The sequence below is a fragment of the Apostichopus japonicus genome, chromosome 7 (assembly GCF_037975245.1).
Source record: "Apostichopus japonicus isolate 1M-3 chromosome 7, ASM3797524v1, whole genome shotgun sequence".
Lineage (NCBI taxonomy): Eukaryota > Metazoa > Echinodermata > Holothuroidea > Aspidochirotida > Stichopodidae > Apostichopus > Apostichopus japonicus.
The window spans coordinates 16,988,706-17,089,728 of NC_092567.1; the positions used below are offsets into that span (position 1 = coordinate 16,988,706).

Here is a 101,023-nt window from a genome sequence, read left to right on the forward strand (position 1 = left end):
GCGTAACTCCTGTGGACAAATGGTATCCAAGTTCCCGAGAACTTGGAAAGGCTAGAGCTTGAATTTACTGAGCCTGGCCTTCTTGTCAGCAAACATATCGATTAGTCCATCTACATCAAGTGACCATGCCTCCTCGCTCTCGATGGATAGGATAGCCAGCGAAAGCAGTCGATCTTGAGAAATGGTTGAACGTAGGTACAACTGGCCAAATTTGGGGACATTTGGGCAAAATATCAGCAAAACGGTGGAAAATATGCCAAATTCGATTTACTGTCTGATACGGAAACATACAAATCCACACACAAATCTCAGACATCGGCGATTTGGCCGATAGCTGAGGAAAGCATCAGCCACAGGGGTTCAAAATATGCCAAATTTGTGTCATTTGGCCAGTTATCGGCCAATGTCATGTGGCAACCCTGACCGAGAGCGAATTCATTGAAATTAGAGGCGCTATTTCGCTATAATATGTACCAGCGTAGCCTATCAAGTTCCAGTGTGCTCCTCAGGCTCTTGGGTCAGTCGTGCGGAAGAAAGGATACGAGATTTGTAGTTGCAGGGGCATATGATTTATGACGAACATATTCACGCACAGAAAAATGTGTCCATTGTCTCGTTTATAGTTTCTTTTCCAACGAAAACGTGCCGTTTCAAAAAAAGAAAAAAAAGGGTACCCCTCTTCTAAGTTCTGTACGTCAGTGCAGCGGGGCCCCCTTTGGTCGGGGCCCCTGGGTTTGCCCCGTCCGAGCCCATAGGCGTTACGCCCCCGGGTTATGAAACGAATCCAGTGTCGAGTTTCGATTTGCGAGAGGCGGATTTTGGGGTAAATGTGACAACAACAAAAAACGTCAGCATTCCTACAAGTGTTTAGACATATAAGACCGCTTACATGCATGATGGTATGCAAGAAATGAATAATCCAAGATAAAAATGAAACTTCGACGTTCGATCAGGCCTACCTACATACATTCATTAATTAACTGCGTGGAATTTAGCGAGATCTGCACACTGTAGGTACAGGGATTTTTGAATAGTATAGGTCGTTGGTAGGGCATAAGCAGGCGCGTATCCAGGGGGCGTTGGGGCGTGCGCCCCCGGGTAAGGAAAAGAGGAGAGAAAAAAAGAGAAGAAAAAAGGGGAAAAGAGGGATAAAAAGAAAAGGAGGAGAGGAAGGAAGGGAAAAGAAAAAGAAGAAAGAGAGAAAAAGGAGAAAAGGATGAAGTAGAAGATAAACGCCAAGACCTCGGGAAGAGAAAGAGGAACAGTCATAATTACAGCGCTGATCCCTATTATATACACAGGGTAGCCAGTGACAGATCGAAGATTACAGAGGGGACGTGCGCAGTGGCGGCGGAACCGGGGGGCTTGGGGGGTTCTAAGCCCCCCCCCAATAAAAAAGTTGAGGGGGCAAATGCATGATAAGCCCCCCAATATTTACCAAGGCTCCGAAACGTGCATCTGCCCATTTTTCAATGCATACTTGTCGATCTGTCCGATGCACACGTATACTCTATAGGTGTAATAATTTTAGTAATTGCTGGGGGACCCTCGGCCCGTCCCCTGGCTATAGACCACATTGTCACCCCAACCGCGTCTTCACGCCCCGTGAAAAGTGGAAGCAGTGAGTGTGAGTACCGGTAAGCGTAACACAACTTCGTCTTAGGCCAATGACTTGCCTCATTTCAGCCAGTTCTCCAACATCCCCTTACTTAGTGGCGGAGCGTCCATATATACAGTCAGGGGGCGGATGCCTCCCCCCCCCCCCTGACGGACTCAAATGGACTGCTGGCGCCCTTTTCAGCTTTTCACTACTTTTTACTTATTCGCGATTTTTGACTATTTTATTGCGCTCTCATATACCTATTGACATTTGTCATATTCTGTTGGTGTAATTTTCCGACAAAATGGCGACGACACCTATTTATTCTCCGTTTATCTGCAAATTAGCAAGGCCCCGGAAAGGGTCATTTCCTGCAATCTAGGGAGTATCTTTACTCAAAAATTTCTGTACGCTCCGCGCCAACCTGTGGTGGCGCTCCGCTTAGATAGTGTCGAAAGCGCCCCTACAGACCATTCTTGCCCTCCCTGACCAATACTCTATAGCTCCGCCACTGCCCTTACTACACTCAAAAACATCTTTGCGAGTACACTACGAGTAATAGCTACTCTCTTAAAAAACCATCGAATATACAAATTACAATGTTTTTACAGACTTTTACGTGCAATCTGAGAAATTGCAGGCTTGAGACCCATGTTTTAGGGCTAGGTATTCGCAGCATAAAACACTCGGGAAGTGCCGTTTCCGGCCATCTGGGGGTTTGAAAAAAACCAAAATTTTCTTGTACGCTCCGCGCCAACCGATGGTGGCGCTTGGCTTAGATAGTCTCCACACATTAGCGCCCCCAATAATTTTTCCGTTCCGCCGCGCCTGGACGTGCGCCTCACCCTACCCCTTACACCGACAACTCCATTTTTAGCTCATACCAGCATGCTGGTGTGAGCTATTGTTAAAGTGCGGCGTCTATCACTCTATCACTCTGTCCGTCAACAATTGGTAAAACCGCTCCCACTCACACAGTATTTAATGGAATTTCATGAAACTTGGACACAAGGACCATTGGGTATAGGGCCATCAGAGATGGTCCGAAATTTGGGGTCAATGGTCACCTGTGGGCCGTAATGGGCCATTTTGTGGAAATACGCAAAATGCTTCTTCTCCTACAGATTCCATGGTACAATGTTGAGGGTTTGTCACGATAGTACTATGGAAGTTTTACCTTCAGGGTGTTCATGAATTTGAGATCAAAGATCAACTAGGGGTCTTTTGTGGCCCGGGCCGCGGCCCTACATTTTCAAATTGCTCCTGTTCGTACAGTGTATGGCCAGTTATAATGAAACTTGGTCACAATGTTTCTCGGGATGAGAGTTACGAGGGGTGTTCGGAAAATTGAGGTCAAATGTCATTTAGGGGGTCATCGGGGGTCATTCTTTGTAATATTTTCAAATATCTCAATCTCCTCAAGATTTTGATGGATCATACTCAAAGTTGAACTGATGATTGTTGGATTGTGTATGAATAAGATGATGCCTAATACTTTTTGGTCAAAAAGTTAATTAATTACAATTAATACCCATTGTTTAAAAAAAATCTTAGCCTTCACCTTTTGCCAAAGCTCCTTTAATTTGTCTCCCAGTCTCTGCAGTGTTTGTTTAAATTTGTGGTTAAGCTCTGCAGAGGCTGTTAGTGGAATTAAAGCAGGACTGGTATGGCGCGAGAAAGCGGAATATATTATGTACAACAATATATATGCTTTACTTGCAAAATACATACATGTTTTACTTCAAAAATACATTTTAGACATATTTATATATATTCTGCAAAAAAATATATTCTCTGACACAAAATATTTATAATATAAATATATATTCTCTAAGAGAAAAAATATATATTTTCTTTCAATATATATATGTATATATATATATATATATATATATATATATATATATATATATATATATATATATGTATATATATATATATATCTTGTTAAAAAACGTATATATTCTCTGACAGAAAAATATTTTTCTCTAACAAAATATATAAATTCTGAGACAGAAAAAATATATATTTTACAGGAAAAATTATATTCTGTCCAAAAATATATTTTTATTGTGTGTAAAGAAAATATATATATTCTCTAATAATCAAGACCTATTCTGTGCGAAAAATATATTCTGTACGAAAAATATATTCTGTGCGAAAATATATATATGCTGTACAAAGTACGGAGCTCTGTAAGTGCTGACTAAGATGTTTGTTAAGTTGTTCAGTAACTTCAGCAGTGACCAGCCTGTTCATTACACTGGCCATTCATAAAACGCACATGTTTGCTCAGTTCATAGTTAGTGGGTTTGCGATATCACATTGCACATGATAGTACCAGGGATTATTCCATAACAACTCCCTGATTGTACGACGGTTCGTTCGACAGCGAAGCCTTCTGTACCGTACGTAATTAGCCGGCTTAACAGTTACTGCTCACTTCTTCACATTTCAAGCTTGGAACGTTAGCCGTTAGCAGTTTGCAAAACCTTGCAAAGGAAACAAACGTTGGAAAGTCATTTGCACAGCTCAAATTTCCTGCGATCTACCGCAAGTGCCTATTGAAATCTGCAAGGCAGGTAAACTGTTACGTCAGTGGTGCAGGGCGCATTTCACTCAATTGTATATATATATTTTTTTAGAGAATATATATATTTTTCTCTTAGAGAATATATATATTTTTTCTCTTAGAGAATATATTTATTTTTTCTCGTAGAGAATATATATATTTTTCTCTCAGAGAATATATATATTATTTCTCTTAGAAAATATATATATTTTTTCTCTTAGAGAATATATATATTTTTTCTCTTAGAGAATATATATATTTTTTCTCTTAGAGAATATATTATTTTTCTCTTAGAGAATATATATTTTTTTTCTCTTAGAGAATATATTTTTTTTTTCTCTTAGAGAATATATATTTTTTTTTCTCTTAGAGAATAAATATATTCTTGGCATAGAAACATAATTTTTGTGTTAGTATATATATCTTTACAGAATACTTATTGTTAGATAATATATTATTATAAACATAAATACAAATATGTCTAAAATGTATTTTTGAAGTTAACCATGTATATATTTCGCAAGTACAGCATATATATATATTTGTACGTAATATATTCCGCTTTCTCGCGCCATAGACTGGAAGTTGTTATTAACTGTTGAACTGTAAGCATGAGAGCCGTATAGCCAATCGGCTATGGAACGCGAAAAGGGCAACCGTATTTCGTTGTCTAAACTAAGTTTGTTGCTGCCTAAACTAAAGCTGTTGCTGCTAGTTTACCATGTTGCTGTTGTTCGTTGATGTCTAAAGTCACGTTGATGACTAAACGCGCGTTGATGACTAAACGGGCGTTAATGTCTAAACTCACGTTGATTTATAAACTTACGGTTGATGTCTAAACTCACGTTGATGTCTAAACTCACGTTGATGTCTAAACTCACGTTGATGTATAAACTCACGTTGATGTCTACACTTTCGTTGCTATCTAAAGTTCGTTTGTGAACACATTGTGAACGAACATCATTCTTTCTTTTCAAAAGAATTATAACAATCAACCGCAAGTTGCTTCCGTGCAGTGCTAACAACATATCTATTACAGAGATTTTCATGCTAAATACAGCCAATGACGTTTTCTAAAATTTCCCGAGATTTGTTTGGTTAATAGTCCCTTACCCATTGTCTGCAAACATGCTTGCATCTTCAGTGCTCAATGAACGCAAAGTATGAAGGTTCAACTATGTAACGCGAAAGGGGGGGGGGGGGGGGGTAATCGTTAATGTCATGCCGGATTTGTAGCAACAGCCATGTAAATATCCTTAACAACCTGATTTGTCGAACAAAATCACGTTGTTAACGATATTTACATGATAGTTGATACAACTCCGAGGACGTTATTTACATTTATATTGTTAATGTCATATTTGATGTTTGTGTGTATGGACGCCTTGAACAATTGTTCAATTGTGCATTGGAACCAACTGTGGCTGGTCTTGAACTCGACCGAGTCGTCGGGGAACATGACGCATTTCGGGAAGGGGCGACCGCCCACCCCCGAGCAAATTTTCTCTATGATATCGCTAATAATTTAAAAATAGACAATGCTTAGATGCAACTTACAATGCCTGGGAAGTGTCATATCCAGCGATCTGGGAGGCATTTTCGGCCAAAATTTTCTTGTACGATTCGCGCCAACTTATGGTGGCGCTTCGCTTAGATAGTTTGCCTACAGGCTTCGCCCTTCCCTTGGCAAATTACTCGCTACACGCCTGTTCGAATTTGTAAAGCAAAGAGCAGACATCACATAATATCAGTGAGCATGAAAGTGCATGTTCAAAAATGAACAGCCTCAAAACTGTCTATGTGTGTAGTCAAAGGCGTAGGAGCCCAATTGGATTTGGGGGCTGTAACGACTTGCCCGAAAAATATAACCAAAATTTTTCGCTGGGCGCGCGTTCAACATGTTAATGTCAATATGATATAAGCAAGCATAGGTCATTACATCGCATGGCATCGTGTACCGTACGGTCCTTCAAAGTTGCGCACTCATCCGCAGGATGCTAATGTAAACAACGAAATGTCTTATGTAGATGGAGAAACAGTATACAGGTCCAATTATGTCAAAACTCTCTTTTACAGTAGTAATGGCGAATTAGTCTGCCAAGCTTAGAACTTTATTTTAATTACCAAGGAGATCATTTTTAAACTATTCATTTATTCTCAGGATATTGCCCGAATTTTCAGGGGAACAAGTTTGGTTGGGGGGGGGGGGGGCTGCAGCCCCCGCCTCCTACGCCTATGTGTGTAGTGTTCGGGTTCGAAATATCTGATATCGGAAATATCTGCTATTTTTCATTTCCTTCAACGAAGTTTTATAATTGCCGTTTTAAGAGTTTGTAATATTTGTACACCAATAAATTAACTGTGTCTGAATTTTCGAAAACTTCCTGACCACCATTCTTCATCATACTTCCCTCTACTCGTAGCAATTTTGACCTCTCTGTTAGGGGTTGAAGGAGGTTTTTCTATATTGGTTGTCCATACATTGAATTTTGTGCAACATTATGTATATGTTTTGAAGTGATTTTCTTCACGAGAAATGTGAATTTTCAAATTCTGAACAAATAATGGGCTACTTTGAAAAGTGGGGCTTTCGGATATTGTGGGCCGTGACGTAGAATCACCTACAAAAGCAATGATCCACAGGACATGCAATGAGGTCAAACATGATGTGTGACTGGTTACAATCTTCAAAAAGGTTATGGATGAAAAAAAATATTGGGAAATACTTGGTTCTCAGGCAAAAGTGTACATGTGGTTGGTCATTTTCAAGCCCGAGAAGTGCCATTTCCGGTGATCTAGGGGGTATCAAAACCTGAAATTTTCTTGTACGCTCCGCGCCAACCGATGGTGGCGATCCGCTTAGATAGTAATTCGCGCCCCCGGGTTAGAAAATCCTGGATACGCCCCTGATAAGCCCTAGATATTGTGTACATTATTGGTGTTCGATCGCGGGACGCAAACTTTTTTTCTCGAGTAACAACACTTTCACTCGTTTTACTTGATTTTCGACATTCACATCATATGTATAGCTACAGCATTTGAAGAGCTCAATATTAAATTAGTTGAAAAGTGCAGTATTTTTATGCTGGTACTAGTTGGTCGCGACACTAGCCTTTTGGCTTTATCCACACATCTGCGTATGGCCACATTATCTAAGGAGCTCAAAGTAAATCAGTTGACAGGTGCAGTATTTTTTATGTTGATATGTTGTCTAGACACTCCAAGTTTTACTTGATTTCTGACATTCACAGCATATTCATAGCCTATAAACAATATCATAGACGCTTTGCGTAAGAGTTGTATACCGTACTACAGCGCAGTGTGCATTGCAGGCCGTCCAGGCATGTATATATGGTCTAACACCAAATTTCTCGCTGCGCGGCACTTTGAGTCATATTGAAAGGCATTCGATTATCATAATTGATAGATACTTGATCCAACGTAGCACACATTTATCTTCACTTAATTTGTATCAAATAGCAAACAATGTATTGATTTGATTTCCAAAGTTAATTTAAACCATGCATTTTACTATCGTAGCCCCGACAATAAGTTATAAACTGTATAGACTAACAGAAACGCGGACGGGCTGGTTTTGCACCCTGGGCAGGCGTGTAGCCAAGGGGGGGGGGGCGAAGGGGGCGAAAATAGAAAATGCTTAGATGCAACTTACAAGGCCTGGAAAGTTCCATTTCCAGCGATATGGGAGGCATTTTCAGCCAAATTTTTCTTGTAAGCCTACGCTTCGACTTATGGTGGCACTACGCTTAGATAGTTTGCAGAAACATATTTACGGTTCTGATAGTTTGCCTACAGGTTCGCCCCTCCCTTGGCAAATTCCTGGCTACGCACCTGACCCTGGGTACTTTTTTGTTTGTTATTTAAACCAGTTAACTGTCGTTGAAAACCAGCAACGAGTTGAATGTATAGATTAATAAAAGCGAGACATGTGTGGCAAGCCAAATGCTCAATAAATCGAGAAACATGGATTTTCGGTCGAAAAACCATGTTTATCGACCGAAAAACCATGTTTATCGACCGATAAAAATGGTTTTCACCGAAAAACCATGATTATCGGCAGATAAACATGGTTTTTCTGAGAAACATGGTTTATCGAACCATAAACAGGGATTTTCATTAGATATTCCATGTTTTTCTTTCGAAAATCCATGTTTATCGGCGATAAACCATGTTTATCGGCGATAAACCATGTTTTTCCATGGTTTATCGCCGATAAACATGGTTTATCGACTGATAAACCATGTTTTTCTTTCGAAAATCCATGTTTATCGGCGATAAACCATGTTTATCGACCGATAAGCATAGTTTATCGGCGATAAATCATGTTTTTATATTTGGCGACTGATGAAAATTTACCGGAACTACTTCCAAAACTCTAAATGTTAAGTTAGTATATATATGATAAAATCTTTGGTTCCGAAGCCGCATGTGGGCGAGCCGTACGCAAACTTCGTATGGGCCCGGTCCTTTCCATAATTAGGAACAACGAAATATGGCCCCTGTTACCGATGTGAAACTGTTCATGGTGTGCACCGGGTTGTATCTCCTGATAAATTCTGCGTTGGCGCCTTTGCCGAATAGAGAGGAGAGATTATCAAATTCCCAACCTTCTGTTGACTATTTCATACACAGACTTTCCAGGTTACTGCGGAATTTTTGTACTGTAATGTAAATAAAATCTTATATAGCGCACTATACGCGCAATGCATCTGTGCGCTTTACAAACAATCTAGAAAATACAATGCCAAAACAGGTTTGACTTTGCTTAGCCATTGGACTATTATAAGCCTTTATATTATGCAGTTAGGCTATTTCCATAGAGTTATTAACGAGTTCCTATTATGCTCAATGGCCGTTTCCTATGACTTTAACGGTCTTCTGTATACACGGGCGGCGATTTGTTTCAAATATTGGGGGGGGGGGGGGGATTGGCTTGGGTGCCGGCGGGTAGCATCTTTCATCCCCAAAATTGTTCGCACGCTTCATGGTATTTTGTATATATACATATATACTGGTTGCTACAGCCCTATATTTTCCTTTTTTATCGGCAAACCAAATTTCATTACGGATGCGGTCCGTCTAGCTAATTCATTTCGAAAAGTCAAAACAGCTTTTGGTGAAAGTCTGTGATGTTTTTTGGTGATATTTAGAAACAAATTGTGACACGGTTAGACAGGTGCGTAGTGAGGAATTTGCCAAGGAAGGGGCCAAGCTTGTAGGTAAACCACCTAAGCGTAGCGCCACCATGACTTGGCGCGAAGAGTGTAAGAAAATTTAGGCCGAAAATTGCTCCCACATTGCTGGAAATGGCACTTCCCAGGCCTAGTTAGTTGCATATCACGCTATAATGGAAAAGTTTCTTGAGATTAAAAAATCAACCTGCAATTGGTCGTAATGTAATATGACCTCTTTTTACCAATTACTGTAGTTTGCAACGCCTGCCACATATTTGTTCTTAGTATAAGGGTCTTTGTGTGAACGCTGTATGATGAACTACAATGTAGACATGAACATATCCACACAGTGTTTATACAAAGAGCCTAAGGGTGTTAAGAAGCTATACAGGATAATTGTACAGTCTAGAACAGGTTGATTTACGACCGTGTCAGATCGATGACGGTGTACTATTACTAAGCCTGTGTGTCGCCGATTATTATTCCGCACTTGTCCATATGCGGACTGTGCGGGACCGTAGCTATGTTTTTACATGGTTTATCGGCGATAAACATGGTTTATCGGCGATAAACATGGTTTATCGGCGATAAACATGGTTTATCGCCGATAAACCATGTTTCTCGATAGATAAACATGGTTTATCGGCGAAAACCTTGTCATCGCTCGAAAAACCATGTTTATCGCTTGAAAAACATGGATTATCGCAGATAAACATGGATTGTCACAGATAAACCATGTTTATCTATCGAGAAACATGGTTTATCGCCGATAAACCACGTTTATCGCCGATAACCCATGTTTATCGCCGAAAAACCATGTTTATCAGTGATAATCCATGTTTCTCAAGCGATAAACATGGATTCTCGCCGATAAACCGTGTTTATCAACCGAAAATCCATGTTTATCGGTCGATAAACATGGTTTTTCGATCAAAAAACATGGTTTATCAGTCGTTAAACATGGTTTTTCGACCGATAATCCATGTTTTTCGATTTATTGAGCAATTGGCTTGCCATAGACATGTGTCTGTAAGCTGTATCATAAGTTCAACATAGCCTAATCAAGTTTAATAGTTTTACCCAAAACGATTGTGACCCGTCATAGGGTCTCTGGTGGACCTCCATGAAAAGTGTTATTCAGTCAAGGTATAATCATGCAGTGTATACCTCCGGCAACCCCATTGGTGGAAATCCTGCCTATATTGACTGTTGATTAATAAAGCACAATAACAGCAGTTGATGTATTTAGAGTAAACTATATTTCTTATAAGAATGTAGGGTCAAAATTCACACTAACACACATGCATATGCTACGTTGTTTCGAATAGGTGCAGTGAACGGTGAAGTTAGTTCATAATAAGGGTGGGACAATCTTTTGTCGCTATATAGCGTAGAAAACCTATATATGTTTACTCAGCTGCAAGGGCGGCGGAACCCGGGGGGCACAGGGGGCACGTGCCCCCCCCCCCACTTTTCCTCAGGTTAAAAATGTGCCCTTTTTCTACATAAAAATTGAGGTGTCTCAAGTTAGCAAGAGGCAAGGGAACCAGAATGAACACTCGAGAAGGGCCGTTTCCGGCCATCTGAGGGGTTTGTAAAACCAAAAATTTTCTTGTACGCTCCGCGCCAACCGATGGTGGCGCTCCGCTCAGATAGTCGTGCATACAACTTTGCAAATCCTGGCTACGCCCTGACTTTTAATGAACTTCTGTGGGTCAAATTAAAGCTATTTCGAGTGGAAAAAAAGTGTAAAGATATTAACGATAATATCTAATTCGGAAGGTTCCTACATTAGCAACTAGCATGATTTCACCTAATTTTCTCAAAAGAAAACTAATTGTTCCTTGTTTCCCAATTTGCACATTGGATATTGCAGTGCTAGTATGCATATTTTCCTTAAGGGGGGGGGGGGGGGCGCAAATAAAATAATACAATGAGAGTAATAAAGGGTACTAAATATAAGGCTGCATCAGTCCAATCAAATTTCTGCAAAGTGCCCTTTGATGTCGGTGCTCCCCCAGATTAAAAGTGTTTCCGCCGCCCTTGCTCAGCTGAGACTTATTAATTTTGTCGATTAATATAACGTAATGTCATTTGCACCAAAATACCGAGGGTGATAGCTGCACGAAAGGTTGTTCGACTACGTGCCGCTGAGCAGCTTGTGCCACTGAGCTTTTGCGTTCTTTCAAGTCTGGGAAATTGTGTAGGTTTTTTGGAATTAATGTAATTGCTGTATATTTTGATTGCATAAGCTACGCAAGTCATCTTAAGTTAAAGGCAATTTTTCTTCCCATTTACGTTAGGTAAATATAGCTTTCACTAATATTACAAAGTTAGTTATCAGAACCATTAAGAAAAATGAGGAACATAAACTGTGCTTAACAAACTCGTAACAACCCGATCGCTTTCTAGGAGGGTCGCTTTGTTACTTTACATGACAGTATATTGGTGAATCTTATATGTTTAATGGTCAATCAAATGTCAATGGAAGGCTCGATTTCATTAAGGCAAAGATATCTTTTGATGAAATTTAAAGCGGACACAAAACACAACCATCATGCTTATCTATAAATGACAGAGATCCTTGTGAAGGACAACTTCTCATAACAGCTCAAAACTTCTTGTTCCGTTAGGCTGAGATATCCTAAATTAAAACTCGTGTCTGGGGTTATCAGTTTGTACCATCTCTGCTTTCAAATAGTGTCATTACGACCTGAAAACGTTTGACATTCTCCTTATTTTGTTTTAAGTATTTTCAAGGTAAAATGTCATTATAAGTCTTGACTTTTTTGTTGTTCACGTTTTGTTTTAGATTCATCATTTGTAAACCCTCCTCCGTTACAGAAAATAAAACTTACACTAAAAACAAGAATAATATAAAAAACAATTTGAAGAACATGTGCATGGCTCGATGATGTCCTATTTAGACTTGAGCAAGTCTTCGGCCCTGCGAATGAAGTTTATTAGTTCAGGTGTCATACATGTTAATCTTATATGAAAGAAGATAATAAAAGAAACACAATGATGAAAAAACTGTTCAAATATCTTATTCCGTTATGGAGATATTCAAGTTTATAGTTCTATCTGATTGTGTAGAAACTGCTGAAATCAGACTAGCTGTGATGTCACATCCTCACATTTCGGAAAAGTCCTTGTTATTTTATTAAAATGTTTTGTGAGAGTTTATGAATTACAACCAAAAGATATGCCATGTGGATCTCATATTTGTCAAGGGAAGTATCAGAGATTAAACATCTGAAGAATTTTTGATTATATTTTTTTAGATTTGTGGAAAAAAAATGTAATTAATTTTTATAAAAATATTCACACATGTTAAGAAAGTGAGGATGTGACATCACACCCTCACAGTTAGTCTTTCTACACCAGTCTTTTTCAAAGAAATTTGTATATCTTCAAAGCGTGATATCTCCTAAAAAGAGCATGCTATCATGGTAGTTTCTTTACTGTTCTGTTTGCCTTTTTAAGCTCTTTCATACAAGATAGACATGTCAGACACCTGAACCAATCCTCTAAGCCCACTTGACATTCTTATTCAAGTGTATATATATCATGCAGCTTTATAGGGCAAAATATTTATCGGCGTGAACTTTGTTATCGAAGAAAAGTTAATACTAGCAGGTTCTCACAGTGGCGTAGCCAGACGGGTGCATGTGGATAGTATCCCCCCCCCCCCATCTTTGGGGGATTTTGGGCTCAATAAAATTTCGGGGTGAGCCCCAACCCTCTCCCAACCCCCACCAGCAATGACAGGCAACATCTTACAAATAATTCCTGAAGTACAATGCATAAACTGATATCTTGTACACAAGGTACAATATATACAGTTGAAAATTCTTCAAAATTGTTACAAAAGTGACAACATATGGCAACCTCCAACCTTTTTTGAAAAACATTTCTAAAAGGAAAGTGGGGGGCACTCCCCTTAGACCACTCCCATGGATGACTTATAAATATTTCCCTCGCCACTTATGAAGGTTGTTGTGCCTCTGAGGTAGAGCCTATACCGTGAAATGTATAGTCACCAATATTCTCTTTTCCCTGGTGTTTTGCTACTGGCAACTCTTAGCAAAAAAAAAAGGAAACCAGATAACGCAATTTGTAATATAAAATCCTTATGTGGTCTTTGTAACCTTCATAAAAACCCACATGTGACCGAGATGTTTATTGCGAGGTATACTCACATTAATTGCTCATATGTATTGAACCCACATTTTACTCAGGCACATAGAACACAATCGGGCATCCATTGGTTTACCCACAATCATTTGCGCAAGTGAAACTCATATAATCCACGTGGAACCCAATCAGACATCCAAACATTTCCCAATAATTCCAAACCCGCATATCAACCCAGTTGTAACGCAGATGGGTGCTCATTAACTTCCTATGTAAAATCAGACATCCCAGAATTTACACATTATTTGACCGATTTGTAGACCACATCCAACCCACATTGGCGATGCCCAAGTTAGCCCATGTATCTTTACCCACACATATTTAATACATGTACAACACTGGCCCAAATTGGCGCTCCATGGTGAGCCCAAGCTTATATTTACCTCCGCGTAAGACCCACTTGGGGCCGAAACTGTTGTAATGGTTGGGTTTGGACAATAAAACGTTTTTTTTGCCAATACTTACCAATACCAATACAATATCCAGCAAATGAAGTTTGAGAAGAGCTCAGAGAGGAAAAATGAGAAACGCGTCCGAAAGTGTTGTTCATTACTGGTATGTGATGATATGGATACGTGCTAAGGTGGCACTTTTAACTGGGGCACAGATTTAACTCAAAAGGCGCCCATGAGTCGATCCATTGAAAAGAAAGAATACAATGTTGCCATGGCTACTTGCGAAAGTAGTAAAAAGGGCAAGGAAAAAGAAGCATTTCACTGAAATATATTCTTCATAGTATCTATGATATACTTATTTCATGTCACTTGATAAATCTTGAAGCAATCGTTCTATCATTTCTATACGTAGTAACTTCTATTTATTGTCGATTTTTTTTTAATATATATCCTAAGTCATTCTGATATAGTTCCTTTATGAACGTTATTTTCAACAAAAGTCTTTTTTAATCCAATTTGCAGAAACTTGTGACCAAAAATTATGACGTCTACAGGGCAAAGCATGGAGCTACTCGCGGCTGTGGAGAAGAGGATTAAAGATGATAACATTAAAAACATTCGCTTTGAGTTTCTTGATACCAACGCTGTCGCTAGATCTAAAACCATTCCTGCTCGCCACTTTAAGAGCACCGCCACATCTGGAATCCTGTTTCCAGGTGTCTTTTTTGCGGTGACTGCAAGATCAGACATACCATTTGAAAGCTCTATCGCCGAGAAATACCATTGCTCTGATCTGGTATTTCTACCCGATCTGTCCACGTTCGAAGTATTACCATGGACTCCAAATACAGCGAGAGTGTTCGTCTCAGTATCGGACATTAGTGACGACGAGAAAGCGTTAATCGATCCAAGAAACGTCGCTCGGGCTCAGTTAGAGAAGCTCAAGGACAGAGATTTGAGTATCTTCTCATCATTTGAATACGAGTTTTGGGTAGTGGATGAAGAAAATAGGAAACCAATCATCGATGGCGTAGATTGCTACGCCACCATTCGTCTCGCAAAGCACCAAGCATTTTTTGACAAGGTCGCTGAAAATCTCTCAGAAGCCGGAGTCGATATCGAATGCGTCGAAACTGAATACGCCAAAGGTCAGTTTGAGTTGGTCATCTGCCCGACATTTGGAATCAAGGCCGCAGATAACGCCGCAACTTTCCGCACTGGTGTAAAAGAAATGGCGATGCGAAACGGATTTGTCGCTAGTTTTATGTCGAAGCCATATCCTAAAGAAGGAGGGTCGTCGGGGCACCTCAATCACTCATTGTGGTCACTCGATGGTAAGACGCCTAAAACAGGTGATTCTTCTCGGCCCTATGGACTCTCAGAGATTGGAGAACACTGGATAGCTGGTCTTCTAGAACATGCTCCAGCATTATCCTTTCTACAGAGTCCAACTGTAAATTGTAGAGATAGAGTGAAACCAGATACATTCGCACCATTCAACGCAACGTGGGGAGTAGACAACCGTACATGTGCGGTTCGTTTGAAGCCAGTCGGGGCTCATGGGATCTACATGGAGAATCGAATGGGATCAAGTGCTGGAAACCCTTACATAAGTCTAGCTGCTACAATCGCAGCTGGAATAGATGGTATCGAACGTAAGTTACCTCTTCCACCTCCAGTACCGACTAACAAGCCATCACATATTGCTGAGCACGTTCCACCGAACACTGCCCTCCTTCCCGCTGACATGGAGGACGCATTTCAAGCCCTAAAAAAGGATGAGATAATGGTAAGTGCTATTGGGGCCGACCTTGTCGTCGCTCTGGAGTCCGTACGACGTCTTGAAATGACCACATTTGCTGCTGACAGTGATGTTGAAAAATTTGAATTGCACAGGCGTATGTATTTTGATTACGTTTAAACAAATTGAAAAAAAAATTACAGAGGATTTAACCGTCCCCCCTCGGAAAGAATGACGTCATAAAGCTCGTACAATCATCGGGCAGCTTAAACGCATCGATTTTTCTTTTTTCATTCTCTGATTTTGTCTCCCGATGAATTCATTTGGCTATATATGTTAATCGGTAGACTTTGGTGAGCTCTTTGATCATATTCTGATAACAACCAAAATGAAAGAAGAATATTTCTTAATGGTATATATTTATAAACCCTTACATAAGTTAAATGGTTTTTTCTGTCTTCAACAGATTATTATTTTTTTGTTAAATCAGCATACTTAGCATTTAATACGCAGATCATGACTAATGATATTATATATTTAATTTTGCTTTTTAACATTTGTGTTATAAAGTTCGAAAATGTTATAGAAGATTTGATGATTTCAGAAATATTATATCCAAACAAAAAGTTACATCAGAACATTTTGGGTACGGGTATATATACCCTTTTCATTCCATGCAATACATTAATCACTTTTGTCCTGGAAAGGTATTTTGTTTGAGCTAGGGGTTCATCTTCTAACATTGTATTCATCGTTTCTATAATTCTTTTCAATTGATTCCGCATGGGTTTTTAATCTGCTTCTTGTTCTTCTTTATTGGTACTTGCAATTTCCATCTGTTCAATCCTTTCACCTTTAAACTGTTTTGAGTGAGTCCGTGAATGTTGGTTCCTGCTGAATAGAGCTCTTGCTAGGAAACCTAAACTTCTAGTCTAGCATCCAATTCTTCAGTTTCACTCATAGCATTGCATTGTGTCCCAAAGTGATCTCTAAAGTGCAGCTTCTTTCCATCCTATAGTAACTCTCTTATAGTGAGCAGTTCTTCTGCGATTTGGAGAGCAGTTTGCGTTCCAGTGTTGAGATCCTCATGGATATTCATAGTGGTTTCTCTGAAGGGACGTAGCCAGGGGAGCAGGGGGCCAACTGCTCCCCCCCCCCCCTCCACCCTCTTTCAGTGTCGAACAAATGTTAAAAACTGTTGTTTTTAAGCATGGTACTTTGTCAGTGCTTTTTTGATCGTGGATACGTCAGCTCCGTTAACTCGATTATAATCGTAGTAACATTAAGGCCTACTGATTCAGCTACTTACTTAGTTTGGCAGATGCAATTAGCTAAATTTAGTCTATAGCCTATTACAAGCCTACAGTTGGCCACTGCGTAATAACATACATGTTGCATACCTAACCGCACTCGATGGAGTGTCACGAACTGTATGCACAACGACGTCGACAACGTTTGTTCTCATCCTTTCTGTTATGAGTTGTTGCACGAACAGCATGTTATGAAGCTAAGCTAGCAATCGTACGTGATACGCGCTTCCTATAAATAATGATTACACTGCTAATACACTGCGATCACGATATTTGTTTTTAGGCCATTGCACATCTGGCTGTCTTACAAAATATGAAAGTTTATATTGTCTATCAGTTAAGTTCGTCAAATGTATTAAATTCCAGACATTGGACAATAAACAAGTATCATCTTACCCGGAAAATTGTAAAAGTGCACTATATATGTTTGTCTTTCTGATATAATATGTAAAAGAACATGTAAAGAATTCAAACAGGAAACAAAATCAAATTATGATATCATATGATAATGATGAAAGTGGCAAAACATTGCACCAGATCGCATCTATGACCTTCAATTGTTCAAAAATATATCAAAGGAGAGGGGGACCCCTACTCACCTTAATCCCCTCCCCATATCAATCGCAATATGTGCTCCCCCCCCCCTTTTCAAATTCCTGGCTACGTCGCTGTTTCTCTGAGGGCTTCTATTTTGTCAAGAGTGGCTTGATCGATGTCTTGTGCTACAACATGCATGCGTGCATGTTGTCTGCCTTAGTTGCATGTTTTATATACATTTTTAAGGATTTTTACGCTGTTTTTCGTTAAGTATACGGTATCCTATGAATTTCATTGCATCCCTTTTTGTCTTTTTGAAATTGTGTTATATTTTTGACCAATATCAAAGTCTTCATTCTCAAATGTTATTTCATTATAATGCCTTATATGAGGTTTTACTCCATACTGCTCTAATAAACCAATCAGAAAACGATTCAACTTTGTCTCTCTTTAAAAATCTTGTGATTTTGAAAAATAGAGGGCGTGTTTTCACCCGCTACACCATCCCCATCCTCACCCTAGTTAATGAGGATACGAACGGAAGGCTGGTTGCAGAATATCATCTTCACCAAAGGTGTCTTCACCTATGAGATCAATTTCATATAATGGGATATTTTCAGCTATGATTACTATGATAATATCTTTGAATATAAAATAATATTTCTTTTAAACTATAATGATATAATTCCATATCACTTAACAAAATCATGTGATAGGGGGATACGGCACACCGTCCTTGGCGGTATCGGGTTTCATACTTAGATAGATACACAGTGATTCATTGAGAGATGTTTCCCCATAAGGCTGCGCTGCGTAATCACATTCTATGGGTCAGGAGCTTTTAACACCTACATGCGCCATTTAAGGTCTATAGACAGACCACGAATCGATTCCGCCATGATTACTTCTCCCAATTCGCAACTTCCACCAACATGAAATCATCGTAGACACATTTTAGAACATAATTTCTTGGCGCTCTTGAGTGCACGAAGGCTTTAAAACACACGTGGGCCGCCAGCAGTTACGCAACTTACGCTAAATGTCAGCATGTATCGGCTATCTGATTTGAGTATAATATATCTAATTTTATTGTTTGGAAGTATAGCCTACGACAATATTTGTAGGAAGAGGTACAACTATAGTTCGGAAGCGCTGAATACTCCAAAATACGAATATGAATGTTATAGCTATAGGTCGCCTACTGTGAAGAGTTGGTCACATACACGCATGTTGCCAGTGCATGTGAGTTACATACACGAATTTGCCGCATGCTACGTGCTCGTATACAGGCCTACATGTGGCTTTCTCCACCGTTATCAATCACACGGTAGTAACCCTTTATGTACAATGTTAGGTTACTTTGAATGATATGACCTTGTCACTTGAGGTATGTGAATGATGATCATATTACAAGTTCAACTGTGTTTATCGAAAGGTTCTCATAGAATATCCACATGTAATGACAAATGTTTCAACGTTTTGTCTTCTGACTAATATAATATACTAATATATTGAACCTGAAACCAGCATGAACAATTCATTTTCATTTTCGAGTAAAAGTCTGATACGACGAGTGGGGATTTTTTTTCTTCAAAGATCGTTCCCAAAACTGGAAGTACAGACTAATCGGCTTATAGCTTGATTTGTGAGGAGTATAGCAGTAGCCTTTTGTTTTCCAATTAAGGAGAATTAGGGAATTATCCTACTTTAGTGAGAATATTGACAAGTTTAATGGCATTCCTGGTTAAAATTAACAGGTCATTGTTTTAGCGGACGATAACAAACGCCGTCATGACGTAGAGAGGAGATACTTTAAATTAACGGTATTATTTGTGTTAGCGAGCGTTACGTTCCATTCAATAACAGTATAAACGGGTGGTAAGTTCATGCTCAAGTTGAAGAGGAATATCCTTGCAATTGGCTCAAAATTGTTAATTTAAGTAGCAGTATATCTTAGGAATCTGATTGATACGTTATTAACCTTTATTAACATACATAATTACTAACATTAGCCTAAGGTATTAATATAATGGATTTTATGATAATAATTGTATATAAAGTAACCAAACCTGACATGGTAATTAAGATTCGTATAGCTTATCGAGCCTCATATGCTTTCGTTAAGCAAGGCCGACAGGGGAGGAGGTCCAGTTGGCCTACTACTTGAAAACCCGTTGTCTCCTAAGTCCACTTGACATTCTTATTCAAGTGTATATCATGCAGCTTTATAGGGTAAAAACATTTATCGGCGTGAACTTTGTTATCGAAGAAAAGTTAATTCTAGCAGGTTATCACAGTGGCGTAGCCAGACGGGTGCATCGGGATAGTATCCGTCACCCCCCCCTCCTTTCTACTTTGGGGGACTTTGGGCCCAATAAAATTTCGGGGTCAGCCAACCCCTCTTCCCACCACCACCAGCAATGGCAGGCAACATCTTACAAATAATTCCTGAAGTACAATACATACACTGATATCATGTACACAAGGTAAAACATATACAGTTGAAAATTCTTCAACATTGTTTCAAAAGTGACAAATATGTGGCAAACTCCATTTTGAAAACCATTTGTAAAAGGGAAGTGGGGGCACTCCCCTTAGACCACTCCCGTGGACGACTTTTAAATATTTCCCTCGCCACTTATGAAGGTTGTTGTGCCTCTGAGGTAGAGCCTATACCGTGAAATGTATATAATCACCAATACTCTCATTTCCCTGGTGTTTGCTACTGCCAAGGCTTAGCACAAAAAAAAAACAGATAACGCAATTTGTAATATAAAATCCGTATGTGGTCTTTGTAACCTTCATGAAAACCCACTTGTGACCGATATGTATATTTACTCAGGCACATAGAACACAATTGGGCAACCATTGGTTTACCCACACTCATTTGCCCAAGTGAAACTCATATAATCCACCTGGAACCCAATCAGACATCCAAACATTTCCCCACTTATTCCAAACCCGCATATCAACCTATTTGTAACGCAGATGGGTGCTCATTAACTTCCTATGTAAAATCAGTCATCCCAGAATTTACACGCATTAATTGACCGATTTGTAAACCACATCCAACCCACATTGGCGATGCCCAAGTAAAGTTAGACCACGTATCTTTACCAACACATATTTAATACAAATACAACACTGGCCCAAGCAGGCGCTCCATGGTGAGCCCAAGCTTATATTTACCTCCACGTTAGACCCACTTGGAGCCGAAACTGTTGTAATGGCTGGGTTTGGACAACGAAACATTTTGCCAATACTTAACCCGGCAAATGAAGTTTCAGAAGAGCTCAGAGAGGAAAAATGAGAAACCCGTCCGAAAGTATTTTTTATTACTGATATGTGATGATATGGATACGTGTGAAGGTGGCACTTTAACTGGTGCACAGATTTAACTCAAAAGGCGCCCATGGGTCTATTAAAAAGAAAGAATACATTGTTGCCATGGCTACTTGTGAAAGTACGAGTATAAAGGGCAAGGAAAGTGAAGCATTTTAGGGAAATATATTCTTCATAGTATCTATGATATACTTATATCATGTCACTTGATAAATCTTGAAGCAATCGTTCTATCATTTCTATACGTAGTAACTTCTATTTATGGTCGATTTTTTATATATATCCTAAAGCATTCTGATATAGTTTCTTTATGAACGTAATTTTCAACAAAAGTCTTTTTAACTAATTTGCAGAAACTTGTGACCAAAAAATATGACGTCTACAGGGCAAAGCATGGAGCTACTCACGGCTGTAGAGGAGAGGTTTCAAGAAGATAACATTAAAACAATTCGCTTTGAGTTTCTTGATACCAACGCGGTCTCTAGATCTAAAACCATTCCTGCTCGCCACTTTAAGAGCACCGCCACATCTGGAATCCTGTTTCCAGGTATCTGTTTTTCGTGGACAGCAAGATCAGACATACCCTTTGTTAGCTCTATCGCTAAGAAATACCATTGCTCTGATCTGGTATTTCTACCCGATCTGTCCACGTTCGAAGTATTACCATGGACTCCAAATACAGCGAGAGTGTTCGTCTCAGTATCGGACATCAGTGACGACGAGAAAGCGTTAATCGATCCAAGAAACGTCGCTCGGGCTCAGTTAGAGAAGCTCAAGGACAGAGATTTGAGTATCTTCTCATCATTTGAATACGAGTTTTGGGTAGTGTATGAAGAAAATAGGAAACCGATCATCGACGGCGTAGATTGCTACGCCACCATTCGTCTCGCAAAGCACCAAGCATTTTTTGACAAGGTCGCTGAAAATCTCTCAGAAGCCGGAGTCGATATCGAATGCGTCGAAACTGAATACGCCAAAGGTCAGTTTGAGTTGGTCATCTGCCCAACATTTGGAATAAGGGCCGCAGATAACGCCGCAACTTTCCGCACTGGTGTAAAAGAAATGGCGATGCGAAACGGATTTGTCGCCAGTTTTATGTCGAAGCCATATCCTGAAGAAGAAGGGTCGTCGGGGCACTTCAATCACTCATTGTGGTCACTCGATGGTAAGACGCCTAAAACAGGTGATTCTTCTCGGCCCTATGGACTCTCAGAGATTGGAGAACATTGGATAGCTGGTCTTCTAGAACATGCTCCAGCATTATCCTTTCTACAGAGTCCAACTGTAAATTGTAGAGATAGAGTGAAACCAGATACATTCGCACCATTTAACGCCACGTGGGGAGTAGATAACCGTTCATGTGCGGTTCGTTTGAAGCCAGTCGGGGCTCATGGGATCTACATGGAGAATCGAATGGGATCAAGTGCTGGAAACCCTTACATAAGTCTAGCTGCTACAATCGCAGCTGGAATAGATGGTATTGAACGTAAGTTACCTCTTCCACCTCCAGTACCGACTAACAAGCCATCACATATTGCTGAGAACGTTCCCCCGGACACTGCCCTCCTTCCCGCTGATATGGAGGCCGCATTTCAAGCCCTAAAAAAGGATGAGATATTAGTAAGTGCTATTGGGGCCGACCTTGTCGACGCTCTGGAGTCCGTACGACGTCTTGAAATGACCACATTTGCTGCTGACAGTGATGTTGAAAAATTTGAATTGCACAGGCGTATGTATTTTGATTACGTTTAAACAAATTGAAAAAAAAATTACAGAGGATTTAACCGTTCCCCCTCGGAAAGAATGACGTCATAAAGCTCGTACAATCATCGGGCAGCTTAAATGCATCGACTTTTCTTTTTTTCATACTTTGATTTTGTCTCCCGATGAATTCATTTGGTAATATATGTTAATCGGTAGACTTTGGTGAGCTCTTTGATCATATTCTGATAACAACCAAAATGAAAGAAGAGTATTTCTTAATGGTATGTATTTATAAACCCTTACATAAGTTAAATGGGTTTTATTTCTGTCTTCAACATATTAATATTTTTTTTTTATAAATCAGCATACTTAGCATTTAATACGCAGATCATGACTAATGATATTATACATTTTATTTTGCTTTTTAACATTTGTGTTATAAAGTTCGAAATTGTTATAGAAGATTTGATGATTTCAGAAATATTATATTCAAACAAAAAGTTACATCAGAACATTTTGGGTACGGGGTATACCCTTTTCATTCCATTCAATACATTAATCACTTTTGTCCTGGAAAGGTATTTTCGTTTGAGCTAGGGGTTCATCTTCTAACATTGTATTCATCGTTTCTATAATTCTTTTCAATTGATTCCGCATGGGTTTTTAATCTGCTTCTTGTTCTTCTTTATTGGTACTTGCAATTTCCATCTGTTCCCTCCTTTTACCATTTAACTGTTTTGAGTGAGTCCGTGAATGTTGGTTCCTGCTGTATAGAGCTCTTGCTAGGAAACCTAAACTTCTAGTCTATAGCATCCAATTCTTCAGTTTCACTCACAGCATTGCATTGTGTCCCCAAGTGATCTTTAAAGTGCAGCTTCTTTCCATTCTATAGTAACTCTCTCATAGTGAGCAGTTCTTCTGCGATTTGGAGAGCAGTTTGCGTTCCAGTGTTGAGATCCTCATGGATATTCCTAGTGGTTTCTCTGAAGGGACGTTGCCAGGGGAGCAGGGGGCCAACTGCTCCCCCCCCCCCTCCACCCTCTTTCAGTGTCGAACAAATGTTAAAAACTGTTGTTTTTAAGCATGGTACTTTGCCAGTGCTTTTTTGATCGTGAATACGTCAGCTCCGTTAACTCGATTATAATCGTAGTAACATCCAGGCCTACTGATTCAGCTACTTACTTAGTTTGGCAGATGCAATTAGCTAAATTTAGTCTATAGCCTATTACAAGCCTACAGTTGGCCACTGCGTAATAAAATACATGTTGCATACCTTACCGCACTCGATGGAGTGTCACGAACTGTTTGCACAACGTCGACAACGTTTGTTCTTATCCTTTCTGTTATGAGTTGTTGCACGAACAGCATGTTATGAAGCTAAGCTTGCAATCGTACGTGATACGCGCTTCCTATAAATAATGATTACACTGCTAATACACTGCGATAACGATATTTGTTTTTAGGCCACCGCACATCTGGCTGTCTTACAAAATATGAAAGTTTATATTGTCTATCAGTTAAGTTCGTCAAATGTATTAAATTCCAGACATTGGACAATAAACAAGTATCATCCTACCCGGAAAATTGTAAAAGGGCACTATATATGTTTGTCTTTCTGATATAATATGTAAAAGAACATGTAAAGAATTCAAACAGGAAACAAAATCAAATTATGATATCATATGATAATGATGAAAGTGGCAAAACATTGCACCAGATCGCATCTAAAGACCTTCAATTGTTCAAAAATATATCAAAGGGGAGGGGGACCCCTACTCACCTTAATCCCCTCCCCATATCAATCGCAATATGTGCTTCCCCCCCCCCTTTCAAATTCCTGGCTACGTCGCTGTTTCTCTGAGGGCTTCTATTTTGTCAAGAGTGGCTTGATCGATGTCTTGTGCTACAACATGCACGCGTGCATGTTGTCTGCCTTAGTTGCATGTTTTATATACATTTTTAAGGATTTTTACGCTGTTTTTCGTTAAGTATACGGTATCCTATGAATTTCATTGCATCTCTTTTTGTCTTTTTGAAAATGTGTTATATTTTTTGACCAATATCAAAGTCTTCATTCTCAAATGTTATTTCATTATAATGCCTTATATGAGGTTTTAGTCCATACTGCTCTAATAAACCAATCAGAAAACGATTCAACTTTGTCTCTCTTTAAAAATCTTGTGATTTTGAAAAATAGAGGGCGTGTTTTCACCCGCTACACCATCCCCTTCCTCACCCTAGATAATGGGGATATGAGCGGAGGGCTGGTTGCAGAATGTTTTCTTCACCAAAGGTGTCTCCACCGATGAGATCAATTTCATATAATGGGATATTTTTCAGCTATATGATAACAATAATAATATCTTTGGATGTAAACTAATATTTCTTTTAAACTATAATGATATAATTGCATATCTTAACAAAATAATGTGATAGGAGGATACGGCACATCGTCATTTGTTATCGGGTTTCATACTTAGATAGATACACAGTGATTCATTGAGAAATGTTTCCCCATAAGGCTGCGCTGCGTAATCACATTCTATAGGTCAGGAGCTTTCAACACCTACATGCGCCATTTAAGGTCTATGGACAGACCACGAATTGATTCCGCCATGATTACTTCTCCCAATTCGCAACTTCCACCAACATGTAATCATGGTAGACACATTTTAGAACAGAACTTCTTGGCGATATTGAGTGCACGAAGGCTTTAAAACACACGTGGGCCGCCAGCAGTTACGCAACTTACGCTAAATGTCAGCATGTATAGGCTATCTGATTTGAGTATAATATATCTAAAATTATTGTTTGGAAGTATAGCCTACGACAATATTTGTAGGAAAAGGTACAACTATAGTTCGGAAGCGCTGAATACTCCAAAATACGAAAAAGAATGTTATAGCTATAGGTCGCCTACTGTGAAGAGTTGGTCACATGCACGCATGTTGCCAGTGCATGTGAGTAACATACACGAATTTGCCGCATGCTACGTGCACGTATAGGCCTACATGTGGCTTTCTCCACCGTTATCAATCACACGGCAGTTACCCTTTATTTACAATGTTAGGTTACTTTGAGTGACATGACCCTTGTCACTTGAGGTATGTGAATGATGATCATATTACAAGTTCAACTGTGTTTATCGAAAGGTTCTCATAGAATATCCACGTGTAATGACAAATGTTTCAACGTTTTGTCTTCTGACTAATATAATATACTAATATATTGAACCTGAAACCAGCATGAACAATTCATTTTCATTTTCGAGTAAAAGTCTGATACGACGAGTGGGGATTTTTTTTTTCAAAGATCGTTCCCAAAACTTGAAGTATAGACTATTCGGCTGATAGCTTGATTTGTGAGGAGTATCAGCAGTAGCCTTTTGTTTTCCAATGAGAAGGGAATTATCCTACTTTAGTGAGATTATTGACAAGTTGAATGGCATTCCTGGTAAAATTATCAGGACAGTGTTTTAGCGGACGATAACAAACGCCGTCATGACCTAGAGGGGAGTTACTTTACCGGTATTATTTGTGTTAGCGAGCGTTACGTTCCAGTCAATAACAGTATAAACGGGTGGTAAGTTCATGCTCAAGTTGAAGAGGAATATCCTTGCAATTGAATTGGCTCAAAATTGGTAATTTAAGTAGCAGTATATCCTAGGAATCTGATTGATTCGTTATTAACCTTTATTAACATACATAATTTCTAACATTAGCCTAAGGTATTAATATAATGGATTTTATGATAATAATTGTATATAAAGTAACCAAACCTGACATGGTAATTAAGACTCGTATAGCTTATCGAGCCTCATATGCTTTCGTTAAGCAAGGCCGACAGGGGAGGAGGTCCAGTTGGCCTACTACTTGAAAACCCGTTGTCTCCTAAGTCCACTTGACATTCTTATTTAAGTGTATATCATGCAGCTAATTTATAGGGCAAAACATATTTATCGGCGTGAACTTTGTTATCGAAGAAAAGTTAATTCTAGCAGGTTATCACAGTGGCGTAGCCAGTCGGGTGCATCGAGATAGTATCCGTCACCCCCCCCCCCTCCCTTCTTTCTACTTTGGGGGACTTTGGGCCCAATAAAATTTCGGGGTAAGCCAACCCCTCTGCCCACCACCACCAGCAATTGCAGGCAGCATCTTACAAATAATTCCTGAAGTACAATACATAAACTGATATCTTGTACACAAGGTACAACATATATGTTGAAAATTCTTTAAAATTGTTTAAAAAGTGACAAGATATGGGAACCTCCAACCTTTTTTGAAAATATTTCTCAAAGGGACGTGGGGGGCACTCCCCTTAGACCACTCCCATGGACGACTTATAATAAATATTTCCCTCGCAACTAATGAAGGTCTTTGCGCCTCTGGGGTAGAGCCTATACCGTTAAATGTATAGTCACCAATACTCTCTTCTCCCTGGTGTTTGCTACTGCCAAGGCTTAGCAAAAAAAAAAGAAACAGATAACGCAATTTGTAATAAAAAATCCTTATATGGTCTTTGTAACCTTCATGAAAACCCACTTGTGACCGATATGTATATTTACTCAGCACATAGAACACAATTGGGCATCCATGGTTTACCCACACTCATTTGCGCAAGTGAAACTCATATAATCTACGTGGAACCCAATCAGACATCCAACTTGAACATCTCCCACATATTTCCAACCCGCATATCAACCCAGTTATAACGCAGATTGATGCTCATTAATTTCCTATGTAAAATCATTCATCCCAGAATGAACACGCGATTTGTAGACCACATCCAACCCACATTGGCGTTGCTCAAGTTAGCCCACGTATCTTTACCCACACATATTTAATACATATACAACACTGGCCCAAATTGGCGCTCCATGGTGAGCCCACGCTTATATTTACCTCCACGTAAGACCCAATTGGGACCGAAACTGTTGTAATGGCTGGGGTTGGACAATAAAACGTTGTTTTGCAAATAATTACCAATACTAACCAATACCAATGCAATACCCGGCAAATGAAGTTTTACAACAGCTGAGAGAGGAAAAATGAGAAACCCGTCCGAAAGTGTTTTTCATTACTGATATGTGATGATATGGATACATGTTAGGGTGGCACTTTAACTGGTGCACAGATTTAACTCAAAAGGCGCCCATGACGGTCCATTAAAAAGAAAGAATACTATGTTGCCATGGCTACTTGCGAAAGTACGAGTAAAAAGGGCAAGGGATAAGAAGCATTTCACGGAAATATATTCTTCATAGTATCTATGATATACTTATTTCATGTCACTTGATAAATCTTGAAGCAATCGTTCTATCATTTCTATACGTAGTAACTTCTATTTATTGTCGATTTTTTGTTTTTATATATCCTAAGTCATTCTGATATAGTTCCTTTATGAACGTTATTTTCAACAAAAGTCTTTTTTAATCCAATTTGCAGAAACTTGTGACCAAAAATTATGACGTCTACAGGGCAAAGCATGGAGCTACTCACGGCTGTGGAGAAGAGGATTCAAGAAGAAAACATTAAAAACATTCGCTTTGAGTTTCTTGATACCAACGCGGTCGCTAGATCTAAAACCATTCCTGCTCGCCACTTTAAGAGCACCGCCACATCTGGAATCCTGTTTCCAGGTTTCTGTTTTTCGTGGACAGCAAGATCAGACATACCCTTTGAAAGCTCTATCGCTAAGAAATACCATTGCTCTGATCTGGTATTTCTACCCGATCTGTCCACGTTCGAAGTATTACCATGGACTCCAAATACAGCGAGAGTGTTCGTCTCAGTATCGGACATCAGTGACGGCGACAAGGCGTTAATAGATCCACGAAACGTCGCTCGGGCTCAGTTAGAGAAGCTCAAGGACAGAGATTTGAGTATCTTCTCATCATTTGAATACGAGTTTTGGGTAGTGGATGAAGAAAATAGGAAACCGATCATCGATGGCGTAGATTGCTACGCCACTATTCGTCTCGCAAAGCACCAAGCATTTTTTGACAAGGTCGCTGAAAATCTCTCACAAGCCGGAGTCGATATTGAATGCGTCGAAACTGAATACGCCAAAGGTCAGTTTGAGTTGGTCATATGCCCGACATTTGGAATCAAGGCCGCAGATAACGCCGCCACTTTCCGCACTGGTGTAAAAGAAATGGCGATGCAAAACGGATTTGTCGCCAGTTTTATGTCGAAGCCATATCCTGAAGAAGAAGGGTCGTCGGGGCACTTCAATTACTCATTGTGGTCACTCGATGGTAAGACGCCTAAAACAGGTGATCCTTCTCGGCCCTATGGACTCTCAGAGATTGGAGAACATTGGATAGCTGGTCTTCTAGAACATGCTCCAGCATTATCCTTTCTACAGAGTCCAACTGTAAATTGTAGAGATAGGGTGAAACCAGATACATTCGCACCATTTAACGCCACGTGGGGAGTAGATAACCGTTCATGTGCGTTTCGTTTGAAGCCAGTCGGGGCTCATGGGATCTACATGGAGAATCGAATGGGATCAAGTGCTGGAAACCCTTACATAAGTCTAGCTGCTACAATCGCAGCTGGAATAGATGGTATCGAACGTAAGTTACCTCTTCCACCTCCAGTACCGACTAACAAGCCATCTCATATTGCTGAGAACGTTCCCCCGGACACTGCCCTCCTTCCCGCTGATATGGAGGCCGCATTTCAAGCCCTAAAAAAGGATGAGATATTAGTAAGTGCTATTGGGGCCGACCTTGTCGACGCTCTGGAGTCCGTACGACGTCTTGAAATGACCACATTTGCTGCTGACAGTGATGTTGAAAAATTTGAATTGCACAGGCGTATGTATTTTGATTACGTTTAAACAAATTGAAAAAAAATACAGCGGATTTAACCGTTCCCCCTCGGAAAGAATGACGTCATAAAGCTCGTACAATCATCGGGCAGCTTAAACGCATCGACTTTTCTTTTTTTCATACTTTGATTTTGTCTCCCGATGAATTCATTTGGTAATATATGTTAATCGGTAGACTTTGGTGAGCTCTTTGATCATATTCTGATAGCAACCAAAATGAAAGAAGAGTATTTCTTAATGGTATATATTTATAAACCCTTACATAAGTTAAATGGGTTTTTTTCTGTCTTCAACAGATTATTATTTTTTTTTATAAATCAGCATACTTAGCATTTAGTACGCAGATCATGACTAATGATATTATACATTTAATTTTGCTTTTTAACATTTGTGTTATCAAGTTCGAAAATATTATAGAAGATTTTATGATTTAAGAAATATTATATTCAAACAAAAAGTTACATCAGAATATTTTGGGTACGGGGTATACCCTTTTCATTCCATTCAATACATTAATCACTTTTGTCCTGGAAAGGTATATTTGTTTGAGCTAGGGGTTCATTTTCTAAAATTGTATTCATCGTTTCTATAATTCTTTTCAATTGATTCCGCATGGGTTTTTAATCTGCTTCTTGTTCTTCTTTATTGGTACTTGCAATTTCCATTTGTTCCCTCCTTTTACCATTTAACTGTTTTGAGTGAGTCCGTGAATGTTGGTTCCTGCTGTATAGAGCTCTTGCTAGGAAACCTAAACTTCTAGTCTATAGCATCCAATTCTTCAGTTTCACTCATAGCATTGCATTGTGTCCCCAAGTGATCTTTAAAGTGCAGCTTCTTTCCATTCTATAGTAACTCTCTTATAGTGAGCAGTTCTTCTGCGATTTGGAGAGCAGTTTGCGTTCCAGTGTTGAGATCCTCATGGATATTCCTAGTGGTTTCTCTGAAGGGACGTAGCCAGGGGAGCAGGGGGCCAACTGCTCCCCCCCTTCCTCCACCCTCTTTCAGTGTCGAACAAATGTTAAAAACTGTTGTTTTTAAGCATGGTACTTTGTCAGTGCTTTTTTGATTGTGAATACGTCAGCTCCGTTAACTCGATTATAATCGTAGTAACATCCAGGCCTACTGATTCAGCTACTTACTTAGTTTGGCAGATGCAATTAGCTAAATTTAGTCTATAGCCTATTACAAGCCTACAGTTGGCCACTGCGTAATAAAATACATGTTGCATACCTTACCGCACTCGATGGAGTGTCACGAACTGTTTGCACAACGTCGACAACGTTTGTTCTTATCCTTTCTGTTATGAGTTGTTGCACGAACAGCATGTTATGAAGCTAAGCTTGCAATCGTACGTGATACGCGCTTCCTATAAATAATGATTACACTGCTAATACACTGCGATAACGATATTTGTTTTTAGGCCACCGCACATCTGGCTGTCTTACAAAATATGAAAGTTTATATTGTCTATCAGTTAAGTTCGTCAAATGTATTAAATTCCAGACATTGGACAATAAACAAGTATCATCCTACCCGGAAAATTGTAAAAGGGCACTATATATGTTTGTCTCTCTGATAAAATATGTAAAAGAACATGTAAAGAATTCAAACAGGAAACAAAATCAAATTATAATATCATATGATAATGATGAAAGTGGCAAAACATTGCACCAGATCGCATCTAAAGACCTTCAATTGTTCAAAAATATATCAAAGGGGAGGGGGACCCCTACTCACCTTAATCCCCTCCCCATATCAATCGCAATATGTGCTTTCCCCCCCCCCCCTTTCAAATTCCTGGCTACGTCGCTGTTTCTCTGAGGGCTTCTATTTTGTCAAGAGTGGCTTGATCGATGTCTTGTGCTACAACATGCACGCGTGCATGTTGTCTGCCTTAGTTGCATGTTTTATATACATTTTTAAGGATTTTTACGCTGTTTTTCGTTAAGTATACGGTATCCTATGAATTTCATTGCATCCCTTTTTGTCTTTTTGAAAATGTGTTATATTTTTTGACCATATCAAAGTCTTCATTCTCAAATGTTATTTCATTATAATGCCTTATATGAGGTTTTAGTCCATACTGCTCTAATAAACCAATCAGAAAACGATTCAACTTTGTCTCTCTTTAAAAATCTTTTGATTTTGAAAAATAGAGGGCGTGTTTTCACCCGCTACACCATCCCCTTCCTCACCCTAGATAATGGGGATATGAGCGGAGGGCTGGTTGCAGAATATCATCTTCACCAAAGGTGTCTTCACCGATGAGATCAATTTCATATAATGGGATATTTTCAGCTATGATTACTATGATAATATCTTTGAATATAAAATAATATTTCTTTTAAACTATAATGATATAATTCCATATCACTTAACAAAATAATGTGATAGGGGGATACGGCACACCGTCCTTGGCGGTATCGGGTTTTATACTTAGATAGATACACAGTGATTCATTGAGAGATGTTTCCCCATAAGGCTGCGCTGCGTAATCACATTCTATAGGTCAGGAGCTTTCAACACCTACATGCGCCATTTAAGGTCTATGGACAGACCACGAATTGATTCCGCCATGATTACTTCTCCCAATTCGCAACTTCCACCAACATGTAATCATGGTAGACACATTTAAGAACAGAACTTCTTGGCGCTATTGAGTGCACGAAGGCTTTAAAACACACGTGGGCCGCCAGCAGTTACGCAACTTACGCTAAATGTCAGCATGTATAGGCTATCTGATTTGAGTATAATATATCTAAAATTATTGTTTGGAAGTATAGCCTACGACAATATTTGTAGGAAAAGGTACAACTATAGTTCGGAAGCGCTGAATACTCCAAAATACGAAAAAGAATGTTATAGCTATAGGTCGCCTACTGTGAAGAGTTGGTCCCATGCACGCATGTTGTCAGTGCATGTGAGTAACATACACGAATTTGCCGCATGCTACGTGCACGTATAGGCCTACATGTGGCTTTCTCCACCGTTATCAATCACACGGCAGTTACCCTTTATGTACAATGTTAGGTTACTTTGAATGATATGACCTTGTCACTTGAGGTATGTGAATGATGATCATATTACAAGTTCAACTGTGTTTATCGAAAGGTTCTCATAGAATATCCACATGTAATGACAAATGTTTCAACGTTTTGTCTTCTGACTAATATAATATACTAATATATTGAACCTGAAACCAGCATGAACAATTCATTTTCATTTTCGAGTAAAAGTCTGATACGACGAGTGGGGATTTTTTTTTTCAAAGATCGTTCCCAAAACTTGAAGTATAGACTATTCGGCTGATAGCTTGATTTGTGAGGAGTATAGCAGTAGCCTTTTGTTTTCCAATGAGAAGGGAATTATCCTACTTTAGTGAGAATATTGACAAGTTGAATGGCATTCCTGGTAAAATTATCAGGACAGTGTTTTAGCGGACGATAACAAACGCCGTCATGACCTAGAGGGGAGTTACTTTACCGGTATTATTTGTGTTAGCGAGCGTTACGTTCCAGTCAATAACAGTATAAACGGGTGGTAAGTTCATGCTCAAGTTGAAGAGGAATATCCTTGCAATTGAATTGGCTCAAAATTGTTAATTTAAGTAGCAGTATATCCTAGGAATCTGATTGATACGTTATTAACCTTAATTAACATACATAATTTCTAACATTAGCCTAAGGTATTAATATAATGGATTTTATGATAATAATTGTATATAAAGTAACCAAACCTGACATGGTAATTAAGACTCGTATAGCTTATCGAGCCTCATATGCTTTCGTTAAGCAAGGCCGACAGGGGAGGAGGTCCAGTTGGCCTACTACTTGAAAACCCGTTGTCTCCTAAGTCCACTTGACAATCTTATTCAAGTGTATATCATGCAGCTAATTTATAGGGCAAAAATATTTATCGGCGTGAACTTTGTTATCGAAGAAAAGTTAATTCTAGCAGGTTATCACAGTGGCGTAGCCAGACGGGTGCATCGGGATAGTATCCGTCACCCCCCCCCCTCCCTTCTTTCTACTTTGGGGGACTTTGGGCCCAATAAAATTTCGGGGTAAGCCAACCTCTCTGCCCACCACCACCAGCAATGGCAGGCAACATCTTACAAATAATTCATGAAGTACAATACATAAACTGATATCTTGTACACAAGGTACAACATATATGTTGAAAATTCTTCAAAATTGTTTAAAAAGTGACAAGATATGGCAACCTCCAACCTTTTTTGAAAATATTTCTTAAAGGGACGTGGGGGGCACTCCCCTTAGACCACTCCCATGGACGACTTATAATAAATATTTCCCTCGCAACTAATGAAGGTCTTTGCGCCTCTGGGGTAGAGCCTATACCGTTAAATGTATAGTCGCCAATACTCTCTTCTCCCTGGTGTTTGCTACTGCCAAGGCTTAGACAATAAAAAGAGAAACAGATAACGCAATTTGTAATAAAAAATCCTTATATGGTCTTTGTAACGTTCATGAAAACCCACTTGTGACCGATATGTATATTAACTCAGCACATAGAACACAATTGGGCATCCATGGTTTACCCACACTCATTTGCGCAAGCGAAACTCATATAATCTACGTGGAACCCAATCAGACATCCAACTTGAACATCTCCCACATATTTCCAACCCGCATATCAACCCAGTTATAACGCAGATTGATGCTCATTAATTTCCTATGTAAAATCATTCATCCCAGAATGAACACGCGATTTGTAGACCACATCCAACCCACATTGGCGTTGCTCAAGTTAGCCCACGTATCTTTACCCACACATATTTAATACATATGCAACACTGGCCCAAATTGGCGCTCCATGGTGAGCCCACGCTTATATTTACCTCCACGTAAGACCCACTTGGGACCGAAACTGTTGTAATGGCTGGGGTTGGACAATAAAACGTTTTTTGGCCAATAATTACCAAAACTAACCAATACCAATACAATACCCGGCAAATGAAGTTTTACAACAGCTGAGAGAGGAAAAATGAGAAACCCGTCCGAAAGTGTTTTTCATTACTGATATGTGATGATATGGATACATGTTAGGGTGGCACTTTAACTGGTGCACAGATTTAACTCAAAAGGCGCCCATGACGGTCCATTAAAAAGAAAGAATACTATGTTGCCATGGCTACTTGCGAAAGTACGAGTAAAAAGGGCAAGGGATAAGCAGCATTTCACGGAAATATATTCTTCATAGTATCTATGATATACTTACTTATCATGTCACTTGATAAATCTTGAAGCAATCGTTCTATCATTTTTATACGTAGTAACTTCTATTTATTGTCGATTTTTTGTTATATATATCCTAAGTCATTCTGATATAGTTCCTTTATGAACGTTATTTTCAACAAAAGTCTTTTTTAATCCAATTTGCAGAAACTTGTGACCAAAAATTATGACGTCTACAGGGCAAAGCATGGAGCTACTCACGGCTGTGGAGAAGAGGATTCAAGAAGATAGCATTAAAAACATTCGCTTTGAGTTTCTTGATACCAACGCGGTCGCTAGATCTAAAACCATTCCTGCTCACCACTTTAAGAGCACCGCCACATCTGGAGTCCTGTTTCCAGGTTTCTGTTTTTCGTGGACAGCAAGATCAGACATACCCTTTGAAAGCTCTATCGCTAAGAAATACCATTGCTCTGATCTGGTATTTCTACCCGATCTGTCCACGTTCGAAGTATTACCATGGACTCCAAATACAGCGAGAGTGTTCGTCTCAGTATCGGACATCAGTGACGACGAGAAAGCGTTAATCGATCCAAGAAACGTCGCGCGGGCTCAGTTAGAGAAGCTCAAGGACAGAGATTTGAGTATCTTCTCATCATTTGAATACGAGTTTTGGGTAGTGGATGAAGAAAATAGGAAACCAATCATCGATGGCGTAGATTGCTACGCCACTATTCGTCTCGCAAAGCACCAAGCATTTTTTGACAAGGTCGCTGAAAATCTCTCACAAGCCGGAGTCGATATCGAATGCGTCGAAACTGAATACGCCAAAGGTCAGTTTGAGTTGGTCATATGCCCGACATTTGGAATCAAGGCCGCAGATAACGCCGCCACTTTCCGCACTGGTGTAAAAGAAATGGCGATGCAAAACGGATTTGTCGCCAGTTTTATGTCGAAGCCATATCCTGAAGAAGAAGGGTCGTCGGGGCACTTCAATCACTCATTGTGGTCACTCGATGGTAAGACGCCTAAAACAGGTGATCCTTCTCGCCCCTATGGACTCTCAGAGATTGGAGAACATTGGATAGCTGGTCTTCTAGAACATGCTCCAGCATTATCCTTTCTACAGAGTCCAACTGTAAATTGTAGAGATAGGGTGAAACCAGATACATTCGCACCATTTAACGCCACGTGGGGAGTAGATAACCGTACATGTGCGGTTCGTTTGAAGCCAGTCGGGGCTCATGGGATCTACATGGAGAATCGAATGGGATCAAGTGCTGGAAACCCTTACATAAGTCTAGCTGCTACAATCGCAGCTGGAATAGATGGCATCGAACGTAAGTTACCTCTTCCACCTCCAGTACCGACTAACAAGCCATCTCATATTGCTGAACACGTTCCCCCGGACACTGCCCTCCTTCCCGCTGACATGGAGGCCCCATTTCAAGCCCTGAAAAAGGATGAGATATTAGTAAGTGCTATTGGGGCCGACCTTGTCGACGCTCTGGAGTCCGTACGACGTCTTGAAATGACCACATTTGCTGCTGACAGTGATGTTGAAAAATTTGAATTGCACAGGCGTATGTATTTTGATTACGTTTAAACAAATTGAAAAAAAAATTACAGAGGATTTAACCGTTCCCCCTCGGAAAGAATGACGTTATAAAGCTCGTACAATCATCGGGCAGCTTAAACGCATCGACTTTTCTTTTTTCATTCTTTGATTTTGTCTCCCGATGAATTCATTTGGTTATATATGTTAATCGGTAGACTTTGGTGAGTTCTTTGATCATATTCTGACAACAACCAATATGAAAGAAGAATATATATTTTTTTTTAATTCAGCATACTTAGCATTAAATACGCAGATCATGACTAATAATATTATACATTTAATTTGCTTTTTTAACATTTGTGTTATAAAGTTCGAAAATGTTACAGAAGATTTGATGATTTCAGAAATATTATATTCAAACAAAAAGTTACATCAGATCATTTTGGGTACGGGGTATACCCTTTTCATTCCATTCAATACATTAATCACTTTTGTCCTGGAAAGGTATTTTTGTTTGAGCTAGGGGTTCATCTTTAACATTGTATTCATCGTTTCTATAATTCTTTTCAATTGATTCCGCATGGGTTTTTAATCTGCTTCTTGTTCTTCTTTATTGGTACTTGCAATTTCCATCTGTTCCCTCCTTTCACCTTTTAACTGTTTTGAGTGAGTCCGTGAATGTTGGGTGGGGCGTTGGGGGGGGGGGCTTAAAAGTGTTTATATAATTGTCAACTTTGGCTTTCTTATTTGCAGATTAGATTATCAAAATACATTCTTCATGAAAATAAACTTGATTAAAATAACTGATATTAATAGTAGTAATCCCTGAGAAGGACAGTCGAGAGGAAATTTAACTTTTGACAGATATGAAAGCGGGAGATATTTTAAGAATCCTGGTTAAATTGGCATCCAATTTATAACCAGTTTTCATCGTTTGGGAAGTTGGAATGTCTTGCAGCAGAAGTGAATGTCAAGCAATAAGTGTCATGTCTTAGTAGCACACTAACGAAAGTTCTGTTTTTTGTTTTTTAAATTACGTTTTCTGCTTCAAAATTGGGATGTATCCCAGTACGAATACCCTGCAGTGATTATAACATCGTTAGCTTGACATCGACTTATGTAAAGTTAGGACCCTATGTAATCCTTTGTCAAAACCGTAAAGTAAAGAAATCCATACATTTTTTTCTTCTTCTAGCAGAGTACTTCTATGACATCACACCTGTTTGCTTCAAGTTTACCTAGCGTACAATACTGTGGCAATTTCAATTATTGATATCTCAAGGAATGTAGGAATGGAATGTAATAACATTTCAACTGGATTCTTGGAATGTGTTTCATTTGTATCCAGTCTCTGGGCTTCCTTTTTTAATGATCTCAAAATTTTGGAACCTGGTTTGCTTTTTTGTTTTCCAAACTGATTTGTTTAATTTAATTTGTTACTTAAATTGAGATTATAGATACTGATGGTGAATATCTTCACTTCTGTTGGTTGAATTAATCATGCAATGAACCAATTGTGTGTGGTGAAATCTAAGCAGAGTGACTTAAAATAAGAAGAATTTACAAAACTGATCTTTCTCATCTCATCTTCCGTGTTTTTTTTTCTTCTCGTGTCTTTCTCCTATTGGTTCCTAACCCTGGTTTCATCCATAATAATAATAGAGAGACATTCTATGAATTTTGGGGAAAGCTAGCATCTCTGATACTGAAAAGACTTTTCATCTCACAGTATGTTTGTTCTTAAGAGTGGCTAATGCAAAATGTGCATTCATACCACAGTAATTTCTTCTTTGCAAACCTGCGTAAATGTTCGGCGTCCCTCAGACCACTTGCCTCAGTTTTTTCTCAATAATTGTGTGTAATGTATTTCATTTTCATGAATCGTCAAAAGTAGCCATTGTCATTATGACATCGACATTGCTTAAAAAGTGATCTACATACTTATCATTGTCGTGGGAGCTGGTTGTTTTGGAAAACTTCAAAGCATGGCATCCATAAATGTTTGATCAGTTGCTCTATGGTTGGATGTATAGAGTCTGTGTTCTGCTAGCAACACGTAGTGTGCATTGAAGTACGTAGGCAATACACTCAATGTATAGTATGTGTGTGTATGTATGTATTTTAGATCCTCCTGCAACCCTTTAGTTTACTAAACCCGCCAAGCAAGTTCGTTTATGACAGCGGCGTAACGATGAGTCTGGGGGCCCCAGGGTCCAGGGAAGGAAGGGCCCCCTGGCTGCTGCGGAGAATCAACCGATGTGCGCGCAGCGCACATCACGAGCGCGAAGTCCCAACGGCGTGGGTCAAGGGCCCGCCTTAGGGCCCTGGAAGCTCTGGGGTGCTACAAGCTCTGTGGTGCAATCTAAGCCGTATATGGAACATTTCGTGGTGATTTTATCGACTGAGATTTTGGGGGAAATCTGCGTTCATAGACACAATTTGGGTCTGCCTTGTCTGTCATACTGGGAACATGAAAAAATGTGTTGCAAAGTTAGAATACATTAAGAGATTGAAAGGACAATAAGACCAAATGACCAAAGTCCAATTAACATAAACATGTATATTTTCACCCGTGACGTAACTCCTATGGACAAATGGTATCCAAGTTCCCGAGAACTTGGAAAGGCTAGAGCTTGAATTTACTGAGCCTGGCCTTCTTGTCAGCAAACATATCGATTAGTCCATCTATATCAAGTGACCATGCCTCCTCGTTCTCGATGGATAGGATAGCCAGCGAATCCAGCCGATCTTGAGAAATGGTTGAACGTAGGTAGAACTGGCCAAATTTGGGGACATTTGGGCAAAATATCATCAAAACGGTGGAAAATATGCCAAATTCGATTTACTGTCTGATACGGAAACATACAAATCCACACACAAATCTCAGACATCGGCGATTTGGCCGATAGCTGAGGAAAGCATCAGCCACAGGGGTTCCAAATATGCCAAATTTGTGTCATTTGGCCAGTTATCGGCCAATATCATGTGGCAACCCTGACCGAGAGCGAATTCATTGAAATTAGAGGCGCTATTTCGCTATAATATGTACCAGCGTAGCCTATCAAGTTCCAGTGTGCACCTCCGGCTCTTGGGTCAGTCGTGCGGAAGAAAGGATACGAGATTTGCAGTTGCAGGGGCATATGATTTATGACGAACATATTCACGCACAGAAAAATGTGTCCATTGTCTCGTTTATAGTTTCTTTTCCAACGAAAACGTGCCGTTTCAAAAAAAGAAAAAAAGGGTACCCCTCTTCTAAGTTCTGTACGTCAGTGCAGCGGGGCCCCCTTTGGTCGGGGCCCCTGGGTTTGCCCCGTCCGAGCCCATAGGCGTTACGCCCCCGGGTTATGAAACGAATCCAGTTCGGAGTTTCGATTTGCGAGAGGCGGATTTTGGGGTAAATGTGACATCAACAAAAAACGTCAGCATTCCTACAAGTGTTTAGACATATAAGACCGCTTACATGCATGATGGTATGCAAGAAATGAATAATCCAAGATAAAAATAAAATTCGACGTTCGATCAGGCCTACCTACATACATTCATTAATTAACTGCGTGGAATTTAGCGAGATCTGCACACTGTAGGTACAGGGATTTTTGAATAGTATAGGTCGTTGGTAGGGCATAAGCAGGCGCGTATCCAGGGGGCGTTGGGGCGTGGGCCCCCGGGTAAGGAAAAGAGGAGAGAAAAAAAGAGAAGAAAAAAGGGGAAAAGAGGGATAAAAAGAAAAGGAGGAGAGGAAGGAAGGGAAAAGAAAAAGAAGAAAGAGAGAAAAAGGAGAAAAGGATGAAGTAGAAGATAAACGCCAAGACCTCGGGAAGAGAAAGAGGAACAGTCATAATTACAGCGCTGATCCCTATTATATACACAGGGTAGCCAGTGACAGATCGAAGATTACAGAGGGGACGTGCGCAGTGGCGGCGGAACCGGGGGGGGGGCTTGGGGGGGGGGGGGCTGAGCCCCCCAATAAAAAGTTGAGGGGGCAAATGCATGATAAGCCCCCCAATATTTACCAAGGCTCCGAAACGTGCATCTGCCCATTTTTCAATGCATACTTGTCGATCTGTCCGATGCACACGTATACTCTATAGGTGTAATAATTTTAGTAATTGCTGGGGGGCCCTCGGCCCGTCCCCTGGCTATAGACCACATTGTCACCCCAACCGCGTCTTCACGCCCCGTGAAAAGTGGAAGCAGTGAGTGTGAGTACCGGTAAGCGTAACACAACTTCGTCTTAGGCCAATGACTTGCCTCATTTCAGCCAGTTCTCCAACATCCCCTTACTTAGTGGCGGAGCGTCCATATATACAGTCAGGGGGCGGATGCCTCCCCCCCCCCCCTTGACGGACTCAAATGGACTGCTGGCGCCCTTTTCAGCTTTTCACTACTTTTTACTTATTCGCGATTTTTGACTATTTTATTGCGCTCTCATATACCTATTGACATTTGTCATATTCTGTTGGTGTAATTTTCCGACAAAATGGCGACGACACCTATTTATTCTCCGTTTATCTGCAAATTAGCAAGGCCCCGGAAAGGGTCATTTCCTGCAATCTAGGGAGTATCTTTACTCAAAAATTTCTGTACGCTCCGCGCCAACCTGTGGTGGCGCTCCGCTTAGATAGTGTCGAAAGCGCCCCTACAGACCATTCTTGCCCTCCCTGACCAATACTCTAGCTCCGCCACTGCCCTTACTACACTCAAAAACATCTTTGCGAGTACACTACGAGTAATATACTCTCTTAAAAAACCATCGAATATACAAATTACAATGTTTTTACAGACTTTTACGTGCAATCTGAGAAATTGCAGGCTTGAGACCCATATTTTAGGGCTAGGTATTCGCAGCATAAAACACTCGGGAAGTGCCGTTTCCGGCCATCTGGGGGTTTGAAAAAAACCAAAATTTTCTTGTACGCTCCGCGCCAACCGATGGTGGCGCTTCGCTTAGATAGTCTCCACACATTAGCCCCCCCCCCCAATAATTTTTCCGTTCCGCCGCGCCTGGACGTGCGCCTCACCCTACCCCTTACACCGACAACAACATTTTTAGCTCATACCAGCATGCTGGTGTGAGCTATTGTTACAGTGCGGCGTCTATCACTCTGTCCGTCAACAATTGGTAAAACCGCTCCCACTCACACAGTATTTAATGGAATTTCATGAAACTTGACCACAAGGACCATTGGGTATAGGGCCATCAGAGATGGTCCGAAATTTGGGGTCAATGGTCACCTGTGGACCGTAATGGGCCATTTTGTGGAAATACGCAAAATGCTTCTTCTCCTACAGATTCCATGGTACAATGTTGAGGGTTTGTCACGATAGTACTATGGAAGTTTTACCTTCAGGGTGTTCATGAATTTGAGATCAAAGATCAACTAGGGGTCTTTTGTGGCCCGGGCCGCGGCCCTATATTTTCAAATTGCTCCTGTTCGTACAGTGTATGGCCAGTTATAATGAAACTTGGTCACAATGTTTCTCGGGATGAGAGTTACGAGGGGTGTTCGGAAAATTGAGGTCAAATGTCATTTAGGGGGTCATCGGGGGTCATTCTTTGTAATATTTTCAAATATCTCAATCTCCTCAAGATTTTGATGGATCATATTCAAAGTTGAACTGATGATTGTTGGATTGTGTATGAATAAGATGATGCCTAATAATTTTTGGTCAAAAGTTAATTAATTACAATTAATACCCATTGTTTAAAAAAAATCTTAGCCTTCACCTTTTGCCAAAGCTCCTTTAATTTGTCTCCCAGTCTCTGCAGTGTTTTTGTTTAAATTTGTGGTTAAGCTCTGCAGAGGCTGTTAGTGGAATTAAAGCAGGACTGGTATGGCGCGAGAAAGCGGAATATATTATGTACAACAATATATATGCTTTACTTGCAAAATACATACATGGTTTACTTCAAAAATACATTTTAGACATATTTATATATATTCTTCAAAAAATATATTCTCTGACACAAAATATTTATAATATAAATATATATTCTCTAAGAGGAAAAATTTATATTTTCTTTCAGTATATATATATATATATATATATATATATATATATATATAGATATATATATATATATCTTGTTAAAAAACATATATATTCTCTGACAGAAAAATATTTTTCTCTAACAAAATATATAAATTCTGAGACAGAAAAAATATATATTTTACAGGAAAAATTATATTCTGTGCAAAAATATATTTTTATTGTGTGTACGGTAAATATGTATATTCTCTAACAACAAAATTCTATTCTGTGCGAAAAAATCTATTCTGGTCGAAATATACATATATATATATATATATATATATATATATATATATATATATATATATATACCGTATATATATGGGCATATATCTATATATGTATATATATATACGGTATATATATATATATAGCATATATATATACCGTATATATATATATACGGTATATATATATATATATACCGTATATATATGGGCATATATATACCGTATATATATATATATATACCGTATATATATATATATATATATATATATATATATATATATATACCGTATATATATGGGCATATATCTATATATGTATATATACGGTATATAGATATATGGGCATATATATACGGTATATATATACGGTATATATATATATATATATATATATATATACGGTATATATATATATACCGTATATATATATATATATATATATATATATATATATACCGTGTATATATATATATATATATATATATACGGTATATATATATATATATATATATACGGTATATATATATATATACCGTATATATATATATATATATATATATATATACCGTATATATATACCGTATATATATGGGCATATATCTATATATGTATATATACATATATAGATATATGCCCATATATATACGGTATATATATATATATACGGTATATATATATATATACCGTATATATATATATATATATATATATACCGTATATATATGGGCATATATCTATATATGTATATATCCGGTATATAGATATATGCCCATATATATACGGTATATATATATATATATATATATATATATACGGTATATATATATATACGGTATATATATATATATACCGTATATATATATATATATATATATATATATATATATATATATATATATATACCGTATATATATGGGCATATATCTATATACCGTATATATACATATCTGTATGTATGGGCAGCGGCGGCAAAAGAAATCCAAAATTAGAACATTGGTGGGGCGAGGTTAATCTTTTACAACATTTTGGTACTGGGTCAGCATCTTCATATGTTGCCCCCTACCCGAATACTTGTAAGCCTACATTGCGAAGGCATTACAATCGGATAAAACCTTATTTTGCGACTTTTCTGACCATGAGCAAACCTCTTGAATTTCTCTTCCAGATCGGACCTATTGCACGCGACAGTCAAATTACAAGCATGCCTATGATTTCTGTGGAGTCTGCGGAGAAAATGTCCTGATGTAAACATGCAGGCAACAGCTACGGTACCGGACAAACAATAAAGTGTTGGTGGCGGGAATAACGTTAAACGTTTGATCAAACACATTCACTGGTGGCGGGAATTCAGAATGAACAATTCAGAATCACCACATCAATAAACTTTGAGAAAACACGTTGAAATACTCAATTATTTTGCTCACCAAAATATCTACAAATCCAATGCACGTGATACGATTTTCTATGTTGTGTGTTTTCAGGATCAGGTATAAGGGGTATAACATGTTGCTGGACTTGATTTGATTCGATCGCTACGATTTAAGGAAACCACAAACGGCTCATCTATGAAACCTGACCGGAGTGTGATCGTGCACTCTTAAACATATTGTGTAAAACCTACACACCCTGTGTAACTAGTGCACTTATCACAAAATGTGTAGAAATTACACAACAGTTGTGTAGATGTTTTCAGTTTAAATTACGACAGTTTTCTATATGAATGTGTATTATAACCCTGTTCAGGTATTTTAACTCAATGCAGGAATGATCCACATTTAACCTGAAAACATCTACACAACCGTTGTGTACTTTTGTACACATTTCGATATAAATGTACTATGTTACACAAGTTGTGTAGTTAGTTTGGTTTAGTCTAGTAGAAAAAAGGATCAGGAGGGACACTTAAGTCCCCATCAAGGACCCTATAGAGAGACCAAAAACTGAAACACAAACACTCAGACCCGATTACAATGCTTAAAGTGCTTGTCCAAAGCATTCTTAAACCCTATGACACTACTTGCAAGTACAACTTTCTCAGGCAAACCGTTCCACTCATTCACAACTCTATTAGAAAAAAAGTTATGCCGAATATTTATCCTACTATGTGACTTTTGGAGTTTAAGACAATGACCTCTGGTACAACTACTGTTAGCAACATGAAAAAGTCGGTAAAGGATAAATTGTCAAAACCATACACAACCTTGAAAACCTGAATCAAGTCCCCACGTAACCTCCTAAACTCCAGTGTGGTGAGATTCAACAGTTGTAACCGCCTATAATAAGGAACACCCTTTAAGGAACTAATCATCCTAGTAGCCCTCCTCTGGACCTTTTCGAGTACTTCCTTATCCTTAGCAAAATATGGGTTCCAAGCCTGCACAGCATACTCCAGATGAGGCCTAACCAACTGCTTACAAAGTTTTTACACAAACATTTTTAGAGTGTGGATGGACACCTGCGAAAGTTCGCCTTCTCTTTTCGACTGAGTGATCGGAGGATAATGAGACAGGTGTGTACACAATCCCATCCTACTCTTTGGACCGTCATTTATAGTCCCCATCCGATGGACTCGAGTGTGACCAGTCTTTTAGCCACTTTCTCCAAAGACTGGTAGCTTGGAACACACAAGGTCATCAACAACTGTCAAACAGCCTCAGATGAGCCAGGTGCCCCTGTGGGCATTCACTTCCGGAACCTCTGGAGATGTTTGGCCACCATATAACCCTAACCCTAACAATCATTACCCTTACACCAATACCACTCAGTTCTCCTTTGACACACACAGTTACTGACTGTGACGTTTATAATCAGGTTATTCAAATATCGTCACTGCACTTAGTTTTGACGCTATATATCTGGCAGCACAAGGTTCCCAGCCTAAGCTTGAATCCCGATTGCAACAAACATAAAACTTCCTAAAGTGATATATGTGATAATTACTTTCTTAGTGAGTTATGCATTGAATTGGTTGAATTTGCGATTGATTAGCCTACATGCAGTTGGCAATCCCGATTGGAGCATACATAAAAATTCCTAAAGTACGGTACTCAGGGTTACATTAATCTGTTTATCTCATGAATTTAGAAGATATACTTGTAATTTGACCTCAAATGACCTCTAATGACCTCAAGTTGACCTTCAAAATTAGAAATTTTCGGGGTCGAATGCCAAGCACATCCACCAACTTTCGTAAAATTCCAACAAATTTTCAGAAATCGCATGAAGTATTCAAATTAGACTACTTAATTAGCATATACTGTGCCAAAAATCTTATCAGTTCGTGTACACTTGCCCATTGTCACATAGGCTGAACTGCATGACCACAGCATCTAGGGTTCATGAGATATCATGTACACGAGCTTTCAAACCGATTTTTAATTATTATAAAAATTAGCCAACTTAAGTATCGTATTTCAAGGTGAAAATCAAATGGTCCCGAAACGACTTGATCTGCACCTGCTCACAAAATGTCAGCATGGAGGTATTCTCGGTTCACGAGATATCGCGGACAGACACACACATGACAAACTGACCACTTTGTCTCTCCTTGAACAAAGTTCCGGCGAGACAAAAACAACTTTGAAACGTATGGGACACCCTATGCTAGGATCTCACCTAAATGTCATATTTATACAGGTAATGCCCAACTTTTCATCCCAGAATATTCAGATGGTAAAGTGTCCATGTCGATATATGAATGAAATATCAACTCTGCCTTGGTGAATAAGTATATGACTTAATATCCATGAGAAACGCTATACTTCACATTGATGCAAATTAGGGCCTGAAATATTGCATAAATATGCAATAACAAAATCACTCCTCTTGTAGGTATCAAAAGTTCAATCCTTGAGCTACATAATGACATCAAACATTCTGTTATTGAATCCAGATCCAGAGAAAGTCAGTAATTGTAACATTACTGATCAACATCTTGTAGGAGTAGCAACAGCATGACCGATTGAACAAAATGGCAAAAATGACCCCTAGATTACCTTTGAAGCAGCCAAACTGATCAAAAGCAAAACGATAATTTCAGGTTGAAAAGACCCCTACATGACCTTCAAAATGGCTACCTTCGCCAGCCACGTAGACCAGTGGTCATTGGTCATTGATAATACTGACCCAAAATCATGATCATTCAATCGGTTATGTAGGAAAAGAAGCGGTTTGATCCTTCAAACAAAATGGCAGGGCAATGACATTCGACCCCACATTCCTGAGCACCCTATATGTAGCATTGGTCAAGGACCATACTGACCAACTTTCATGATCCTCCAATCTACTCTGTAGGAAGAGAGGCAGCTTGACCGTTCGAACAAAAGAGCCAACAATGACCCATAGATGACATTTGACCTCAAATTCCTGAACACCCCATATGTACCATTGGTCAATAACAGTACTGACCAACGTCCATGATCATCTGATGTTCTGTTGGGGAAGAAGCCGCTTGATCATTCGAATGATATGGCCAAAAATGACCCCAAGATGACGTTTGACCTCAAATTTCTGAACTACCCATATGTACCAATGGTCAATGATACTACTGACCAACCTCTATGATCAAACGATATACTCTGTAGGAGGAGAAGCAGATCGACCGTTCAAATAAAATAGCCAAAATTGACCTGTTGATGACTTTTGACCTCAAATTCCTGAACACCCATATGTACCATAGGTCAATGATTATACGGACCAACCTTCATGATCATCCGATATATTCTGCAAGAGAAGAAGCAGTTTGACCGTTCAGACAGAAAGGCCTTAATTCACCCCGAGATGACCTTTGACCTCAAATTTCTGACCACCCCATATGTACTATGGTCAATGGTAATACTGACCAACTTCCATGATTATCCAATACATTCTGTAGGAGTAGAAGCAATTTGACCGTTCAAACAGAATGGCCGGGAATGACCCCTAGGTGACCTTTGACCTCAAATTCTTGAACACCCCATATGTACCATCGGTCAATGATGATACTGACTGGCTTTCATTATCATCCGATGTATTCTGTAGGAGAATAAGCAGTTTGACTTTTCGAACAAAAGTGCCAGGAATGGTCCCTAGATGAAATTTGACCTCAAATTCCTGAACACCCCATATGAAGCATTGGTCAATGACCTCGGTTTGTTAGATATCGTGCTAACGGGCAAGGGGGACACACACACCCACACGAAGTTGTTAACCGTGCATATAGATATAAGGATATTTGTGCTATGTATGGGCTATTAAAACGATTGCCACTAACAATTTGGAAAAGGAAAATCTAACAAACCTGATCTTTCAAACGCAACTTCTTTTAACTGCAATATGAGTCACTGCGGCGAGCTGGTCCCAATTTCGTCGGAGACACTTACACGACTATAGGGTCGGTGCGATAAATGCGAGGGCAATTCCTAATCGAATCAGGTCAATTATTAGTGGTGACAAAAATTAGTGGTGATCAAGTGATGGGCATCCGTCGAAAAGGTTAACCGTCTGGAAAAGTCCACAAAAGAAGCAGCAGGGTGCAGTTATCATCTTTCCTCTGGATGATTGCATGTTAAAGCTTACTAAATAAACTACCGATGGTGCAAAACTCGGGAGGATTGCAGGTGATTACGGCATCTAAGCAATTCGTTGCAGGTATCGTATGGTGGGTACGTAGCCCAAATTCATATAGTATGCAGTAAGCCATAGGCCTGCAGTCGTTCAATTGCGCACAAAATACATCACAGAAAGCAAGTTTAAAGGATGATTGAACTTCTCCTTAGTCTGATCGCGTATGATGGTGACATCTTGGATTAACTCTTGATGCAATTTTCATTTCAAATCATCACACTTAAGTGACTGCAAACTGCCAGACAAAATATAGACGTGAATGTATTAGTTGCGAATGAAAAGTTTTGACTTCTATTTTGGTCCGAAAAAAAGAGCACGACAAGCTACGAATCGGTACTTTGAAAACTATCACACGATTGTTTAGATTGAGCTCCTTTCACCTATTCTGGTTTGGTATTACCAAAGGCAGTGAAAGTATCTAGAATTTTGAATTGAATAAAACAGTTTAAAACAAGTAGTGGTTGTAAGTCGGTCAGTCAGTCAGTGGATGACACTCGAAGAAAGTTCTACTATAGCGCCATCCCACGATCCTTCACTCTGTGACTAACCCTCCATTTTATATCAGAACGCGTCCTTAGTTACATATACAGCAAGCATTGCCGTATCTATAAAACCAAAATAAAGCCAATCCTCAGCTACGGGAGCATCTCCCGGCTTACCATCTCTAATATCAACAAACAAGTTTTAAACAGAATCCATACAACAGCCTATCGCTTTTGCACTAAAAATTCCCTTCTTATATCGAAACCTCGCATGTTCTTCATGCGGGAACACAAGTCCTATTTTTAAACTTCTTGAAGAATTTAACATTAACCTATACAAAACAACCTCGAAAAGGACCCGTTAATCAAAGATCTTTTCCTGAAATACTAAGTCGTAACCACACACTTCCCGAATAAACGAAACCAATCTATATTCTCATTCCTTAGTACTTAAGAACTTAAATCCCATTCAATAGAAATCTCTCCCTCACTGGCTCTTTGTCTCCTTTGTCCCCTGACTTCGGGTTCTTTCCTTCATTCACACATGGCTTTCTATTCAATGCTATTGTAACAGTACTTCACTTATCAACCATTCCCTGGCTCAACAAAGACAACTGATTCTCAAAAAAAACGTCTTCTTCTTCCTTCTTCCTTCTTCCTTCTTCCTTCTTCCTTCTTCCTTCTTCCTTCTTCCTTCTTCCTTCTTCCTTCTTCCTTCTTCCTTCTTCCTTCTTCCTTCTTCCTTCTTCCTTCTTCCTTCTTCCTTCTTCCTTCTTCCTTCTTCCTTCTTCCTTCTTCCTTCTTCCTTCTTCCTTCTTCCTTCTTCCTTCTTCCTTCTTCCTTCTTCCTTCTTCCTTCTTCCTTCTTCCTTCTTCCTTCTTCCTTCTTCCTTCTTCCTTCTTCCTTCTTCCTTCTTCCTTCTTCCTTCTTCCTTCTTCCTTCTTCCTTCTTCCTTCTTCCTTCTTCCTTCTTCCTTCTTCCTTCTTCCTTCTTCCTTCTTCCTTCTTCCTTCTTCCTTCTTCCTTCTTCCTTCTTCCTTCTTCCTTCTTCCTTCTTCCTTCTTCCTTCTTCCTTCTTCCTTCTTCCTTCTTCCTTCTTCCTTCTTCCTTCTTCCTTCTTCCTTCTTCCTTCTTCCTTCTTCCTTCTTCCTTCTTCCTTCTTCCTTCTTCCTTCTTCCTTCTTCCTTCTTCCTTCTTCCTTCTTCCTTCTTCCTTCTTCCTTCTTCCTTCTTCCTTCTTCCTTCTTCCTTCTTCCTTCTTCCTTCTTCCTTCTTCCTTCTTCCTTCTTCCTTCTTCCTTCTTCCTTCTTCCTTCTTCCTTCTTCCTTCTTCCTTCTTCCTTCTTCCTTCTTCCTTCTTCCTTCTTCCTTCTTCCTTCTTCCTTCTTCCTTCTTCCTTCTTCCTTCTTCCTTCTTCCTTCTTCCTTCTTCCTTCTTCCTTCTTCCTTCTTCCTTCTTCCTTCTTCCTTCTTCCTTCTTCCTTCTTCCTTCTTCCTTCTTCCTTCTTCCTTCTTCCTTCTTCCTTCTTCCTTCTTCCTTCTTCCTTCTTCCTTCTTCCTTCTTCCTTCTTCCTTCTTCCTTCTTCCTTCTTCCTTCTTCCTTCTTCCTTCTTCCTTCTTCCTTCTTCCTTCTTCCTTCTTCCTTCTTCCTTCTTCCTTCTTCCTTCTTCCTTCTTCCTTCTTCCTTCTTCCTTCTTCCTTCTTCCTTCTTCCTTCTTCCTTCTTCCTTCTTCCTTCTTCCTTCTTCCTTCTTCCTTCTTCCTTCTTCCTTCTTCCTTCTTCCTTCTTCCTTCTTCCTTCTTCCTTCTTCTTCTTCTTCTTCTTCTTCTTCTTCTTCTTCTTCTTCTTCTTCTTCTTCTTCTTCTTCTTCTTCTTCTTCTTCTTCTTCTTCTTCTTCTTCTTCTTCTTCTTCTTCTTCTTCTTCTTCTTCTTGTGTTTAAAGTGTTTAACTGATTGGTCTGCCATTACTTTGCTCTTCTTCATATTCATTTTCAGTCCTCTTTTCCTGCTTTATGTCCAAGTCCTGTAGCATGCTCTCCATTTCGTTGTTAGCTATGATGACTATATCATCAGCAAAACGGAGGTGGTTGAACTTCTCCCCATTCACATTGATACCTTTATCTTCCCGATTGATGTCTTTGAAGATGTGTTCTAAGCATGCTGTAAAGAGCTTTGGAGATATGGTATCTCCCTGCCTCACTCCTTTCCTTATTGGTATTTTGTTGCTTTCTTTGTGTAATTTAACAGTAGTTGTGCTGCCAGTATAGATGTCTTTGATTACTTTGATGTAGTTAGGGTTGATGTCTTGCTCTTTCAGTGCCTCGAGAACTGCCCAGGTTTCAACGGAATCGAAAGCTTTCTCATAGTCTACGAAAGCGATACATACAGGTATATTGAACTCCTGACATTTTTCCTTCAGTTGGTTGAGGGTGTGAATGTGATCTATTGTTGAGAAATTTCTTCCGAATCCCGCCTGCTCCCTTGGTTGGTTGTCGTCTAGAAGTCTTTCCAATCTGTTTGTCAGAATCTTTGTAAAAAGCTTGTATATATTGGATAGAAGGCTAATGGGCCGGTAGTTCTTCAAGTCCCTTTTGTCTCCTTTTTTGTGCAATATTATCATGTTGGCATCTTTCCACTTTTGAGGCACCTTCCCTTGGTGAAGACAAGCTGTGAAGAGCTTTGTCAGTTCCTTATCAACTGCATTCCCTGCTTCTTTTAGTGTGTCCATCATTATGTTGTCCTGTCCAGGGGCCTTGCCCCGTTTCATTTGGCTTAAAGCATATTCTACTTCCCAGCATTCAACTTTGGGTACTTCCTCCTGAGAATCATCTATGTCTCCGGTTTGCTGATTGCTTGGGGAGGTGTTCCCATTTGTCAAACGACAATAATAAAACATAGTACCAAAAGGTTTTGTGACTCCTTGCCTGCAAAATTTGGACATCCCCAATAAAATGAAACACAGGGGATTTTGATGGAGCCATGCATGCGTCATTAACATCAATTTGACTTAAATCAGAGTCATGTAAAATTAGGTTACAGGTTCCAACTACTGTTTTGAGTACCTACTGTATTTAAAATCCTGTACCATGATAGTTACACGTTATGGGGAGCCTCTATGTGTCATTCAAACAACTTTTGATAGTTGAGTCCAATTTTGACTTGAAACGTTGATACTATTGGAAACAACACACAATTATGAGATTTATATGAGTTTGTCTACTAAGTTAGCTTACTACACATATTTCCATGTTTGACCAATTTTGAATTGAAATGATTGTGACCTCTTAGAAATCTATTCAATATGGGCACAAACAGACCAAAAGCTAACGTTCCTTAAACTTTGCCCCATTGAATTAGCCTCATTTGCACAATTACCTTTCATCAATTCCATATGGGCATCCTACATACCAGCATTGAAATACACCCCACTTTCCCTTACTTATTTAGCCTGATTACAAGGTTTTCAGTGTTTGACCTCTACTGACCTCAAATGACATTTGACCACTTAGAAAATACATAGCATCATCTCCTCCTTATGTGCATGCCACATACCAACATTAAAGTTCATACAACTATCCCCACTGAATTAACCTGATTACATGTTTTCAGTGTTTGACCTCTGTTGACCTCAAATGATCTTTGACCTCCTAGAAAATAAATAGTGTTCATCTACTCGGTATGGGAATCCTACACACCAACTTTGAAATTCTTCCGACTTTCCCCACTAGATTAGCCTACATACCACTTTGAGATTGAGATTGATCAAATGGGCCCATGTGGGACCTTGGACACAAAATTCCTGAACACCCCGAAAATACCTACAATAGTACTATTGTAACAAACTTTCAATGCTGTAGCAAATACTTTGTGGGAGGAGATACATTTAGCATGTTTTCATCAAATGGGCCATATGGCCCATGTAGGACCTTGGATCAAAAATTTCTGAACACCTCGAAGGTTCCCCTATACCAGTACTACTGTGACAAAGTTAACATTGTACCATGTAATCTGTAGGAGATACATTCAATGTGTTTTCACAAAATGTGCACAAATAGGGTCCTCATGGCCCACAGGTGACCTTTGATCTCAAATTTCAAGGCCCATCTGGTGGCCCTCCACCCCACTGGCTATTGTGACCAACCTTTGTTGAAATCCAACAAAGTGTGTGCAAATGACAGCAATTTGAATAATTGTTGACAGATCGATACATGTAGTATACATAGAGTGACGGTAGGTGATCACAACAGCTCAAACAGCTTATAACTGGTTTGAGCTGAAATGTATCAGAGATGGTGAAAAATTGCTAATTTCAGTGAATTCAACTGGCTTCAAAGAAATTGACCTCGAATGATCTTGAAACGGCACCAAAAACGATTGGGTTCTTGTACTCCATATTTCTGAACACCCTATATGTACCATTGGTCAATAATAATGCTGACCAAATTCCATGGTCATCCAATCTTTTTTTGTAGGCGAAGAAGTAGCTTTACCGTTTGAAAAAAATGACCGAAATTGACCCCTAGATGATCTTTGACCTCGAACTTCTGAACACCAATGGTCAAAGATAATACATGGATGGATGGATGGATGGATGGATGGATGGATGGATGGATGGATGGATGGATGGATGGATGGATGGATGGATGGATGGATGGATGGATGGATGGATGGATGGATGGATGGATGGATGGATGGATGGATGGATGGATGGATGGATGGATGGATGGATGGATGGATGGATGGATGGATGGATGGATGGATGGATGGATGGATGGATGGATGGATGGATGGATGGATGGATGGATGGATGGATGGATGGATGGATGGATGGATGGATGGATGGATGGATGGATGGATGGATGGATGGATGGATGGATGGATGGATGGATGGATGGATGGATGGATGGATGGATGGATGGATGGATGGATGGATGGATGGATGGATGAATGGATGGATGGATGGATCATAATGCCGATGCCTCCAACCATGGATCTTTCATATATATAAATATAAATAATATATATATAATATATATAACGAACATGGAATATTATCGTAACTCTGGAAGTTGGGAAAAGCTTGTGACTCCACCGGGATTCGAACCACGGACTTTTGGTTTGATATAGCGATGCCTTACCAGTTGAGCTATGGAGCCAACTGGCTGGTTTCGAACTCGGGGAATCCGTTGCAATTCACCGTTGGATCAGCATCTATATTTGAGTATCGCTAGTTCTGTTTTTGACGCAGTATCCCATTCCATCCCATTCTAGAGAATGTAATCCTTACGTTACTGTCAGTACACAAAATATATCTCACGAGGGAAACATTCACACTGCCTGGGTGCTGACGACTATGACCACATATCGCGAAGGTATCGCTATCGAGCTAAATGCAATAGGTTCCCAGGTTGGGCCCGAATTTGGGGCCCACTTTCTCCAATACGCGTCCTTTGCTACCATTACTGTGCTACGAAGCCAATCTCAATCCATAAGTGCCTCATCATAAGGAGTTTTTTATTTTTTCCGTCCGCCGTCTTAGGCTGGAGACAAATTTTCTCTGGTAAGTGAAGTTTTGCTCGATTTTTCATTGTTCAAGAAGCCATTTAGATCCAATAGGGAAGGGCTGTTTTGCCATTATGGCAACCCCTAACCCACCTTTAACTGACCCCCTTGATGACAACCTTAACCTCTTTGACTTCGATATAAATGACTGGATCCCCGTTCAAAACAGTAGGAAAAGACAACGACCTAATTCCGTTGAGGTAAACCCATCCCCAAACTCCAAGACAGCCCCCCAAAAATCCATCCAATCAATCATCGTCTCAGGTATCCTCCCAGAAATATCAAATAACCCAATAACCCTAGCTAAACTAATCAATGAAGAGAAACCAAACGCCATGATATCAAACATAAACCGTCTCCGCAGTAACGACATACTAATTACCCCCCATGACCCTAAATCGGCAAATATTCTCCTTCAACCATGGACACAAAAAACTAAATTAGGCAACCCCAAACCAAGAATCCCCCCAAAAAACAAGACAAAGAAACTTCTCAGTAGTTGCCTGCGGCATAAACCGTGAAATCCAAATTAAAGATATCGAAGAGGAACTAAAAGAACAAGAATACTCACCAACCCAAACAAAAAGATTAATCAGCCGAGCCACAAATAACCCTATACCTGGAAGGTAAAAATAACTTTCGAAGATAAAGAACAACAACAAACACTCATCAAACATGGCCTTTACCTAGGATACTCCAAACACAAAACTGAGGAAAATAAGAACCCCCCCCCCCAAATCACCCAATGCTTCAAATGCCAGCTCTTTGGGCACACTCATCACACCTGCAAAAATCAAACCAGATGCCTTAGATGTGGCGAAAACCACCGGGTCAAAGACTGCCCAGAACAAAAAGAAAATACGAAATGCGCAAACTGTTCAGGGACTCATGCCGCCCTATACAAAGGCTGCCCCAAATTCAAAGAAGCCAAAACAGAAGCAATTAACAAACAACAAGTACAGAGAACCTACGCAAATGTTACCAAAGCTGCCCCTAAAATCGAAATTACAAACAAAATCGCAACCGAAGAAAAACTTAATATCACAACATTTGTAATTGAATTAGTTCAATATACCTTTCAAAAAGCCAACATCAGTATTAAACCTGAAGACCTTGCCAGCTATTCCACCGTTCTAGCATTAAAACACCTCAACTTAAATATCCCGAAAACTTTAATTATGGAACGTCTCCATCAACCTTCAATATTTAGCCCTCCTCAATCACCAAAATGACAAACAACCTCCCTCCTTCGATTAAGTTCCTCCACCTAAACATAAACAGTATCCTTCCAAAACTGAGTCTCCTACTAAGTTTAATTACCAACCACTCCCCGGATGTCATTTCGCTAAATGAAACTAAACTAAACTCAAAATCCCACCTGAACATCCCAGGTTACCAAATTTTTAGAAACGATATCTCCCGCTCTAGAGGAGGAGTACTTATAGCTGTAAAAAATAATCTCAATGCCACTCTCCTCTCTAACCCAACTCAAACAAATAATCAAATAATTGAAATCGTACTCGAAAGAGACAATAAGCCTCTCCACATTATTAGCTATTATAGTCCCCCAAAAGAGCCCATATCAACTGATATAATAAAAAAATGCTCTAACAAAAATACAATTCTACTAGGAGATCTAAACGCCCACCACATCATTTTTGGCAGCTCCAAAATAACTGAAAAGGGCATATCCCTCTTAGAAATGTGTGATAAACACAACTTAACAATAATAAACCAAAATACCAAAACTAGGATAAACCCGATAAACAATATAATACTGAACTACTGGACTACGCCATAACCTCAAACCACCTCGCAACTAAAACTCATTCGACTCAAATACTAGAAGATAACCTAATTAGTGACCATCTTCCACTCCTCTTTGAGCTAGACTTAAACCTAAATCGCATTCAAAATAATGATTCAACATATAACTACAATAAAACAGACTGGACAACATTTAAATAGGAACTAGTAACATATAACACTATCCCCATTTACAAAAACCACAACAACGAGCTAAATTATATTGACAACTACTGTGACAGCATTGCCCAACATATCTTCAATACCTTCAAAAAACACTGTCCGTTAAAAACAAAACAAAACAAAAATCGAAAACTTAATAGGAATATTCTCACACTAATTAAACTCAGACGCCGCCTTCGCAGAACCTATATGATCTCTCGAGATCCAACTCTTAAAACCCAAATTAACCAACTTAAAAAAACAAATAAATAGACAAATTTTGGCGGACGACCAAAAACGAGTCCAAAACAAATGCGAATCGATCATTAATGACAAAAACCCGAAACACTTTTGGAAAAACTTAAAAAATATCATAAATCCCATTTTAACCCCAAACACTGGTAATTCAGACCAAGGCATTAGAGATGGTGCAGGTAACCTGATCACAAATACACAAGATCAAATTAAGCTAATTGAATCACACTTTAAAAATATTTTTAATATCTTTGATGGCCCCCCTTACGATAACAGTTTCAAACAAGAAATAGACCAAACAATTAGCAGTAATGCAATCAGCTTTACCCCTAACCCCTTAGGATATCTCAACGATGACATCCCCCTACTAAAAAAAATAGACTTAAACGACTGGTATAGCGCCACAAAAAATGAAAAATACCTCCTCCCCTGGTCTTGACAATATTAATTACCTAATGCTTAAAAAATCCCCACCAATTTTCATCAACTCTCATATTATCCCTCTTTTTAACGATTTACTCAGACTGGGTTATTTCCCAACCCCGTGGAAATACGCAAAAATGATCCTAATACCTAAACCAAATAAAGATCGCACCAAAATCCAAAACTACCGCCCAATTAGCCTCCTCCCAGCCCTAGGCAAAATTTTTGAAAGAATAATAGATAACCGCACTAGAACTCGCTTAAAACTAAATGATCATTTCTCCCCATCTCAATCAGGTTTCCGCACACACAAATCTACCTTAAATCAAACTTTTCGTCTTTCCGAAGATATCCGAATCGGCTTCATTAAAAAACATTATACCACTGCCCTCTTTCTTGATGCCGAAAAAGCGTTTGACAAAACCTGGCACAACGGCATAAGAATTAAGCTACTAAACTATAATCTTCCCTCCAATTACACCAGACTTCTTTCCTCTTTCCTTAATGATCGCAACACAAAAATTTACTACAAAAACCATCATTCAAACCATATTCCACTTCGTGCAGGCACCCCTCAGGGCGCTGTTCTCAGTCCCCTCCTCTGCACCCTGTTTGTAAATGACCTAAACATCCCCCCTCTCTCAAACTGCAACTATAGTCAGTACGCTGACGATATAGCCATCTGGAGCACCAGTAAAAATATTCATATAACGGAACTAAATCTCAAAAAAAGCAATTACACATCTCGAAAACTGGTGCTCAATGTGAAGAATAAAAATAAACCCCTCAAAATCTAACTTAGTCAATTTCTCCTTTAAAAACTCAAAACTCCGTAACCATATTTCCAAAATTAACCTGTTCAACTCCCCAATCACTGCCTCTCCCAATGCAACCTTCCTTGGTATCACTTTTGATAATAAACTATCCTTTAACCTACACTGTATTAGAACTGCAGGCCGCTGCTGGTCCCACCTTAAATACATCCAAATCCTCTCACATAAGTATAATTTCCCTGCGAAAACCACTATCCAAATCTACAATTCCAAAATAAAACCAATTCTCAGTTACGGAAGCATCTCTCTGCTTACCATCTCAGACTCCAATAAACAAATCCTAAGTAGAATCCACACCACAGCTTACCGACTTGCCCTAAAAATCCCTTCTTATATAGCTACCTCTCACGTTCTCCTCGCAGGAAACACAAAATCCTTATTCACCCTACTCTTAGAATTTAATACCAAACTATACAAAAACAACCTAGAGAATGATCCATTGATCCTATTGAAACATAATGTAGCATTAACTTACTTCCGTAAAAACCACCACCGCTCTGTATTCAAACTTCTTACCTAAAGCCTCTCCCCTTTAGAAAGTCCATTTCCTAAGTGGGTCTAACCCCCAAACTCCAGGTGTACTTATACACTAAGTACAACTCCAATACTCCCACTAAGTAGCAACCACTTCCGACCCAAACAATAGAAACCGCTCTGTCTTCTATTTCCCATTTAATTAGAAATTCCTCCCCCTTTAGTGATCCATACCTAATTGGCTCCTCAGCTCCGACCTCCTGTGTACTTATGGCTTCTTAACAATGTTAATCGAACAATACTTCACTTCTCAGCATCTCCCTGTTTGAATAATAGACAACTTTCCCTAGAAAAAAAGTGTCTATTCTACAAAACTTAAATATTATCCCCCGTAGGACCTCTTGCGAGGTCGAACAGGGGTAAATTCCGTTATTGTTGTTGGGGCCCGAATAGTCGGGTATCGTAAGCATCACTGTATTCACCGACTCTCGCAGGAATATCTTGTTCCATCTCGATTTTATAGCATGTAAAATCAACTCGGTCAGGTAATAAACCGGTGTAGCGGGTTGCCTTTATACTGATGCTGTTCATAGCGAGTTCCTGTGTGTAGTGAAGGTAACCACTACACACACCGCGGACTGGTCATTTTTTAACGACCAACCATTTAGAATGTATAAAAAATTGAATGCCCAAGTAGTTTTATTGCTTCCCAACTCCTAACCACAACTTTCACCGAATGTCTTAATTTACCAACATTTCTGATAACACTAAAAAGTTCATCATTAGTTGAGGCAGTTTATGCACGTTGCTTTTCGTCAGTTTGCATTTCAACTTGCATTTCTAACTCCATGTTTATGGTTCAAAATTGCGAATACTCCAGTGGGCCTTGTCATTCACCACCCGAGCACTAGGTATTGAATAACTATTTTTACTTGTCTGTCGTGGAACTGATGTCATGGCTACGGCTACAAATTCATTCGTGTGCGGGTATAAACTCAAACTGACTGTCTGAAAAAAAGAGCTATTCACGCATGGAGTGTCCCCGTATTATTTCTACGCAATGTTCTGTACAACCCACACGGTTTAGTGAGCGTACATACTAAGAACATAGTCATCAGAGGCCTACACTGGTAGGTAACACAGTCTTGCCGGGGAATTTCCGAGTCACGATCGTATGTTTTTCGACGAGGGATGTCATATATTCCTCCCATACCAATGGCAAAATGGCAAATATCAACTCAGTATTACACTTCAAAACAAATGACTTTTGTAGCCAATAATTTATTTCTGGCAGAAAATGTATAATACATATTTATTTATTTTACAAAATTTCTATAGCGCCTTATCCAATCAGAAATTGCTCTAAGGCGCTTTACAGTAAAATACATACAAACATGATATACAAATATATAAATCGATAATGTAAGGTATAAAAAGGGTAGAAAAATTGTTATATACAATCTGACAATAAATTGTATAAAAAAAACTGCAAATGGAAAATCGAAAATTATAAAAACAAAATCTTATAATTTAAAAATGTGAAAAATTTTAAATTTTAAAAAGCGCTATAAATGCAAAATGGAAAATGCGTTGTAATAATGTGACAATATAAATTGTATAGAAAGCACGGTTAATGGAATGCAGATCTAAATAGAAAGGTTTTGACTAGTTTTTTAAATTCATCTATATTTTTGGCACACTTAGCTTCCTCCGTTAAACTGTTCCATAATGTCGCAGATGAGTAATCGAAACGCCTGTTACCGTATGTAGAAGTTTTAATGACAGGTTTGGTAAGTAAGGACTTGGATTCTGAGCGTAGAGATCGAGTAGGCTTGTATTTATGAATTAATTCAGAGAGGTAGATAGGGGCTAAACCATTAAGTGACTTATATGTATATAACAGAATCTCATAACTGAACCTGCAATGAATAGGCAACCAATGTAAGTCACGTAATACAGGTGTAATATGCTCATGTCTACGAGTGCGACTTTCAAGCCGTGCAGCGCGATTCTGAACTCGCTGAAGGCGATCGGTCAGCTTGTGAGGCAGGCCCATAGCAGGGCATTGTAGTAATCCAGTTTTGATGTCACAAGGGCATGGATTAAAGTCTTACACGCATCATCTGAGATATACCTTCTAATTTTGCCAATATTTCGGATCTGCCAATAACAGGACTTACAGATAGAGTCAACTTGATTATCCATGGTAAGATTGTGATCAAGATATACACCTAAAGTTTTTACTTTGGGAACTGAACATATGGTGTTAGGTCCCATATTTATATACAAGTCTTGAATAGCATTACCTTGAAATTTTGGTGAAAATACAATGAACTCAGTTTTGTCCTGATTAAGTTTCAAACAATTAACCCGCATTCACCCGATTATATCTGAAAGGCATGCTTGGAGCTTTAATGATACATCATTCCAGGACTCAAGGGCAGTGATGGTTGATGTTATGGCGCTGAATTATTTCTCCAACTGGACGGGTAAACATACAATATATCAAAGGACCAAGTACAGATCCCTTCTTCGGTGGCAGGAGAGAAATATTCTAGAGGACAACCACCAAAAATACTATCGTCTGCCATTATGTCCACACTGGGCGTGGCATCACAAGTATCATATTCCTCACGAATAGCTGCTACCTTGTTTATAAAGAAATCACCAAACTGACTTTCAACACATGTGTTTGATGGCAATGTGGCATCATTTGGTACACCCATTAAGTCTTTAGTTAGACTGTAAAGTCGTCTTTGATCACTGCCACATTCCGCAATTTTGTTGCAATAATAGTTCCGTTTTTCTTGAACTAGAAGTTTATTAACAACTTTACATTGGTTTCTATAAATTTGCCAGTGGACATTATGACGAGTCTTCCTCCAGTTTCTTTCAGCCTTTCTTCGTTCATGTTTTGCATGTCTGAGTGTGTCTGTGTACCATGGGGTATTGGGTCATAAAGTAATTGTCTTGGTACATTCTGGTGCATGGCGATCAACTAATATGCTCAAATGATTAATGTAGGCAGCCACTAGCTCCTCAACCGACTGATTGACATTCATTAAGGTTTCACAATGTTTGATGTCCTCGATAAAATCAGGAACATTGATATCACGAAACTTTCTGAACGTTGGAACTTTGCGAATGTGATCTGGTTCATGCGTATTGATGTTGAGACTTACAGCGTAATGATCACAAGTCAAATTTCCATTCATATTATACCAAGACATGCGTCGACAATAGATGGTGAACCATACAGTATGTCACTGTGTTCTCGGGTTATCACTACATCCAGGGTATGTCCAGCACGATGTGTTGCACCAACGACATGTTGTTTTAAACCATGGACATTTAAAAGTCTAGAAAACTTCTGTGAGTCAACATCATTAGGGTTATCCAGGTGAAAGTTCAAATCACCAACGATGGTCACACGATCTTTCATGGCAGTAATACTTTCTAGATAAAGTGCCCATTCATCAAAAAATGTGGAATTCTTTAATCCTTTTTTAGAAAAGGGAGGGGTTCGGTAGATAACACCTAATGCAAATTGTAAATCACCAGTGCTGATACAGCAATCCATATGCTCAAAATGCGTGTGGAGATTATCCTTAGTCGAGGTGTTAATCTTTAGTGATAATCCAGATTTAAACAGCACCCCAACCCCTCCTCCAGTCTTTCCTGTGGAACGGGGGACATGCTCAAATTCATAACCCGTAGGGACAAGGTTACCTATTACAAAGCTGTCAGTCACATTTCCCAGCCACGTTTCAGTTAGTGCTAAAATGTCAATATCATTCGATACAACAAAGTCAGAAACAGATATTGCTTTATTGCTGATGGAGCGAACATTTTGTAAGAACACTATTAGCGGCTTGGTAGGCTGGTTATTGAAATTAAGTTTATAATCCTTTTTTTATGACATGTAAATTATTGCTGTGCGTTTTGATAGTTCTAACGTGGTTCAAAGGCCTTGGTTTAATTACAGTTTGACATTCATATTGCATATCTGCTGGTTTTTGAAATTAAGTTTATGATCCTTTTTTATGACATGTAAATTATTGCGGTGCGTTTTGATAGTTCTAACGTGGTTCAAAGGCCTTGGTTTAATTACAGTTTGAATTTCATATTGCATATCTGCTGGTTATTGAAATTAAGTTTATGATCCTTTTTTATGACATGTAAATTATTGCTGTGCGTTTTGATAGTTCTAACGTGGTTCAAAGGCCTTGGTTTAATTACAGTTTGACATTCATATTGCATATCTGCTGGTTTTTGAAATTAAGTTTATGATCCTTTTTTATGACATGTAAATTATTGCGGTGCGTTTTGATAGTTCTAACGTGGTTCAAAGGCCTTGGTTTAATTACAGTTTGAATTTCATATTGCATATCATTATGGTATGTTTCATTATGGTATGTTTCTTTGACATATACTTTATTGACTGAATACTCTTGAGTCTTACCAAGCTCTGATTTTATACAATGCATGAACCAACTGCTTCCATCAATTAAAAGCATTTGGTGGCTCTGAATGGGGGGAGGGGGCATGGGGGCATCTCCCCCAACTTTCAGTCTTTCCCCCGATTGCCCCCCCCCTCCTAGTTTCCGGAGGTAACATGTGAAAATTGACAATTTTAGATATAGTGTCTGAATCACTGTATGTCTTGACAAATCCGCGAATGGAAGTAAGTAACACACCCACCCCCCCCCCCCAAGATCTCGGAGTATGGGGGCGCCACTGATCAAAAGTCAGCAAACCCCTAGCAAAGAGGTGACGTCTGATAACCGTCTTGAAGATGGAAACGGTGGAGGATGATTTTAGAGAAAAGTCCATTCCAAAGACGAAGCGAAATGCTCTGTCACCCCATGAAATGGCTGAATCGTTTCTCATGTATAATCTAACATGTTGCTGAAGACCACATGATGGAGAACATGAATGAATCGAAGTAGGAATATAGGCGGGAGCCGTACCATTCAAAGACTTGGAAACAATGAGCAAGATTTTGTGAATTATATAGGCTACTGCCATTCTGTTTACGATATAGCTCGCGTTGCTGCTTGCCAGTTATTTTATATGTATCCTATCGTGCACTTGTCCCATACATAGCAACCACACATTTTGGTGCGTGAGCTTGTAGCCTATAGCCAGGGCAACCCGAAAATTTCTCGAGGTTTTTACGATTGTTTTCAATGATTTTTTTCTCGAAAATTGCAACCATGCAGTTATAGTTGATCAATTTGTGTCTTCCATCGCCGTTTTGGAGCAAACAACTTCAACATTTCCCTTCTAAAGAATCATTAAATGCGAGGTGAGCGGGATAAAGGGATGAAGCTCGAAAAATTCTACTGCGAAACATTTTTCCCCATACGGCCACAATTTCCATCCGATTTTAAAGTTTCTCATATACTTTTGAAGGTGCTGAGCTGAGGATCCTGATAATTAGCATAATGCATGAAATTAGCAAGATTCAAGGTGATTTGACCGAAATATTCACTAAGACACTGTGAAATATGCGCAGCATTTCATATAACCACCATACACCTAACTCATTTGTTGATGAATTTTGACTGCACATAAAGTGTATGCGAGGGTACCATCAATTGCCAAGTAGGAGGTTTCTGATATAAAGTTAAATGATGTGGAACTTGCACTATGGACACGCCGATGAATCTATTTATGTACGGGTGTTCACAAGCTTGAACAAATGACTTTTAAACATCCCATGCGTTATTAATTTTTTTACCAGAGTTCAACGTTGATATCTGGTAAACAAAATAATAACGCATGGGATGTTTTTGAATTCTACCTTCACCGCTTCCATGAGGATAGGCACAAATATCTCGGCAAGGAGAATCATATATACAAATTCTTTTAAAACAGCGAATGTGTGTAATTATCCAATCAAAGTGGCAACAAAAGTAATTCCAAGTGACTGCAGTAGAGCACTGTGATGAGCTCTCTGAGAGTATCCATAAATTTGCTTAAAGCTCCAATCAGCCTTTATTTCATGTCTTCCTTTCCAATCACGAAGATACCCAAAGTAATCTGCTGTAATGACTGATACACAAACTATCACTGAAAGGAACAATAAACCCGTTAGTCGAAATTCGTAATTTCGTGGAATAGGCCCCTGTGGTAAAACATATACAACCTTGGCGGTCCCCGACACTTTAGGAAACTTGACGGTTGATCACCATTCTTCTCCAAAACTAGAGAAGATTGAGTGGTGTAATTTTGGCTGAATTACTTTTCATAGATGAGGTATCGAATGATGGCATTCGTTTTCGATATCATTGATGTTTATTTTTTTCAAATATCTCAAAGGCTGATCGGAGCTTGTGGACATTAATTTTAGGTGTTTCAAGTTTATTTCTACTTCCAAAAACAAATGAATATACAGTCTGTATGAAATGCATGAATTGACAATTATTACAAATGAGTAGCGATCACTCTGACTATTGTATATTTGGACAACTAAAAGAAAGTAGAAGAACCAGAAATAATTTGTGAGACTTTTCCGAGTTTGGTCCGTGGGATGCGGAAATCATAACGCGAAATCGTGAATCTCCCGGATCTCCTCAGGCCACCAGAAAGCCCTTCGTGAGAGGTGTTCGGCTCCATAGGGGCCCTCTGAACTTCCACTTCATTGAAGACAAATAAGTGTGTGTGTGTGTGAGGGCCAAATGGTCAATTACTCTCCACTGTGTGTTAAATTCAGCACGATAGCAATTTGGCCCTATAACAGTCGTAAAATTAAAGGGGAACTCCTTCCGCACTACAGGATAATGCCCTCAGGCAATATCGGGGCAGCTTGTGGGGGGGGGGGGGGGGTCATTAACGAAGTTTATTGCTCGGTAATAAAACTGCAAAGATGTGAACTGGATTCATAATGGCGGCCAAAGAACGTCATGGAGAGAATACGTTTTCGGTTGTTATTGTCCACTCCCAAGAAAACGAAAGAGAGGAGAAGACACAGATTAGTTGCTAATTAATCTAAGGGTGTTTGTTTTGATAGAAGAAAGCGCTTATGATTCTCACTTGGGTATGTTTATTGATAGAACATCTTTTTATAACTTTATTTTATCGGGTTTCATAGATGGACACCAGTATTACGAATTCATGGATTACTTAAAGCATGCCGGAAACGAGTATGATAATCATGACGTGTGGATTTTGCTATTTCTCGCTAATATTTTGAACATGTGATTTCCAATTGAACTTTTCATCAATCATTTACTCCTAACAACAGTCAAAGGATCAGTGATTCCTTGCCACAGCCTTTGAGCCTAATCAAACACGATAGGGACCGTGTACTCGCTATGATGAGCACACACACAAAGTATGAGCTCCATTGAAGTTTTTCCCATGAAGTTATGGTGATTTACGGGTTCTCCCTGTTCGATCTGCTTCTGGTTTACCTTCATCATTTCCACCACATTTAATTACAGCACCGCTTGTAAAATTGACCTATGATGACCCCTGGTGACCTCTGAGCGACCTTCAAAATGTTCACAACCCAATATTCACCAAATGTAATGACCTTCATGTCAATATACCAATGTTCATTGATTTGACCTTTGATGACCCCTGATGACCTCTGAATGATCTGCAAAGTTTTCACCGCTTAATATTTACTGTTTGTAACTGGTTTTCATTTTTATACAGCATTGTTTAGCGATTGGACCTTCAATGACCCCCAATGACCGCTGAATGACCTTCAAAATTTCTGCGACTCAATGTTTACTATATTTACCGAGTTTCATATTGATACAACATTGTCTAGTAATTTGACCTTCAATGAACCCTGGTGACCTCTGCATGCCCTTCAAAATTGTTGTCACTCGATGTCCACCATACGTACCAAGTTTCATTTAAACCGAGATGCTGAGAAAATTTAGCGTAAATTATGCAGATTACCCACCTATTTAGCATATATCGTGCTCAAAATCTAATCAGTTAGAGAACTCATATAGCTATAGGCCTCCAGCTTCTCACCAAATTTCATTGTCATACCTATTGCGGCTCATGGGATATATTTGACGTCTGCTGACCTCAGGTGACCGTTGACCTCCACTAAAAACAATAGGAACCGCGTGCTAACTATGAAGATCACACGTACTAATTTTGAGCTTAATTGAAGATTCCCATTTCAAGTTATGGTGATAACAAGGTTGTCACTATTTGACCTCTGCTGACCCCAGATGACGTTTGATTTCGACCAATAACACCCAAATCTACCACCCAAGTATGATAATGAACGGACCTTGCGTTGTTGACTTAGAGTGATTCCGAGCGGCGTCACACACACACACACACAGGTCGACTTTGCATTCAGTTCGAGGACTTCATTGTTATTTTCTTTGTACCTGTTTCCTGAGCCCTAACTTTAACAACAGACTCTCTGTTGTTAAACTTTCGAGGAAAATCTATTCAATTTACCTTCGAGGACTTTTCATGTCCTCGATCGCATCGCAAACAAACTCACACACACACACACACAAAATCATCAGTTTGGTCTTTGGAATATTTGAAAAGAATTTGTTGCTGTTAAGCCAATGTCTATGTTTCCAAATTCATTTGTGTCATCATTTAGGGTATTTCGAAGGGGTTCATTTTTCAATAATACCGTAGTGTCATCGGCAAGTAAAGAGAAGGTCGATTTATTGGTTGAACGATGAATATTATTTAATGTATAATGTAAAATAATAAAATAACAGATAAATTAATAGATAGAGAGTAGGTTCACAATAGCTCACCCAGCACAATGCTGGTGTGAGCTAAAATTGAATAACCTCTTTCTGTGTCATTATCATTTAATACACCCAGTCATTATTTCGAAGGGTGGCGATACTTCGCAAACGATATGTTTGAAGACATTTTGTTTAGATTTGGATTCAACTTTGTTGCATGTAGGCTAACACAAAAAATGGATAATGGTCCGAAATATCAGCCACGCGATGACACCACTATTGTTAGAATCAGCTCCAGGGTTATATCAATAAGGGAAGAGGTGGTGTTAGTGCCTCTCGTGCAGTGGCGGCGCCACGGGGGGGGGGGGGGGGGAATTGCCCTCCACTTTCAAGAGACAAAAAAAAAAAATCTAAAATCGTCTAAAAAACGTGTTTGAGCGATAGTATTTTGTAGGGGATGGGGTCCAATTTTGTCCACCCCCACACAATTTTCTTTGTTTCCCCACTTTCCAAAGGCTGATGCCGCCTCTGCTCTCGTGGGTTCGTTAATAAGTTGTGAAAGGGAATACAGTGACAGGACATTACCGAAACACTGTATATCATGCATCCTATCAATCTTCCGTAGTTCATCAACTCAAAGCAAGACGGTCTAAAGGCTAACCCATACGGTAGCACACACACATACATTTTTAAAGCTCTAAAATCTACATGGTTTGCAATAGCGATGTACAATCATAATGGTAAGCTGAATTTAAGAAGTCTTCAAAGTGACTTAAACTGTGCAGGCGAAGGAGAATTCCAAATAGAGAAGGGAAGACTATTCAACAGCATGGGCCCGGCTGATGGGCCCGGCACGATCGCCATAGGTTACCGTGCAGTGTAGTTTTGGGAACAGAGGGAGTAAGCGTATTGCCAGAACGAGAAGGCGTAACGAGTATTGACTGAAAAAGACAGATCTTTGGACTGCAACGAGTCATAACAATCCACAACTAACATAGCCGCGCTGTTATGCAGATATTGCAGTCTCTGAATCAAATCACTGGTATAGCATAGAGCAAGCTATTGCAGTGATCTAAGTGGCAATATATATGTATATATATATATATATATATATTTATATATATATATATATATATATATATATTATATCACTATCTGACTGTCATGGCTGAGAGCGATCGATGTCGGGGTAGGCCTACGACACGTTTTACTGTTATCTAAACAACCATGACACGTCGACGTTACCAGCACATTTTGCAACTCAAAGTTTCACGCGAAAATAGTCCGCAAAACCATGTGTATACTTTTATGAAATACTGCCCCAGTCCTGACAGTACTTCTAATTCTATAGGCCTTGGGGCCAATGTGCGCCTCTGAACAAAACTTTTCCCATTGGCTGAGGCTAAGTTGCTAACGCTAACCCTATTCCAGACAGTGATTACCACCAATAGGAAACGATTCGATCGGCCAATGAGAAAGCACTTTGTTGGAGGTGCACATAAACTGAACTCTTGAACACCCCCGGAATAGAGACCACCCTTCAAAACGAGCACGCGCAAAGATGTTAAGAATCCATCTTTTCACGCCCCGCGTGGTATATTCCGAGGTAAGCCAGATGTCATGTGGGGATCACATGCATATTTGGGTTCGAATGTGGGTATAAAGCTTGGAACCAGGAGCGAGAAACTCACACATCTACCAAGAGCCTCAAACGAATAACAGTTGTCATCGCAATCACCGCTGATATCTCACCACTCTCCACTATCATGTTCGGTAAGTTTGGTATATTCAAATTTATATACTCCATGGTGGAAATTAGTGATAGAGGTAAAGATTGAGTACTTTCTGAACTGCATAACGATATTAAGTTTGATACCGTATGATACGAGATACTGGTATTCAAGTTCCAAATTCATTTATATACTCCCAAACATAAACTTAGAGTCAGTTTGAATTGCCTTAATTAAACAAATTACTAAGCAATCATTCCAATCACATAACAAACATGAGGTAGAAGAATCAGAAATAAGGTATTTTTTCTGAGTCTAGTCCCGGGATATGTATATATATATATGCAGAAGCATATATACACAAATAGTATAGTTAGAAGTAATATTAGTGATAACCAACAGAAATAAAAGGAGAAGGCACACAAATTGTTCGTTCAGTGCAGCAGGTCCTAAACTCTGGAATTCTCTACCTCATCACTTGAGAAATATCACATATATTGACACTTTTAAGAAGCATTTGAAAACTTATCTTTTTAAGCTTGAGTATGGGCATTAATCTCATTCGTTGTTTTATTCACATTACTGTGCCCATTTTCATGTATATTTATATATTTTTGTTCTTTATTGTGGTTTATAACCCTGTCTTATATCATTTTTTTTACTTTTATTGCTGTTGTTATTACTTTTAGGTTTCTTAAGTTTGGTAATTTTATATTCCAGGTATTGGTTCTTTTGTACAGTGCTCTTGAGCATGTTTCATTTCATGATAACAGCACTTTAATATATGGTATTTATATTATGATATATATTGTATAATTGCTGAGAAAATATTGATCCCAAAGGCTTATAATTTGATAGAATTGTAGAAGATTGTTCCCACTGTTCTCCACCTTTTTACAGTTAGGGTGCACATTTTAAAGGTGTTTCCTCATTGTTTGTTCGTATTGTATACATACATACATAAATGCATATGTGTATTTGTACAGCGCTTCTCCAAAAAGATCGAAGCGCTTGAACAACAGCTTAACGAATAGGGGGGAAAAGAGTAACTAAGTAACTTAGAATAGAAAGGATTTTAGATGATTTTTGAAGGTGTAGAATTGATTGTAGTTATTGTTAGGATTAGGATCTAGGTCAGGGATTAGGGTTAGCGTTAGCCAGTAGGGGTGGGGGTTATTATAAAAATGTGCGTATCGTCACTGGGTTTACAATTTGAAAACATTATATCCGTTACGTTTACTTGTAATAACGCTAGAATTTGCATGTTGGGATGAAAACAGTTTCCGGGGTCATCGGGAAATTGCTGCTATTGTTGCTCCTTCCTCGTCAATGTTGAAATTCATGGTGCTAGTGAAGGTGATCTGATTATCTCATAGTTATTATACAAAATAAAATTGTTAGCAAACTGCTTATCCACTAGAGAGCCTGTGTAGGAGAATGTGTAAAAGTAAGTTGGTCTGACGTTTCGATCCTAGAAGGATCTTCTTCAAAGGCTAAATGACACTTACACAGTTATTATGTATGAATATTTTCGCCATCGAACACCGATTCGATCCTTTTGAAGCTTGAGTTTGGTGAGTGTACCTTGAGTCGGTCACTGCGTATAAAAGTATCATCAGCGATGAGCTTTCGCGCGTCTTGATTTAAATATGCCCAATTCAATCAAAACATCTCACGCGTGTTGAAAACGCGCTTCCACGCGTTTGGATATGGCCTTGTGGACGATTTTTTTGAAAATGCACCTAATTTTGTTAAAGTGTAGCGACATCCTCAAGAAAATGCTTTGAAATAAGGCCGGACTTTACTTTTTGCAGGAAGAAAAACAAGTGATGGGTAGTAGAACAGTTTGCTCTTCCATAGGACTGCTCTTATAAATATTTCTGAATAGTGTTTCCTATGCAGTGGGATATTCCTGGAGTGACTGACTCAAAGTCACGCTTAGTGAAATTGCACAAAAATCATTTGGGAAAATGACTAATCAACTTGTCAGATAAAGAAGAGAACACATTTTCGAACATGTTTGTCTGAGTTTTATCAGTTTTCACTTTTCAATATATCTTCTGAGCCCTGAAAGTTCCTTAGGTGACCGACTCATGGTACCACAATGCTACCAATAATTCGTCCCTTGTTTCACGCACTGACGAATATGCAAATTATTTTATTTTGTTTTACGTAGTGACGAATGTTTTTAAAACATTTATATGCCCTTAAAATTGTTCTACATCCTTTAAATTTGAAACGTCTATAAACTTTAATTTGTTTTCTGTAACATAAATCTATAGAAACTGCTTAAAAGGTATTATTTGTGATCAAAGATTCAGTTGCAAAGCAGTGAATTGATTTGGATCGTGATAAATAACTTTCTAACATTCGTCAGTACGCGAAACAAGGGACGAATTATATTGAATGTGTATTCCAGGTAGGGATGCTTATCAATAAACAATCCGAGAAACTTTGTAACATAAGAGGGCGTGATTTTCAAGAGCTGTATGAGCTGTCCCGAGCGCGACCATTTTTTTCCTAGTACGCTGGCGCGAAATTTACTAATTGGCCAGTCACATTTGTGGAATCCAGTTTCCCCAAAACCCAATTATCCAACAATTGTATCTAGTTTTGACCAAAGAATATGAAAGAACCTATTTGATTACGCCTGTGGAGCTATCCCTAACCTGTTTACTGAACCCAAACCCTGATTTTAAATCGAATTTAGGAAAATCCTGAGAAAGAATTTCGCGCTAGCGTACTAGGAAAAATAAAATAGCGTTCCGAGTTGGGTGCTGGGTTGCCTGGGCAATGCCTGCCGGGTCGCGAATTTTTTTTCCCAAACAGGTTTGCAAGTGTGTGTAAATAGTCGTTCATGATTGGTCGGAAAAGTTACGTCATCACCATAGAAACCTTCACTTCGAGGTTCTGCATCCGTTTGTTGCAACGAAGATATACCCGTTCATAATTACCCGTAGCTTTTCGTACATATATTTAGATATGTTTAGAATTGGTTTAGACATATTTAGCACACTAGTATTGTATGATCTACTTTGATCGAAGTTTTCTGTGAAGGCATTAATCGATAACATCGCACAGTGAAAGTTTCGTACAGGGTACATCACACATGCGCTGTAGGCCTATACGTATAATAACTCTGTAAACAGTGCAGTGACGGATATATATCATACTATACACTATACTGCTTTTGCGTATATTCACTCAAGACTCGTGAACTCGCGTCGTGAAGTTGCTTTTAGTGTAGGCCTACCCATTCCACGAAACGAATTCTGATTTCAATACAACGGCTCACGAATCGTTGATAACGTAAGCACGAACCAAATAGAATGTAGCGTATGTATCATAAGTGCAGGTCAACACGCAATCCAAGCATTAAAAGTAAAGTTAGGGCGTTTGAAGGGAAACCCCGTAACTAGACTCAATCAAGTGTCAGTGTGTAACTCAGTATAAGTCGTCGAACTTCCAAGCGATGGTTATTATTTATAGTGACGTCACGAGCAATCTGATTGGCTGAAAACTCCGTAATTGCAAACCTGTTTGGGAACAAAAAATCGCTGCCGGGTCAACTCGAGCGACCTCGATGTCCAACGCGTGAATGCGTGAGGTGGGTTCGACCTCGATGTCCAACGCGTGAATGCGTGAGGTGGGTTCGACCTCGATGTCCAACGCGTGAATGTGTGGGGTGGGTTCGACCTCGATGTCCAACGCGTGAATGTGTGAGGTGGGTTCGACCTCGATGTCAAAACGCGTGAATGTGTGAGGTGGGTTCGACCTCGATGTCCAACGCGTGAATGAGTGAGGTGGGTTCGACCTCGATCTCCAACGCGTGAATGTGTGAGGTGGGTTCGACCTCGATGTCAAAACGCGTGAATGTGTAAGGTGGCTTCGACCTCGATCTCCAACGCGTGAATGCGTGAGGTGGGTTCGACCTCGATGTCCAACGCGTGAATGTGTGAGGTGGGTTCGACCTCGATCTCCAACGCGTGAATGTGTGAGGTGGGTTCGACCTCGATCTCCAACGCGTGAATGCGTGAGGTGGCTTCGACCTCGATGTCCAACGCGTGAATGTGTGAGGTGGGTTCGACCTCGATGTCAAAACGCGTGAATGTGTGAGGTGGGTTCGACCTCGATGTCCAACGCGTGAATGTGTGAGGTGGGTTCGACCTCGATCTCCAACGCGTGAATGTGTGAGGTGGGTTCGACCTCGATCTCCAACGCGTGAATGTGTGAGGTGGGTTCGACCTCGATGTCCAACGCGTGAATGAGTGAGGTGGGTTCGACCTCGATCTCCAACGCGTGAATGCGTGAGGTGGGTTCGACCTCGATGTCCAACGCGTGAATGAGTGAGGTGGGTTCGACCTCGATCTCCAACGCGTGAATGTGTGAGGTGGGTTCGACCTCGATGTCAAAACGCGTGAATGTGTAAGGTGGGTTCGACCTCGATCTCCAACGCGTGAATGCGTGAGGTGGGTTCGACCTCGATGTCCAACGCGTGAATGTGTGAGGTGGGTTCGACCTCGATCTCCAACGCGTGAATGTGTGAGGTGGGTTCGACCTCGATCTCCAACGCGTGAATGCGTGAGGTGGGTTCGACCTCGATGTCCAACGCGTGAATGTGTGAGGTGGGTTCGACCTCGATGTCAAAACGCGTGAATGTGTGGGGTGGGTTCGACCTCGATGTCCAACGCGTGAATGTGTGAGGTGGGTTCGACCTCGATGTCAAAACGCGTGAATGTGTGAGGTGGGTTCGACCTCGATGTCCAACGCGTGAATGAGTGAGGTGGGTTCGACCTCGATCTCCAACGCGTGAATGTGTGAGGTGGGTTCGACCTCGATGTCAAAACGCGTGAATGTGTAAGGTGGCTTCGACCTCGATCTCCAACGCGTGAATGCGTGAGGTGGGTTCGACCTCGATGTCCAACGCGTGAATGTGTGAGGTGGGTTCGACCTCGATCTCCAACGCGTGAATGTGTGAGGTGGGTTCGACCTCGATCTCCAACGCGTGAATGCGTGAGGTGGCTTCGACCTCGATGTCCAACGCGTGAATGTGTGAGGTGGGTTCGACCTCGATGTCAAAACGCGTGAATGTGTGAGGTGGGTTCGACCTCGATGTCCAACGCGTGAATGTGTGAGGTGGGTTCGACCTCGATCTCCAACGCGTGAATGTGTGAGGTGGGTTCGACCTCGATCTCCAACGCGTGAATGTGTGAGGTGGGTTCGACCTCGATCTCCAACGCGTGAATGCGTGAGGTGGCTTCGACCTCGATGTCCAACGCGTGAATGCGTGAGGTGGGTTCGACCTCGATGTCCAACGCGTGAATGAGTGAGGTGGGTTCGACCTCGATCTCCAACGCGTGAATGCGTGAGGTGGGTTCGACCTCGATGTCCAACGCGTGAATGAGTGAGGTGGGTTCGACCTCGATCTCCAACGCGTGAATGTGTGAGGTGGGTTCGACCTCGATGTCAAAACGCGTGAATGTGTAAGGTGGGTTCGACCTCGATCTCCAACGCGTGAATGTGTGAGGTGGGTTCGACCTCGATGTCCAACGCGTGAATGTGTGAGGTGGGTTCGACCTCGATCTCCAACGCGTGAATGAGTGAGGTGGGTTCGACCTCGATCTCCAACGCGTGAATGCGTGAGGTGGCTTCGACCTCGATGTCCAACGCGTGAATGTGTGAGGTGGGTTCGACCTCGATGTCAAAACGCGTGAATGTGTGAGGTGGGTTCGACCTCGATGTCCAACGCGTGAATGTGTGAGGTGGGTTCGACCTCGATCTCCAACGCGTGAATGTGTGAGGTGGGTTCGACCTCGATCTCCAACGCGTGAATGTGTGAGGTGGGTTCGACCTCGATCTCCAACGCGTGAATGCGTGAGGTGGGTTCGACCTCGATGTCCAACGCGTGAATGCGTGAGGTGGGTTCGAGGGGAAATATATCCGTGTGCTTTCCTTCATCTATATTGTAGAACGCACTGCGCCATGCTTAAAAAAAAACATACGTCTCATAACCGCAAATAGCCTATAAGTAGTGATTTGTCTGTTAACAGTGTCCGGTGTATAGCATTCATTATTTTATGCTACATCTAAACTATTATATTGAACTTCTAGTAACAATCCCCTATTTCCCTACCACAGCCCGTGCCGTCATCCTGTGTGCTGTGTTAGCCTGTGCCGCGCTTACCACCGTTTCGGCCGATAGACAGGGATGGCCGGCCTGTTATGATTCCAATGGGAACTACAAGTGTTAGAAGTCGAGCATTCCATAACGGGTAAAGTTACATCGATCAATGTCACTGGAGAAAAAGATTTTTGTTTATATATATTTTTTTAATGGAAATCCACTTCGTAAATCTTGTTCATATCGCAGTGACAAATCACAAAATCAATGACAAATCAATATATATATATATATATATATATATATATATATCAATATATATATATAACAACATACTGCTATATTTCGGAGTGGTCACCACTCCATTGTCAGGCAAAAGTACAAGATCAATTAAATACAAGGGCTAATATACATCCAAGGACGACAATAGTGATAAGCATGAGTGATTTTTAAACTAGGAATGATTAGAACAACCAGCAAATTTTTTAGTGAATATTTTTAACTAAGGGATGAATAGAACAACCAGCAATAAAAAGTAAATAGGGATTTGAATAGCTCCAACCCGTAGCTCGCTACATACATATATATATATATATATATATATATATATATATATATATATATATATATATATTCCAAATTCGGCACAAAATTAACTGCCTATCCAAAAATGTCATTTACCTCATCTACTGCAATATTTGTAACTTACAATACATTGGAGAGTCAAAAAACACTCTTAGAATGAGAATGACACAACATAGATCGGCGATCAAAACAAAAAAGATCTACCGCCCTGTTGCAAATCACTTCAATCTCCAAAATCATTCAATTGAGAATTTGCGTGTTATTGCCATTGACCAGAACGATTCTTGGACAGATAAATCTAGGAAAGCGAAAGAAAATTTCTGGGAACTAAACCTAAAGACCACGGCACCATTCGGTTTAAACATCAGAAACGATTTGCCGTCCCAGATAAACCAAAACAATTCCTTTACAATTACAACGGAATCGGATTAAAATAATCCGACGCGGATTAAAATAATCCGAATTTATAAAACTTCTGCTCTATTCAGCAGAAATCAGTAAGTCGCTTTGCCTTTACAACCATGCCGACATCTTCTCTATAAAACAGTTTCAATTCCTGCTACTTTCGGTGATCATGCACTGAAGAAGAGCTAGTTTTGCTCGAAAGCTCTGAAAAAACCAAACATTGGCTGTTTTACTTCCAATCACTTACCTAATTCAATTATTGTATCTCACTCGAGATCCAGCCTTTCTCTAAATGCAGCATAGTTGTTTAACAGTTTTTCCGTTATTCCTTTATATATATATATATATATATATATATATATATATATATATATATATATATATATATATATATATATATATATATATATATATATATATATATATATATATATATATATATGCTGTACAAAGTACCAAAACATATATATTCTCTGACAGAAAAATATTTTTCTCTAACAAAATATATCAATTCTGAGACAGAAAAAATGTATATTCTACAGGAAAAATTGTATTCTGTGCAAAAATATATTTTTATTGTGTGTAAAGAAAATATATATATTCTCTAATATTCAAGACCTATTCTGTGCGAAAAATATATTCTGTACGAAAAATATATTCTGTGCGAAAATATATATATGCTGTACAAAGTACGGAGCTTTGTAAGTGCTGACTAAGATGTTTGTTAAGTTGTTCAGTAACTTCAGTGACCAGCCTGTTCATTACACTGGCCATTCATAAAACGCACATGTTTGCTCAGTTCATAGTTAGTGGGTTTGCGATATCACATTGCACATGATAGTACCAGGGATTATTCAATAACAACTCCCTGATTGTACGACGTTTCGTTCGACAGCGAAGCCTTCTGTACCGTACGTAATTAGCCGGCTTAACAGTTACTGCTCACTTCTTCACATTTCAAGCTTGGAATGTTAGCCGTTAGCAGTTTGCAAAACCTTGCAAAGGAAACAAACGTTGGAAAGTCATTTGCACAGCTCAAATTTCCTGCGATCTACCGCAAGTGTCTATTGAAATCTGCAAGGCAGGTAAACTGTTACGTCAGTGGTGCAGGGCGCATTTCACTCAATTGTATATATATATTTTTTTAGAGAATATATATATTTTTCTCTTAGAGAATATATATATTTTTTCTCTTAGAGAATATATTTATTTTTTCTCGTAGATAATATATATATTTTTCTCTCAGAAAATATATATATTTTTTCTCTTAGAAAATATATATATTTTTTCTCTTAGAGAATATATATATTTTTTCTCTTAGAGAATATATATATTTTTTCTCTTAGACAATATATTATTTTTCTCTTAGAGAATATATATATTTTTTCTCTTAGAGAATATATTATTTTTCTCTTAGAGAATATATATATTTTTTTCTCTTAGAGAATAAATATATTCTTGGCATAGAAACATAATTTTTGTGTTAGTATATATATCTTTAACAGAATACTTATTGTTAGATAATATATTATTATAAACATATATACAAATATGTCTAAAATGTATTTTTGAAGTTAACCATGTATATATTTCGCAAGTACAGCATATATATATATTTGTACGTAATATATTCCGCTTTCTCGCGCCATAGACTGGAAGTTGTTATTAACTGTTGAACTGTAAGCATGAGAGCCGTATAGCCAATCGGCTATGGAACGCGAAAAGGGCAACCGTATTTCGTTGTCTAAACTAAGTTTGTTGCTGTCTAAACTAAAGCTGTTGCTGCTAGTTTACCATGTTGCTGTTGTTCGTTGATGTCTAAAGTCACGTTGATGACTAAACGCGCGTTAATGTATAAACTCACGTTGATTTATAAACTTACGGTTGATGTCTAAACTCACGTTGATGTCTAAACTCACGGTTGATGTCTAAACTCACGTTGATGTCTAAACTCACGTTGATGTATAAACTCACGTTGATGTCTACACTTTCGTTGCTATCTAAAGTTCGTTTGTGAACACATTGTGAACGAACATCATTCTTTCTTTTCAAAAAAATAATAACAATCAACCGCAAGTTGCTTCCGTGCAGTGCTAACAACATATCTATTACAGAGATTTTCATGCTAAATACAGCCAATGACGTTTTCTAAAATTTCCCGAGATTTGTTTGGTTAATAGTCCCTTACCCATTGTCTGCAAACATGCTTGCATCTTCAGTGCTCAATGAACGCAAAGTATGAAGGTTCAACTATGTAACGCGAAAGGGGGGGTAATCGTTAATGTCATGCCAGATTTGTAGCAACAGCCATGTAAATATCCTTAACAACCTGACTTGTCGAACAAAATCACGTTGTTAACGATATTTACATGATAGTTGATACAACTCCGAGGACGTTATTTACATTTATATTGTTAATGTCATATTTGAATAATTGTTTTATCACAGAAAGTTATGAGTTGAGACAATCTATGAATTTTGCGGGAAGCTACCACAACATCTCTGATACTGAAAAGGACTTTAAATCTCACAGTATGTTATGTTCTCTCCCTTTTGAGAGTTGATAATGTAAAATGTGCATTTATACCACAGTTATTTCTTCGTTGCAAACTTGCGTAAAGTTTTGCGGTCCCTTTGACCACGTGCTTCAAGTCATGATTCTGGTGCAACACTAATTCGTGCGCATAAACTACTGCAGTCATACAAGTCAAAAGTAGTCATTGAAGTTTCGACATTGCGTAAAAATTGTATTTAAATACTATAATTTTCGTGGAGTTGGTTGTTTCCAAATACTGAAAAGCATCCAGGGTAAATGTTGGATCAGTTGCTCTATGGTTGGATGTAGTCTGCGCTTCGTGAGTAACAAGAGGGGCACAGTATTGAAGTACGTAGGCAATATGACTCACAGAACTAGTTTACTAAACCCGCCAAGCAAGTTCATTCGTAACACCAATCCAGTTCGGAGTTTCGATTTGCGAAAGGGATTGTGTTGTAAATGGAATATACACAAACCTCGCTCAGCATTGTTAAGAATTTTAGACCAAAAAACCCGCTAACATGTTATGCAAGAAACGAATCATCCAAGATACACTCGAGTTTTGACTAAGGCTATTTGTTGTAGGTAAGGTGATATGATCTTTTCTCCACAAATTTTCAGGATATGCGCATGTGCACTTGAAACTCCGGGACGAAAACATTTGTCTTTAGTAATATTACTGTCATTCGTTTTACTTGATTGCCGACAGTCACAACATGTCCAGACATCATTTAATGGTTCAATAAATCAATTTTAAGTACAGTATTTTATGCTGGCATTTTGTCTCGACACTCGTTTTACTTGATTACCGACATTCCCAGATTATCTCTACGCATTGTTGGAGGGGCTCAATGAAATCAGTTTAAAAGTGCAGTATTGATTTAAAATGCATGTCCAGACATCATTAAATGGTTCAATAAATCAATTTTAAGTACAGTATTTTATGCTGGCATTTGGTCTCGACACTCGTTTTACTTGATTACCGACATTCCCAGATTATCTCTACGCATTGTTGGAGGGGCTCAATGAAATCAGTTTAAAAGTGCAGTATTGATTTAAAATTGATTTATTGAACCATTAAATGATGTCTGGACAAAACAGGATTTAAAGGGGGAAAATAGGAATTATAGCCAGTGGTGTGGCCAGTATTCTACTAACGGAAGGGGGGGGGGGTATCCCTCATGGGCCCAAAATTGGTGGAATCTGAAAAATGGCCTGAAATTTGGTGGGCCATAAAGTTTTGAAGGCCCTACATTTTTAAGCTCGAAAAGGTATGAGCTTCTGCACCATTGGTGCTCTAGTTGACGTTTCCATTTTTCCTCTCTCACTAATGTATCTGTAAATATATACTATATCTGGTCTAGCATAACGCGTGTGTGTGTGTGTGTATGGACGCCTTGAACAATTGTTCAATTGTGCATTGGAACCAACTGTGGCTGGTCTTGAACTCGACCGAGCCGTCAGGGAACATGACGCATTTCGGGAAGGGGCGACCGCCCACCCCCGAGCAAATTTTCTCTATGATATCGCTAGTAATTTAAAAATAGACAATGCTTAGATGCAACTTACAAGGCCTGGGAAGTGTCATATCCAGCGATCTGGGGGGCATTTTCGGCCAAAATTTTCTTGTACGCTTCGCGCCAACTCATGGTGGCGCTTCGCTTAGATAGTTTGCTTACAGGCTTCGCCCTTCCGTTGGCAAATTACTCGCTACACGCCTGTTCGAATTTGTAAAGCAAAGAGCAGACATCACATAATATCAGTGAGCATGAAAATGCATGTTCAAAAATGAACAGCCTCAAAACTGTCTATGTGTGTAGTCAAAGGCGTAGGAGCCCAATTGGATTTGGGGGCTGTAACGACTTGCCCGAATAATATAACCAAAATTTTTCGCTGGGCGCGCGTTCAACATGTTAATGTCAATATCATATAAGCAAGCATAGGTCATTACATCGCATGGCATCGTGTACCGTACGGTCCTTCAAAGTTGCGCAGTCATCCGCAGGATGCTAATGTAAACAACGAAATGTCTTATGTAGATGGAGAAAAAGTATACAGGTCCAATTATGTCAAAACTCTCTTTTACAGTAGTAATGGCGAATTAGTCTGCCAAGCTTAGAACTTTATTTTAATTACCAAGGAGATCATTTTTAAACTATTCATTTATTCTCAGGATATTGCCCGAATTTTCAGGGGAACAAGTTTGGTTGGGGGGGGGGGGGGCTGCAGCCCCCGCCTCCTACGCCTATGTGTGTAGTGTTCGGGTTCGAAATATCTGATATCGGAAATATCTGCTCTTTTTCATTTCCTTCAACGAAGTTTTATAATTGCCGTTATAAGAGTTTGTAATATTTGTACACCAATAAATTAACTGTGTCTGAATTTTCGAAAACTTCCTGACCAACATTCTTCATCATACTTCCCTCTACTGGTAGCAATTTTGACCTCTCTGTTAGGGGTTGAAGGAGGTTTTTCTATATTGGTTGTCCATACATTGAATTTTGTGCAACATTATGTACATGTTTTGAAGTGATTTTTTTCACGAGAAATGTGAATTTTCAAATTCTGAACAAATAATGGGCTACTTTGAAAAGTGGGGCTTTCGGATATTGTGGGCCGTGACGTAGAATCACCTACTAAAGCAATGATCCACAGGACATGCAATGAGGTCGAACATGATGTGTGACTGGTTACAATCTTCAAAAAGGTTATGGATGAAACAAAATATTGGGAAATACTTGGTTCTCAGGCAAAAGTGTACATGTGGTTGGTCATTTTCAAGCCCGAGAAGTGCCATTTCCGGTGATCTAGGGGGTATCAAAACCTGAAATTTTCTTGTACGCTCCGCGCCAACCGATGGTGGCGATCCGCTTAGATAGTAATTCGCGCCCCCGGGTTAGAAAATCCTGGATACGCCCCTGATAAGCCCTAGATATTGTGTACATTATTGGTGTTCGATCGCGGGACGCAAACTTGTTTTTTCTCGAGTAACAACACTTTCACTCGTTTTACTTGATTTTCGACATTCACATCATATGTATAGCTACAGCATTTGAAGAGCTCAATATTAAATTAGTTGGAAAGTGCAGTATTTTTATGCTGGTACTAGTTTGTCGCGACACTAGCCTTTTGGCTTTATCCACACATATGCGTATGGCCACATTATCTAAGGAGCTCAAAGTAAATCAGTTGACAGGTGCAGTATTTTTTATGTTGATATGTTGTCTAGACACTCCAAGTTTTACTTGATTTCTGACATTCACAACATATTCATAGCCTATAAACATTATCATAGACGCTTTGCGTAAGAGTTGTACACCGTACTACAGCGCAGTATGCACACATTTATCTTCACTTAATTTGTATCAAATAGCAAACAATGTATTGATTTTATTTCCAAAGTTAATTTAAACCATGCATTTTACTATCGTAGCCCCGACAATAAGTTATAAACTGTATAGACTAACAGAAACGCGGACGGGCTGGTTTTGCACCCTGGGCAGGCGTGTAGCCAAGGGGGGGGGGGGGCGAAGGGGGCGAAAATAGAAAATGCTTAGATGCAACTTACAAGGCCTGGAAAGTTCCATTTCAAGCGATATGGGAGGCATTTTCAGCCAAATTTTTCTTGTAAGCCTACGCTTCGACTTATGGTGGCGCTACGCTTAGATAGTTTGCAGAAACATATTTACGGCTCTGATAGTTTGCCTGCAGGTTCGCCTCTCCCTTGGCAAATTCCTGGCTACGCACCTGACCCTGGGTACTTTTTTGTTTGTTATTTAACTGTCGTTGAAAACCAGCAACGAGTTGAATGTATAGATTAATAAAAGCGAGGCATGTGTGGCAAGCCAAATGCTCAATAAATCGAGAAACATGGATTTTCGGTCGAAAAACCATGTTTATCGACCGATAAACCATGTTTATCACTCGAAAAACCATGTTTATCAACCGAAAAACCATGTTTATCGACCGATAAAAATGGTTTTCACCGAAAAACCATGATTATCGGCAGATAAACATGGTTTTTCTGAGAAACATGGTTTATCGAACCATAAACAGGGATTTTCATTAGATATTCCATGTTTTTCTTTCGAAAATCCATGTTTTTCTTTCGAAAATCCATGTTTATCGGCGATAAACCATATTTATCGGAGATAAACCATGTTTTTCGACAGATAAACATGGTTTATCGCCGATAAACATGGTTTATCGACTGATAAACCATGTTTTTTGTCGAAAATCCATGTTTATAGGCGATAAACCATGTTTATCGACCGATAAGCATAGTTTATCGGCGATAAATCATGTTTTTATATTTGGCGACTGATGAAAATTTACCGGAACTACTTCCAAAACTCTACATGTTAAGTTAGTATATATATGATAAAATCTTTGGTTCCGAAGCCGCATGTGGGCGAGCCGTACGCAAACTTCGTATGGGCCCGGTCCTTTCCATAATTAGGAACAACGAAATATGGCCCCTGTTACCGGCGATGTGAAACTGTTCATGGTGTGCACCGGGTTGTATCTCCTGATAAATTCTGCGTTGGCGCCTTTGCCGAATAGAGAGGAGAGATTATCAAATTCCCAACCTTCTGTTGACTATTTCATACACAGACTTTCCAGGTTACTGCGGAATTTTTGTACTGTAATGTAAATAAAATCTTATATAGCGCACTATACGCGCAATGCATCTGTGCGCTTTACAAACAATCTAGATAATACAATGCCAAAACAGGTTTGACTTTGCTTAGCCATTGGACTATTGTAAGCCTTTATATTATGCAGTTAGGCTATTTCCATAGAGTTATTAACGAGTTCCTATTATGCTCAATGGCCGTTTCCTATGACTTTAACGGTCTTCTGTAAACACGGGCGGCGATTTGTTTCAAATATTGGGGAGGGGGGGATTGGCTTGGGTGCCGGCGGGTAGCATCTTTCATCCCCAAAATTGTTCGCACGCTTCATGGTATTTTGTATATATACATATATACTGGTTGCTACAGCCCTATATTTTCCTTTTTTATCGGCAAAACAAATTTCATTACGGATGCGGTCCGTCTAGCTAATTCATTTCGAAAAGTCAAAACAGCTTTTGGTGAAAGTCTGTGATGTTTTTTGGTGATATTTAGAAACAAATTGTGACACGGTTAGACAGGTGCGTAGCGAGGAATTTGAAAAGGAAGGGGCCAAGCTTGTAGGTAAACCACCTAAGCGTAGCGCCCCCATGAGTTGGCGCGAAGAGTGTAATAAAATTTAGGCCGAAAATTGCTCCCACATTGCTGGAAATGGCACTTCCCAGGCCTAGTTAGTTGCATATCACGCTATAATGGAAAAGTTTCTTGAGATTACAAAATCAACCTGCAATTGGTCGTAATGTAATATGACCTCTTTTTACCAATTACTGTAGTTTGCAACGCCTGCCACATATTTGTCATTAGTATAAGGGTCTTTGTGTGAACGCTGTATGATGAACTACAATGTAGACATGAACATATCCACACAGTGTTTATACAAAGAGCCTAAGGGTGTTAAGAAGCTATGCAGGATAATTGTACAGTCTAGAACAGGTTGATTTACGACCGTGTCAGATCGATGACGGTGTACTATTACTAAGCCTGTGTGTCGCCGATTATTATTCCGCACTTGTCCAGTATGCGGACTGTGCGGGACCGTAGCTATGTTTTTACATGGTTTATCGGCGATAAACATGGTTTATCGGCGATAAACCATGTTTCTCGATAGATAAACATGGTTTATCGGCGAAAACCTTGTCATCGCTCGAAAAACCATGTTTATCGCTTGAAAAACATAGATTATCGCAGATAAACATGGATTGTCACAGATAAACCATGTTTATCTATCGAGAAACATGGTTTATCGCCGATAAACCACGTTTATCGCCGATAAACCACGTTTATCGCCGATAAACCACGTTTATCGCCGATAAACCACGTTTATCGCCGATAAACCACGTTTATCGCCGAAAAACCATGTTTATCAGTGATAATCCATGTTTCTCAAGCGATAAACATGGATTCTCGCCGATAAACCGTGTTTATCAACCGAAAATCTATGTTTATCGGTCGATAAACATGGTTTTTCGATCGAAAAACATGGTTTATCAGTCGATAAACATGGTTTTTCGACCGATAATCCATGTTTTTTGATTTATTGAGCAATTGGCTTGCCATAGACATGTGTCTGTAAGCTGTATCATAAGTTCAACATAGCCTAATCAAGTTTAATAGTTTTACCCAAAACGATTGTGACCCGTCATAGGGTCTCTGGTGGACCGCCATGAAAAGTGTTATTCAGTCAAGGTATAATCATGCAGTGTTTACCTCCGGCAACCCCATTGGTGGAAATCCTGCCTATATTGACGGTTGATTAATAAAGCACAATAACAGCAGTTGATGTATATAGAGTAAACTATATTTCTTAGAAGAATGAAGGGTCAAAATTCACACTAATACACATGCATATGCTACGTTGTTTCGAATAGGTGCAGTGAACGGTGAAGTTAGTTCATAATAGAGGTGGGACAATCTTTTGTCGCTATATAGCGTAGAAAACCTATATATGTTTACTCAGCTGCAAGGGCGGCGGAACCCGGGGGGCACAGGGGGCACGTGCTCCCCCCCCCACTTTTCCTCAGGTTAAAAATGTGCCCTTTTTCTACATAAAAATTGAGGTGTCTCAAGTTAGCAAGAGGCCAGGGAACCAGAATGAACACTCGGGAAGGGCCGTTTCCGGCCATCTGAGGGGTTTGTAAAACCAAAAATTTTCTTGTACGCTCCGCGCCAACCGATGGTGGCGCTCCGCTCAGATAGTCGTGCATACAACTTTGCAAATCCTGGCTACGCCCTGACTTTTAATGAACTTCTGTGGGTCAAATTAAAGCTATTTCGAGTGGAAAAAACTTGTAAAGATATTAACGAGAGATAAACTCTAATTCGGAAGGTTCCTACATTAGCAACTAGCATAATTTCACCTAATTTTCTCAAAAGAAAACTAATTGTTCCTTGTTTCCCAATTTGCACATTGGATATTGCAGTGCTAGTATGCATATTTTCCTTAAAGGGGGGGGGGGCGCATCAGTCCAATCACATTTCTGCAAAGTGCCCTTTGATGTCGGTGCTCCCCCAGATTAAAAGTGTTTCCGCCGCCCTTGCTCAGCTGAGACTTATTAATTTTGTCGATTAATATAATGTAATGTCATTTGCACCAAAATACCGAGGGTGATAGCTGCACGAAAGGTTGTTCGACTACGTGCCGCTGAGCAGCTTGTGCCACTGAGCTTTTGCGTTCTTTCAAGTCTGGGAAATTGTGTAGGTTTTTTTTGTAATTAATGTAATTGCTGTATATTTTGATTGCATAAGCTACGCAAGTCATCTTAAGTTAAAGGCAATTTTTCTTCCCATTTACGTTAGGTAAATATAGCTTTCACTAATATTACAAAGTAAGTTATCAGAACCATTAAGAAAAATGAGGAACATAAACTGTGCTTATCAAACTCGTAACCACCCGATCGCTTTCTAGGAGGGTCGCTTTGTTACTTTACATGACAGTATATTGGTGAATCTTATATGTTTAATGGTCAATCAAATGTCAATGGAAGGCTCGATTTAATTAAGGCAAAGATATCTTTTGATGAAATTTAAAGCGGACACAAAACACAACAATCATCTTAAGCTTATCTATAAATGACAGAGATCCTTGTGAAGGACAACTTCTCATAACAGCTCAAAACTTCTTGTTCCGTTAGGCTGAGATATCCTACTTTAAAACTCGTGTCTGGGGTTATCAGTTTGTACCATCTCTGCTTTCAAATAGTGTCATTACGACCTGAAAACGTTTGACATTCTCCTTATTTTGTTTTAAGTATTTTCAAGGTAAAATGTCATTATAAGTCTTGACTCATTTTTTGTTCACGTTTTGTTTTAGATTCATCATTTGTAAACCCTCCTCCGTTACAGAAAATAAAACTTACACTAAAAACAAGAATAATATAAAAAACAATTTGAAGAACATGTGCATGGCTCGATGATGTCATATTTAGACTTGAGCAAGTCTTCGGCCTTGCGAATGAAGTTTATTGAAGGATTAGTTCAGGTGTCATACATGTTAATCTTATATGAAAGAAGATAATAAAAGAAACACAATGATGAAGAAACTGTTCAAATATCTTATTCCGTTATGGAGATATTCAAGTTTATAGTTCTATCTGATTGTGTAGAAACTGCTGAAATCAGACTAGCTGTGATGTCACATCCTCACATTTCGGAAAAGTCTTTGTTATTTTATTAAAATGTTTTGTGAGATTTTATGACTTACAACCAAAAGATATGCCATGTGGATCTCATATTTGTCAAGGGAAGTATCAGAGATTAAACATCTGAAGAATTTTTGATTATATTTTTTTAGATTTGTGGAAAAAAAAATGTAATTAATTTTTATTGAAATATTCACACATGTTAAGAAAGTGAGGATGTGACATCACACCCTCACAGTTAGTCTTTCTACACCAGTCTTTTTCAAAGAAATTTGTATATCTTCAAAGCGTGATATCTCCTAAAAAGAGCATGCTATCATGGTAGTTTCTTTACTGTTCTGTTTGCCTTTTTGAGCTCTTTCATACAAGATAGACATGTCAGACACCTGAACCAATCCTCTAAGCCCACTTGACATTTTTATTCAAGTGTATATATATTATGCAGCTTTATAGGGCAAAATATTTATCGGCGTGAACTTTGTTATCGAAGAAAAGTTAATACTACCAGGTTCTCACAGTGGCGTAGCCAGACGGGTGCATGTGGATATTATCCCCCCCCCTATCTTTGGGGGATTTTGGGCCCAATAAAATTTCGGGGTGAGCCCAACCCTCTCCCAACCCCCACCAGCAATGACAGGCAACATCTTACAAATAATTCCTGAAGTACAATGCATAAAGTGATATCTTGTACACAAGGTACAATATATACAGTTGAAAATTCTTCAAAATTGTTACAAAAGTGACAACATATGGCAACCTCCAACCTTTTTTGAAAAACATTTCTAAAAGGAAAGTGGGGGGCACTCCCCTTAGACCACTCCCATGGATGACTTATAAATATTTCCCTCGCCACTTATGAAGGTTGTTGTGCCTCTGAGGTAGAGCCTATACCGTGAAATGTATAGTCACCAATATTCTCTTTTCCCTGGTGTTTGCTACTGGCAACTCTTAGCAAAAAAAAAAGGAAACCAGATAACGCAATTTGTAATATAAAATCCTTATGTGGTCTTTGTAACCTTCATAAAAACCCATATGTGACCGAGATGTTTATTGCGAGGTATACTCACATTAATTGCTCATATGTATTGAACCCATATTTTACTCAGGCACATAGAACACAATTGGGCATCCATTGGTTTACCCACACTCATTTGCGCAAGTGAAACTCATATAATCCACGTGGAACCCAATCAGACATCCAAACATTTCCCAATAATTCCAAACCCGCATATCAACCCAGTTGTAACGCAGATGGGTGCTCTTTAACTTCCTATGTAAAATCAGACATCCCAGAATTTACACATTAATTGACCGATTTGTAGACCACATCCAACCCACATTGGCGATGCCCAAGTTAGCCCATGTATCTTTACCCACACATATTTAATACATGTACAACACTGGCCCAAGTTGGCGCTCCGTGGTGAGCCCAAGCTTATATTTACCTCCACGTAAGACCCACTTGGGGCTGAAACTGTTGTAATGGCTGGGTTTGGACAATAAAACGTTTTTTTTTTTTTTTGCCAATACTTACCAATACCAATACAATATCCAGCAAATGAAGTTTGAGAAGAGCTCAGAGAGGAAAAATGAGAAACGCGTCCGAAAGTGTTGTTCATTACTGGTATGTGATGATATGGATACGTGTTAAGGTGGCACTTTTAACTGGTGCACAGATTTAACTCAAAAGTCGCCCATGAGTCGATCCATTGAAAAGAAAGAAGACAATGTTGCCATGGCTACTTGCGAAAGTAGTAAAAAGGGCAAGGAAAAAGAAGCATTTCACTGAAATATATTCTTCATAGTATCTATGAGATACTTATAGGCCATCAGCTGAAACTCAAAAAGAGGCTGTAAAATCGGTTTCGTTCCAGCAACACTGGGTCTAGATTTTTAAAGCATTTTTGGGTAGTTTAATGCATCACAGACATTATATCAAAAGTTCTCCAAAACATTTCCTGCAGTATTTTCGTAACGCACCCTCGAAATTGGGTATGTTATATAGACATTACGTGCTACGATGCTATGTATTAGGAACACACTAACGTTAGCTTTGGTACAATGGTGCATACATACCACTCTTTTCTTATATGTTTAATTACGACTGCAACATATTTTTTGTATAATAGTTGGGTCAGGGTAATAAGAATGGTGGAAGAGGATTCTGGTCTAAGGGTCAGTGAGGGTTGTTTTCAGGCATTACAAGTTGTGCCCTGCCCCCCCCCCCCCTCCATTTCCGCCAAAATGGTAAAAAAGCACATTCTCAACTTTGAAATATGAAATACAATTTTTACACATTATAACTTAAGGGTTTTAATTATAAAAATGTACCACTTTTAATAAACTCAGATATATTGCTTTGTAATATATCAAATATTTTTAGATTTTCCCCCTATGTTATGAATGCATTTCGTCTGTGCATGTATGCGTAAATATACACATATAACGAAAAGTTCCTCTCCATAATTGTTACACTCCCCATCCAAACTGTTTTACACATGTGACCCCCTCCCCCTCTACTTTACATGTAGCTAAAACCCTAGTTACAGTGAGATGTGCCAATGCCCCAAGACCAGTGAGCTATTTCTTTTGTATAAATCAATATATAAGTAGGCACACTAAGACGTCATGGCATATCGTAGATGTGAAATAAAGTTATAGTCGGTATATATCTGTTACCTTAGTACTCTTTCTACAGTCTTCTGCAAAACAAGGTACTTTCTCCATGTTACCGAAACGACATGTTTATAATTCCTATTCCTGCAAAAAGAGTTTCCAAGGGAGTTAACGTATAAAAGAAAAGATCGACAAGGTTTCGAATGGTATTTTGAATAATAATAGTTCTATATTCTACAAATAATATGAATAATAAAGGTGAATGGTACAAATAAGTGAATAACGAAACAGTTAACTTAAGCCCCAGATAGAAAGAAATAATGTATCTATTAAGACTGGGTCGATGCACTCAATGGTGTATAGTAGAGCTGGGCTTTTGCAATGATTCAAGATACAGGTTCTTCATCAAAAGGCGCTGCGCGGAATTAATAAGTGATTAAAAGTTCATCTAAGGACAGTTGTACTAGTTATAACAGGATCCACTTCAATTCACTGCATGGAAGTCAGATATGGTATGGAAAAGGGAAAGTCCATTCCGTAGTAGAGGTGAAGATAATTAGATGAAATAAAGTCACTAAAGCCTTGAATATCCTTCAGTCAAAACTTGAACAGATGCACAAAACGTTTTAACAATATGAATAAAACAGGTAACGAAATGTTACGGCAAAACAATAAAGAACCGTGATATTGGAACAGGGTCAGGGGCGATGGTTCACCAACAGCAGTATATAAACCTCTGACTGGTTTCAAGACGCGGTATTTGCGTCATCGTCATCAGTAAATATAGTTGTGAATATGCAAGAGGTAAAGCATGCCCATAACACCCTCCTCCCCCCTCCCCTCTCGGCCAAAAAAGTGTGATTTGAAGAAAATGTGGATATTTATCATAAGGTGTCTGGTAGGTAGGGTAATCTACGTAAAACTACTAATAGCTAAAATGAATATATGTATAAGATCATGTTTTCTGATTCCTTTAAACTCTGGGGAACAAAATAATGACAACATAATTTCGAAAAAGTTAACCCTCTTCACAAACTTCAAACTTGATTAAAATTTCAGACTAAGATATCAAGATTTAACACCATCACAGTTCATCCTCCAAATCATCTTCCCCTGCATCAACAATCTCAACGTTTTCTTGGAAGTTGCTGCAATTTCTACATTTACATAGGCCTGTACACAGTAGTTGCGCTTTCATTCAGGAACATCTTCCTTTAAAACATTTGCTGACTCTACAACTACAGCTGACACACTGAAGCAAAACATCTGGGTCAGGTGGCTTCGTCATCCAAGTGATTATAAGGTCATCATTTTCAAATTTCCATCCATGTTCCTCTGTTGAGAGTGCATCAATCCTTTGCTGCAATGCCCTACTGTGAATAGCAGCCTGTTTGGTGCAGTGCTTAACATGCTGGATCAGAGCATCTTTTGTTAGTGGTAAACTCTGCTCTGAGGATGGAGATGAAGAGAACACCTTGTACCATGAAATTGGATATTTTTGAGTCTCACATTTTATGATGGGTACCAATATAATTACAATTCAGCTAGAAATATGTTGCAAATTACTTTAATAATTTCAATGGAAAGATTAACCTGATAAATTGCATCTCAAAGCGTTAAGAAAATTTTTTAATTTTCCTTGGGGGAGGACCTCCATATTCCAAAAGTCCTAGATCCACCCCTGAACACTCAATGAACCACACATTGAAGACAGTACTTTACCTGTCAAGATCTGTATGTCTTCCTTGTCAAGAATTGTATCTAGTTTCTTCAACATAGAGAGTGGTACCTCACTTCAATGGCAACGCAGTCTTTTCCACTAATATTCGTAAAATCTGGGCACATCTTTTTTCCGCTCTGCTGCTTGTCGCAGCAATACTTTAATAAAATGAAATAAAAAAAGGAAATTGTTTTGCATTTCCTGTTGATCAAAATGTAAGTTTGAACAAATAAGAGCTAAGACAATTTTATTTATATACCATGTGATCTGCTCATCTTCTATGGACAAACAAAGACACATTCAAATTTTGCAAACCAGTGTCATGCAAAAAAAGAATTAAAACAGGCTTTTTTTAACAGTACAGTACAGTACATTATCTCTTAATGTTATGGTTTCAATTATACAATGGTAGACTATACATGTTACTAATAATAAAGGAGTCAGATACTTGTTCATTTTGGTAAAGCTGGACAGGCTGACCATAAGACCTTGCAAACCTAACCTTATTGCACCTTTGCTACACTTATTTTTCTAACTAATATAATATCTCTATCATTCAAATAAAGAGCCACAGTAAGAAAACTATGAAGCCTGTATTTAACACTTAGGCTAGTGCCCCAGATGGAGAATTTGAAACAAATTTCCGTTCCTTCCACCTTATAACAAAACAAATCAGATGACCATGCGACTAATTATATTATGTTTAGGTCCAACACTGTGCCCTTTGACTTGGATTCTATCCCTCAAGAGCTACTGATCTTGCATTATGCAACTTCTATTAACACTTCAACTATGGCACGGAAGTACAAGTAGAGTCGTGTAGTATGCTTAGGCTTACCTCCATCGAAAGTCTCTGCCTGCTGCAGCTTGTCCTGCACCCGTTTCCAACGCCGAGTAATGTATTGTTTCTTTTCCCACATATAATTAATTGAACAGGCAATACACCAGAGCTTCTGCTTGGTTTCCTGGATCTTTTCCGTCAATTCTTCGTTTCAAATCATATGGGGTCTCCTCTGGTACTGTCCGTTTTCTTGCAGCAATGTGCTTGCTATCAATGAACCGCCTGTAACACTTATCGTGGAACCCCATCATACTTGCTGTTGAACACACGCTTGATCGTAGTAGGCCATGGAGTAATTAGTAGTGCGGCGATATAACTGTCTCCGCCGCTGAGATTAAGCCAATCTTTAGCGCAGGAAGTAACTTTAGTCCATCGTTTATTCGTCAGTGTCTTGACTGCTTCAAATTTTACAGATTCAATGTGCACTGAGCACTGTAGATTTCCGTGTGTCGGAGACTCACTAGCGCCCGTGGGAGCCGCCATGTTTGTTGTTTTCTACAAAGATTGCACACAGAACTCATGGCTCATTGGACAATTCATATCACATGGTACAGATATCTCACTGGCGCACAACTTTTGAACGTAAAACGGCAGGTTTCTTAACACACGCAATAAAAAATATAGTTCGATCTTTCGAGCGACATTGCAAAAACACTGCAGGAAAGTACATGGAGAACTTTTGGATCATTAATCCTAGTTAATTTATATATTCAATGCTGTAGAGAAATTTTAGACCCGCAGTTGCTGGAACGAAACAAGCGAATTTCGACCTTCAGCTGATGGCCTATTACTTATCATGTCACTTGATAAATCTTGAAGCAATCGTTCTATCATATTTGTACGTAGTAACTTCTATTTATTGTCGATTTTTTTCATATATATCCTAAGTCATTCTGACATAGTTCCTTTATGAACGTTATTTTCAACAAATGTCATTTTTAATCCAATTTGCAGAAACTTGTGGCCATAAATTATGACGTCTACAGGGCAAAGCATGGAGCTACTCACGGCTGTGGAGAAGAGGATTAAAGATGATAACATTAAAAACATTCGCTTTGAGTTTCTTGATACCAACGCGGTCGCTAGATCTAAAACCATTCCTGCTCGCCACTTTAAGAGCACCGCCACATCTGGAATCCTGTTTCCAGGTGTCTTTTTTGCGGTGACTGCAAGATCAGACATACCATTTGAAAGCTCTATCGCCAAGAAATACCATTGGTCTGATCTGGTATTTCTACCCGATCTGTCCACGTTCGAAGTATTACCATGGACTCCAAATACAGCGAGAGTGTTCGTCTCAGTATCGGACATCAGTGACGGCGACAAGGCGTTACTAGATCCACGAAACGTCGCTCGGGCTCAGTTAGAGAAGCTCAAGGACAGAGATCTGAGTATCTTCTCATCATTTGAATACGAGTTTTGGGTAGTGGATGAAGAAAATAGGAAACCGATCATCGACGGCGTAGATTGCTACGCCACCATTCGTCTCGCAAAGCACCAAGCATTTTTTGACAAGGTCGCTGAAAATCTCTCACAAGCCGGAGTCGATATCGAATGCGTCGAAACTGAATACGCCAAAGGTCAGTTTGAGTTTGCCATATGCCCGACATTTGGAATCAAAGCCGCAGATAACGCCGCCACTTTCCGCACTGGTGTAAAAGAAATGGCGATGCGAAACGGATTTGTCGCCAGTTTTATGTCGACGCCATATCCTGAAGAAGGAGGGTCGTCGGGGCACTTCAATCACTCATTGTGGTCACTCGATGGTAAGACGCCTAAAACAGGTGATTCTTCTCGGCCCTATGGACTCTCAGAGATTGGAGAACACTGGATAGCTGGTCTTCTAGAACATGCTCCAGCATTATCCTTTCTACAGAGTCCAACTGTAAATTGTAGAGATACAGTGAAACCAGATACATTCACACCATTTAACGCCACGTGGGGAGTAGATAACCGTACATGTGCGGTTCGTTTGAAGCCAGTCGGGGCTCATGGGATCTACATGGAGAATCGAATGGGATCAAGTGCTGGAAACCCTTACATAAGTCTAGCTGCTACAATCGCAGCTGGAATAGATGGTATCGAACGTAAGTTACCTCTTCCACCTCCAGTACCGACCAACAAGCCATCACATATTGCTGAGCACGTTCCACCGAACACTGCCCTCCTGCCCGCTGACATGGAGGCTGCATTTCAAGCCCTAAAAAAGGATGAGATAATAGTAAGTGCTATTGGGGCCGACCTTGTCGACGCTCTGGAGTCCGTACGACGTCTTGAAATGACCACATTTGCTGCTAACAGTGATGTTGAAAAATTTGAATTGCACAGGCGTATGTATTTTGATTACGTTTAAACAAATTGAGAAAAAAATACAGAGGATTTAACCGTTCCCCCTCGGAAAGAATGACGTCATAAAGCTCGTACAATCATCGGGCAGCTTAAACGCATCGACTTTTCTTTTTTCATTCTTTGATTTTGTCTCCAGATGAATTCATTTGGTTATATATGTTAATCGGTAGACTTTGGTGAGCTCTTTGATCATGTTCTGATAACAACCAAAATGAAAGAAGAATATTTCTTAATGGTATATATTATATAAACCCTTACATAAGTTAAATGTTTTTTTTCTGTCTTCAACAGATTAATTTTTTTTTTAAATCAGCATACTTAGCATTTAATACGCAGATTATGACTAATGATATTATACATTTAATTTTGCTTTGTAACATTTGTGTTATAAAGTTCGAAAATGTTATAGTAGATTTGATGATTTAATAAATATTATATTCAAACAAAAAGTTACATCAGAACATTTTGGGTACGGGGTATACCCTTTTCATTCCATTCAATACATTAATCACTTTTGTCCTGGAAAGGTATTTTTGTTTGAGCTAGGGGTTCATCTTCTAACATTGTATTCATCGTTTCTATAATTATTTTCAATTGATTCCGCATGGGTTTTTAATCTGCTTCTTGTTCTTCTTTATTGGTACTTGCAATTTCCATCTGTTCCCTCCTTTTACCATTTAACTGTTTTGAGTGAGTCCGTGAATGTTGGTTCCTGCTGTATAGAGCTCTTGCTAGGAAACCTAAACTTCTAGCCTAGCATCCAATTCTTCAGTTTCACTCATAGCATTGCGTTGTGTCCACACAGCTTCTTTCCATCCTATAGTAACTCTCTTATAGTGGGCAGTTCTTCTGAGATTTGGAGAGCAGTTTGCGTTCCATTTCTGAGATCCTCATGTATATTCTTAGTGGTTTCTCTGCAGGGACGTAGCCAGGGGAGCAACTTCCCCCCCCCCACCCCCTCTCAGTGTCGAAAAAATGTTTAAAAAAATGTCTTGAATACGTCAGCTCCGTTTACTCGACTATAATCGTAGTAACATTCAGGCCTATTGATTCGACTTCTTACTTAAGTTTGGCAGATGCAATCAGCTAAATTTAGCCTATAGCCTATTACAAGCCTACAGTTGGCCACTGCGTAATAAAATACATGTTGCATGCCTAACCGCACTCCATGGAGTGTCACGAACTGTATACACAACGACGTCGCACAACGTTACACGTAAGTCGTTCTCATCCTTTTCATGATTCGTCCTAAGTTGTTGCACGAACAGCATGTTATGAAGCTAAGCTAGCAATCGTACGTGATACGCGCTTCATATAAATAATTATTGCACTGCTAATACTCTGCGATAACGATATTTGTTTTTAGGCTACTGCTTATCTGGCTGTCTTACAAAATGTGAAAGTTTAGGCCTACATTGTCCATCAGTTAAGTTCGTCAACTGTATTAAAGTCCAGACATTGGACAATAGATATCCTACTGGAAAAATTGTAAAAGAGCACTATGTTTGTCTTTCTGATATAATATGTAAAAGAACATGTAAAAGAATTCAAACAGGAAACAAAATCAAATTATGATATCATATGATAATGATGAAAATGGCAAAACATTGCACCAGGTCGCATCTAAAGACCTTCAATTGTTCAAAAATATATCAAAGGGGAGGGGGACCCCTACCCCCCTAGACCCCTTCCCCATATCAATCGCAAAATGTGCCCCCCCCCCCTTTTTTTTAAATTCCTACGTCGCTGTTTCTCTGAGAGCTTCTATTTCGTCAAGAGTGCGCTTGATCGATATCTTGTGCTACAACATGCACGTCTGCAACAGCTGAATGTTTTCTATACATTTTTTAGGATTTTCATGCTGTTTTTCGTTTAATATACGGTATTCTAAGAATTTCATTGCATCCCTTTTTGTCTTTTTGAAAATTTGACATATTTTTTGACCAATATCAAAGTCTCCATTCTCAAATGTTATTTCATTATAATGTCTTGCATGAGGTTTTAATCCATACTGCTTTAATAAAACTAATCATAAACTCGATTCAACTTTGTCTCTCTTTAAAAATCTTGTGATTTTGAAAGTAGAGGGCGTGTTTTCACCCGCTACACCGTCCCCTTCCTCACCCTGGTTAATCTGGATAGGAACGGAGGGCTGGTTGCAGAATATCATCTTCACCAAAGGTGTCTTCACCGATGAGATCAATTTCATATAATGGGATACTTTCAGCTATGATTATTATGATAATATCTTTGGATATAAAATAATATTTCTTTTAAAATATAATTTTATAATGACATATCACTTAACAAAATAATGGCTACTTTTTATCGACATATATAAATCTGCAATTCTGCATCCTAACAGAAAACTGAAAATCAGTAGGAGCTAACATTTATTAGACGATCAGTATAGTGGTAATTCAGAGTTCAATATTCTGGATGTGGTATTTCCGATTCTTAGGTTAACGAAATATTATTAGTATACCTAGAATAGCAGGGCTTGCGTTTAATACTGATTATACTACTAGTAGAAGTGCTGATAAATAACAGAATTAGGAGGTAAAGCTATTGGTATAACAAAATCGGATGAAAACTGAAAGTTAAGATATGAATCTATCGGACGTCTCAAATGTTCATAATTGTTTGAATGATTTGTGGTTTGCTATAAACACAACTTAATATGTCATACTAAAGCATGTGTAATAGAAAAACACTGAAACTTAGATGCCGATCTATAGATGCCGTTCTTAGGTGCCGATGACAAATGTCATGCTCCAAATGATTGATAAGGGCAAACTGTTTCTGATGCTTACAGCGATATATATTGCATAACACTCGAATTTGAACTATACTAACAGATTTTATGGCCCTTTTACAACGCAAGACTAACTGATAGACTCAGTTTTTAGCTCATATTTTAACGATTATAGTATAGAGTACTGTTATTAAATTACTGCAGACATAATAGTGGTATCGCTTAGGAATATGAAAATGTAACTAATGGAGAGCTATCAAGAATGATGAATTAAAAATCAACATCACGTTAAGCTTGCAGTTCTGTGTGATAGAGTGCTTCGCCACAGGAAAATAGTATTAAATGAGGTGACACAACTATTAATTGGAATACAGCGACTTAATTCTTTCCCGACTATATATACGCATACGTATGATATTATAAGAAGATCCATTCGATGTTGGTATTTTCAAAAGAGATATATCACTTATCAACATATGTTATACAGGTGCGTATCCAGGGGGGCGTTGGGGGCGCGCGCCCCCCGGGTAAGGAAAAGAGGAGAGAAAAAAAGAGAAGACAAAAGGGAAAAAGAGGGAGAAAAAAAAGGAGGAGAGAAAGGAAGGGAAAAGAAAAAGAAGAAAGAGAGAAAAAGGAGAAAAGGAGGAAGTAGAAGATAAACGCCAAGACCTCGGGAAGAGAAAGAGGAACAGTCATAATTACAGCGCTGATCCCTATTATATACACAGGGTAGCCAGTGACAGATCGAAGATTACAGAGGGGACGTGCGCCTCACCCTACCCCTTACACCGACAACTCCATTTTTAGCTCATACCAGCATGCTGGTGTGAGCTATTGTTACAGTGCGGCGTCTATCACTCTATCCGTCAACAATTGGTAAAACCGCTCCCACTCACACAGTATTTAATGGAATTTCATGAAACTTGGACACAAGGACCATTGGGTATAGGGCCATCAGAGATGGTCCGAAATTTGGGGTCAATGGTCACCTGTGGGCCGTAATGGGCCATTTTGTGGAAATACGCAAAATGCTTCTTCTCCTACAGATTCCATGGTACAATGAGGGTTTGTCACGATAGTACTATGGAAGTTTTACCCTCAGGGTGTTCATGAATTTGAGATCAAAGATCAACTAGGGGTCTTTTGTGGCCCGGGCCGCCGCCCTATATTTTCAAATTGCTCCTGTTCGTACAGTGTATGGCCAGTTATAATGAAACTTGGTCACAACGTTCCTCGGGATGAGGGTTATGAGGGGTGTTCGGAAAATTGAGGTCAAATGTCATTTAGGGGGTCATCAGGGGTCATTCTTTGTAATATTTTCAAATATCTCAATCTCCTCAAGATTTTGATGGATCATATTCAAAGTTGAACTGATGATTGTTGAATTGTGAATGAATAAGATGATGCCTAATAAGTTTTGGTCAAAAGTTAATTAATAACAATTAATCCCCATTTTTAAAAAAAATCTGAGCATTCACCTTTTGCCAAAGCTCCTTTAATTTGTCTCCCAGTCTCTGCAGTGTTTGTTTACATTTGTGGTTAAGCTCTGCAGAGGATGTTAGTGGAATTAAAGCAGGACTGGGAGTTGTTATTAACTGTTGAACTGTAAGCGTGAGAGCCCTATAGCCAATCAGCACTTGCCAATTCTTAGAAGTCTTTGAGCCTGATGTATGTAGGCAGCCAGCCAAAATTTTGGCAAGGAGTGCTTCAGTATGGAACGTGAAAAGGGCAACCATATTTCTTTGTCTAAACTAAGTTTGTTGCAGACTAAACTAAAGTTGTTGCTGCTGTTTTACCACGTTGTTGCTCAAACTCACGTTGTTATTTTAACTTCCGTTGTCTAAACATGCGTCGTTGTCTAAACTTACGTTGTTGCTATCGGCGCTGTTCAAAATTGCTCAACCGCGTATTGTAAACCAGAATGCAAAATGCATTGAGGTTTCGATGACTTCAGTACACTAGAAAGGTGTTAGTATAAGCAGAACTAGCTGTTACTATAGAAATGGCCCGAACCACCATTTTGATACATTAAATAAACACAGGTCAGTCTATTGTTCGTGCATGGCTATACACACCTGCACCAAAAACAATAGGGGTCTTGGAGGTCCAAGTCCATTTGGAGTCACCAAACGCAAACTTGTGGAAACCTTGTTTCATAAGCTACCGTATCTCCCACAGCCAGCCTATCAGATAACATGCGCGTTAGTACAACTGATACGAATAGGAGGCAGCACGGTAAACAACTTTTAAAATGTTATACTTATCAATGTTATACAAATCAAGTACAACGTCGAGTGTCTAGACAAAGTACCAGCATAAAAATACTGCACTTTTAAACTGATTTCATTGAGCACCTCCAACAATGTGTAGAGATAATCTGGGAATGTCGGTAATCAAGTAAAACGAGTGTCGAGACAAAATGCCAGCATAAAATACTGTTCTTAAAATTGAATTATTGAACCATTACATGATGTCTGGATATGTTGTGAATGTCGGCATTCAAGTAAACGAATGACAGTAATATTACTAAAGACAAATGTTTTCGTCCCGATCGAACACCAATTGCGTTTATTATATGACCTATACTTTTACTAGTGTTTATAGTTGAGAAGATGCGATCTTATCACTGCCTGTACTTTGTGAATGCTCTTTTTTGAAGTGATATTTTTCACGAGAAATGTGAATTTTCAAATTCTGAACAAATAATGGGCTTTAAACTTTGAAAAGTGGGGCTTTCGGATATTGTGGGCCGTGACGTAGAATCACCTACAAAAGCAATGATCCACAGGACATGCAATGAGGTCGAACATGATGTGTGACTGGTTACAATCTTCAAAAAGGTTATGGATGGGAAAAAAAATATTGGGAAATACTTTGTTCTCAGGCAAAAGTGTACATCTGGTTGGTCATTTTCAAGCCCGAGAAGTGCCATTTCCGGTGATCTAGGGGGTATTAAAACCTGAAATTTTCTTGTACGCTCCGCGCCAACCGATGGTGGCGCTCCGCTTAGATAGTAATTCGCGCCCCCCGGGTTAGAAAATCCTGGATACGCCCCTGATTATAATCGCAAAATGAAAAGGACCAGTATCAGCATAGAACGCGTCCCAGATGTATGCTTCAGTTTTTTATGCATTTCTTAAGCTTTTGCAACTTTTACTTTATGTGAATCTAAATTATAGTATAGCTGATTGCAAAACCTGTCTTGAATTATTTACAGTTCGTGTTATGTAGGCCTATTTATTTATTTGGCAGTTGGGTGGGGGAGGGGAGAAAGAAACGGCACAACGTCCCTGGGTATCATACTTAGATACACAGTGATTCATTGAGTTTCCCCATAAGGCTGCGCTGCATAATCACATTCTATAGGTCGAGAGCTTTCAACACCTACATGCGCCATTTAAGGTCTTTGGACAGACCACGAATCGATTCCGCCATGATTACTTCTCCCAATTCACAACTTCCACCAACATGTAATCATGGTAGACACATTTTAGAACAGAACTTCTTGGCGCTATTGAGTGCACGAAGGCTTTAAAACACACGTGGGCCGCCAGCAGTTACGCAACTTACGCTAAATGTCAGCATGTTATCTGATTTGAGTATAATATATCAAAAATTATTGTTTGGAAGTATATCGTACGACAATATTAGTAGGAACAGGTACAACTAGTTCGGAAGCGCTGAACACTCCACAATACGAAAAAGAATTGGCTATAGGTCGCCTACTGTGAAGAGTTGGTCACATGCACGCATGTTGCCAGGGCATGTGAGTAACATACACGAATTTGCCGCATGCTACGTGCACGTATAGGCCTACATGTGGCTTTCTCCACCGTTATCAATCACACGGCAGTTACCCTTTATGTACAATGTTAGGTTACTTTGAATGATATGACCTTGTCACTTGAGGTATGTGAATGATGATCATATTACAAGTTCAACTGTGTTTATCGAAAGGTTCTCATAGAATATCCACATGTAATGACAAATGTTTCAACGTTTTGTCTTCTGACTAATATAACCTACCGTACTATGCATTCGAAAGAAATCACCCTAGACCAGGACTGCCCTAACTGATGTGCATGAACCCCCAGGGGTGCGTGAGTCCATCCCAGGGGGTTCGTGAGCAGTGGCGTAGCCAGACTTTTCCATCGGGGGGGGGGGCAAATGGGGGGGCGAAGGGTCTGATTCAGGTGGGGCAGACTTAGCTAGTACAAAAGACATACCAAACAGTTTGCATGACAAACTGTGGCAAATCGGGTATTGTGTCAGCAATGTAGGGTACAGATGGTCACTCTAGTTAGCTGACGTTTTGTGTAATTTCCACATAGGTATTCTTAACGGTAAAACAGATCACTGA

The 101,023-nt window shown here is 39.3% G+C and overlaps 5 protein-coding genes across 10 annotated transcripts; all 5 read left to right on the forward strand.

Moving 5' to 3' along the window:
• Positions 1–3,639: 3,639 nt before the first annotated feature.
• Positions 3,640–17,421, forward strand: LOC139969534 (lengsin-like). Of its 2 annotated transcripts, none has more exons than XM_071974606.1 (2): positions 3,640–4,182; positions 14,482–17,421. In XM_071974606.1, exon 2 carries the CDS (start codon positions 14,501–14,503, stop codon positions 15,878–15,880), a length of 1,380 nt encoding a protein of 459 aa, XP_071830707.1. In that variant the 5' UTR covers positions 3,640–4,182; positions 14,482–14,500; the 3' UTR covers positions 15,881–17,421. The 2 variants fall into 2 exon arrangements, with proteins under 2 accessions (XP_071830707.1, XP_071830708.1); XM_071974607.1 differs by having other exon boundaries at positions 3,640–4,178.
• A 1,608-nt stretch (positions 17,422–19,029) lies between these two features.
• Positions 19,030–24,713, forward strand: LOC139970154 (lengsin-like). The gene is made up of 2 exons (XM_071975797.1): positions 19,030–19,425; positions 21,243–24,713. The coding sequence occupies exon 2, from the start codon at positions 21,262–21,264 to the stop codon at positions 22,639–22,641; it is 1,380 nt and encodes a 459-aa protein (XP_071831898.1). The 5' UTR covers positions 19,030–19,425; positions 21,243–21,261; the 3' UTR covers positions 22,642–24,713.
• A 1,045-nt stretch (positions 24,714–25,758) lies between these two features.
• Positions 25,759–31,429, forward strand: LOC139969533 (lengsin-like). 2 transcript variants are annotated; one of them, XM_071974605.1, is made up of 2 exons: positions 25,759–26,233; positions 28,038–31,429. In XM_071974605.1, the coding sequence occupies exon 2, from the start codon at positions 28,057–28,059 to the stop codon at positions 29,434–29,436; it is 1,380 nt and encodes a 459-aa protein (XP_071830706.1). In that variant the 5' UTR covers positions 25,759–26,233; positions 28,038–28,056; the 3' UTR covers positions 29,437–31,429. The 2 variants fall into 2 exon arrangements, with proteins under 2 accessions (XP_071830706.1, XP_071830705.1); XM_071974604.1 differs by having other exon boundaries at positions 25,759–26,175; positions 28,038–31,427.
• A 1,122-nt stretch (positions 31,430–32,551) lies between these two features.
• On the forward strand, positions 32,552–37,752 carry LOC139969516 (lengsin-like). Its single transcript, XM_071974565.1, has 2 exons — positions 32,552–32,967; positions 34,830–37,752. The coding sequence occupies exon 2, from the start codon at positions 34,849–34,851 to the stop codon at positions 36,226–36,228; it is 1,380 nt and encodes a 459-aa protein (XP_071830666.1). The 5' UTR covers positions 32,552–32,967; positions 34,830–34,848; the 3' UTR covers positions 36,229–37,752.
• A 30,332-nt stretch (positions 37,753–68,084) lies between these two features.
• LOC139969517 (lengsin-like) lies at positions 68,085–95,949 on the forward strand. Of its 4 annotated transcripts, XM_071974568.1 has the most exons (3): positions 74,720–74,735; positions 78,023–78,106; positions 92,514–95,949. In XM_071974568.1, the coding sequence occupies exon 3, from the start codon at positions 92,533–92,535 to the stop codon at positions 93,910–93,912; it is 1,380 nt and encodes a 459-aa protein (XP_071830669.1). In that variant the 5' UTR covers positions 74,720–74,735; positions 78,023–78,106; positions 92,514–92,532; the 3' UTR covers positions 93,913–95,949. The 4 variants fall into 4 exon arrangements, with proteins under 4 accessions (XP_071830667.1, XP_071830668.1, XP_071830669.1 ...); XM_071974566.1 differs by lacking the exons at positions 74,720–74,735; positions 78,023–78,106 and adding an exon at positions 68,085–68,506; XM_071974567.1 differs by lacking the exon at positions 78,023–78,106 and having other exon boundaries at positions 74,602–74,735.
• Positions 95,950–101,023: the final 5,074 nt, after the last annotated feature.

Excerpts from the sequence above, each read along its gene's own strand:
- LOC139969534 (XM_071974606.1), top strand. The coding sequence starts at position 14,501 with ATGACGTCTACAGGGCAAAGCATGGAGCTACTCGCGGCTGTGGAGAAG.
- LOC139970154 (XM_071975797.1), top strand. The coding sequence starts at position 21,262 with ATGACGTCTACAGGGCAAAGCATGGAGCTACTCACGGCTGTAGAGGAG.
- LOC139969533 (XM_071974605.1), top strand. The coding sequence starts at position 28,057 with ATGACGTCTACAGGGCAAAGCATGGAGCTACTCACGGCTGTGGAGAAG.
- LOC139969516 (XM_071974565.1), top strand. The coding sequence starts at position 34,849 with ATGACGTCTACAGGGCAAAGCATGGAGCTACTCACGGCTGTGGAGAAG.
- LOC139969517 (XM_071974566.1), top strand. The coding sequence starts at position 92,533 with ATGACGTCTACAGGGCAAAGCATGGAGCTACTCACGGCTGTGGAGAAG.